General features: G+C 44.8%; 3 protein-coding genes across 9 annotated transcripts; 1 reads left to right on the forward strand and 2 right to left on the reverse strand.

Moving 5' to 3' along the window:
- The first annotated feature begins 8,127 nt into the window (after positions 1-8,127).
- Positions 8,128-23,410, forward strand: LGALS9 (galectin 9). Of its 3 annotated transcripts, XM_039886064.1 has the most exons (11): positions 8,128-8,286; positions 12,606-12,697; positions 14,789-14,990; positions 15,773-15,883; positions 16,905-17,000; positions 18,684-18,719; positions 19,304-19,354; positions 19,951-19,992; positions 20,453-20,541; positions 20,678-20,840; positions 22,627-23,410. In XM_039886064.1, the coding sequence occupies exons 1-11, from the start codon at positions 8,248-8,250 to the stop codon at positions 22,771-22,773; spliced, it is 1,068 nt and encodes a 355-aa protein (XP_039741998.1). In that variant the 5' UTR covers positions 8,128-8,247; the 3' UTR covers positions 22,774-23,410. The 3 variants fall into 3 exon arrangements, with proteins under 3 accessions (XP_039741998.1, XP_039741999.1, XP_039742000.1); XM_039886065.1 differs by lacking the exon at positions 16,905-17,000; XM_039886066.1 differs by lacking the exons at positions 16,905-17,000; positions 20,678-20,840 and having other exon boundaries at positions 22,627-22,705.
- A 985-nt stretch (positions 23,411-24,395) lies between these two features.
- On the reverse strand, positions 24,396-60,843 carry NOS2 (nitric oxide synthase 2). Its single transcript, XM_039886063.1, has 26 exons — positions 60,664-60,843; positions 52,965-53,049; positions 52,049-52,171; positions 50,874-51,022; positions 47,274-47,436; positions 46,358-46,449; positions 45,268-45,409; positions 45,032-45,171; positions 43,557-43,731; positions 43,362-43,463; positions 40,660-40,854; positions 39,444-39,526; positions 38,914-39,058; positions 37,912-38,016; positions 36,886-36,935; positions 36,337-36,511; positions 35,387-35,519; positions 34,422-34,500; positions 33,452-33,633; positions 31,111-31,274; positions 29,933-30,140; positions 28,204-28,291; positions 27,664-27,785; positions 27,193-27,341; positions 25,996-26,190; positions 24,396-25,403 (listed from the first exon to the last, which is right to left on the reverse strand). Exons 1-26 carry the CDS (start codon positions 60,771-60,773, stop codon positions 25,284-25,286), a joined length of 3,474 nt encoding a protein of 1,157 aa, XP_039741997.1. The 5' UTR covers positions 60,774-60,843; the 3' UTR covers positions 24,396-25,283.
- Positions 60,844-116,163: 55,320 nt separating this feature from the next.
- On the reverse strand, positions 116,164-134,582 carry LYRM9 (LYR motif containing 9). 5 transcript variants are annotated; one of them, XM_039886070.1, is made up of 5 exons: positions 134,492-134,535; positions 131,887-131,954; positions 121,863-122,033; positions 120,180-120,272; positions 119,280-119,466 (listed from the first exon to the last, which is right to left on the reverse strand). In XM_039886070.1, exons 2-5 carry the CDS (start codon positions 131,893-131,895, stop codon positions 119,422-119,424), a joined length of 318 nt encoding a protein of 105 aa, XP_039742004.1. In that variant the 5' UTR covers positions 131,896-131,954; positions 134,492-134,535; the 3' UTR covers positions 119,280-119,421. The 5 variants fall into 5 exon arrangements, with proteins under 5 accessions (XP_039742003.1, XP_039742004.1, XP_039742005.1 ...); XM_039886071.1 differs by having other exon boundaries at positions 131,887-131,981; positions 134,492-134,527; XM_039886069.1 differs by lacking the exons at positions 119,280-119,466; positions 131,887-131,954 and adding an exon at positions 116,164-119,273 and having other exon boundaries at positions 121,890-122,033; positions 134,492-134,582.
- Between the last annotated feature and the right edge of the window lie 9,597 nt (positions 134,583-144,179).

The raw sequence follows: 144,179 nt of genomic DNA on the forward strand, positions 1-144,179 counted from the left end.
TCGATTCCTGCTGGCGGAAAGGAGTGACTCAGGCAGCAGGCCCTGTGGGTCATGTCAGGCCTGGAATGCAGATTGACCTTGCCCATGGGTCTACTGGAATCACTCCCAGGAAGCCCAGTAGTGACCTATGATGAAAGAAATCAAACAGTGGTCACTGCTGGAAGGAGTAGGGGTTGCTTGGGAAGGGGCTGTAGGTGGTCCCATCCAGGATGGAAAATGATTCTGGGGAACTTTAGGAATCGAGATATACTTTACAAACAAGTGAAAAGCAGAGAACTTAAGTGTATAGTTTGGTGAGTTTTGACAAGTGCACACACACAAGTAACTCATATTTTCTTTCTTGACAAGATCATGGGTTACTTAAGTGTGCACTTGTCAAAACTCACCAAACTATACACTTAAGTTCTCTGCTTTTCACTTGTATGTAAAGTACACCTCAATTTCTAAAACATAGCTTGAGGATAGGCCCAAGGAAGTCACTACGTGTGTATTTCAAAATGAAAAAAGAAAAAAAAAAAAAGAAAAAACAAGCCCTGTTGCATGTCAGCAGGAGAGATGTTATATACGTCACCAAGAAGAGATCATGAAATGAGGTCTCTGAATCACCTTCCAGCCTAGACAGGACCACCTCCATGCCCAAGCCAACTCTTTCACTGTTCTAGGAATTTCAAGGGGGAGCATCGACATGCTTTATGATCACCCTCCATAGCAAAATGTTTCCACTGCCTTAGTGAAGTCCCTCCTCCAGCTCTCACACACCTTCTCTTAGTCTCTCACATGGCTCTGACTCCAGGGTTATGTAGAGGGCAAATCAACAGGCACCCAGGCTTCCTGGAAGTGAGTCCAAGAGACCCAAGGGCAAGGCCTAGAGTAGTCGAATTCATAAAAAAAGAAAGTGGAATGGTGGTTGCCAGGGGCTGGGGGTGGGAGTGGGAAATGAGGACTTGTTCTGTTACCGGAGAGTGGGGGTCCTCTCCCGGCGCATTGTCCAGGTTCTTGGGTGTCACGAACAAAGAATCGAGGAAGACACCGAAATACAGTAGAGAAGAAAAGTTATTAGAAGGGAGAGTACATTTCCAGACGTGGAAGCGGGCCTGAGCAAGAGGCCTAGTAACAAAGCCTTTGGGGTTTTTATCCCTATTTGCTGTGGGTGGTTACTTTTCTTAGAGGGATGGGCTTCCTTGATTGACAATTATGATTGACAGAACTCGATGATTCATCATTTGCTTTCTGCACATGTTCGTTCCCAGAATTCAGTCTGTTATAATGATATTAATGAACTTCTGGACATATGCATCATGTTATAATAATGGTATAATGAGGCTCAGGTGAATTGAAGGTCCTGGGGGGTCTTCATTGCACAGGTGCGAGTGACTGGCTTAAACTGGCACCTAATTTTCTGTTTACTTGTTTCTTTGTGAGTTAAAAAATACCTTCTGGCTTGCTTCTAGGCGGATTAGGGCGGGCCCCTTCTAGGATAGGATGTCCTCACTGTCTTCACAGGCAGATACGAAATCCCCTAACTTTCCTGCCTAACTCTTTTCTAAGAGCTGTGAATTATTAGTATGGATTTTGAGGGACGGGAGTTCTCTTCTTTTGTATCTGCTTCCTGCTGAGAAGGGTCGTTGTCCCTGCCTGCTGGGGTTTCATGGAGCTCTTCCCCTTTCCGCCTCAGTCAGTGCGGGGTCTTGGGTTTCCTGCTGAAGTGCCGCCTCAGTCCTTAGACAGGAAAAGAAGATACGAACTTGTTATTTAAATCATATATCTGTTCATTTCTATTATTGATTTGCCTATTAAGTGAGTAAAGGGAAACAGGCTTGGTTAATATATTTCTTGAAGAGTTAAAAAAGAACTTTGGCTTAAAGTCCCCTCCCTTCTTGGACTCTAAGGGCCCTGTCTGGCCAAGGGGCTGATGACTCTTATCAGTAGCCAGAGGATGAGTCACCAGTTTCAGGGCAATTATGGGAGAGGGCCTTTTTCCCAAACAAAGGAGGGAAGAAAACTAGGTTTACTAAAAAGGTTAAGAGCTCTGCAAAAAATGTCCCGTATAATTTCCTGCAAAAAGATTAAGAATTTTACAAATGATGTCCCATATCAGTTCTATGGGTACAGAGTTCAGTTTTGCAAGATGAAAAAAGTTCTGTGGATGGATGGTGGTCATGTGTCGGAGAGGAAAAACTTTACCTTTCTAGGTTCTTCTGGCTGGTCTAATAATTAAATTGACTTGAGACGGATTAACAGGAGAAAAGCCCAATTTAATTTTGTACATATGAGGGCTCCATAAGACTATGAGGCCCACAGAGAGAGGGGCAGGGCCTGGGACTTGAAAGAGAGAGAAGACCTTTCACGGGGAGATTGAAAGAGCAAATGTTTGGTTAACAAATGTTTTGCCATGCCAAGCAGGGAAGTCTTTCTGATGTAAGCAGAAGCTTTCTTTGGTAATACATCACTTCTTGCTGTAGGCTCCCTATTTAAATCCTTTTCGGCAGTTTTGGAGGGGTAAAAAGAAAAACTTCCTGAATCTTCTATGTCTTAAAAATAACCAGCGTAAATAATACTTATGCCAAAGAGACACATTTTGGGGTGGCAAATTTTGTTTCCCTACAATTCCACCTTTGAAACTTCCCAAGGTAGTTTCGCAGTTCAGAAGTTGAGTTGGTAGATTGTTCCATCTCAATGAACCAGTCTCTTAGTCCTGACAATAGGTCAGTTTAGTTAAACTCATTTCAGGAGAGGGTTATACAGATGGGGTCCCAAACTTAGGCCTATGGTGCAAGCAATCATGTGTTTAATAAGGTATTTCTATGGAAACAAAATAAAAGCTAACGTTAATGATTGGAGAAAGCTATACCCCAATCTGAGTGTGGAGGTTAACCAGTCAAGAAAATTTCTAGAAGTCCGGCTTCAAGCATTTTTTAGACAGAGTGAGGGCAGGCAGTGGCAATCTGACAGATTTTTCTTAGTTCGCAGTTCGAATGTCTCTGGTGAGCTTTCTCAGTGGCCTATACAACAACAGACACGAAGATGGTCCATTTGCGAGCTGTTGTGATGATTTCTCTGAAATTTACATCATGTTGTCCATTTTTAGCTTCCAAGGCTTTGGAGAAAGGGCAATTTTGGTTCTCAAGGAATCCAAGTCAGCACAGTGGGAGAAAAAAATGGAAACATTAGTTTGGAGAGTTGTAGATACATTTTGGAGGAAACTAGAAGAACTCAAGATCTAATCCAGTTTACACGTAGAAAATAAAACCTCAGGAAAAATTAATAGGACTAGAATCTGATATCCACAAGAGTATACTATAGTTTGGCTTTGAAACATAATTTTTCTCTCTCTAGTCATCCCCACTTCTATTATATATAATCAAAGTTAAGACTAATTTGTTGGCAAAATAAGTCTAGTCTCTTTAAACATTGTCCGGTTATTTAAATAAGTGCAGCAAGAATAATATTTAACCGTGTATAATCTTTTAATCTGCTTTACTGGAATTTTTCATAAGGAATCTCAAATTAAACTTCTTAAAACTTCTCGAGGCCAAGAAGTCCAGCCAAGGACTTGTTATCAGACTTTGTCTGCTTTACCTATAGGGCTGGGTGAATTTTTCTCTGCTTGAGGTTCCCAAAGTATCTTGAGGTTTCTGAGCCTGTCAAGACATGACCTTCCTTACTCACCTGATTAGGCTGTTGGGAAACCCTGTAAGCAAGGTACCAACTGAGCTGATTTTTCCAAGGGACTTTATTGGCTCCAGAAAGTCAATCTTAGTTCCTGAAAGCTGTCTGGTCATATGTAAGTCAATGCACATTCTCATATATGACATTCCAGTAAAAACTTTGGTAATATAAACAATATCTGATTGTCTCCTTGTTACAAAGAGAAAGGATTCTTAATTTTCTCCTGTTAATCTACCTTATGACATTTAAATTTTTTAACCAACCATAGAACTAAGAGGGGAATGGGGAAATTTTCCCTCCTCAACACTTGCATAATCAGGACAGAAAGGTATTGTAAAAACATGCAAATAGATTAGACAAAATAGAAAGTCCTGAAATAGACCCACACTTACTTGGTTAATTGATTTTCAACAAAGGCGCCAAAGCAATTCAATGTGCAAAGAAAATCCTTCTTAACAAATGGTGTTAGACAAACTAGCTTATGTATATGGGAAAAAAGAAACCTTGATCCATGCCTCAAACCATACACAAAAAATAAACTAGAAACGAATCATAGATGTAAATGTAAAACTAAAACTACAAAGCTTTTAGAAAAGAAATATAGGAGGATATCTGTAACCTTAGTATAGGCAAAGCCTTTTTGGACACTACCCAAAAGGTACCAACCATAAAAGAAAAAAAGCTAAAATAGACTTCATAAAATTAAAAACTTCAGTTCATTGATTTGCTAACATAGCTACAATGATAAAAACTGACAACACTAAACGTTAACAAGAATGTGGAGCAACTGGAACTTTCACATATTGTTGGTGAGAGTGTAAAATAGTAAACCGCACTGGAAATTGTTCTGGTAGTGTCTCATAAAGTTAAACATACCTTTCTTATGTAACCAGAGGGCAGCTGAGTCCAGGGCTGGTGCTGCCTGTGCCAGTCAGCCGATAGACTGACACAAAAGTTGGGATAGTTGGAATCAGCGTGCGTTGTCAGGACACCAGTGATCTGAGAAGGCAGCAGACGAACACCTTCAAAAACTGCCTTAACATTCTCAGTCCAGCTTAGGATATTTGAGCAAAATCTGGGCGTTATTCCAAGGGCTGCATGACAGTTCCGGGGAGTCTGTCATGCTTCATGGAGATGTTCCTCTGACAACGTGGTCCTCTGGTGGCATTAGCAACCCAGGAACAAAGATGGGAGTAGTCTGGAAAGAATGCTAGACCAGAAGGATCGTGGTCAATAAGCATAATGGCATTAATCATAAGTTTCAGGGCAACTGGAATCAGACAGTATTTGTCTTTTTGCGACTGGCTTATTCCACTTAGCCAATGTTCCCCAAAATCAGCCATGTTGTAGCATGTGTCAGAATTTCTGTTCTTTTTAAGAAGGAATAATATTTCCATTCCATGTATATACATTTTTCTTGTTTATTCATCCATTGACGAACACTTGGGTTGCTTTCATTTCTCGGTTATTGTGAATAATGCCACTATAAACGTAGGTGTACAAATATTTCTTCAAATCCTTGCTTTCAATCCCTTAGGGTATGTATCCAGAAGCAGAATTGCTGGATCATATAGTAATCTAATGTATAGTTTTTTTATTTGAGGAACCACTATAATGTTTTGTTGCATAGGTCTTAGCCTATCAATAGTGATGCTATTGGCTAGAAACGTCTGGGGCACTCGCCTGGCCCCTTACTACTTGTAAGAAGCCCCATAGTCATTTCCCTAGCTGGAGCAAATGTTGTGGCTGGAAGGGCCCTTCTAGTTATTACGATTGCAAGATGCACCTCAGCACCTCAGCAACAATCAACAATGAACTTTGAAAACACAAGGTTAATTACTCAGAAGTCCTAGAGGGTACACAGCATGCCTGGGGCCACATATCAACATTGAAGGTAAAGAAAGAGATCAGGAACCTAGAGTTCTGCCTTCAATGGGGTTCAAGGGTAGGGCGGCTAGGTGGGAATTAGGACACAGGAAGGGAAAAGTGAGGTCACTCGTCATTAGTTATCTAAGTTACCTGAGAACTACGTTACTTCTACAAGGGGAATTTGAGGGGTGGGAGCAGCCTGGGTGCTTATCAATTGTTTAGCTAGAAGCTATCACGTTGCTGGCAATATGTTTATTTGAGATGGATATCTTTGAATAGAGGCTTCGGCAATCAGAAGCTTAATGTAAGGCACCTACATTACCATAAAAAAACCTGACATCAGGCACTTTATGTTTTCCATAGAAGCGTCCCCATTTTATGTGCCCATGTTTAGTTTTTTGAGGAACCACCATACTGTCCTGCACCTGGAGGATGCCTCCCTACTGTCTTAATTAGTGTGAGAATGCCCCACCCTGCAGGGCGGGAACAGAGGGCCTTGGGGCTCTCTTTTGTGGGCTGGACTCACTGTGACTCACGAGCAATGCCTGCATGCTTGTTTGCTGAAACTCTAGCTGTTTCTGTGTCTCCCTGGGACAGTGGGCTCCAGGAGTTTTGGGGTTTTTGCTGTTGTTGTTTAACAGTATTTTGTTGAGATACGTAGAGTAAAATACACAGATCCTAGTTTGCTGGATGAGTTCTTACATAGGGAAAACAACTGTGGAACCACCATTCAGATCAAATTCCAGAGCATTTCCAGCACCCAGACTTCCTGCCCTCCCAACCTCCCGGGTCATTGCTCAACTCTGAGATTCGCTAGTGTTTCCCGTATCCCAGTTCCTTTCTACTGCTGAGCGCCATTCCATTGTATGAATACTACGAGTTGTTTCTCCTTTCTCCTGTTGGCTGTTTCTAGTTTGTGTTGTTTACAGTTTGGAGCTATGGTGAGTAAAGCTGTCATAAACATATGCATATGTTTTCACCTCTCTTGAGTTGTTTTCCAAAGTTGTATTATTTTACACGCTAACCTGCAAGAAGTGAGAGTTCCACTTGTTCCACATCCCAATCGATGATGAAATTGTCTCTGATGTCCCTGGTGTTGGAGAGAATTGAAAAGAATTTTCCTTCCTTTCCCTCCTTTCTGCTCCAGCTGTTGTGCTGGCTGGAAAATTACTGTTTGGCTATGGCCCATGGGAACATAAGCTGTCACCCATAGGAACATAACATTCTAACAGTAATCTTTCTGCTTCTGTACCCTCGCTTGCACACCCGACCTGTGGGTCGACAGGTAGTGAATAGAGGAAAAATAGATCTTTGTGTTCAGACAGAATGAAGAATGGGATTTGGGGTTTAAACACTCTGTACCTCTACATTTCGGGGCTGCTTAATTTGGGGTCTGCGTACCTCTGGGCGACCCAGCTGGCTGAATAAAGAGTGTGTTTCCTATAACTCACTGATTTCTGGTAATCCGTGTGTCTTTCGGGGGCTGGCGGCTACAACACTGTGTTCTCTGCCCCTTAAATTCCATCAAATTCTAGTCAATCCAGGAATACAGTGGGGATGGAGGATGGGCTGAGGAAACACGAGGCCTCAGTTTATGGGAGCATCTCAAAGAAGTCAGTCTTTGTAAATTCTGGTGCATCTAGACAGGATGCAAGAAGGAAGAGAGGTACAAAAATATCACGGCCCTGGGGCACCTTCTACCCACTCGGCGCTTATATGACCCTTAACTGCTCATCCAGGCTTGAAAACATTGGTTTTCTCTCTAGCTCATTGCCGGGCTTGCCTGACTTCAGGTAAGTTTATTGTCACAGCTCCCTTCCTCCCTTTCCCACTCTAACCCAGCCTCTCCTGCTAGTCTCTGTTCAGTCAATCAGTTTCCTTAACTAGGTGCCGAAGCCAATAATGCAGTTTATTTAATATACTCCTCTGACCTCCGCGTCCCTTGGAATGTTCCATTATGTCCAAGACTTCTTCTCTCCCCATTCTAAAGCCCAGAAAAAAGGGGGAGCGAGAAGAGAGGGAGTAGAGCAGAAAGAGATCAGAAGCTCCTAGGGTACTAGACCTAAAGATATCGTAACCTCCATTATGAGGTTTTCTATTGGTGAAATACTTCCTTCTACATAATGATGCTTGTATACGAGAAACAGAATTTTAAAAGAGATACCTTTTTGAGAACCTGAATAGAGGTCATAGAGGTCATGCTGTGTGTCCTTAGACATTCTCTTAGACAATCTGAGCCTCAGTTTCTGTGTGTGTGAAATGGATATCACCAGCCCTTTCACCCCTGCCCCCCAATGCACAGGCAATGCCCAGCCACACAGGTCCTGTCAAACAGCTCCGTCGTTTTCTGAACACTGTGACTGAGCGTGCTCAAGAGAGGCAGCCACACACTCATGTTCAGTGTCTTCTAGAAACTTGCTGCCGTGTCAGTGTGGTCAAGCTCTTGGAACCAAACACATTCATTTTCAAGGTGAAGCACAGGAGGAGAGAGGAAGGAAATATTACTGGGGCAGGAGGTGTCTTCCTTCCAGTTCCCGAGTCTTTCTACCCCTCCTCCCCCAATTCCTCCTCCCCCAGCACCGTACTTCCTTTTGCTCCTAGCTCCTCCCCAAATCGGTTTAGTTTCTATTTCTTTGTTAATCCCTCCACAGCACAAAGGGCTGCTTGGCTGGTGTGAAAAGCAGCGGTGACCAGAGAGGTGGTGGAGAGATGGCCTTCAGCAGTGCCCAGCCTCCTTACCTGAGCCCAGTGAGTTCCGGGGCTTGGGGCATAGGCAGTGCTGCCAGGGCTGAGCAGGCTGCCTCGCCAGAGGGGAGCAGCTCTGGATCTCTGAGGAAACAATACTTGGATGGTACGGGTGGGGGGTGGAGGGCGGGGCGCGGGGTCATCCCCAAAGAACACAGAAGGGCAGAAATGCCAGATGGGGCAAACCTGATGCAACTTCTGCCCCAGGCCGGTCTCACCAGTGCCTCTCAGGACTGGAGGGGAATGATAATCACCAAGATTCGTGCATTGGACGAATGTTGACTGAGCTCCTTCTAAGTATGTGTCCTGTCCTAGGTGCTGAGGGGAAGATGGGCAAAAGCAGCACCTAGAAGAGTGGTGGTTTGTTTGTATGAAAGGGAAAGTGAACACAGCTTCTGGGGGAGGATCACAGCCCAGCATGGGGCACTTACTTTGGAGATGGCCTCCCTGGGTTCAGCCATTTACTAGTAGATGACCTCAGGCAAGTTACTTTTACTTCTCTGGGCCCCTCAGTTTCCACATCTGTAAAATGCAGGTAATCCTTGAGCCACCTCCCAGGGTCAGGGTAAGGATTAAGTGAGGTAGCATATCTAAGATGCTTCAACAGTACCACGCACACTGTGGGTGCTTTCGAAGTGTTCAGTATGATCAGGAGTCTGGGGACATGGGGGAAGCCCTCCTGAGGAAGTGTCTGCTCCCTGCAGGGTGAGTTAACAACGCAGGGACAGGTCAAGGGTATCTGCAGAGGGACCCTCTCTGGTGTGAGAGAGGAGTGGGGCTGTCCCTAAAGTGTGGGTGCAGAGGGCTGCCTTTCGTGCCTTGTTTGCCACATGTGTGTGGGCCTTGTGTGCAGGTAGCCTTGTTTAAACTCCCTGAGCCTTATTATACCCACAACATACATGGAAAGAATTGACGCTCGGAGAATTGGGGCTACTTGCCAAATATGTCCAGCTGGTAAGTGGCAGCAAAGGAAGATGCCTTGATTTGCCCCCAAAGAGAGAGGTGCCCACAGAGAGAGCGGTAATAGGGGAAGGCAGGCAAGAGGCAGTCCAGGCCCAGGGGTCCCTTGTGCTCACTGTGTCCTGGGCCCGGCCCTGCAGTGGCAGCCTCTCCTGGCCTTGGCAGAGAGCTTCCTGAAGGACTGCGGAGATGGGCTGCCAGAGCCCTTCCTGGGTGAGGGCATGGCACGGAGTAGGTAGGCAGCAGCAGGGTGCTAAGTGGGAAGTCGCTAGGGCTTCACATTCAAGCCCACCTCAGCAGGGTGCCCTGGCTTGGCCTGCTTCCCCCAAGCAGTGGCTGGGGCCCCTCAGCCCACCTTGAGAAAGCTTCTCTGTGGGGCTGGGGAAAGGTGGGCTAGGCCCAGTCGGTGCCTCTGTGGGGGCCTCAGGGTCAGAACGTGTCACTTTGGGCTCATTCTCTGTAAGATGGGGGATCCCAGAGCTCCTTCCAGACCCTGGTGACTGGTGTTTACTTTCCAATCCTTGGATTCAAAAGTCAAATATTTAAAATCAGAAGGAAAATCCAGACAATAAAGAGATTGGGTGCAGTCCCCACAGGCCCTGGGAGCACCCTTCCACTCCACATGGGCATCCTCTCCTGGGTGTCAGAAGTGACGTTCTGACTTCCTCCAAAGTGTGCCCGACTCTTCTGCTGAGGAGGAGAACACCCCGAGGGCCTGCCTTGGGGGTCTCACCTCCCATTCCTCGTGATGCTCCGTTGGCCTCGCCTGGCCCCGCCTACTCAGAGAGCCTGGATGGAAGTGGGAACCACGGGTAGGACAGGACTCGCTGTTTGGTCTGGGAAAACACGCAGCGAGCCAGGGGCGAGGATGTTCTGTGCGTCATCGTGAGAAGCAGCTTGTGTCGTTGCAGGAAGCGACATCGGACAGAAGAATTCGGACGCTCACACAACTTTGTTTAGAGGAAGAATTTATTAGGCCAGCAGAGCGTGTGGGGTTAAGAACTCCATGCACAAGCTCGCTCTAGTTGGATTTATTATAGCTTATATACTTTTGCAGTGTCTATGCAAGGGGCGCGTGATTCCTTTGTCTGAGGTTTTACATGTGCCTCCTTACTCACGATGGGGAGGAGGAGCTTCGGTGGGGGACTGCAAGGGGGAAGGAATTTTCAGACCACTGGTCTTATAGGTGGTTTGTTTTTGCAGAACCCTTGACCTTGGCATTATCAGCACCATTAAAGGATTCTTGAACAGAGAGACAGGATCCCTAGGCTATAAGCAGAGAGCAGCACTTAATTGATGCCAGCTCCTGCTCAGCAAATTCCTATCCAAAGGCCGAGCTCTAATTGTAACATAACAAGCAGTTTTACACAGTCTCGTTATTCTTACACAGCTACAGAGATAAGAACATTAGTTAGTTAGCAAGCCATGAATCAACAGATGTGAGCTGGAGAGTCCTTGAAGTAGGGGAGGTAGCTATGGGAAAACATGTTAGCTGGAGAGCATAGGGCAGAATGGGGAGAGAGCAGTTTTAATCTGCTGAGTCGGTCGTTTTTGCAGGCCTTTTCCTTTGCATTTCCTTTTTTTTTTTTTTTAGATGCCTCCCCTCCTCCCTCAGTGTGGCACTTAAAAGCATGAATGCTGGGGTTTAAACTCCACTCTATTCCTGACCAGTTATGTGGTTTTGGGCAAATTACCTTTCTGTGCCTTGATTTCCTCATCTGTAGAGGTGGCGCTAATAATGGCCAGGGTTGTTGGAAGGATAACTGGATAACAGACAGGAGAACTGGCCACAGGAAGGGCCTCAGGACCTCTGGGGCAGCAGTGTGGCCTTTGGCTGAAAGCCTTGCACTTCCCCTTTACTGGAACTGTGTGTCCTCTGGTGACACTGGTCTCCAGAAGCAGGCTGTCCACTCTCTGGCCTGCAAGACTTGGCTCTGGTGTCTGTATTTCCACATAGGAAGAAGAGAAAAAAATCCTCAGCCTCCTGGCATGGCCAGGAGCTGAGAACGAGTTCAGGATGAATTAATTCATGCTGGTTAGAGCTGAGAGGACGCTGCCGCTAAGGATGAGAGATGATATATACTTTGTCGTAATCCTCACCACTCTCTTTGTCCCCTTCCTGGCCATCTCACTCATACACATCACTTGCCTGGCTCCTGTAAGCATTTCATTTTTGTAGGGAATTGACTTAAATAAGTTAGAGAAGATATTAGCAACTTGAAAAATGGGAAAATTGACTAGGAGATGGAACTATCTCCTAGGTCAATGTGGTTATAGAACTACATTAGATAAAAGACATTCTGAAGGTTAGCTTTGAAAGTCAAGAAGTCACCAATTTGAGAATCTTGCTCAGAGAGACCAAGAGAGAAGCTTGGTGGGAGAGAGATATCTGCTATGTGCCAGTCTCTTCCACAGACTTGTTCTCACTAAATCATCCATCTTATATGTAAGGTGTGATTTATCCCTATTTTACAAATGGATAAACTGAGGCAAAGAGAGGATAAATAAGCTTCCCAGGCCACTCAGGTAATGACCAGCAGAATTAAGATTCAAACCTGGAGTATGCCTGACTCTAAAACAATGTCAGTTTTGCCATAACCATTGCTCCTTTAAAGTGACCTGGAAAGAGAATCTGACCAGGTGGGTGCCTATGGGGCCTGGGAGGAATGGCGGTACCACATTAGGACTTCAGAGGCTGCCAAGGGCCCGGGAGAGAGAATGGAGAGCCCAGGAGTAGAAGTAGAGAAGGGAGCTGCCCTGTGGCTGCAGAGAGTACTGGGAAAGAGGTGCTACCTGAGGTGGCTGAGAGGGCAAAGGTCATGGTCACCACTGTTCTATGGTGGGGTGGGCAGGAGCAGGGGAAGACATCTTTTCCTTGGCCCTCTCAGGTGAGAAGAAGGTTTATCCTCTAGAATAGGTTGGTGGCCTCTTTGGTCCCTTGGGTCTCTTGAGTTCCCAGCCAGGGCCCTGGAGCCTTTGCTAGGAGCTTGGCCTGGGGCCCAGCAGCCTCCATCGCTATGCTGGTCCTTTCCCTTCTCAGGACCATGTACATGCTAATTCCTCCTTTTGGAAGCTATCGCTTCCTCTCAGGCTCTTAAGGGAAGCCAGCTCCCTGTCATAGTCTCTTAGAGGCCAGCAGTCTCCTTATCACAGTCTCAGGATGTCTGTGTAGCTACCTCGATTCAGGTCAGCTTCCTAACAGGCCTGGAAGATGTGCGAGGCTGAGACTCCATCTTTCCTGTTCACAGATGCACCTGGCTCCTAGTGTGGTGCCTGACACACCCAGGCTGGCCACTAGCAAGTTCCGAAGGGCACAGAGAAGGAGGCCGGCCCACTGACTAACCGCTGTCTTCTCCCTGCAGATCATCCCCTTCTCTGGGACTATCCATGGGGGCCTTCAGGATGGACTTCAGATCACTGTCAATGGGACTGTTCTTTACTCCAGTGGAACCAGGTACCTGGAACTGTTGTTTCTCTCCAGCCTTACCCCTTAGTGAACCATGGCACCTAATAGCTCAGGTTGGTTCACCTGACACCCTCTGAGCTGCCTGTACCTGGTTCAGGGGATGCCTGATAAGTAGGGCCCAGCCCCTGCCAACACTGCATGCACCCCTGGCTGACCTCTGCCGAGGTCCAGGTGTGCAGAGGTGTGGGTGGGGTCTATATATATAGTAGCTGCTTGCTGAAGTCCGTTGTGCCCACAAAAGCCCCTCTGGACACGTGGGCCTCTCTTGGAAGCCTCTCTGTCTCAATCTCAGGTGTCTTTTGCCTCCGATGGTCCTCTCATCACCTCACATGAGGCGTGGGGACCTTCTGGATTCCTTCACACGACTCCCCGGCCCAACCCTACCTCATCTCGGCACCTAAATTCTAGACAACTTTCTCCACCATTGCCTTCCCTGCCAGGTGGATACAGCCACACTGACCCTAGGACATCTCTGAGAGCCTTGAGCGCCCCAGGAAACTCTGAGGGAAGTGAGGCACCCAGATCTTCCAAAATCATGCCCATAGGGGAATCCGGGACCTCACCTCTAAATCTCCATTCCCTTCTCTCTCTCTCTGCCTACCCTTCCTCCCGGCAACAGGAGGGCTTTCTACTCCTATCCAGTCTAATAGAAACTATCCCTACCTCTTCACGTGGGAGTTTTTGCACTCTTCTTTTCCTGGGGAAAGAATTTTCAAAGGACCACAAAGGGAAAAACACATCCGGAGATGTTTCAGAAATAACAGTCTCCATTTAAAGAGGAATATGGATTTAGATTTTCTGGTTCTAGAGTCACTGAGAGACTCCTTTCCTTTTCGTGTCCCGGAAAGAGGGTTTGTTGGCCTCGGGGCCACGGCCCTTCCTGTGGTCCCTGCTGGCTGAGGGTCCGCAGGGCAATCTAGTGTTGAGGACAGCACACCAGAACTCACCCTCCTCCACAGAGAAATCGAATGGGCTTTGCAGGAGTTTAGTAGGTGCAATTCCTGGCCCTGCTGGGGATGCAGAAGACACAAACCCAAGGGGCCTTCGCTGAATGCTGTGTGTGAGCTGAGGACACCAGAGTGACTCCAAAAGGCAGGCCATGAACCGAGCTCATGCTGAGTTCAGGGACAGCTGGAGTAAACAGTGACACCTCGGTGAGGAACCTCAGACAGGAACTGGTTTTAGGACACTAGTGAGCTGTGTCTGGGAAAAGGCAGAACAAGCATTTATAGCATCCCTGCTGTGAACCAGGCTCCTTGAAGGTTCCTTTTTTTCCCCCCGTCACCTCAGAGCCATAGCTATATCCAAAGGAAGTTTTGATGGCGAGAGGCTTCCTCCAAGGAGAGAGACAGTAAGGAACATTTACGTGCATGGGGGCTTCCATACTACCCCCTTATTAATCGTCCCCAAAGGAAGGGAGTCATACCTTTTCCCAGGTGTGACGACTTGAGGATAATGTGGTTCAGGGTCATCCCGAATGACAAACAGTGAAGGGCTTGGGTCTCGGTCCAGGCCAGCTGACTTCAGGGCCACCACTCCACACACACCTCGTGTGTGGAACACATGTCAACCTCCAACGAGGAGCAGACATATGTCCTGAAAATCCTCACGCCTGGAGAGCTAATGTTTATTCTGTGCCTCCCCTTTTAGACACCGTCTTTGTAGATATAGTCCATCAATTTCTCATGTTCTTCCAATTTGTTCTCTTCTTTGAGTGGCCACTTGCTGTCACAGGCTCTCGCTTCTAGGCATATTCCTCGATTTCCATCTTTGATACAAATTGGTAATCAGTTTCCAAGACCTATGCTTCTGGTTGCTAGTGTCAACATTTTTCTTTACCTATTTTCTACTTATTTTTAGAAAGTCACACTGTAAAGGGCAAAATGCAATAATTATCCAAAATCACACTACATACAAATCAGGTAAACAAAAAGGATGACAGCAAAGTAAGGATAGGTGCAAACCTGCCATACAGGTTGTACTGCAAGTTCCTAGACAGACTGAGTCAGAGGCCCGAGGCCCTCCTGTTCCTACCATGGGCGATAAACCTGCTACAGAACACTATCTGATTTCCTCTAGGTTTTCCGTGAACTTTCAGATCGGCCCCAGCGGCAATGACATTGCTTTCCACTTCAATCCTCGGTTTGAAGAGGGTGGGTATGTGGTCTGCAACACGAAGCAGAAAGGATGCTGGGGGCCAGAGGAGAGGAAGATGCAAATGCCCTTCCAGATGGGGAATTCATTTGAGCTCATCTTCCTAGTGCAGAACTCAGAATTCAAGGTGAGAGCAACTCCCCCACCCCCACCCTGCCCCCTCCCCGCCCTCACAGCCCTATAGATGTGGTGAATAAGCTTTAAATAATCACCTGAGCAATGCTATTACACAGATAACAGGACCATTTCCTTGTATGGGTTTACTGATGGCTGCAGTCTCCTTACACACCTTCACCTGCGTCCACAGGTGCACCTGTTCCCTATCTCACCAGGAAATAAGAACTAGATAAGTCACCTGGGTGCTTTTGGCTTCGGGTCCAAGTTCATTCCATTTCTCTACTGTAGCCATCCCTCCACTCCAGGTCCCTGATGACATTGTTTTTTAGTGACATTATTGCAGTCCTTTTCCAGGTTCTAGGAATAGCTTAGTTTTGCATGTCATTGTAAATCGCTTTTGCAAGCAGCACTGCTCTTGGGGAGATGCTATTCCTGTCAGGCTTCCCTGCATCAATGTGATGTTCCCATCCCCTCAATGTGCAACTTGAGTTCCCCTCTCCACTGCTCCCCCTGAGCATTTTATGCATATTTAAATGTGCTAAGATTAGAAAGATAAACCTGCAATAAACAAACAACCATGAGAACTAAGAAGCCAACAAGAGCCAAGTGGAGATTGGGTTTGGATGCATTTTGGATCACATGCTTGCTCCTGTAACTGGCACAGTTCTGAAGGCTGGTACACCGACCTATAGGGGGTAGATGTGAAAATTCAAAGCAGAGGTCATGGAGCCTCAGGTGTGCTCCTCGCCCTGGCCTCGACCCCTTTCCTGGAATACACACCCATCTTGGCAGGTGATGGTGAACGGGAGCCTTTTCATGCTGTACTCACACCGGGTGCCCTTCTATTGCGTGGACACCATCTCCGTCACCGGTGCTGTGAGATTGAACTACATCAGCTTCCAGGTCAGATCATCCACCTGACACCTGTCCCAGGGGCTGGGTGCAGGGACCAATCTAGCCATGCCTAAGCCCTGTTGGGTGGGCCCAAAGATATCAGCCAATCTCCTATCCAGGTCACTCTGGGGACCCACCTCCAGCTCCTCTATCTTGTTTTTCTGTGTCAATGTCTCTGTCCAGAATACCTGCCTCAGTCCCCAGACTCCTAGGCCACTCCCCTCTGTCACTCTCTAGTTCTGTTCTGGTTAGTAGGCCACATGGTTCCCGAAAGAACCTGGGCTTGGGAATCAAACTGAATCTAGCTCAGATTCCAGCTCTGCCATTGTCATCAGCTGTGGGATCTTAGACGAATGACTTTGCCTCTCCTAGCCTCAGTTTCCTCACCTGTGAAAGGTGCCTAATCACTGCTGCCCCACGGGTTATTGTGTGAGGCGATACATGTCAGAGGTCACAAAATGGCCCATATGGGCCCGCACCAGGGTGTGTTTGACCCTCTGTGTTTTAAAACTTTCTAATGTGTTACCAGCATCTAAAAAGGTCAGGAGAAGGTTTGCGTTCTGGGGTTTGAGTGGTGGTGATGGCTGCACGACAACGCCACTCGACTGTGCACTTAAAAATAGTTAAGGTGATCAATTTTATATGTATTTTACCACATTTTTTTTTTAAAGGTCAGGTGATATCATGGAAACATGAATTTCTGGTTTTCTGTGAAAATGGGTTAGATTGGGGTACATTGGGACCACATTCCCCCAGGGCCTGAGGTAGTTAGATTAGAGCCGTTGTTACAGCTTTGGGTATTGGAGTGTGTGCCCTGAGATGAGAAAAGCACACAGTAGGCCCTCAACAAATATGGCAAATATGAGCTCCTTAGGTCCTCATCTCTCATATTCCCTTCCTACCCAACTCTCTCCCCTACTCTCTGCCCGCCTGCCAGGCTTTCTCCCTCTCGCCCTGGCCCATGCCTTTCCACTCTTTCTCGGCTTTGTTAACGACTCTCTTCAACCCACGGTACCTTTTGTTTTAACAGAACACTCGTGCAGCCCCTGTCCAGCCTGCCTTCTCCAGGGTGCAGTTCTCCCAGACTGCCCGTTTCCCACACAAGCCCAAGGGGCGCAAACCAAAAGTGAGTTAAATATGGAGAACCTGGGAGTCTGAGCAGTCAGCAGGAAGGACAGAGGGTCCGAGAGAGAGGCTAGTTCCAGCCAGCAGGCCGGCCAGGGCCTACAGGCCCCATCATGCCCACCCAAGTTTCCCTATCTCCATCCACCAGGCACCCAGAGCCAGGACCTAGGGATTATCCTTGGTTCTTCTGTCCCCTCCTCAATCTCTCTCCAGGGGACCAATGCCTCTCCTTCCTGAAGTCACTGTGTTGGTCCAGGCCACCTGACCCCTCATCTCCTCACACCCACCCACTGTTGCAGTGATCTCCTATAAGCAGATCAGATCACATCCTCCTCCTGTTTAAAAATCCAAAAGGCCCCTGGCCCTTGTAACTAAAGCTCCAACTCCCCAGCAGAATCCCCGCCTCAGTCTTGCCCGGCCCACCTTCCAGCTTTGCACCTAACCCATAAAGCTCATGCAGCCTCCGCTGCTCACTCAAGGCTCTCTCTCTGGCCACCACACTTTTGCACCTGCCGTCCTGGTGCCGAGAGTACCCTTTGCCACCTCACTCCAGCCAACCCCTAATTGCCCTTCAATGTTCTGCTTAAATGTCGCTCCTTAGTGTCATCTTCCCTGCCTAGCAGATTGCCGGATGCCTGCCCCCTCCCCATGGACTTTGTACATCTCTGTACCATGCCAGTCACTATGTCCTGTTGTAACTGTATTTACATGTCGTGTCCCCGTCACTCGACTCCCTCCTCTCCTACACCCATGAGCCTAGCATTGTGACTTGTTCCTTTGTGTATCCCCAGCGCTTTGCACAGTCCCTGGAATGGACTGGATAAATGAATGAGGGATGTGGTTGGTTCAGCCAGGAGAAGGGGAAACCAGTCAGGGCAAGAAGTGCAGTCTGCTGGGTGGGGACAGGGTCTAGGACAGGAAGGGGAGCGAAGCCTGGCCCTTCCTGTGGCCGCTTGAGCAGTGGGGGTGGGGGCAAGGGATGTCTCTGTTCTCAGGCTTCCTGTGGCCCATCACAGCACAGCCAGGGTGCCTGCCTCCTGCCTCACTGACTTTAGGACTGGTGGAGCTCTAGGGAGCCTCTGCAGGGCAGTCCGACTTTGGCCCTGGTCTGGGGAGGACAGGGTGTGCTGAGTACAATTAGAGAAACCTGGGTACCATTCTGTATTTTATCTACTTGGGTAGATATGCATTTTTGCTACCTGGGCAGGCTTGGGCAAGTTGCTTAACCTTTCTAAGCCTGGTTGCCTCACTTAACAAAACAGAAGCTAAGGCCGCCTCCCTCGTAAAGCACTAAAGCCAGAGCTTGGCACACAGTAGGCCTCAATAAATACTAGTTTTCACCTTCTGGGTGAAATACAGCACTGGGAATAATGCTTTTGTCTCTGAGAGCTAAGGTAAGCTATCTGTTCTACGTCAGACACACCCTCCTCTCTCTCCGGAGGAGCCAGTGGGGGTGTCCCCTTTCCTCCAACCCTGACCTCCCCGCCCCCCACCCCATTTCATTACCACAGTGTACCTGGGATGATGGGTGGGAGTCCAGGCACCATAGGCTCAGGAAAGCTTGCTCAAGAGCAAGAAGGAGGCAAGTGTGAGTTCGGGGAGGCGTTTCTCACCACGGTTTCTGCCGCCATCTGTCATGTGGCACCGACGCTAACCACTATTTTGATGTTCTCATCCCCTTCAGCCTCCAGGTTTTGGGCAAGCCAGCTCCGCTCCTATCGTAAGTCTCATGCTCTGTCTTCAGAACCCCTTCGTTTTGGTTCTTCCTGTGGGTTAAAGGAGGAAGCAGGGCCGGGTGTTAGGCCTTGACCACAGCGGGTGGAGCAGCCAAGGCCGGACCCCTCGACCACCTGCCTGGTTGCGGTGGTGGTGGCGGGAGGGTTTGGGGGGCAGGCGTGGTTGGCTGGCACTGACGGATTAGGAAACAACCTGAATTGCCCAAGCCCATGACATTCTGTGAGCAACCACAGGAGACCAATGCCCCGTATTTACTTTCTCCTCCTGCAAAGCGAAGCTATGCTAGAGAAATTCCCCTGAAAAGGAAGACGGGCCACAGGCCACAAATGCGGTCATATTTCTTCTTCAGAAGAAACTTTTGTCCCTACCTCATCTCCTTAAGAGGAGAAACACCTTTCTCCTCCCATTTTGCACCTGCTATCCTGGTGCTGAGAGTACTCTTTGCCACCTCAGTGCAATTCGGCTGGTTACCTGCTTAGAGGGTATGTGTTAAGTGGTGCCCACTGGTGGCAGGTGGTGGTCTTCATGCAGGTGAGATCTGGTTAAAACTCGGTTTCTTTCTTCCAGTGTCAAACGGTCATCCACACTGTGCAGAGCACTCCTGGACAGATGTTCCCTGTAAGTCTAGAAGCTCTGGTCAGCTCACAGCCCCACTGTGTCCCTATTCACCAAGGACTGAATTATCTGGTTCCAGAGAAGGGAAGAAAGCAGTTTAGTAAGAAGGATGGGGACATTTGGGGCTGGGCCCCTCTGCTCAGGAGATATGCAAGTCAAATTTCCCTTGGGACAGAAGAGATTCTGGATCAGGCTGGCTTTACCCAGAGGCCCAAGAGGCAGGACCCTCGGGTCCTTCTGTCACTGAGAGGGGAGTGCAGTGGCCCCAGCATCAGGACCTGAGGCTCTGCATCCTTAGGACCAGCCTCAGGGATGTCACTGCTGGTCATAGGCTTAAGCTGCCACTTCTCTTCCTCCTGCTGGTACAAGTCAGACAGGAGGTCCAGAGTCAGTGGAGCTGCCTGTGGAGGGGCTGAGGGCAGGTGACCATCATGGGGTCTGGAAATGTGGTGGGAAGTTCTACCACGGCTGATATGAGAGGGAAGGTGAATGGGAGAATCCAGGGGCTGGAGCCTCCCATCGGAGCATCCTCTCTTGCGTGTGTGGTGGCCTGGTGTGGGAGCACTCTCACATTGAATTTCCTGATCTCTTTTTCACAGAATCCAATAATCTCGCCTATGACGTACCCCAACCCAACCTATGTAAGTGACTTCTCAGGGAGGGCGGAGGTTTCGTTCGTCCTGAGCAGGGTGGGAGGTGAATTCACAAAATGAAAAGCAGTCCTTTAGTAAGCTGAAGTTCTTCAAACTTCTAAGGAAATTAGAAGACTGTTGAGAGGAGCTTTCACCTTTGAAACTGTCCCTTCATCATAAGGATATTATATGGCCTTCCCTTCTCAGTCCAAGTATCCTTTTGTGTCCAGCCAAAGTTCTTTTAATGACGGTTTAAGCTCATTAACCTGAGGAAAGCTGGAAAGTTTTCCTTTGGCATTTGCTAGCCAAGTAAAGATATTATGGCGTTCTTTCTTGATCATACATTACTCACAGGCACGGTTGTCAAATTCAGTTGACAGTCCAAATTCATGGAAGCTGGCAGAAAATTCCCCTGCAGCGGCAGCTGCTCTGGCTGCCGCTGACTGACCTGCCCCTCTTCTCCCAACAGCCGATGCCTTTCTTCACCAGCATCCCGGGAGGGCTGTACCCCTCTAAGAGCATCATCGTGTCAGGCACCATCCTGCCCAGTGCCCAGAGGTGAGCATGGCCTCTCAGAGAGGAGGAATACCCCAAGGTCATTCTGGCCACCCCTCTGGCTCTGAGCAGGCCAGGGAGGGGCAGACGCCCAGAACTCAGTAGGCGGAGGAGGTCCATGTGAGCTGCTCACCCCCAGGTTCCACATCAACCTGTGCTCTGGGAGTGACATCGCCTTCCACCTGAACCCTCGTTTTGATGAGAATGTCGTGGTTCGAAACACAAAGATCAACAGCTCTTGGGGGTCTGAGGAGCGGAGCCTGCCCCGAAAAATGCCCTTCATACGAGGCCAGAGCTTCTCGGTAAGGTCTGCAACCCGGAGTTCAGAGGGGCTCCTGGGGGCAAACGGAGCAGGGAGTGGAGCGTGTCTGGGGGCCCCTTGAACGAGAAGGGAACTGAGGCCTCTGGGGTGAGGGCTGGGCACAGAAGAAAAGAATGTATTCTACAAATTATTATTATTATGGCTCTACTATTACTGTCCTGCATAAGATAGGTGGTGGTGTCTGCTGTTTACAGTTTCCTTTCCTGAAGTCACACAGCCAGTAAGTGCCAGATCGAACCCAAGAATGAAGTGTCCTTCATTTATTCATTCATTCACTCCTTCACTCCTTCATTCATTTATTCAGCAATCATTTATCAACTCTTTTATCAAGGCCCACTTTGGGGTGGAAGTAACCCAGATGCTGGGGGGACAGCCATGAAGCAGATAGATGAGGTCTTGCTCCCATGGAGTTTATAGTTTGGGTGGCGGAGGAACAGGAAACAATGCACGAACGGATCATCGCAGGTCACAACAGGTGCTATGCCAAAAGCAAAAGAGAAAATGAGATAGAGTGAGGCCTGGGTGGGGGCCACGCTGCCTTAGATAGAGACAGCCCTCGGAGTCCACACTACAGTGGAGACCTCAGTGATAGGAGGAGGCTGCCCTGCCAAGATCTGAAGGGTGCATTCCCAGCAGGCAGCAAAGGGAGCAGCTATTATCGCAAAAGCAAGAGTCATAGGCGTGGCCATCTAGGAACTGGGAGACCAGTGGCTTCTGGATGGAAAGTAGGGACAGAGAAGTAAGGGGTGGTGTAGCTGGAGGCCCAGGTCACACACGATAGGTGTTCTCGACCCTGACTGCACATTCAAATCACCTAGAGAACTTAAAAAAAAATCAATGCCTGTCCCCACCCCAAGCTAATGAAGGGGTGAGCCTGGGCACATGTGTTTTAAAATAGGCCCTAATACTCCTCATCCGAGGTTAAAAATGACCCATGTAAGGCCATAAGGGCCATGGAAAGGAGTTTGGAGTTTAATACAGTGTGTCGCTGTGTTTCAAGCCCCAAAGCAGTATACTTTGATTTACAGATAGCTATATGACTTTGAGCAAATGACTTACCTGCTCTTTCCTCATCTAAAAATGAGGCTAATCGCAATATCGATCTCATAGAAATATAAGACTGAAATGACATGTTTGGGACTTGCATAGGATAGTGCCTGGTGTGTGGTAAATACGCTGCAAGTGTTAACTCTTGCTATGAGAACGATAACACTTTAACAGATGTGCTCCGACTGCCTTGTAAAGAATGTTGGGGGTGGAAAAGACAAGTTAGGAGGCTGCCGCTGCAGGAATACAGGCACAGAACACTCCTGTGCACCAGGTACTAGGGACATGGATGGCACAAGACAGCTTTCCTGCTCTAGGAAGCTCAGGGTCCAGTTAGAGAGTAAGGGTGCGGTGGGGAGCATGGCCTGAGGAGGCACCTAACTCAACTAGGAGAGGGTCAGGAGGTGATGAAAAACACAGGTTTGCCTTTGCCGGAGGAGGGTATGTTGAGAGGTGGTTAGCAGTTAGTTAACCACGTGCAGAGCTGAGACACAGGTGGAAGAATGGTCTAATCCAGGGGAACAGAATACGTAAAAGGACAGGGAAAGGAGAGCACGCTGCGTATTTATGAAGAGCGAACCCTCCAATGTGGTTAGAATGCAGATGCGGGGAGTGCTTAATGTTTGAGGAAGGCAGGAAGGGATGAGGGAGACACCAGCCTGCATTTAGGTTTGAGGACTTTCCAAGTGGAGTGCAAATGACACGGCCTGTCTGTCCAGGTGTGGATCATGTGTGAAGGCCACTGCCTCAAAGTGGCCGTGGACGGTCAGCACCTGCTTGAATACTACCACCGCCTGAAGAACCTGCCTGCCATCAACAACCTAGAAGTGGCAGGTGACATCAAGCTGACCCACGTGCAGACATAAGCGGGATCCCTGGCCCTGGGAACAAGGGCTAGGGCATGCTGCTGTCTGAATCTGCTCATCACCTTCACCTTCCCTGGCCCTGCCCCAGCCCCAGCCCTTCCCAGCCTGCCCAGGATCTGGGGCTTTTTCTGGGGAGACCACATCTTTCTCTGGCCCTGCTTCTGGCTGCAGCCAGCCTGGAGTGGAGGAGGCGGCTGACTGGAACGGCCTTCCTCATTTTGGGCAGCACCTGGAGTGTCAGCTGTGCAAATCCTACCATCCGAGGAGAGGGATAGTCTGTGCATGCTGAAGCCCCACATTCAGTACCCTCGGCAGAAAGGGAGAGTCCTGGGCCTTCCAAAGATCCCAGCCCGGGCTTACCCCCACCTCTCAACCCCAGTCCCACTCCTATTCAAGTCCACTTCAAGTCCACGCCACCTACTAATCACTCACACAGAAGGCAGCCTCCTCGGCCTCTCCCCTTTTGCCAACCTTTAACCTTCAACCTTTCCTTGCAACCTGAACTAACCCTTCCCCCACTTCAGGAAAGTGACCCTGATTAACACCTGCTGGTCTCCACAAACTTTTCTCAGCTAGGGGCTCCCCACTTTTCCAGTGTCCTTCAAATAAAGAGAAAGAAAATGTTTGTTGGCACATATGCATGGAATGATTGTGGTTTATTAATTGTGTGTGAAGACATTTTGGACTCTGGAATTGGGGAGGTCCTGGTCGGGGAGAGTGCCTGGGCTCACTCTGATCAGAATGGTCCTGACATTCACACCTGTTCCCAGTGGGTCTCCCACAAACCCCACAAGGGTGTGGGAGAGAGCAGGCTGTCTCAGGCCTTTTGGGCAGGAATTTCTAATGCAGGGAGCTTGGTAACAGAGGTGAACCCAGGAAACAGCCTAATGCATCTGAGATAGGTAGAGAGCCTGGGAGGGCCGCAGCAGGACCAGGAGGCCAGATGGCAGGGCCAGCTCATCAGAATCCTGTGTCCCCATGGGAGGAGGTGTCAGGTGGAGTCAGGAGAAGCTGACTCAGAAGAGAGCTTGTTTGTGTTGTTCCACTGTGGGTCCCCTAGTGTTAGGGGTAGGGTGTGGTGGGCAAAGTGGCTCAGTGTGGGGGTTCTGCTAGCCACTGGCTCAGCTCTGTGTCTACATGACGCCGACACACCTGGCTAACTCCATCAAAAATTCAGTGCCTCAGGAACCAGGGTGGAGCTAAAGTATAGTCTTTGGAGCAGCAGCACCTATAGCACCCAGGAGCTTGATAAAAAGGGCCTGCCACAGGCCTCCTGAATCGGAGATTCCAGGCGGTTTGTGTGCACATTAGAGTGTGAGAGGCTAGTCCAGGTGACCACGTTCTTGACCACATTGTTCAGACACTGGAGGTTGGCATGCCCCTTTCTCCCCCACCACCCCATCTGAGTAGGGGGCCAGGGAACCAGTGAAAACAGAGGCCAAACTCAAGCTGGGAGCCAGATATTGCCAGACCCCCACTTAGACCCTGGCTGAGTTCCTTCCTTGTTCTCACGGGGAGAAGAAAACATGGCTCAGTCCCTTTAGAAGCTTTTCCTGTAGAAGATGTAGGTCCTTCACTCGTTGCTAAGCCCTTGACATGCAGCCTAACTTTACCTGCTTTGTCATCCAGGTGCCAAATCATGATTGGCCAAACTCTCATGAAGCAGGAGGCCCCAGAGCAAAATACAGTTACTTTGTAAGACAAGCCGTGGTCATGGCCTTCGCTACAGAACTGGTATCATGTGTAGCATCGCACCTCTGCCGTCCCCCCTCGCCAGCCGAGGGTCTGCAGGCAAGCCCATGCTTCCTCGCCCCCACCACAGGTTTTCAGATGCACACTCGGTGTGCTGCCCCAGTATCTGGAGGCCCATTCAGAAAAGCAGTGTGGTCAAGCTGGTACATCCCTTTGTGGGGGAATTTTTGTCCAGGCTACACCCACCAGTCCCCAACCCTATATAACTGAGGACTGCTTTTCCTATAAAACACCCACACACACAGACAATGCGGTTAAAATAAAATGTATTTCATATAAATATCTCCATCAAGGAGTCATAGAGGGAAGGCCCAAATGAGCTTCAGGGGCAGACTGGAGTTTTTTGTGTTTTTTGTTTGTTTGTTTGTTTGTTTTTTAATACAGAGGCATAAATAACTGTACATGGGAGAGCTAAAGAGTGGTGCAATAACGCCTTCTGGTGGTCACTCAAAGTGATGCAGTCAGAGGAAGGGTCATCTTTCCTGGCATTGCAGGCCTGGCGTTGCAGATTTACTCTCCAAGGGACCTGGGAGACGCCAGTTCTCCATTATCCGGGGAAGGGTGGGCTCAAAGGAGACAAGAGGTTCCACTCAGTCCAGGCTGCTACTTGATAGCAGGTCAAGAAAAGGGTTCGACGGGGAGGGAGATGAAGAAGTAAGACATGAGGCTTGGGGATATAATTTCTCTCCATCTCCCCAGCCCCTGTGACCTCAGATAATCGAGAGTTGGCTCCATCGTGAAATTCTGTGGCAGCAGCTTTAAATTCTCCTCTGGTCTGTTGGAGCTCTGATATTACTGGGCTGCCCTGCTGCCCCATCCTTTTTTACCTCGTAGGGAAATACAGCACCAAAGATATCTTCATGATAGCGCTTCTGGCTCTTTAAGGGAAAACAGAGACCAATGTGTCAGCTCCGCTGGTCAAGCCACCTCTCATTCATCAGGTCCCGGCTAGGATGAGCCCCTGGAGAATCCCCCAGCTTCTCTATCGCTCATACACTCATGAGCCATTTGCCTTTCCAACCGCCATGCTTAGATTATACTTAGGCTCTTTAACTTCCACAGGCACCTGTCCTGGTGAGTACCACCTAAACATTGCCCTAGGTTTTATGATGGATAGTACAGCCTGCCTAGTGCTTGTCCCACAAGATGCTCTTGGAAATATGGGCTCTGAGATAAACACTTTTGGTAAATGCTGCATACTTTCTCCCAGTCTTGAAGTATCACGAGACACAGTAGCATGTTAGAGGCTCTGAAAGTCTTATAAGTAAAGCAACGTGTTTGCCTTTGTTTAACTGAGCAACCAGACCAGGATGTATAGTCGGGCCTCTAACAGCCTAACCAGCTCTGACCTCCAGCCACCTCTAGGATTCCTTTGAGGTCCGGGGCTGTTCTAAGCCTGACCGCCCTAGTTTTGGCTCCCTGGCCTGTGCCCTTGACCTGTATCCCTAGCCCACACACCAGCTGTCATACCTTAAGCTGGAAGAAATAGTCCTCGACCTGCTCCTCACTCAGGCTCAGTTTGGCAGCCACCAGCTTCTTCAGGGTGTGGGCCACATCCCGGGCCATGCGCACGTCCCCACAGACATAGAGGTGGCCTTGCTCCTCGTGGAGCACGCGAAGCACCTCACCGGCTAGCTGTTGCCGCAGGATGTCTTGAACGTAGACCTGAAACCAGAGGAGATGGTGGTTCCAGGCCCCTGCTGGGGACGGCGAAGCTTGCAGTCAGGCCTGCTGGCCACAGGGAGGCAGTGACGGGGCATAATGGAGGAGGCAAGGTGAGAACCTTCCCAGCCAGGACTCAGTACAGAGACTAGGTTCAGCGCGAGGAGATACACGGCACCTTGCTTGACCTCAGCCTGCCCTGGGCCTGCAGAGATGAATGCCGTCACAGCCCTGCCTCGAGGAGGTCCAGTAGGGCTCCCAGATTTACTCTGAATTCACTATGCTTCAAAGATGTATGAATCACTCTGAGGCCCACCTGTCTAAACTCCAGAAAAGGGAGCCTCTCACTATAGACTATCTATAGGATTGCCACAGTAATCAGAGCAGGGCACACAGCCCTAGGCTCCCCAGTGGCATGAAAGCCCAGGAGTCAATCGGGGTCTCTTTGCCCTGTTCCACACAAGACTCCCAGTGACCCCAGCACTGGGCAGGGAGCACTGGGCAGGGAGCACTGGCCCTGGGAGGATCCCTAATGGGACAAGTTCGCAAGGGCTGCGCCAAGAGTCGGTCCCAACTCCCCAGGCTGATGGGGCAAAGTGCCCCCCAAGGCAGCAGAGCCCGTCAGTGGGCCCATGGTGAGAGCAGCGCTGTCCTCCAGCCTTGCTGTGTTTGAGCACAAAGCTGTCCTGGACCACCTGTCCCCGCAGTTGTCTATCCTGGGGGAGGACCTTCAGTAGGCTGGGCCCTGGGCATTAACCCACCATGTGGCCCTGACTTAGTCCTGAATGTCTGAGGGCCTGCCTCTTCTCCTGGAAGAGAGAACGTAATAGCTTCACAGCATAGCTCCAACAGCTGTATAACCACTTTCATTGTAGAGCTGAGGAGATGAAGGCTCAGAGAGGTGAGGGGCGTGTGGTATGCCAGCACACTCACTGTAGTCTACTTTTCATGATCCACCCACTGCATGGCGGGGGTTGGGGGTGGGGGGACAGTTGTTGCATTTACCTTGGGCTGGCCAGGCAGGCGAGAATAGGCTGTGTGCACCCCATGCAGCACCCCCTTCCGGGCCATCTCCAGCATCTCCTCCTGATAGAGGTGGTCCTCGTCTGGGTGCCGGCACCCAAACAACAGGATCATGCGGCCGCCCTGGAGCCCTGCAAGACCAGAGCAGGCTGCAGTTACCAGGGTGGACACCAGAGGACACGCATCAAGGCCTGACAAGCTGGGAGCCCACTTTGAATTCTCATTTCATCCCAAATATCCTTATCTAGTACTTTCCCCACTTTACAGATGAGGAAACCGAAGCCCAGGGTATTCAGATCACTTGTCTACACAGGCTGAGGCACACTTGGGAGAGGGGCCAAGAAACATGTGTGGGCAATGGCACAACTCTCCTGGAACTCCGGGTCTACCCCTAGGCAGGAGCTGGCCACTTGGTGTCCACCACCCCCACCCCTAGAAAACCTCCAGCAGTACCTTTGTGCTCAGCATCATGGAGCCGCTGCTGCCAGAAACTGCGGAAGGGAGCGATGCCCGTGCCAGGCCCGATGAGGATGCAAGGATGGGAGGGGTCCTCAGGAAGCTGGAAGCCGTTGGCACTGAAGGGAGCAAAAGGAGAGAGTCCCTAGTCCTCAGACATCATGGGCCAGTTGCACACGCAGGACAGGGGCTGGAGAGCTGGGGCTGTGTGGTTGGAGGTGGTAGTGTTTGGGGGCGTAAAAACAATGAGCTCAAATTTGATTCCCAAGTCCTGTAGGCTGACCAGACACACCATCGCTTTGCCCTGAGGCCCTTTTGAAAAAGGCCAAACCTCATCACCACGGTCATCTCCATCCCTACTAGAGACTTGGCCATGTTCTATAGCCAAGTCATCGAATGGAGAGGCCCAGGGTAACCCTAAAGGCTTTATGGGCCAAGGGGTCCAGAGTGGCACCTAAACTCTTGATCTCTCCCTTTAAACCCAGAACTCCCAGGAGCCAGTGGTCCCACAACAGACAGAGTGGAGAGGGTGCTTACCTTCGTACAAAGCAGGGCACTGAGTCTTGGGGCTTCAGGCTGCTAAGCCATGTGCTGCAGACACCGTGGTGTAGGGGACCTCGGCCGTCTGCAAGGACAGCACAGATCTGACCAACATTGCCCCCACTACCCATGTGGAACCGCCCAGTGGCTCCTCCCACACTGATGCACCTCCTCCAGCTGTCCACTCGGGCACTTTTCGGGCTCTAATATGGCAGCTGTTTTTCTCCAGGTACTGAGATCCATCCTCTATACACCCAGAGCTGGTGAAAGTTGAAAGAAACTTAGAGACTATGCAAGCCTCTCCTTTTGCCACTGCAGAAATTAAGTCTCAGAGAGGGAGAGTGACTTGCGCAAGGTCACTCAGGTAGTGGCACAGAATCAAGTCAAAGCTTAGCTTCCCTGGCTCCTATTCCAATGTTCCTTCTAAGAGTTTCTCCAGGAACCCTCTCAGCTCACCACTCGGCTCCAGTGACAATTGCACAAAACAGCTCTTGAGAGTCACTACCGTCAAGTCACTACCCCAGAGTGTCTTCATAAGTATAGACCTTATTGGTAGGAATCCTGGGTGACGGACAACCTCCTGAGCATTCCAGTCTGCTCTGACATTTGCGTGTGGCCCCTCCTGGGCTTGTGGAAATCCCAGCTTTCTCTGGGGTACATTCCCTTCCCAGTGGCCCAGCATTTAAAGGGACTTCTGACCAACTTGAGAAGTCCCTTAGGTTTTCCTCTGGATGGGATTTTGCTCTCATGGGATGTGCCTGCCTCTCCTCTCCTGATCTGAGGACTGAGACCGGGCCAGTGTGATGTTCTCTAGGACAACAAATACAGTCTCTGTCCAGCTTTTAGAAACTGTATTATTGTGCATCTTAGAGCATGGAGGGCTGAGATGGGCACCAGCTCCCCAGCTTTGCCAACCCAGGCAATGCTCAGTTGCAGAGGTCAGGGCAGGGGCATGGTTCATCCAGTGGAGAAGCAAAGCCCAAATGGACATGGTTTGGGACCTCCCAGTCTATGTCAGCCTATCTCCCATCTTCTGCCCTCATAGCACCCTGCACATTCCTTCTCAGCACCTACACAGTGATAATCGTCTATTTCTATGAGTCTCTCTTCATTCCCCCTCTAGATGGGAAACTCCATGATGGCAGGGGCTACATGTACTGTATTTTCACACCTACCATGTGCCAAGCAATAGAGTGGTATGAAAAAAATTATTGTTGAATGAGTGAATGAAGGAATAAACAATCAAGGCAGAATCACACCTGTGTTCAGCCTGGACTATCAGGAAGACTAAGAATCACTGGGCTCCCACCAAGTGCTGGGTGCTTTCCAAATTCGATCTCATTAAATTGTCCCAACAGTAGTACGACAGTAGAGTGGAGTAGGGTCGTTAAATATTTGGACTCAGCAGACTACCGGGGTTCGAATCTCAGCTCTCTACTTGCTGACAACAGTGTGACTTTGAACAAGTGTCTTAGCCTCTTTGAGCCTGTTTCCTCACCTGTAAAATACACACAGTACCCATCTCACATGGTTATTGATAATATGTATACAAAAGGGCTAGCTCAGTGCTTAGTTCAGAGTCATCTCCCCCACACGCCTCCTATGGCTATAAAAGCTCTAAAAGGTGAGTGTTTAACTGGTGAAGAGACTGAAGCTCAGACATGTTGACCAGCTGCCCACTAAGTAGCAGAGTTGGACTGCTCCAAAGTCTCTGCCCCAGCCTCACCTTGGGTGCGGTAGGTGAGCACAGCCACAGTGAGGTGGACCTCCGTGGGTGTGTGGTCCCTGGAGGAGCTGATGGAGTAGTACCGCGGTTTCAGAATAGGGAGCTGGGAGAGCAGGAAGGTGGCAGACAGCCGCAGGGATGGGAACTCCTCGAGCACCTCCAAGAACGTGGGGCTGTTGGTGAACTTCCACTTATTATATTCCGAGGGCTGAAAGGCAAGGGCAGTGTGAGTGACTCAGGGCACCAGCCCCACACTGAGAGAAGAGGCTGTCACAATCCAGTATTCATTCATTCATTCACTTCCTCAACACTTTGAAGAACTGGGCGCTGTCCAAGGTGCTGAGACTACCTACCAAGCTGGAGAGGAAATCGTTCCTGTCCTGGGGGACTCAGGCCAGTGAGAAGCATTTATCTTGCTTTTATGCTTAGACTTTACTGTCAGCAACTTGTAGGCAGGAGTCAAATCTTTATGACATTCTAATTTGAGGCAGAGCTTTGGAATCATACAGACCTGGGTTCAAATCCTGACTGGATGCTGTGACTGGATGCTCGTGTTAGAGCTGTGGGATCTTGTCCCAATTACTTAACCTTTATGAAATGATGACAGCACCACCTACTTCAAGGGGGATGTTGTGAGAATTAAATGAGAAAATGTGTGCCAAGTTAGTAGTGTGTAGCATAGGATAATGGCAGTGGAGGTGGCTGGAATCATGATAATTAGCAATAATGATAGTGGCAATGATGACATCCAGTACCTTTTACCAAGACTTGGACCTAGAAAGTTGCAAGTGAGCTAATGCATTCTCTTATTTATTAATTTAACTACCCATTTGTCACTATGTCCATTTATCTATTCATCCACACCATCCATTTTCCAACACTTCTTAAGTCCCAGGCTTGTTCCAGATTTTGGGAATACAAAGACAGACAAGACATAGTGGATCTCTTTTTCTAGATAATTCTTCTGAGGATGTGCACTTTGGTTGCATCCTGCAGACACTCAGAAAAATCTAGTGGACTCAACACAATTGTGTCCTAGAGATTGGATGGAAAAGGATGCCTGACTTCCCACTGGCCTTTGACAAGTCCCACTTGGAGGTTAAAGACCAGCTCCAGGCTCTGGCTTCCCCCAATTCTGGGACCCCGCCACTGCCTCACCCACCAGTTTCAGTGTTTACCTGGCACAGTGCTTCTAGCTTCTGCCTCTCGGCCTCTTCCAGGGCCAGCTGGGCCAGCTTTCGGAGCAGCAGTTGAGTTGGTGGGGTGGTGATATCCAGGAAGTAGGTGAGGGCTTGGCTGAGTGAGCAGGGGGGCAGCCGCTTATCCCTGACCCAGTAGCTGCCTAAATAGTGAAACAAGGAGTCAGGATGGTAAAAAGGTACCATTTAGGTTTCCCAAGGGTGACGAGGCCTCTAGGGAAGACACTTTCCACTCTCCAGCTACAAGAGAGAGAAGATACTGATGTTCTGGCTCTAGAAACAGCAACAGGGCTCATGTGCCTGACTCATGTAATGGAAGGTGGTGCCCAGAGATAAGGCTGTAGGGGAGGCTAATTAAGAGCCCTCCAAAGGGCACCCAAGATGACATAGTCTTGAAAAACTAACTGCATGAAAGTCCAGTCTCTGTCTCACCTGGACCCAAACTTTAACAGGACACCCACAAGTGAGCTGCAAACTCACAGTGACTAAATCCACCAAAGACTGAAGTATGCCCCAGAGACCAAGTAAGTGCTCATTTAGAGAAAAGCCCATGACTGCAGTCCCCTGGGGCGCTATGCCAGGAGGTTCTGGTGGAACAGCCAATCTGCCCAAAGTGAGGTGGCAAGTCTCTAGGTGTCCCAAGGGGAGGTATATAGGGTAGTCACAGCATGAGTATGGACCATGGAGCCAGTAGACATGGGTTCAAACTCTGGCTCCCCACTTACTAGTTGGATGACTGAACTTTCTGAGCCTTGGTTTCTGCCTCTGTGAAATGGATGTGATAATAAAACCTGTTTCATTGGGTTTGTATAAGGATTGAATGAAATAGTAAAGGTATAATAGTGGTACAACTCCTAGGACTCAGGTGCTCATCAAAAATTAGGTAAAAATATTAGCATTACATTATTTCATCTAGATCCAAGGCCTAATGAGCCACATCTGTCTCCACATCTCTGTCCCGTTGTCTCCAAGTTTCAGGCTCTCTTACATTCTCCTGGACAATGGGAGACAACGTCAGACTTTGCTTCTCTGACCCCTACTTTCCTAATTTGGCCACTCTCTTTAAGGGGACATATTCTTGGAGGTGTCATTATCACTGAGGAAGCTAAGGCCAGGAATCTAGTCCCTTTGCTGAGAGGGCCCATGGTTATTGATTTTATTAGTTCCTCCTGGTGCCTGTCACCTCGCACTGTGTCCACCACATAGACTGAGAGAGACTCATCTTAGCACAGGAAGGAGGTGACCCATACCTTCCCTAGGACGGCATCTTCTCCCCCTGTGAGGATGGCTAGGGGGAGCCACACTCTCTCGGCCACCTACGACCTGCCCATGCCCATTGCCCACAGAGGTGGGGATAAATCACACCCTCAGTGGGGAAGTAGTATGAAATTAGAATGCCACAAAAATGCAAAGAGGTTGTAAATTTGGTGATCTAGGGAGACTCTCAGGGTATATTAAATCCCTTCTCTGACCTTCTAGAAAATGGTCATTAGCCTGTGGGAAAAAGACATTGCTCCATTCTTATATTATTTGGTGCCAGGGATTGTGGTGAAGGTTGCACATATATCTATTCATTTGTTCTGCACAACAAGCCTACAAGGAAGGCTCTATTATCTCTATTTTAGACACAGAGAAATAAAGCCTTGAGCAATTAACGCATATGCCCAAGGTCACATAAGTAGTAAGTGATGAATCAGGGACTTGAACCTTCAAACTTCACCATTTTTACACCATCTTCACATTTTTCTATTATGTCACTTAGCAGGCTGTACACATGTGTCTATTGTGGGGACTAAAGCGACATATATACAAAATGCTGGCATGCAATAATTACCCAACAAATGTTAGCTGCTACTGTTATTATTATAATAATTATTATCATAAATATTCTTGCATATCTGCCTCCTGTACTAAATGGTGAGCTCTCTGAGGGCAGACACTGAGTCTCATTCACTTTTGTGGCCCAGAGCCTGTCCGTCATATAGATGTGACCAGTTAAAATTTTGATGGAAAAATAAACGAATCAGTCAATCAATAAAAAAAAGCAACTAGATGACCAAAAGAATGAAGGGGAAAAGACTCTTCAGCCTCTGGTATTGGGCAGATAGTCCCAAAGAGGCAACCCTTTTTGCTGGCCTGACACAGGTCCAGAACTGTTAGCATGGCTACTTTATCACCGGCTTGGGTGTCTCCCCACCCCAGCAGGAAGAACAGAGTTAGTTGCCGGCCGTGCAGGCCCAGGCCCACCCATCAGCCAGCTGGGAGGTTGGCAGGATGATGCTGGGGCCACCTCAGCAGAGGCTCCATGTAGAGGGCTCACCGGTCTCACTGAGGTTCTCCAGGCGCATGGGTTGGTGGGGTGCGGGGCTGTCCACCACTCGCTCCAAAATGCCTTGGACCAGGGCCAGCTGGTTGCTTGGGAAAACCCCCAGGTGCTCTCCAGGCAGGTAGCTGAGATCTTGACTGCCCTCGCAGGAGAGTTCCACCAGGAGGGTGGTGCGGCTGGAGAAGGGAAGAAGAAGCCTCTGGTGATGCCACCAGGATTTCCTCCAGAGCTCCTTGATGGGCGGGCCCATTTCCCCAGGAAATGTGCCCTCCTTTCATTTTCCTGCCTGGTTCCATGAGCTCCGGTCTTTGGCATGCCCTGAGGCTAGAGTGCTCAAGAAGACCTGGGCTGGCCAGGCCTGTGGCTTCTCCACAGGAAGAAGGTGGGCTGCACCCCTCCCTGTACAGTCCTCCCAAGCCCACCAGGGCTTGACCACAGACTCTGCTGAAAAAACGCATCCCACTGGGAGATGTGTGGGCATTGGGACAAACCTTCCCTTGTTCCCAGCACAAATCTGGTTTATTAGAACAAAGTCCAGTTTTCTTAATGAATGGGGGAAGACAGCACAGAGAAACAAAACCTATAGAGAATCCACAACACTAGCTTATACCCTGGCAGGGAAATGTCCTTCCCTGCCAAATCTTCTCCTGAAAGTTCTTTTTTTTTTTTCTCCCCGAAAGTTCTTAAAAAGAGCCAAATGGTTTGAGTTTCTCTTGCCCCACCTTAAGTGACAAAGGATAGAGAGTAGAGCAGGTTCCTAGTTCCTATGCTGGAAAATTGGCCCATGGTTAATGGAGACCAAACTAGTGGCCACTAGGTTACCAGTCAAGCTGGTCCTCACCATGGCATCATCACCAGCAGACATCTCTCTTCTCTCTTTCCAAAGGCTGACTTGTTCTGGTCTTTCCTTCATTAAAATAAAATCTGGCGAACACCACCCAAGAAGCACTGTACTCCACCCTACCTGGACTTCCGACTCTGTAGATTCTGCTGCGATTTGAGCTTCAAGGTGAACACATTCTTGGCGTGCATACTGCTGAGGGCTGTGGGACACAGAGAGATGGTGAAATGGCCAAGTGGCTCTTAAGCACTGATGGGGCAGCCTCTACCTGTCTGAGTCAATGACACTCGGACGCTGCCCTTGGGATGCCCTGATGTGGTGGTGGTAGGCTTTTCTTTCCGTTTCTTTTTCCCACTGTGTTTCTGAATCACAAAGACCTTTGGCCTGACAGAGGCTGGTTGCACTTCTGCTAAGTGTTGGGAAATGCAATTTAGATGCCCAAATATGGGGATTTCTAGGACATCCCCATGGTTTGGGATCCACAGGAGAGCATAGCTGAAGTTAGGGACATCCTAAACATGTAGAAACCTGCAGGATCACCATACCCATGGTACAAGAAAAGAGGAGAAACACAGAGGCACAGCATCTGGAGGGGGCCATTGAGAGATCACAGACTGCAGCCTGGAATTGGCTCTGCAGAATGTTCTTTATAATACTTGGCTGCCATCGGATCTGGAAGGCGGGGCTCAAATCTCAACTTGACCACATGCTAGCAACTCACTTTACCTCCCTGAACTTCAATTTCTCTGTGCCTTTCATGCAGGGTGTGTGTCAGGTTCATTTAGAGTGGGTGGGCAAAGAGCCCAGCACAGCACTTGGCCCTTCCTTGATGCCAGCTCCCTTCTCTCTCCACCTCTTTCCCAGGGCTTCCTCCTGAAATGGCATCCCTCAGAGAGGAAGCAAGCCCTTGACTTTGGCATCCCAACTGGCTCTTGGAAGCAACAAGAGAGAGATGCCTGGCAGCTCTAAGACAGCTGCCTCTGTTCAGAGGGTCCTAGTGGTCTCCTCAACCACAGGCTCCGGGCTCAAAGATTCCTATGCTGGCAGAAAAGGCAAACGAGCCCCGTATGGTGCAGGGAAGAAGGTACCTTTGTTGAGGTCCAAAGGCTGTGAGTCCTGCACAAGCCTGTAGTGGTTCGGGTCCCAGGTCACATTGGTGGTGTAGAGCTTGGGGATCTGAATGTGCTGTTTGCCTCGGACGTTGAATGTCTCACAGGCTGCCTGAAAAAGAAGAGAGCAAATCAGTGTTAATAACCATCGTCATCAGCAACAACATCACCACCATTGGCGATCCCATGTTTTAGGTCCTTACAACTGAGCTAAGTGCATCATATCATTACTAAGCACTCTTATCTGATTGTGCTGTTGTGAAGACTCAAAGAGGTGCCCAGGCTTGGTACATAGTAGCTTTTTCTATTATGATGAATATTGACAGTATCTCATTTTATCCACATGCCCACACCATGAAGTAGGTTTGATTACTCCCATTTTTCTAATGTGGAATCATTGGAGGAGGCCTGAGCTTGGGAACCACATCTGCCCCAACTCTCACTGGTACTCTTAGGCACCACTGCTGAGTGAAACACTTTGCTTAAATGAGTTTGCTAAATCAGAGGTGTCAAGCCACAGGCGACAAAGACCCACTGACACAGGTCCAAAGAACTCAACTGTGTGGTCCCTGCCCTCAAGTTCTCTGTGGCTGGGAGGATGAAACAAGACAAGGTTGTCAAGAGGTGATCTGGATAATCAGAGGGGGTAAGATCTTGAACCAAGGCTCCCTGAGGTCAGGGAGGTGTCCTAATCACCTTTTCCCACCTAGGGGACACATGCCTATAGAGGAACTCTTCTGAGGAGTTGAGGGAGAGCAGCAGTGACCTGAGCCCTCTGGCCTGCAACCTTAGCCCACATCTGTAACCATGCCTACAGGACCAGGCAAGGCTCACGCCACCCAGGGTGCCCACCCAGCACAGATGTCCTGGGCACCAATGTATCGCAGCACCCTGTCCACACTGTAAGGCAGCTCCAGTTGTGAACTGACCTTGAAGGTTTGCACAGCCCAGCTGCGGAAGGCCTCCTCCTGCCCACTGAGTTCGTCCCCTTCCCCTGTTGGGGTGAGCTGAGAGGCTCCCAGGTGGGACAACTTCTGGTCGATATCATGAGCAAAGGCACAGAACTGAGGGTACATGCTGGAACCGAGGCCAAACACAGCATACCTGCTCAAGGAGAACACACAAACACAGAGACTGAGGTGAACCAAGCCACGCAAGCATCACCCAGCAGCACCAATAACCCGTAAGGCCAGCCCCAGACATTCCCACTCCAGCCAGGCATAGGACCTGCCAGTGCACATCCCCTTCTGATCCTCCATGGCTCTTGAGCCTTATCATCACTCCCATGACCAACCCTATGCTTGGCCTGCAGACTGATAAGAGGGACTTGGCTCCCCTGACTTGATCTTTGCCACAGGCTGCAGTCAGGCTCTCTCTGTGCCTGGACGTCTCAGAGAAGACTCCTTTATACACAACCAGTTCCAGACTCTGGGCCCATAAGGCCTGCTCGGATAAGTGGTGGTGGGGAACAGCCTTACCTGAACTTGTTGGTGAGCTCTTTCAGCATGAAGAGAGATTTCTTCAGTTTCTAGAAAGAGAGAGAACCACAGAGTCCTTAGGACAAGATTAATAAAAGCACTGCTTTGCTTTTCTTCTTATAGCCTACATAAAAACTGGCCACATCTGTCAGGAAAATATTCAAGATTCACAGTGGAAGTTAGTTTATGGGTACCTGGCTAGGGCTCAGGGGCAAGTTCAGCCTTAGCAACTCATTGTGGCCTCATCCTCAGTGAGGGACCCAGGACAGCCCAGCCCCCAGCTCATCCAGCCCTGGTTGGTGCGGGGTGCCTGCCTTACAGCAGGGCATCTCCAGAGGGTCTTCTGGAGGGATGTGAGTTAGCCTTTCTTCTTGTTTGGAACTTGGTAAGAGCAACAACTGCTTCCACAATCTCTAAAAATAACCCTGATTTCCCAAGAACTCAAGATAATTTTAGGTGGTACATGACCCAGCAGAAATAAGTCAAATCATATAGTAAAAAAGTATTCTTTTCTATAATTTTTTTTAGTTACTCCTGTTTCAATTACTTATTTATTTATTTTTTTGTCCTTCTGAACACTAGAGAGAAAGTCTCAGACTGTTGCTAATGGAGCCTTAACACCTCTCTAATACTTGCCTATTACTCTTTTTTAAAAAGCAAAGCAAGCCATGATTAAGCCATAGTATCTAGCTAAAATTCAATAACTTCTTTCGGCTTTCGATGTATTTATTTTTTGCTGGCTTCTCATTTGTGAGAGTGACATAAAGTTTACTTTAACCATGAATTTTTTAATTTAAAAAGGTAGGTCAATTCCCTGAGATATATGAAGTGTGTCATAGGAAAGGTGACACATGCGTATGGCAATAATTACAAAGGACAAAAGCAAATAGCTAACGTTAGGGCAATCCAGTGATCTGAGCGCTCACACCCGAATGATCTCCTTAGGACATGCTGAATGCCCAGAGCCTCTCCTTGGTCCTCTCAGGCCCTACCACCACCCAGACCACTGGGACCTCAGCCACCTACCTCTCCATTGCCAGGGGAGTCTCCGTTCCCAAATGTACTGGTCACCACCAGAAGAAGCTGCTCCTCCTCCAGGCTGCTCAGCCTATACTCATCCATGCAGAGAACCTGTAGGCACCAAGGGTGGACACTGGACCTCAGTTCCCAGGCTAGGGCCTGCCACACCCTCCCCAGACACCCTGCGCTCCCCTCCCCCAACCCAGGCCAAGAGCCCCCTTCATCATGCTGTTTCCCCCCACCCCACACCCCCCATGCCCAGCACAAGCGTGGCTCAGAGGAGGCGTGTGCTTAAATCCCTGTTAATCATTTGAACACATCGTTTCTCAATTCTCCTCCCTGCCTTAAGCCGTACCCCTAACACGTCAGCAAGCCTTGGAGGGTTTGCCTCCAAATACTGCATGTCCCAAATCAAAACACTTTACCACTTCCACGGCTATTTTAGATTCTGTGTGAACCTATTTTCCACAAAAATGGAGTGGGCAAGTTACAAAAATGATGACTCCTTTGGCACTTTGGGAACCCCAGCGCTTTGCCTGATACTATATCAGGTGAAGGGTGTCACTGCCTCACTGCTCTGTCCAGACTTGGGAGGCCTTCAGTGATGAAGGATAAAATCCAATACTGATGGAGTGAGTCACCCTTTGGGGTTTTGTTTTATTTGTCTAAATTTTATTCATCCTTTGCCCGCTTCACATTTAGCACTGCATCCTGTATGGAAGGTGATAGTCAGTAAACAGGAATAAAATTCATCCAGAGCAGCTCATGCATATTGAGACTTGGATTCATTAGGGAAGTGTTTCTCAACCTGTGTTCCCTGGAACACTCTGTAAAACTTATTTATTGTGGAAGTTTGGGAATCCCTGGACACACATCTATCCTCCTATCATAGATTTAGAATGTACAGCAGCACATCTAAAGTTCTGGGACATCCAGGAGCAGAGCAACCATTTCAACAAGTCTGCACACAGGCAGAGAAAACGGTATATGTCCAGCTGGATCGGCTACCTTAGGGTTGAAGGCACAGCTGAACAAGGCCCCTAGGTCCCGGGCCAGGGTTTCTGATTTTCCTGTCTCCGTCGCAAAAAGGACTGTGGCTCTGACTCGGGATGCCATGGTCTTGCGCATCAGCATGGAGGTGAACAGCACGGCTCTATAGGGACAGACAGACAGTCAGACACTGTGCTGAGTAATCTTTCCTGAGGAAGGTGGGGGCCCAGGAGCATGGGAGGAGGACAGTGCTTAAAGTGGGGGTAGGTTAGGAAAAAGAACCCATGTTTCCCACCAGCTGACTACCCGTCCTTCTCCTCCCCTCATCTGCTCAACCCACTATTCAGCTCCTTTGGGAAAATGGAGGAGATAGGAGGTTGGGACAATGGTGGCAGGTGACCCTTGGAACTAATGTGTGGATCTCTGGGAGCCAAATTCCATCAAAATGATCTTTTCTCTTTGTTCCCTGCTCTTCAAGGCCTGGAAGGACGAGCTGACTAGAAGGAAGGGCTGCAGGTCAGATGTCAACACTGGCCACTCCTACTTACTTAACCAAGACTTGGAATCGAATCTCTCTTCTCTGGGGTCTCCGCTTCTCATCCTGCCAGACATGGGTTTTCCAGGGCTCCACCTTCAGAAGAGAGGGCAGAGGTGAGAGCAAGTAGGCCCGGGCTGACTGGGCTTGGGGATACCGGTGAGATAGAGGACCCTTTGTGCTCTTTGTGAGTTGAGGGGCGAGCAGGCCTCGTCCCCATCCCCACCTCACTGAAAGCCCCTCAGGGAAGGGCTGTGTCTGTCTGTGTCCCCTAGAACTGCAGCTCCAGTGTCCAGCATAGAGTCTGCACATACCACATAGTCAGTTGATTTTATTTCATTAGTGTCTCCCTGGAGGGAAGAGGCCCCACTTCTCTTTCGTTTTAAGTGTCTTATCACTAAGTGTATGGTATCACTAGTGTATGGTTCAAACTGGGACACCTTTGAGGTTAAAGAGGTGCTATGACAATAGGCACAAACTGTCCTGGGCAATAAGTCACCTTATTTATCACCTTTAGAGTAAGGAAGCTCTTCCCAAATCTAACCAAAGTCCTTTCTGACAAAAAAAAAAAAAAAAAAAAGAACTCATTTCAATAGGTAACAGTTACTGAGTGCATTCTGGATTGGGTACTGGGCTGAGCTGTTATATACACCAGCACATGTGATCTATACAGCCTCCTATCATGGAGTTAAGGCCCATCCCTTTAGAGATGAGAAACTTGGGGTTGAGATGGGTAAAATGACACCCTCCCCCCAAGATCATATAGTAGGAAGTGGCAGAATCACCCCCAGCTGTGTCTTATCTGGGAGCCAAGCTCTTCACTGTACTATGTGACTGTACGGCCACCCACAGAGGAGGCACAATGGTGGTCACCCTTGGGAGCTTAAACCCCACCAGGGCAATGGGCCACTAAAAGTACAATAAAAAGTGTTTCCTTCAGTCCCAGGCCCTGTAGAAATGAGCAAAAGCTGCTCAGAATCCTGGGGTGAAGCTTGAAAAGCATTAAAAATATGACTCTGTGTCCCTGATCCTCCCAGATGTGTTCTGCATGAGTGAGCATGCACATGCACGCACACATGCACACGAATGCACAGCACATGCACACACACGTACATGCATGTACACGAATGCACAAGCACACGCACATGCACGCACACAGGTGCAGACACATATAGTCTCTCTATCCCTGAGCTCCCAAGACAGAGAGGAGAGGAAGGCCCCTCCTTTACCTGGTAGTAGTAGAAAGGGGACAGCACATAGTTTAACATCTCCTGGTGGAACACGGGAGTGATGCTTCCAGAAATTGGGGGGACCAGCCAAACCCAGTCGGCTGGGCAGCCCCCTCGGGACCGGTACTCATTCTGCATGTACTTCATGAAGGACTCTGCAGCAGAGTGGTGATCCATGATGGTCACATTTTGCTTCTAAATCAGAGGGAGTCAAGAAGAAGAGTTGAGGGATAGGGGAATCAGGAGAGTGGTCCGTTGGCTGCAAGGCTCCCAGATAAACTCTGGGAAGGCCTAGAAGTCTGTAAAATGAGACAGAAATTCCTCCTGGTCCCCTCCTCACCGCTGAAAATAAATACCCAAATGGGAGACTTTCAGAGCCAAAAAAATAACCATCACGATGGTCAGCCCACAGGTCACATGGTGGCCTCCTGTTGCCCTTCTGGGTGCAGTGTCTGGCTTCTCAGGCCATGCCCACAAGTCTCCTCGAACTCTCAACAAATGGCTCTCTCTAAATCAGACCACGAGTGCCTTTTTGTTGGTAGAGCATTCCAGGAGTCACCTCCACAAGGGTGTGGCTCTCCTGGCCAAGAAGGAACTAGACTCCTCTGAAGAGGGCCGAAGCATTGGGGGAAAACAAGTCACCACAATGTCCCACATCCTAAAATTAGAGGCCATGGGATCTGAGTCTTCCCAGAATGACCCAACAAGGGCAGCCACACCCCTCAATGTCAGAGACAAATCACTGAATTAGGACACATTTGTTCAAGGTAGTTGTTCAAATCTTGGCCTCTTATTAGCCATGTGACCTTGAGCAATTGGTTTCTGAACCTCACTAAGCCTCAGTTTTCTCATCTGTAACATGGGCATAGTAACAGTTCCTACATTATGAGGTTGTTGAAAGGATATAGTAAGTTAATACAAGTAAACCTTAGAATGTGCTCAATAAATGTTAGCTGCTATTACTATTTCTATCTGTCGGGCATTGCATAAGGCACTGGCATTATATAGAAGTGAAAGACATGGCTTCTTCTCTGCATCAGATTATATTCTAAACAGGGGAGGCAGAAGAAAGTCATGTGGTCTGATAGAAGCTACGATGGAGGCAGGTGTAGGTGCTGACAGAGGGCAGAGGAGAAGACTTAGCTCAGTTAGAGGCCTAGAGGAGAGATAGCAGATTCCAGAGATAGCTTCTAAGAGGAGGTGAGTCTTGAGAGATGGGTACAAGTTAGGCTGAGGACAGGTATTCCTGGAGGAGAACATAACATGAGTCGAGGCCAGGAAGCAGGAGAGGAGCCAGCTCATGGTGGGCCCAATAGACCCAGCAATACCTTCTAAAATTTATACATACACATATAGCAACTCCTGGGGGCCAGAGCAGTTTTAAGCTCAGGAGCTGATGATGATCACTGTGGTAATGATGGTAAACATAACGACGGTGAATAATAGCAATATAACTAATACATACTGAGTGTTTATTACGAGCCAGCCCTTATGAGTAAGGGCTGCAGATGGACCAAAGGGCTCAGTCCCACACAGTAACCAACCTGCTGTGTGTGGGTCCAAGGAGTAGATGTTTTGCATATATTTTCATTTAATTCTTACAGTAACCTAGTGAGGGAGGTACTATTATTATCTCTGTTTTATAAATAAGGAAATAAGGCCAAGTCTTTTGAAGTTTATCCTGAAGAAGGATGCTAAGGAAGTCCTGGAGTGAATGGATGTGGTCAGCAATGGTAAGGAGACTGCTGACGATTAGCAGATTTTCTGGGACATATCTTCTGTATCCTGCCAGTGTCAGGGTTGATGCTGGGAGCTCCCAGGAGTCAGGATGTATGGTCCACACTGGCAGGGCCTTCCCAAGTTGGGCCAGCCCCAGGAGGCTCTTCCTGTCCTGTCTCAGAGCCACCAACCTCAATCAAGCACAAGCTTGACCCACCTATAGAGTGACCAGCCCTGAGGAACAATGTGTGGTTGTAAATATTTACTGGGTGATCATTTAATGTCAGCTTCATACTATACTCCACAAGGACAGAGTTTTTGTCTATTTTGTTCTCCACTCATCTTCTTGGCCCAACCTAGTGCCTGGCATATGAAAAAAGCTCAAAAAACTTAGCTGAACAAATGAATGAGTCTCTGCCAGTGGCCTGGCCTGCAGGGCATCTGCCAACTTTGTGGAGTTGGTCCCAGCTTCTAAAGTAGTATCTTCACACATCCCATGACTCCTTCCCAAAAGAAAGGGATGTATTTATATGAGTAAGGGCTGCAGACGGACCAAAGGGCTCAGTTTATTTCTTTGAAATAGAAACCATTACAGCCTATTGATATTTATGGGAATGGTCCAGCAGAGAGGGAGACATTGATGATACAGGAGAGAGAGGGGGAATATTTTCAAGATTAAAGTCTTTGAGAAATTGAGAGAGTACTGGATTCAGTGCTTAAGTGCAGGACTGACCAGTCTTGGGAGGTAATGGTTGCCTGTCGCTAAAAGCATTCAAGTTTACACTAGAAACCTAGTAGTGTTAGTGAGAAAATTGATTTGTCTCTGTATCCCCAGCACCTGACACAAACTGGGTATTCAATATTTGTTTGATGCTTGATTAAATGAACAATGCTGTAAGGGGAAAATCAAGCACGACATGAGTGGCTGGACCAGATGACCATCTAACCAGAGAGTCTTCAGACTCACAGAACACCAGACATACCTGGAAACTGTGGAGCACAGCGACGTTGATCTCAATGACAGCCTGGTCTTTCCAGAGTGAGGTCAACTTGTGTGTTTCTAGGCCCATCCTTCTGCCCACTTCCTGCAGAGGCAGAGAAATGGGGATGAGTCAGTTCTCAGGACTCCACCCAGAGACCCACAAGTCCAGCTGGCCCAGCTGAACAGTCCTCGTTACCTCCAGGATGTTGTAGCGCTGGACGTCACAGAAGTCCCGGACCCCAATCTCTGTGCCCATGTACCAGCCGTTGAAAGGGCACCCTGGGAACTCAAGGCCACCCACCTCAAGCAGCATATTGGACACGGCAGGCAGGGCATACCACTTGAGCTCCAGTTCCTGGAACCACTCGTACCTGGCAGGGAGGCAAAGCCAGTCACAATTGGGGGCTTCAATTCTGCCCACCCTCACCCCTCAAAAAAAGCTTTAGAAAAAGAATCAACCAAGAAAACCCATTTCCAAGTGTTGATCTCTCAGTTCATCCCACCTAGAGAGGTGAATTGGGTGTACCTGGTGTCATTAATAAATTATGCATTCATTCACTCATTCATTCATGCAAATATATATTAAGCATCAAGTATGTGATAGGCCCTGAGCTAAATGCTGACAACCCAACATAGTGGTTAAGGACTCTAGTGTCAGAAAGCTTAGTTCAAGTTCTTCCTTACTGCTTACCAGCTGTGTGAACATCGGATGTTATTTAGCCCCTCGTAGCCTCTGTATCCCCGCCAGCAAAATAGAGATAATAGCATCAAACTCATAGGATTATTGTGAAGATAATAGTATCGTTCATTTGTATATCCATGTACTCTAGAAATGTTTATAACTGAGCACCCGTTATGTGCCAGGCACCCTGCTAGATGTTGGGGATATTGCTGAACAAGAGAGTCAAGATCCCTAGTCTCTGTATCTAGATGCAGGTAAACAAATAAGTAAATAGGAAAATAATACAAGGCAATGTGTTAGACAGAGGGTGAGGGTGCCTGCTTTAGACTGGGTGTTCAGGAGAGGCTTCCCACAGGGGGTGACACTCAGGAATACCCCATTGATGAGAAGAAATGAACTCTGAGGAAAGGACAGGGGGAATAGCAAGTGCAAAGGCCCTGAGGTGGGACCGAGTTCAGTATATTCAAGGGACAAAAAGAAGTGCCCAGCCCAATGCTCGTTATATAGTGAGTCTCGATATATGGAGGTGTTTTTGCAATCATGAGAGCTGCCTGGAGCAAAGGCTGAACCAAATGATCTCTTGAAGTCAGTGTAGCCCTATTCTGTCACCAGTCAGGAGAGGGACAGCTAAGGGAATTGGCAGGAAGGCAAAAGAGGCCTGAGCTGCTCGGTGTGAGAATCTCAAGAGCCTTTCAAGTGTCCATCTCCTGAAATCACTGCTTCCCAAGTTCCTAGGGCCCCATCTCTCCAAGCCTCTGCTCTTCCCTTACCATCAACATGTCCGCATAAGTCAGAGGCCTGACACACAAGTGCAGAGCTGCTGTACAAGCGTGACAAGGTGGGCTTGAAACCAGCCCTTCTAGGCATCACCTGCTACTAACTGGGCTTTGGGGAAGGTGCAGGGAGGGGCCTGAGGATTGAGGTCTTAGTTAAGAAAGGAGGCAGGCATGCATGTTAACTCGCATTCCCAGCACCCTCAGCTTGCTCACTTGGGATGTTCCATGGGCACCTCGAGCACAAGGTCAGGCGGGATTTCAAAGAACTCAGGGTCGTGGCCATCAGCCTGCAGGACCAGAGGCAACACATCGAAGCGGCCGTACTTCGGCTTCCAGCCCAGGTCGATGCACAGCTGTGGATAAGACAGGCCCCGTGAGTTAGCTGACCCAGGCCCCTTGACCCCTCTGGGCTCCACTCTGTCATCACCCACCAAGGCTGGATTCCGTACCTGGGTGAACTCCACGCAGGCAGGGTCCCCTCTGATGGTACCATCAGGCATCTGGTAACCAGCATACCGGATGAGCTGCGAATTCCAGACCCGGAAGTCGTGTTTCCCATCACTCCGCTGAGGGAACACGGTGATGGCCGACCTTCCCCAAGACAAGGACAGTGCTGTTTACCACCTGGCTTCGTCAGGGGCTCCCAACCACCCCCCATTGATCCCTCTCTCCCTCCTGTCTTCTTAATCCCCAGACCTCTGCACCCAAGCTAACTGAACCTTGCTCCTGCAGCTCCCCAACATGCCAAGCTCTTGCTGACCTCTGTGTAACCAGCCCCACTTCTTGGCATACTTTCTCCCTCCGTCTTCTCCCTCCAGTTCCAACTCTTCCTTCAAGACCCGCACATGGACTGGCCCCTCCAGAAGACCCTCCCCATCCTTCGGGCAAAGTTAGCTGCCACAGCCTTTCTCCTTGCTGCATCATATTTCTCTCCTTGCAACTGAGTTAGTTGGACGCTGTCTAGTGCAAGGCTGTCTAGAGCAGCGCCTTAGGGTCTTAGTTACCGCTGCACCCCTGCCACCCCACCCACATGCCTAGCCCTTTGCTGGTTCTATTAGGCAGGCACTGAGTGTTTGCTAAACAGAATGGATGAATGATTGAATGAGCTCTTCATTCCTATTAGCCTCGACCTCTTTGGTTGGGAGCAGGGGACGGTAAGGCAGGAGGTGGATACCGACAAGCAGTGGTGCTACTTCCTCTAAGAAAAACACCACTGGAGTCATTTGCTGCAAAACTAACCTCTCATCCATCCCCTCTAAACAGCTGAGATCTGTAATCTTGCTTCTTAAAAATCCCCACATCCTCTCCAAATGGTTCCAAGTCAGAAGGAAACCAAGGAAACAGGCTACTGAGGGGGACTAAGCTCCAGAGGCTCTGCTCACTACCAGGGCTCCCTAAAGAACCCCGAGTCTCTCTGTTCTCTTTCTCCCTGGTTTCTCCAGGGGCCAGAGATGTCGCCCCTACTCTCGTCTGCGTCTTTCGGCTAAGACCTAGGAGGGGAATGGGCTCCAGTCATAGCCTTGGGGAAGGTGCCCCCACCTGATGTTGCCATTGTTGGTGGCATAGCGCAGGTGTCTGCAGATATGCTCGAACATTTCCTGGGCAGTAGAACAGCTCCGGGCATCGAAGACCTGCACACAGCACCCCCCACCAAATCAGGCCCATCAAGGACTGTGAGGACACAGGGCTCGGGCTGATCAGAAGCTAAATCACAAGTGACCGAGGGTGTGGCCCAGACCCCCACCACCCAAACACCAAGCAGAGAAGCGCATTCTCCTCTCTGCGTGACACCCACCATCTCATGGCTGACCCATCTATCCTTTCTCCTGCCCTCCTAAGGGAACCCAGGCAACCCCACTTGGAAGACCCCATTGAAAGCCAAATCCCAAGAAAACCTGATTTTCAAATGCCATGAATCAGAGTGCCCACTGCCCCAGCCTAGTTTCTTTACAACGTGAGCACATTTACACTGGGCCTCCAGCACCTTTTATTACAGCCAGAGCCAGTTTCACTGGCACATTTCTCATCGATTTCTCTGTCTAAGCACTTTTGATATTATCCAGCAATAAATGATCCCCTAGTGCAAAGACATCCTGGGAGGCTAGGATAAGGAAAATGTTCTTCGGGAGCCAAGAATTCAAACGGCCTAGGTAAACAACCTCTCCTGCAGGATTTCAACGATAACAATAACAAGGCCGTTTGGTTTGAAGCTGGCATTTAGTCTCCCAGATTTAACACACGAGAGAAAGATCAGCTAGAAATGCTGGTGCTGAAATGAGATTCTAGACTTCTCGTAGGGCCCCCAACTCGTGTTCAGGAAGGCGAGGGGAGAACCCAAGGGCCTGGCTTCAGTGTGCGGAGCCCCGGGCACAGCTCTGCTCAGCCGCTCGGGGCCATCTGCTCAGGGCCTGCCGCCCCCCAGCTTCCTCTTCTGCTCGGGTCTAAGGAAGCCCACCTGTAGGTTGGACCACTGGATCCTCCCGATGCAGCGGGGGGCATTGCGCCAGGCCTGCTTGGTGGCAAAGATGAGCTCATCTCCCGTCAGCTGGTAGGTTCCTGTTGTTTCTATCTCCTTTGTTACCGCTTCCACCCTGGCCAGATGTTCCTCTATTTTTGACCTGGGGGACAGGAAGACATCGGGAAGATCAACAATGAGATGGCCTTAAATGGGGAATAATTCAATCCACAGAAGCAGGAACTGACCTAGGATATCGGGAGAGCAAGCTGTGTCATGGAGACTGTCCCCTCCAGGGCCTGCTTCACGAGTGTGTGACCTGGGCCCTGAGCTTAGAAAGGCCCAACACTTGGTTTCATTATCTGCTGTCACTGTCTTGAAATTCGTAATCACTATTAAACAGGGAGCCCACATTTTCATTTTTACGTGGGGTCATCCAAGTTATAAAGCTGGTCCCGATCCCACCAGCACCCTTGTTTCTAGGTGCTTTTTTTTTTAATCCCATTCACCCCAGCTTGGCGAGCATGGAGTGCAACTTCTCAGACACATGTAAGACTCAGAGGAGCATCCATCACACCACAGCCACATCCCGCCCCTTGGCCAGGGCAGCAGCCATCCACCTTCCCATGGTTAAGAAATGAGCTAATCCCTCCCCACCCACCCCCCCACAGCAGCTCCTGTGTACTGAGTACACGCCAGGAGCCAGGTACTAGGTGAAGCCATTCACAGCTGGGGTCTCGTGAGTCTGTGAGGGAGGCATTTTTGTGTCCATTTTATAGTCCAGTGTATCGAGGCCCTAGGAGGTTAAGTACTCGCATAGAACATAGGTGTGGTAAATAGCAAAGTCAGGACTTCAGACCCAGGTTGCCTGAAGTCAAGCCCAGGCTCTTAACCTTCCACCTTCTACCATAGGGGGTATTGCAAGTCCAGAGATGTCGAGGGCCTGACCACGCTTCCCTGGACTGGCCCAAACAGGGACTGGCTCTCACGACTTGGCCTGCAGGGCCCAGGGCCTGCTCAGGGAGGAGCTCTCCACTGCGAGGTCCATCATCACAGGTGCTCTGCAGCATGCGATTCTCAACTTCTGTACCACTTAGCCAGCAATCACATATGAGATTTCTACACTGGCTTCTCTCCTCCCCTCCCAGACTTCAAAAACATTCTACAGGGAGGGATTTAGTCAGAAAAGCTTTGAAAACACACACACACACACACACACACACACACACACACACACACACACACAGACAGCAACTTGAGATTTCCAATCAGCACCAAAGATGTTTGAAATGACAACAAACAAAACTATTTAAGGAATGAACTCCTGATTAAGGAGAGTGGACAACTCAGAACAAAATGGCCTTTCTGCGGATGAGGAGTGTCTCAACAACTCTTCCTTGATTAAAAAAAAGCTCAAAGACAAAACACTTGGCGCTATTTATCTTCAAGGATACTCCTGGCTTAAGGACCTGCTGGGTGAAGGTTGAGGTTGCTCTACCACAGGAAGCCTCACCTCCCCAAACAAAGCTTCTAGCAGCACTCCCCTGTCTGCATCCAAGCCTGGAAACAGTAGCTATCACCAGAACACCGATGCCCTGAGCGTACTTTGCAGTGTTACCATGTGACTATATAAGAAAGGATTCTTTTTTATTTTTTTCACCCAATTTCTTTAGAGTTTTATATTTTCCACTGTTTTCATATAGTCACATTTCTGAGGCACTAAAAATACTATGATGCCTATTAGTTCTGAGTGGCTTTTGGCATCAGCGAACTGGATTTGAACAGAACGTTCAGCAAGTTACGCTTTCTAACTATACAATCCTTCCTTTGTGAAAGACTAAGCCCACACAGCTGTCCATACCTTTGGCTGCTAGTGTCATTGTAGAGATGAGCTGCCATTTGTCATTCACACCCCCAAGACCTCTTGGGATCCCAGGTGTGAATCTGTGACTATGAGACATGGATCTTTCCTCATTGAGAAGCAAATGGGTTTGAACAGCCACCAAGAGTGGCCCTGGAGCCTCCCCAGGCCAACACCACCCAGCTGCCTTCCAAACACCAGCAGGACCTCCCAGGTCCAGCATGGAGTCAGCATCTTCGAGCTCAAAGAACTGGATGCTAGAACCTGAGGTTAAAACCAGGGGGCTTTAGCACCAAACTGCCTGTGTTCAAATCTCAGCTCTGGAACTTCTGAATGTATGACTGAGCAAGTTACATGTCTGTGGCTTCAGTATCCTTGTCTGTATAATAATAGTACCAATCTCATAGAGTTGTGGTGAGTGTTACTTATAAGGCATATACACAGGGCCCAGAACATCCTTCACGCTCAGTAAATGTTAGCATCGATATAGTAGCCCAACACAGCCTATCGAGAAAATTCCGGGACCCTGAAAGCCTCGTTAGTCAACAACCACGCTGAAAGCCCAAGGATCTTGAACCACCCAGTCACAAAGCACTTCCACAGACGTTCCAGTTCTACAGACACACAGCAGGCGATCCCCTGCTGTGTACAGGGTTCTCCATCTGAGGGTACATTAGAATCGCCTGGGTAGCTTTTAAAGAACATGGATATCTACTGCCTCCCCACCTCCAGAGAGCCTCGTGCCCTTGGTGCAGGGGACCCTGGAATCGGCATTTTGCAAGGTCCTCAGGTAACTACAGCACAGCCAGGGTTGAGGATCACTGGCCCTAGAAGACAAGGGCCTCTTGTATAGATTCAAGGTCCCTCCCAACTCAGACATTGTAAGGTCATAGGAGAGGAGACCAGGCATTACCAGGAGACACTTTTTCCACCTTGGGAGTCCCAGGTGCACTTCTGTGGCTCACTTCGTGCAGTGAAGTGCCACATGGGGCTGCACCATAAAGGCCACACTCCCCTCCCAGCCCATAGAACTGTCAACCCATGCCCTGGCCATTCTGTCTTACAGTCCCTTTGTGCATTTTTATTTTAAAGGGGCCTAAATTAAAAGTCATGTATTTTATAAAACTCAGGAATGTAGAACCCCACACAGTTCAGTGCAAAGAGCACAACCTGCCTTCTCCAAGTTAAGCAGCCTGAATTCTAGCCGGGACTAGGTGACCTCATGTGTGTCACTGGGCTTCTCTGTTCACAGTTGTAGGTGACTAGGTGGTCTCGAAGGTCCTATCTATCGCAAACATTTCATAATAAAAGGGTGCCTGTCAAGTCATAACCAAGGTGACTTTGTGTCTGGACACGCTTGTAAATTTATTTAACCCTCACAACAATCTTAAGAGCCAGATTCTATCATCACCCCACCTCACCCTTTTATAGATGAGGAAGTCGAGGCACAGAAAGGGTAAACAGATTTCCCAAGGATGCAGGACCGGTTACCGGCTACAGGATCCAACTCAAACAGTTACACTCCTAACCCACACTTTTAACCACTATTGCCCTGCCTCTTTGTCTTACGATTACAAAAACCTACTCCAGGGTCTTTTTCCCTCAGAAAACTATGCTTTAGCCCTGGATCCACTGTGAATCTGGGAAGGAAAGTGGTCTGGGATCAGACGGAAATGGCTGGAGACAAGAGAGCCTCTGAGAAGGGGGAGGCAGTGGATCCTGCAAGAAGAGAGCCTTACTCTTTGAAGGAGCTATAATACTGGTTGACAAACTCGATAGCTTGAGGTAGAAGCTCGTCTGGGGAGGTAGGCTTGTCCCTGGGTCCTCTGGTCAAACTTTTGGGGTTCATGATGGCTCCCAGGCAACACTTGGACTTGCAAGCAAGATCCTGGAAAAGGAAAGACAGGTGGTGAGGTGGGCTACTTGGCCCCTCAGACAGGTTTTGAAGGCCATCCTCTTCCAGGGCCAACTCTCCTGGCCACCTCCTTCCACTCTGGCTGCTCCAGCAACCTGCCACCCCCTCTCCACCCCTGTGGCACTTCCTCCTTAGGGTCCACCAGGCTTTCTCCCCACCTAGACCTCCTTTCCTCTACTGGCTGGACCCCAGTGGATGTGACCTGGCATTGCTCCCTTCAGCCCAGGCTCAGTCTCTGACCCTATCCCCAGCCAGCCCCAGACCTAGAGCAACATCAACATCGATCCCTGAGAAAATCTCAACCACTTTCTCATTTAAAGAAGCTGATGTGGCTCCTGGAAACACACTATAGGTGTTCAGTCAAGATTCAAAGATTCATAGAGAATGGCACAGAAAAAGTACTAGAAGGAAGTACACCCAAATGTTAACTGTGGTAATTTCTGGAAGGTGTGGGAAATCATTCTGCTTTCATGATCTAGAAATTTTCAATTCTTTCCCACCTAGATGCATTCAGTAGAATGCATTCTAAAGTTAGAATGAGAAATTTAGAAGCTAGGAAGAAGGAGCCCTAAAGGTCACTTAGTCCAACTACTCACTGGATGCTTGAACCCCTCTCCAATCTCCCTATCAAATAGCACTTGAATCCTTCTAGTAACAGGGAGCTCACTAGCTATCGATGTAGTTCAGTTCAGCTTTGGGCAGGTCTGTCAGAAAATTCACTGATACTAGGCTGAAATCTGTGTTTCTCTAGGAAAGATTTGTTCCTGTAACTGTTTATCTCACTTACGCATTATCTATGAGGGGGGTTCTTAGGGAATTGGTATAATTTACTCCTACTGTTATTTATGAGGAACACAAGTCTCTGTTCCCAGCACACTTTGCCCAAACTGATGACTGTTTGCTTTGTCCAAGGGGACATCTGTTTGATCCGCTAAGGGCCCTGATGGATTCACTGCCTTGGGACAAAGGTGGTTCTCCCTGAAGCGGCAGACAGCTCACCCCTTTGGCTTTGTGGTGAAGTGTATCTTGGAAAGTCACCCCACTGCCCCAGTTTTTGATCCTCACGTGCCGTGGGCAGGTCGACGGGGGTGCACCCAGCTTGACCAGGGATTCTGGAGACTTCTAAGAGGGAAAAAAACAAAGATTTCCAAATGCCTTCAGCCCTAGGACCCCAAAGGTCTCCCCCAATCCCCTGGGCCCTGTTTTGGCTTTGGGTAGGGTAGGAAGTTGAGGTGGGTACATAAGTCAGGGTGCTGGTTCATGTCCCTCCTCCCTTCCCAGAAACCTGGCCTCCTGGGCCAGTGCCTGCTGAGAGCTTCAGGTGCTTGGGCCACAGGCCAGGCTTCTCTCCTCAACCAAGACCCGGCCAAATGCTCCCTCAGAGGAATTGCAAGAGGAGGGACCAAGGTCAGATGCAAAGGAGACTACTGTCACAGTCAATACTGCTGAGAACAGAAATCAGGAAAAGGAATAATGTGCCAAAAGAGGCATTGAGGAATATAAAAACTATCTTTGCTCCCACATCCCAACTATTTCTCTGCCCACCTCTCTGGAATGCTGAGGTCGAAAGCACTTAGGGAAGAAGGAACCAGTAGGATAGAGGCTGGGGACTAGGATCAAAATCTCAGCTGCTGAGTCCAGGATTATTTTGGAGTGTCCTACCCCTGTCCCCATGAATGGTCTCCTCTCACCCACACCAGCCAACCCACACAGACATCAGATGCCAGTGCACCTTGGGGGACACTGATCTTGATCACCATGGGTCATCCAGCTCTCTCAAAGCCCTTCCTTGCCCCAGTCTGTGCCCACTGGGTCTCCACTCACTGCCCAGACCCCAGCCTCCACCAGGCTGCTCAGCCTGCATCTGCCTGGGCAAGGGAGGAAGGGGCCTCCCACACCCGTTGGACTCACTGACCTTTACTGTTCCCAGGAAGGGCTGGGGGTCCTCATTCTGGTGCTTGCCGAGGCTGTGGCGCTTGGTGTCATCCTGCGTCACTGGACTGTGAAAGGAAACAGCTATCATGAGATGGAGTATCTGAGGGCAGAGAAGTATCTTGGAGTAACCCTTCCGCCAGCCTGTCATTTGGTGGATGGGAGGACTGAGGTCCAGAGGGTAGGAGTGAATTGCTCATGGTTCCCAATCAAGGAGGACGTGTGTATGTTGCAGGGGAGGCAGTCAGTCAGACCCAATCTCCTCACCATCACCTTCCTCCCTCCTCCTCTCCTGCTTTTGCTTTTCCTCTCCAAAGCCAGAAAGGCATGAAAGGAGCTGAAGCAAAGCCAGTGGCCCAAAGGAAACTATGACAGAAGCTCTGGAAAGATGCCCCTCTCAAAAGCCAAGCACAAACATGGGTAGGCAAAGAACAGGTCTTCCCAGGTCAGTAGCACTGCCCACCAACTGCTCATCTGGGGGGACTTAAGCTTTTTTATTTAAAGTATTTGATTTGTCTTGGCTTATTTAGTTATTCTAAATTCTTATTACGGAAAATGTTAAACATACACAAGCAGAGATAATAAAGTAATAAACCCTCATGGGCTCCTTCAACCAGATTCAACCCAGTCAACAATTATCTATCCATGGTCAGTCTTGTTTCAGCTCTACTCTCCCAGCCCCCACCATCAGTTTAAAGCAAGTCTGAGATGTCCGGTCACACTTAAATATCTCAGTCAGAATTTCTGAAAGATAAGGACTCTTTTTAAAAAGATATTGGTTGTATTTATTTTAAAACAACAGATTTAAAGATCTTTGCCCGTCTTTTGGAGCAGAAAAAGCCCTAATAGTCTGAAATCATTCAGAAACTTTTGTTTCTGGTTTGGGATTTCAAGTTCAATCTCCTGGCAAATGCTACAGAGAACAGAAGACATGTGACTCTTTGGGCTGAATACCCATGAGCACCCTTCCACGAGTCACATCCTGCACGTGCCTCCTCCTGGGGTAAATCACACTATGGGGGCACCTTTGTAGGAAAGCTTGCTGTGTTCCTTGTTCTTTGCAGGATTTTCTGGAGTATGCATGCATGTGTGTGCACACACCCAAGGGGAAGGGGTTTAGAGAGTGTTACAAGGGCCTCTCACTTTCCACTTTATATATATCTGTGATGTTGGAAAATGAGCATCGCTTTTATTATTGGAACAAGTAATGTCTGTATAATTTATATTAACATTATGTAATTTTCTATAAACATGACATAGTAGCATTATATGCTTTATAACTATAATGAGATAGTGACCCTTTAAGTACACAAGTACTTATCAAAAATAACTTCTATCTGACTCAGGTGATCCAGCGGCCCTGCATAGCGGCCTCCATGTGACCAGCGTTCATCATCCCTCTGGTGTATCCACCAGGAAAAAAAAAAGCCAATAAAGGGTAATCTAGATATTCATAGCTGAGTAGTCATCATGGGGCTGCTTAAATAAGAAGATGTTTTATGTCCGGGGTCCTCAAAACATCCTTAATGCTCTTACTGCTCTTCTCAGTTTTTTGCCATCATCCCTCATCCAAACCCCAGCCTGCTTGGTCTTGCTTCTTCTCACTTACTTCTGGCCATAGAACTGGAGAATTTTGAGAAGCTTACTGGGGCGTAGTAACGTTTAGATTGAGAAGCAATGTCTTTGTACACATGACATAACTATTGTCCAAAAATATTAAAAAGCTACTTGAAAATCCACTGTACAGATGGACCATGGTGAGCCTGACCCCATTGCCTATGGCTGGATATTTAGGTTGTGTACAGTTTCTCCATTATTATAAAGAATGCCTCAAACTGTATACATGGTCTGAAGCTGTGTGTGTGTGCGTGCATGTGTGTGTGCACGTGTGTGTATGTGTACAAGCATAGAATATATCAGTAAATGTCAGCAATGACTAGCATTAAGTGATGAGAGCACGGTGATTTGAATTTTACTTTATATCTGTCTGCATTTTCCAACTTTTTACAGTGCCTATGAATTCCTTTCATAAGTGGGAAAAATTCTTTAATTTGAAAATGACTAAATAAAGCTACGCACAGCCCCTTTCCTCTCCCAATTAGCAGAGTTCTTTGGGCTAGCTGCTGGGAGATGGGGTGACCAGAAGCCAGGTGAGCATATTAAGGATTTGGGTACTTATTGCCAAATTAGTGCATCGTCTACCCAGACATTCAGCCAAGCTGGCTAAACCCGCAGCTGTGCTTGGTCCTGCTTGGTTTTTCATGGCCACCGAGGACTCCTAAAGACTCCCGAGAGACTGTGGTGCTTACTTAGAACCAGGACCACCCACAAAGCTGGGGACGCTGAGATCAGAGCTGAAATCTGTGGTTTGTTTAGGGTGGGCCTGGGGTCCTGACCACCTGCGTCTCCTATTCCTCCTCCGCCTGCCCACCTCTCCGTACACCAAGGGAGGGGGGACAGGGAAGCGCTCTGGGAAATGGATATTTGTAAAACACGATACCTTTTTCTCTCTTAACCATGTCTATCCTAACGGTGTAGCAGCCGCAGTGCTAAAAAATCTAGAAAGTTCCCAAGGACCGAAACATCCACAAGTCCTGCTACAGTCCGCATACACGCCTCTGGTGGGTGCATGTGGGACTCTGTGGGTCTTTGTGGCTACTGAGTTGCAACCTCTTATGCGTTCTAAACGAGGAAAACATTTTTAAGTAAATCCTCACCGGAATCCTACAGGGCGAATATTCCAACTCTCATATTTTCACGGAACACCGAGGTTCGGAGAGGGTCTGTGCCACGGCAGGTTGGAGTCCGGTCCCCGCGCGGAGCCGCCCGCCTCCCTCCCAGGGCAGACCCCGGCGGGGCGGGAGTACCTGGCTCGGCGCGAGCCGCACGCGGGCTGCGGCCGAAGGATCCTGCGGAGGAGCCGGCAGAGCCGGGGCCGGGCGGCCTCGCACGCCGCGCCCAGCCCCTCGCGCATGGCCCCGGCGCGGGCGCTGCTACCAAGGCGCCCCGCTCCGCGCCGCGCCGGCTGCTTTATCGCCGCCGGACCCCGCAGCCCCCGCCCCGCGGTGGAGCGAGCCGGAAAAGCGGCGGGACTTGGCTTCACCCTCGACTGGCCTCAGGCCAGAGTGTCGTCCTGGGCTCCCCATCCCCAGTAAGACACAGCTGGCATCCGCAGGGAAGTCTGCCTTTTGGATACCGCTGGGCTTTCTCTCGGCTAAGAACCAGGGGCAAGTACGGCTGAATTTAGGTTGGTTATTGCCCATGAATAACAATAATGATCATAACAATAACGCCCACTTATGGTTCTTTACAGTTTACAAAGCAAACTTTCCTGTTATTTCATCTACCCTTTCCAAACCCAGTCAAGAAGGCAATTCTAGATTGTCATCCCCACTTTATTGAGAAGGCAGTTGAGAGCCCAGAGAGGTTAATAATCTTGCCCAAGGCCACACAGCAGCCCTAGGGCAGCAGTCCAAGCAAGCTCTCTCACCTCACAGTGCTGCCCCCCGCAAGTGCTATTTCTTCTCTGCATGGTTCAGTGTGATTCCAGGAATTAAGCCAAATAAAGCACAGGGCTGGAGGTGACTTTTAGTGGGAGACATAGGGGGATGGGTAGTTGGACCAGGAGCCCCCTCAGGTCCCTTCCAGGTTCCTAGTCCTTTCTACCTGGGAAAGCACAGGGCCTCCTGACTTTGCTCCATCTGTACCTTGCTCCTACACTGAGAACAGAATAACTCCTAGGGTCCAGAGAGGGGCAGGGCAGCAGCCCTCCACCTCAGAGTACGCTCAACCTCCTGGATTTATTCCAGTATATTTAATCCCAACCTAGATTAAAGCAGAACGAAAGAGTGTACATGTTTATTCTGAGCCAACCGCAATCCAGCTTGACTTTGTTCTAAATGCCATATATCTTCATCTCGATGTTCCCGACATTTGCTCTTGTCTTGAAAATACACACACACACACACACACACACACACACACACCATGTTCACTTCCTAATCATTTGTTTACACAAAACACAGAATCATTAGTCCCATATTATAGGTTCTGTCTGGGTCTTATTACACCTGGATGGATTTGAAAATTACTTTTTAAAATCAAAATATATTAATTGGTTCCCATTGCTTTCACGATAAAATCCCTTTGCACCTGCTGCTTCCTCTTCCAGGAAAACTCCTCCCACACACACACACACACACACACACACACACACACACACACACACACCAGTTGTAGTCCAGCTGGCTTACCTCCTACCAAAAGCATTCTCTCACCCTACTCCTCCCCACACGATGGCCAGGCCAGGCTCCCCTGCAGTATCCCCAGAAGAGTTCCTAGTGCCCCCTCATTCTCCTGTAACCTTCTGTCTACCTCTGTGTCCCACTTCACTCCTACCCCAATTTATAGAGCTGTTTAACATCATCCTACTCTGCATGTACTCCTCCCCAAATCAGTGAGGAAGACACCATTTTCTCCATTCCTTCCCTGATAGCAGGAACCAGGTCTTTTTTCTCTCTCCCAGCCCGGCACACAGGGAGATCCCAGATAGTATTGAAGTTATGAGTTTGAACTAGGCTCAAACATCAGCTCCACCATTTTCCAGATACTGACCTTGAGTATGTCACTCAATCTTGTAAAATAAAGATAATAAGAGTTTCTGTCTCATTACTGACACAGTAGTAAGAACTGTATATATATTATTTGTTATTTTTAGCCCCCGTGTATGCAATTAATAAATGGCTCGATTTACTGTTTACTTAATTAAGAAACAGAAGGGCTTCGTCGTCATCCCAGGACACCCCAGCACAGTGCCAGGTGAGCAGCCTTCAGCAAATAATTGTTAATGGACTGGAACATGCTCAGCACCAAATGTGTGGCAGCCCAGTTTAGTGGTTACAAGACAATCTGACGGGTTTGACCCCTAGATCTGTCGTTTGCTAACTGTGAGATCTTAAAAATTATTTAAACTTTCTAGGCTTCAATTTCCTCATCGCTGCAATAGGAAGATAACAAAACTTCCTTCTTCATGGATTATTGGGAGGGATAAATAAATTAATGTGTGATCATATCTCTCTATCACATCTAATATCAGATTTGAGTACTTCTGCTGGCCCATCCAAGCTTAAAAAGATGGGTTAAGTGAGTGGTTTGCTTCAGGTCAACCTACAGTTCAGGGCCCTGCCTGGGGTCTGAGCTCAGTTCTCCTGAATGGCACAAAAACACAGGTCAGGAATAACTGCCAGTGCTATTAGAGGAGGGTATGGGATTCAGGGATAAAAGCTGTAGGCCACACTATAGGGGATGGGAAAGGATCTTGAAAGATAGGGGATGGATTGGGTCTGGATGAGTCGAGAGAGGAATGTGCTGTGTAAGGCACTTGTAAACTGAGGAAGGCTGGTCTGGCCAGGTGGGATGGGCTCTCTCTCTCTGAGAAGGGTGATCATGCAGAACCTTGCAGTCAAGCCCCAGTGTGCTGGCAGGCAATAGGGAGCCACTGAAGACTCTAGAGCAAGAGCATGAATTGCTAGAAGTCAAGTTGGAGTAAGAGAGGTCAGAGCTGGAGTGGGGGCTGCAAGTAGGAAGGCCAGAGGTTGCAGCCATGAGGTGAAGAGAAGGAATGGAAGGGTGACTTGCTGACTGAGAAGAGTCAAAGCAAATTCCTGGGGTTCAGGCTCTTCCTAGATCTTGGGAGGAACAATGAAGCCTCTGTCAGTCTGCAGCATTTGAATCTGAAGAGCCAAGAAGACATCTAGAGGCTATCCAATCCTGTGTTCTCATCCTTTGGTCTCTTGGCCATCTCAGCCACCATAGCCCTGATCGCCTGGTTGCAAACATTCTCTCCTCTATTCAATGCACACACTATACCTGGTCTGTCTTGCTCAAGAATTTACAGTGGTTCCCCACCGCCAAGCAGAGCAAATCCAAATCTCCTACTCTTCATTAAAGTCCTCAGTGCTCTGGCCTCACTGCTCCTACCCCAGCTCCTCACCCCCACCCCAGGTCCAAAGACAGTCATGCTTGCTTCTGTCTCTGAGTCTTTGCCCACCCTGCCCCCTTCCTGGAACGTCTTCACAACTTCTCTTCACTTCCCCACATTCTATCCACTCTTCCAAGTTCACCACAAGCTCATTCACTTCTATGAAGCCCTTAGAGGGAACTCTGTTTAATGTTGCTCAATCTCATCCCAGCTACCAACAGTAATAGCAATGATGACGACGGCTACACATGCCATTGACTGAGCACTTACTCTCTGCCAGGCATGGTGCTAAGTTGTTTGCATGTGAAAATTTGTTTAATTCTTACCACTATCCCAGAAAATAGGCATTAATACTTATTCTCAAAGAAGAAGCTCAAAGGCCAGGGGCTTTGCCAAAGGTCACAGGGCAAAACCACCCTCTTATGCTGGAGCCCATGCTATTAACCCTGCTGCTTTTCTGTGGCCTGTCGGGTACACTCAGGGTTACCATGCTGTCCACCTCTAGGGGGCGCCCTGCACTGTAATCCCTGGGAAAGGCTCCTCTGTGGCTGTAGGGCTATGAGGCTCCCTGGGTGGACTACGGCTTTGGTTCCATTAGCGCTTTCATGTTATTGCAGATTGCCTTTCACTTGAGCAAGCCTCAACCTCCAGTCCTGGGTGATAAACTATTCTAGCATGCTCTGGAAGCCTGTCCAGTGACTGATTGGTCAGCTGGTTGATTTCTCTTGCTTCTGCCTCTTTTGCTTTTCCTACAAGCAAGTGAAGTGTGCGTGCGTGCGTGCGTGCGTGCGTGTGTGTGTGTGTGTGTGTTTTCAAATTCCAACTTTGTAACTAGCAGTCATATGGCCTGGGGGAAGTAACTTACCTCTTAGAGCTTCTATTTCTTCATCTGTAAAATGAGACAATACTTCACATACTTCACAGAGCTGCCATGAAGATCAGCTGATATGCAATGCATGTGAAGTGCCATGTAGAGCACTGGCAAAGTGGGTGCTCAGTAAACTATAATAAACCCTCATGTTTATTGAGTGCCCGCTATGTGTGGGCACACTGCTAAGTGCTTTACATGCACATTCTCATTTCATCCTCAACAAGCTATGAGGTGGATCTCATTGATGTCCCCATACTGTAGATGAGAACATCTGAAGCTCAGAGATGTTAACTGGCCTTAGGTCACAAATCCGGTGAGAAATAGCACAGGGCCAGCTAGCACAGCACAGCACAGCACAGCACAGGGCTTGGATACAGTTTGTCTAACATCCCAGTACTCTTCACCAGGTGGATAATCAAAATATCTTAACAGCTGGTGAGGCATACACACTGGCGAATCAGAACAGATGTCAGCCAGGATGCCACCCCAGTTCTAACCATTGGGCTCTACTGCCTCCCATTATCAAGTCAGGGATTTCATATTCCCTCTCCATATTCTTCCCCTAGAAATTCCAAGCTCCCTGAGGGCCAGGACTGTGCCATGTCTCTTTCCTTTACCCATAGCGTCAAATACAATGAGACACACAATAAACAGTTGCTGCATCAAATTCTAACAGGGACATCCAAGAAGCAACTAGTGAGATAAGACCTTCATTGAGAAGCTGGGAGCAGAGAGAGGAATTCGAATCCAGTAGTGCAGGGCGGGGGACAAAGTGAATATGGAAACCAAGAGGAGATGAGCAGGAAGCAGTGGTTGCAGGAGAAAGTTTACCTGGAGGGAGCCTGGATGGCTTTCCCCATGTTGTTGTTGATGTCTCGTTCCTTCGTCAAGTCATACTGGTATGATCTGGCCTTGAACAGAAACTTCCAAAGAGAGGCCATCTCTGTGGCTTTGCAAAGCAGGTCACTTCTCTGGACTTAAACCCAGAGGTTCTTCCCTGTGGGGCTGAGGAAAGGGGAGGAGATGGCAATGGAAGGTTGATAAAGAAGAGTTTCCAGGACTGGGTCTTCTCAATATGGTTGATTTACTAAAGAATCATACAAAAGCTGACATAAGTCTTGAACGGCCATTTCATCAATGTTTCACTACCTCTTTTCCTATTTGGGGATTCGATTTGGGGTACCTGTGGACGTAGACTTTAATTCTAAAAAGCTACGTACCAATCTAAAGGAAAAATACTGGACCGTAAGTCAACATGGACATAGCACATACCCTGAGAGCTTCCTTTATAAGACCTGCCAGCCCACCAGACCCAGGCTAGCAAGCTTCATCCCTGGCTGTCCTGAGGCAAGGTGGGGAGGAGCCTGCTGGTCACTGACACTTGGGAGCCTTTGCCCGGACCTGCAAGACTTTTTCCAGCAGCAATCATTAGCAACTCTTGTGTTATGCCTGTTATTAGGGAAAGTACTCAGTTGCACATTGCCTCTCTTTTAAGATATTGCGATTGTTATCAGCGCTATTTTTTTTTTTATCATTTGGGTGGAAATAATTATTTGTGAAAAAATGCACTCAATTCTCAACATTTGAAATCATCATCTTTAGGGGCGGGGGGGTGGGAAAGAAGACCAAAAAAGGCAACCTAAGTGGAAGCTCAGGTCTGGTCTGAACTTGACCCCAGCATATCTCCTCACCAGAAAAACTTTGCACTGGGAAGCAATGTAGTGCTGTGATCCATGTTACATGACCTAGTTACATGACCTAGATGGAGTTATTTAACTGAGATTCATTTCTTCATCTATAAAATGGACTTAATAATATCCGTCTTCAAAAATTTGTTTGGGAGGAAAGAGATGCATGTTATAAGGATTGGATAGGATAATCTAGGTAAAAAAAAAAAAAAAATCTTAGCAGGTTACTCCCCACTGTCCAGTCTGAATTTTCCAAAAAGTTTTTCCTTAAATGTAGCAACCCCAGCAAATTTTGCAGGAAAAAAAATTTAAACAAGATACCCTATTCAAATGGCCAGGCCTTATGTTGGCATTGCTTAGACTTCCCACCAGTTAATCTCTGTAGGCAGAAAATTCCCAAAGTTTTCTGAGCCTTCCCAAACAGGAAAAAGTAAAACTCTCTCAAAACAGCAGCTTCCCCAGAAATGAAGACAACTCACCTCGCAGCTGGCTGCGCAGCCTCTGCACGGGACAGACAAGCAAACTTGGGGGAGACCTGAGCCTTGAGACCTTCGTAACCACCTATAACTGTTCAGTCCTCTGATTAAGGGTGGCTGAGAGGCTTCAAACCAGTGATGCTGAGTTCTCTTGGACCAGAGAACCTCAGTCTTCAACTCACTGCCAAGTTATGATCACACTGGAAGCTAAGCAGTATTTATACACACCCCATGCCATCCAGAGAGTCGTTTTTGCATAAAGTCTTTTTTTTTTTTCTGGTCTCCAAAGGGAGTGTCCCTGGCTGGGTGTACAGTTAGCTAATTTATGACAGGGACTCCTGGTCTGTTGGTGACTTGATTCTGCTATGACATCATCCCGTGTGGTACATCCTCAATAAATCCACCTCTTCCTGGTTCCAGGTCCAAGGCACCTAGCTGCTCAACAGCAAGATGGTGGGTCCGATAAAGAAGTCATCATGGAGTCAGGTTTTATTTAGCTGAGCCACATTGCTTCACTTTTGGCATCTGGGGGATTTTTTTTTTTCCTCAGCAGAGAGCATTCAGGTTAATTCCTGTCCAGACTTTCAGTTTTCCAGTCTGTGGCAGGAATCCAGGAAGCTGAGGAATATTGACAGTATGCAACACACTGGAAAATGCCCAGGATACAGAAGGCCAGTGATGCTGGATGATGCCAGTGTTCCAAACAGGTCCCTGAAATATTCAGCTTGAGGTTTTTGGAAAGGAAGAGAAGCCATTGGTACAGAGAGACCTCTTAGCTGCTGGTGTCACTGATGTCTCATCCTGCAGCTCTATGTAAGCTATGATAGAATGACATAAAGAATTACTTTCTACGGGGGAAGACTTCCTTTGTTATAAAAGAAATTCTGTTATAACTTCTTATACGGAAAATTATAATTTCTTGTAATGTCATTTATTATAATGCTTCAAATCCAGTATTTCTACATGGTAGGAAGTGTTCTATTAGAAAAGTAAAATGACGATTACATTAGGGGAGAGTCAAAAAATGGAGGGAAAAAAACTACCCTCGATCTCATCATCCTAACACATCACTGCCACCATCCATTCATTTCCTTCCTGTCTTTCCCAAATTAAATGCGGCATTATAATGCATTTAATTTGTCTAATATAAACAAACTAAGTTACAAAAAAGATATGAATAGGAGCTCAATGGTCTGTTAATTAAATGAATGAATTAATTAATTAAAAAGTAGTAGATTGCAATAAGTTTCAGCATACCAAAGCCATCCTTCTTTCAGGCTTCAGTCAATTCATTCAAGAAAACTAATACTGTTTGAGGAAAGATGCAGAGTCTCTGGGCCCAGAAAGTGCGAAGCCTAAAGAAAGAAATGGGTAATTATAGCACAGAGTGGTACATGCAGTGATGGAGGGATGGCACAGTACCAAATTGGCTGAATCTGCATTGCTCGGGAAGGTTCACAGGGGAGAGGATGCTAGGGCAGGGTTTTGAAGGATGATTAGGTGTTTGCTTCGCTCTAACTCCTGTAACTGCTTCCACTTGTTCTGGCTATGCCTGCAGCAAATGCATATATTAACTCCTTCAACTCCTCCAATAACCCTATGAGATGGGTACTATGTTTGCCATTCGTGGAATCCTCTAGAGTCCCATCTACTTAGCGTCTGAACATCTGGTTGGTTTGGCTTCAGAAAATGGAGTTATTCAGTTATTTGATTTGTCAAACACGTGACGGTTGGGCTTTGGATGCATGGGCAGTGAAATCCCTGGACATGTATGCACTGCCCTTCACTTGAGGCTGGTGCCCTGGCTCATTCTCTTAGATGCTCCCGCCCCCGATGGAGAGGACCTCTCCCAAATGCAGTCCCTGGGGAGCGTCTCCACGTCCTCATTATCTTGTCATCAGCTTACCACCTTGAGAGGCCTCCCTTGCATGACCAACTGAACTGTGTGGTGCTTACAATCACCCAGATGCCTGTGTGTCCATTGCCTTCTTTGATTCCTCACCCCCTGGACTGGTGTAGAAATTGAGGCACCTGGAGTCTCAGGTGAATCTGTGACCGAGTCAGGCAGGAATGCAGATCTCCTGATTGTTTGCCCATTGAATCATGAGCCCTTAGGGACAGGGACTGTGATGTCCTCACCACCCAATATCCCTAATACCTACTGAATGACACAGAGTGGGCATTCAGGAAAGTATTAGCTGAATAAATGATGAATGGAATGACGAATAAATGATGAGTGGTGCCAATCAAAGGGCATCTGGAATGCCTGGCACAGGGTGAGAGCTCAGTAACTGTTTCCTTTCCGTTCCTCGCACGCTGGGAATGATATCAGCCTGAGTTTCAAGGCTGCCATGTCACCTTGGCCCTGCTCTAACCCTTCATCTGCCAACCTTGACGGTCTTTGCCTGTGGCAGGGTTTGAGTCAGCAGTTACTGTCCAACCTGAGCACCAGACTTTGAGAACATGGCTGGAAAGATTCTGGGTTCTCTACCGAGCTCCTGCGTGACTTCGGAGAAGTCACCTGTCATCTCTGGGCCTAACTTTTCACATGACGAATGGCAGCCAATGTAAAGTGAGTAATGAGATATAAGAAAATGCTTTGAACTGTGGAGCAAAAAGGCAGCCAATAACAAAAATTATTATTCTGTGGGTCCGAGAATAATAATTTGCCTTTTGACAAAGAACAACCTGCCTTCCAAATTACCCTTCCTCAGAGAGGTCAGCGCTCCACCACAAACATTTGCTTTTAAATTCCCAATTCTCCTTCTCTCTCTGCAATAAGTTTCAGCATACCAAAGCCATCTCTCTGTAACATTACATTCCTTTATTTCTGTTTAATTGGGATAAAACTCACGTAACATAAAAATTCATCATTTTCACTATTTTAAAGTGTATACTTCAGCAGTTTTTAATATATTCACAATATCGTGTGTTAACTATCAACACTATCTTAATACTCTCTTCATTGGTGAACAGCGAGCAGGGGAGTAAAAACAACAATAAGGATCGTGACACGCAGAGAGCTTAAGAGATTCACCGCGGTCACACAGCAAGCAGCCTCTGAGCCAGGACAAACAGTGGGCCCTGATGCCCACCCCAGAGCTCTAGTCTGCAGGTCCAGGGCTGGCCTTCGCCTGGACGCTGTCGTGGATTTTCCTCTCTGCATATCCTGTGGCTTCCTGGGTTGCATGGCTGCCTCACCCTTGGCCCAGCTCACCCAACAGGCTACATTCCTGGACTACTTCTGATGATGGACGCAGCAGATAAATGCTACTAAGGAGAAATAAAAGAGTACCTTGAAGGGCAGACTGGGGACAGGTGGGCTCCTGGGAGGGTGGGGATGGAGGTTCTGAGGTTGCTGTGGAGAAACGCCCTCCTCCCTTTGCTACCAGCACATCACGAGCACCGCCACGCCAAGAGCGACTGGCACTGGAATTTTGGTCTTGTCATTCTGGGACTGATTTTCCATCAAATAAAATTGACCTGTCCTTACACCAGGTTGTGGAGTTGGCTCAGCTTCAGTTGGCCCTTGGGAGTTAGCAACTCTGAAGCTCTTTCAACAAAAACAATGATCAGAGTGAACACTTACCAAGAAAGGCATTTATATGGATCAAACCTGTGGACAACGGCCTGTGAGGTGAGGGTAATTACTAGCCCCATTTTATAGAGAGGGAAATTGAGTTTCCTTCTGCAAATGTAAATGGCTTGTCCAAGATCACCCAGCCAGGTGGTGGCAAGGCTAAAACCCTGGAGTTCCAGCTTGAAGGTTTGAGTCCTCTTCCCTGCCCCTTCCAACCTGCCACCTTTTGTGAGGGGCAGAGCCAGGACGACTCTAGAGGGTCAAGGCTCTTGCACCACACCCCACTGCTTTTCTTGGAGTCTTTTCTTCCTCCATCTCCCTGTAATCATCATTTTCTACAACAAAAATAATTACAGCTACCGTGGGCCAAGCACTCTCTCAGTAACTAGAGCCAGGTACTGAGCTTTCCTTACCTCCGTCGACCCTCCAGCAGCCTTCTGAGAAGGTACAATTATTATGCCTGTTCACAAGTGAGGAAACTGAGACACAAAAAGCTGAGCAACCAGCCCAATGTCACTCAGCTCACAAGGGCAGAGCTGAGGGTTGGCCCAGGTCTGAGACCAAGGTGCTTGCTGGGTTTGTAGATGAATCTACACTAGGTATGCTCTTGCGCGTGTGCCCCTTTCTGTATGTGACTACAACCCAGGGGCAAGGTAAGGAAGTGGCAGGAAGGGGGCAGGAAAATGAGGCCAAAGTAAGAGCTGAGGGTGACATGGGGTTGAATGATCTCCCCCAGGTACCAACGTCTGGTGCCAGCTCTGTGCAATATAAGGCAGGCGCAGGGTGTGAGGGGCAGGAAGGAGGACAGGAGACCCGCTGTGTGCCCCTGCTTCCCGAAGTCCCTGTGGAATTCTCTCACCAGCTCTCTGAGGGAGCTATTGTCATCTGTAATTTACTGAGGAAAAATTAAGAGAGGGAAAGTGACTTATCTGAGTCAACCAGGGAGAAAGGGACAGAGCTTGGATTTGAACCCAGAACCGTCAGGCTCCAAAGGCAAGTTCTTTCTGTGCCATATGTTTATGGGGTGCTTTACAGGCAGGATGCAGCACAGTGGTGGGCAAAGGAGTGATCTCAGAGACATAGCCCTTGTCCTCCTCATTCCCAGGATGTGCATAACAACAAGGAATGGAGGGCCACCTTTCACTGTACCCTAAGCTCTACAAGGACAAGACTTTCACAATTATCGCTGTATTCTCATGGTACACAGTAGGTGCTCAAACATTGACTGCATGGAGGATTTGTGCACTTACTATGTGCACCTCATTTTACCCAACCCTGTGACAACCTTGCAACGAATGTGTCATTGTTCCCATTTTACAGGCAGGGCACTGAGGCTCAGAGAGGTGGCCTACTGGCTCAAAGACCCATGGATCAAAATTGGACAGCCAGAAATGCAGACCCACGCTCCCCCAGCTCAGAAGCCAGGGAGCTCTCCTCTGAGGGGCTCCGCACTGACTCTAGTGCTCTCCGAAGTGCTCGCTGCACTGCCCACATGCCAAGGGCACCAGGCCTTTGGGGGCTGAGGAGGGAATTACTCGAGGAGTCTGAGATCCCTCAGGCAAAAGGGGCACTTGAAAGACAGAAGGACTTAGATAGGGTGAGGGGACGGAGGAGGGTAGCTCAGGCCAGAGGCAAAGCCTCCACTTCCATCACTGCTAAATGAGAGCATCCTTTCCCCACGGTGGAGGTGCTGTATCTCTCTGAACCCAGGGGATTCTCACTCTTGTCCAGAAAGCTCCAGCTCAGCAGTCCTGGCACCTGGTGTCCCAACAGGAGTAAACAAAGTAGCAAGGCGTTGGCGTGTGGTTTTTATAGCGAGCCACAGGGTTCTTGGGCAGGTCATGCCACTTGCTCTCAGAGTCAATGTACCTAAGGCAGTCCAGAGGGAATTTGGGGTGGTACCAGGAATAACAGGTTTTTTTATTTTAATAGTTGAAGTATTTATTGATGTGCTTACTGTCTATGGCAATTTACTGATTTTCTACCTGTGGAAAATGATAAAAATTTGTTTTAGAAAAACATTTAAGTTAAAAAAGTAGATATAAGAAAAAATATTTAAGCAAATAATAAAGTAAGTGGTTTGCAGATATGACAGAAATTATGAAGGTGAGACACAACCGGAAGGAAAGTATACTAGAGAACATGTGAGTTTGGCTCTTTCTCTACGTGTGTGTGTGTGTGTGTCCCATAGCAAGTCACATGTCCTGTCTAGGCGTGAATCACACAAATTCAAGCAGCTCAGTAACCAAGGTCCCTCCGGGAATGAACCACCTCGAATGACTTGGAAATGACAGAAGCAGAGGGATTTTTACTGGAAATGCCCAGGTGGTCGCCTGAGGTAGACAGACCTAGGGTGAACCAGGAGATGGACGGCTTTGCTCACTGAGTCCCTGGAATGTGACTCATGCTGGCTGGTGCAAGCCTGACACTTCACTAGCAGGGCTGATACAGTGGGTGAGGGTCTGACCAGCTCTCAGGGGTGGTCCAGCCAGGAATTTTCTTGTCGATGCTCCCCAGGACATCCTCCCTTCCATACTGCTTCCTGGGCTGAGGATTATCTGGGCAACTCCTGAGGCCTTGTACTTCAAGGGTCAAGGATTCAGGTGCTAGTGTATTTGGGACATGCGGGGGACATCAGTAGGGAAATGGGGAAGGGCAAGTAGTCATCAAGGATGTGCTCTTCAGCCAGCTACCACAGCAGGCAACCAGAGTTCAACCCCAAGGGAAAACTTAGGAAATAGTGTAGAACCCAGGCCTCAGAGTGGCCCCACCTGAGAGGCAAGGCTGCTGGCTATTTGCCCAGCAATTTCAGAGCATCAAGGGCTGAGACTGATCCCGGAGGAGGTTAACTCCCCAAGGCCTGCTGTGCGCAGAGTCACCTTCCTCGGTTCTGAAAAAGCCTGCAGGCCAGGAGATGAAGATGATGGCAGCTGGAATTCACAAGGTGCACTGGAATGAGTCATGTGGGCAGAGGGCAGGCTGTACGGGGCGATAAGTGGGTAGGGTTAGGCCAAACGGAACAGGAAGAAAGTATTTGGTCATTTTCTCCCCAGGGTCAGCCTCTGAGGATGTTAGATGCTGATCCAAGAAGTTCTAAATGCCTTCCATCAGCTAAGCACGCCCTCCTGGATCCTTCCCTAAATGGCTATGCACCTTTGATTGGGCCACGTCAGCCCTCTCTGCCTCTGTTTTCTCAATTAAGGTTCCCTGGAGACTTTCTAGCTCCTATATCTGAGCTTTCTGAGTATCCCCATCTCATTCATGTCTTATTTCTGGTGTTCTTGGAACAGTCACCTTCCCGACCAACGTACCCACCGAAAAGCAGAATGCAGCAATACAATAACAGGCATCTCTGACTCCAGACTCTGGCCACTTGGTGCACAAAAATGTTCGGGGAATCATTGCATATTGAGGCAGAAACAACCTAATTGACCATTCAGTAAAGTTGTACTAGTCCAGCTTTATGGTGGACCATTATATAGTCAAAGAAATAAAGTATATTCAGAATATTTTATGACAAGGAATAATGTTTATATCAATAGAAAAACATCAAATTATGGTACAAAATGATCCCCACTATGTAACATAAAGGCATAGGGGAAAAAAAAGTGAGAAAAAAAATACTAAACTGTTAAGAGTGGTGGAAATACACACAATGGTTATTTTCTTCTTTAACCCTTTACTGTGTTTTCCATGTGGGGATGAGGGGTGAGGCCGGGGGAGCAGGCAGTTTGCTGCGTGTGTAAATCAGGACCTGGAAGAGTGCACTTAGAGGAGGCTGACAGTTCCCAACTGGAAGAGATGCTGTGTTTCCTCCTGCCCTGGCTGCTGAGCTAACAAGGGAACCACCTGCATTACTGTAGGAGGTAATCTTGGCCTTTGGCATCAGACGCCTGCGCCTCTCCTGCCTCATTTTACCCAGTCCTCTCAGAACTCTTCCTCGTTCTCCACGAGCTCCCCAGCAAGACACGCTTTTGCTCAAGCTGTTCTCTCTGCCTAGAATATCATTCCCAACAGCTCCCTGCTCCTACCCTTCCCCTGGCTAGCTCTAATCCCCTTCAGACTTCACTCTACTTCACAGTATTGTCATCTCTAGAAGATTCTCCCTAACCTCCATCCCCGAGCTTCCTGGTTTCCCCTCCAGCTCAATACGGATCCCACTGTTTTAATTGTGGACTCACTTATCTGTCTCCTTTCTAGACAGAAACTCCCCAAGGCCAAGGTCATGTCTTGCAAATCTCTGCAGTACCAGCACCATGCATGGCACATAGTAGGTGCTCAATAAAATTTTTTAAATTAAGATTTAATTCCCATACCATACAATTCATGCTTTTAAAGTGCACGATTCAGAGTTTTAGTGTATTCGCCAGCGCCAGAACATTTCCACCACCCCCAAAAGAAACTCCATATCCATCAGCAATTACTCCCCATTTTATCCTCCCCCTCCTCCAACCTTAATTTGCTTTCTGTCTCTATGGATTTGCCTGTTCTGGACATTTTATATAAACAGAATCATGCAATATATGGCCTTTTGTGTCTGGCATATTTCACTTAACATAATGTTTTCAAGGTTTATTCATGTTGTGGCATATGTTAGTACTTTATTCCTTTCTATGACCAAATAATATTCCATTGAATGGACATACCACCGTTTGTTCATCCATTCTTCAGTTGATGGGAATTTGGGTTGCTTCCACTATTTGGATATTATGAATAATGCTGGTATGAACATTGGAGTTCAGGTTCTTGTGTGAACATATATTTTCAATTCTCTTGGGTATATACTCAAGAATGGAATGCTGGATCATAGGGTGATTTTATATTTAACTTTTTTTTAATGTTTGAGGAATTTCCAGAGTGGTTTCCAAAGTGACTGCTCCATTTTACATTCCCATCAGCAGTGTGTGTGGGTTTCGATTTTTCCACATCTTTTCTAACACTTTCTATTGCCTCTCTTTTATCATAGCTTCCTAGTAGGTATGCAGTAGTCAATGGACTTTTAAAGAATGAGTGAGTAACTAACCAATAAATGGACATGTAGAAGCAGATGCCAGTCCCTGAGCTCTGAGCTCTGATTTTGGTAGGAGAGATTGCTCCCTGCTCGCCAGGGGCCTGCACTGGGTGGAGACACAGCAATCTTCAGCCTACCCCCAACTGTGGTTCCAGACACTCAATCTGTCTCAGTCCTGGGTGGTTTAAAGCATGTAGGTGGACTGCACTGCCCTAAGCCCATGGGGAGGCTCTGGATGGGGCCCCTTTCTGGATGGGGTTAGCTCTGTAATCCCTCTGGGCCTCAGTTTCCTCTTCTGTGAAGTGGAAATAATAAACCCAAGCCTGTGGTTGACTGTAGAATGAGGGACTGCACACAAATTGCCTGCACAGCACACATTACATAGTGGGGTTTCCTTTATCCAGTCTGTTTATTCAGAGGTCCATTCAATATGTGCATAAATGTCACTTCATTAATTAACTACTGGAAAAGGGCTTGAGAAGAAGAAAAGGAAAAAGACAGGCAAGAAGTTCATATGTGGCAGAAAAAAATAGCCGCATCTGCCCTGGGCAGAAGAGTGGGGTGTCGTAAGAGCATTGACCCGTATTCAGTGTTTTAGACCAATATGAGGTGCACTCTCCATTAGTTTCTCTGTCACCTAAGTAATGTGTTGGCTGAGACGGTTTAAAGGTCAGGAGACAAGGAGGAGAGAATGAAAACAAATTGCTGAAATTACTGGGGTGGGGTGGCAGCCATGGCTTCTTGCTCGTGGCTCGACCTACCCTCCAGGTCGCACTCAGAATTGAGCGTCTGGTTCATGGGGGACCTGGGCAGAGGCTGTTATTACCACTCGGAGAAGCTAAGGCCCACTCAGGAGGGATTCTTGGCTCATCTGAATGACTCCAGGTGAGCTGGTTCCCCAGTTCTATGTAACACGGGGACAGTGATGACACACACCTCACAGGGCTGCTGTTTAAGTTGCCAGATGACCTTGTGGACCTTTGACCAAGGCACGTGTTGTGGGGAATATATAACTCTTAGTTTTAATAGAAAGGAAACCAAAGCATGCAATGGGTTGGGAGAGATGGAGGAAATGCACAATGGGCAGCTTTGTGAATGAGACTTTGTTCCAGGCTCTTGTTTTGTCTGTAATTCCATATTGTTCTGTCATTACTACTTAACTCCTACTAGAAGCATCAGGACATCTGCCCCAGCCCAGCCACTTCTGAGGGGTTTCCTTGGCCTGTCTCCCTGCTGTGTATCAGGTAACCACTCCTAGTTGATTGGACAAGGGTGGGAACATCGCCCTGGAGCAGCCGGCGGCTTTGGAAGTGGCCTATGAGCCCTCTGCCTCTGAGGGTTTGAACTGGAGACAGACAGAGGAGCAGCGGTTGATAGCAGAGTAGACCTCCAAAAGACCCCCAGAGAGAAGGTGGATGTGAGAGCCAGAGGCCAGAAGAAGCCATGGATGAGCAGGCGCCCTGAAATGGGGGGTGGAGGGCAGGATGCTGCGGAGGAGCAGGATGCCTCAGCCAGGCTATGAGGAGAAAACCCAGACCTGGACAGAACTGAGTTCAGCGTCAGAACTCCCCAGGCTGTATGACTCCCAGCCACACTTCCTTATTGTCCAGAGTATTCCACAATAAACTCATTCCCGGAAAGAACCCGTGTGAGGAGAACTGCATTTTGACAGTTATGCAGAGAAAACTGTGCATTTATGTACAGGTTTCTGTGTAAACATAAGTTTCATTTCTCTAGGTTAAATACCTAGGAGTGATTCGTTGCTGGGTCACGTGGTAAGCGTATGAGAAACCTCCAAATTGTTTTCCAGAATTGCTGTATGATATCACGTTTCCACCAACAGTGTATGAGGTCCTGTTGTTCCATGTACTAGCCAGCACTTGGTATTGTCAGGTTTTTGTTTGTTTAGCCATTCTAATAGCCGTGTAGTAATATCTCATTGTAGTTTTTCACATCTCTATTGACTAATATTCTGAGTGTCTTTTCATGAATTTATTTGCCATCTATATATCTTCCTGGGCAAAGTGTCTGTTTAAGTCTTTTGCTCATTTTTTAAACTTGTTGTTTGTTTTGTTACCGAGTTTTGAGAATTCTTTATATGCTCTGGGTACGAATCCTTTGTCCAACATGGGATTTGCAAATATTTTCTCCCAGTCTTTTCAGTTTCTTAAAAGTGCCTCTTGCAAAGAAAAAGTGTTAAAAGTATCACTTATCAATTTTGTTTTGTATGGATCATTGAGCTGGGTTTTGAAGAGCTGACATAGGGAAAAAAGGAGTTCTGAGTAAAGGAAAGAGCATGCACAAAGGTATGAAAGACTGAAAAGGAAGATTGGGGTTGGGAATTCTAAGGAGGTAAGTGTTGCTAAAGGGGAGCATGTGGCAGGGGCGGGAGAGGAGGGACTGGACAACACATGGAACCAGGTCACATAGCTCTTGGATGCTATGCCAAGGAATGTGGACTCCTCATCACATAAATAAGGCAACTACCAAATGCTATGGCAATTGCTTATTATTATTTTGGTTAACATTTTTATTGTAAGAGTTATATATAATTTATTGTAGAAGAAAACAGAGCAACAAAAAGACAATTAAAACCCTATGTAATCCTACCACCCAAAAGGTAGTTATACTGTTAACATTTGGACTGGTTCTTTTATTTACACACATACACACACACACGATTTCTTTTTTTTTTTTTACAAAAATGAGGTCATGCCACCATACATACTGTTTTGTAACATGCTTTTTGGTTTTGCTCAATAATAATATATAAACAAATACTTTTTCCATATCATTATTCTGCATTTGTGATATCATTTTTTGGTAAAGACACACTTTTTTCCTTTATTGTATTTTAATGTAATATTTCATTCATTTGAATTAAAACATGTAACATTAAAGGCACAATAATATTATGAACTACCATCTGGCTAAAAGATGGAGACATGACCAACATCATTATCTCTGTCAGCTAACATACATTTAGTTCTTTCTATGTGCCAGACACTGTTCTTTATATGTATTAATTCCTATCCCCTCAAAACGATCCCCTGAGGTAGCCATATTATTATTTCCATCTTACTATGAGGAAAGGCACAGAAAGGTTAACCAGTTTACCCAAGGTCACACAGGTAGAGGGTGGCAGAGGTGGGACCTAAACTTTTGGAGCTGGTATAAACAGGACTTGCTGATGGATAGACAGGATGGATGAGGGAAGTGTCAGGAGTGACTCCCAGGTTTGTGGCCACTGTGATCGAGGGACAGAGATGTCACTTACTGAGCTAGAAAAGACAGAATGAGGAGCTTATTTACGGACTTAAAGTTGGATGCATTAAGGTTGAAATGTCTATGGAACATGAAAGTGGAAATGAATGAATGCAGAATGAAAAAATGCATGAATGAATGGATGAATGACCAATTCCCAGGCAAGGACATCCATAGCATAGCCACAGATAGCTCTGGCCAGTTATGTCAGGGAAGCCACAAAGCTGAAGCGTAATGTTGAAAAGGTTCACAGCTGCATACAACAGGCCAGAGCAGAGACACATAGACATGCAGGGATTGGGGGCAGGTTGTTTTCAACAATGTTTATCAAGAACCCAGGATCCAGCAACTGTTCCATCCATGAGTGACGGCCGCTATCTCTGGAAAGACTCCTTCTGAACCTAGGAGTGGGGTTTAGGGTGGAGACCATGTCCAGAACTGGGTCCTGCCATCCCCACACCCTGCTGGGAACAAGGCACATTCCTTAGCAATCGGGGCAGTGGGGAGGCAGAGGGAAGTGAAGGGGTGGGGAGGAATGGGGTGGTTTCAGTCCTCCTTCTCAGGAGACAAAGGACGATTCATGATTTAATTAAAATGCCCATCAACGGCCTCAGAAGATAGGGGCTAGTTGGGATGAAATAAAAAGAGTTGGAGTGAACATATTACAATTTGATACCATTCCAGGGGCATCTATGAGGTTCTAATATTAGACAGACAATCCGTCAGTGAATTCCCATCTGTCCTGCCATATTGCGGCATTTTTGAAGATGTGCAGGTCCTATTTCAAGAGGCCTGGAGAACTCTCAGCAACTGACAGGAGAACCACAGGGGGTGAGATAGTATCTGGTTTATGGCAGGCATTCAATTAATGTGTGTGGAAGAGAGGAAGGAAGGGAAGGAAGGAAGGATGGAAGGAAGGAAGGAAGGAAGGAATTTGCCTAATCTAGAGGTGAGCCAAAGCCTTGCATGGTCAGCATTTCCTCCAGATAACCCCATGTCTCACTTTCCCTCATCCTCAGAGTCTTTGTTCATATGTCACCTCCTCATCGAGGCCAACCCCGCCATTCGTATTTAAAAGTACAGGCCTTGCCTTCCCCTGACCTTCCTGAGTCTCCTTATCCTGTTCTATGCATCTCCCCCAGAACTTAACTTCACAGCCTATATAGTTTATTTATTTGTTTGTTTCCTCCCACTAGAATGAAGACTCGAGGGCCATGGCCCTCATCCCCATGTTGGCTCCCTGGCTCCATGCCCACCAGCCAAGTCCAAACCCAATACACTCTGGAAATGATGAGAAATAACAAGCACCGTTCTGCCCCATCCTCAGAGCATCAGAATGATGCATACAAAAGTGGCTTTCTTGTTCCCTGTAGATGGCAGAGTGGCTGCTGGCGCTCACGTAACCAGAGAAAAGGCCCTGGGGAGCAGTCCAAGAAAGCTCTGGACAGCGGTCATCTGTCTGGAAAATGTTAGTCCACAGTCTTGTGTCCACAGAACCTGCGCCTGGGACACTCTTTCTCTTTCAGTTACATGTCTCAAAATATTTAGGAATTTCCCTGATTACTGCTGCTGCCAGTACCGGCTTACTTAGTCTTTAATGATTTAAAACCTGTTTTCTCCCGGAATTTAAAATTTGACAAGAGCAACGTGAAGAACAAAGAAAACATTGAAAAAATGCAAAACTGAGTTCTTTTTTCCCGAGGGTAGTTTCTTGGAAATCTCGTTTTTCCAGCAACAGCTGAAAAACCTTGCCTGGTGAGACATCCTTCTAAGTGTTATGAGACAGAGAATTTCATGGATGAAAAGAAGCAACTTCCTTTCCTGTATGCCTCATCCACCTTAGAGTTGATGACTCCATACTATTCCAGCCCAGTGCATCTAGACCCCCTGCCCCTTCATCTCTTCCTCCTGGGACATGGTCTAGGAACCATCCTCAGCTTTGAACACACTACAGGTTCCAGATCCCTTTTAAAGACTAGAGTTCAACATTAAACGCAGTCCTCCTATCACAGTGGAAATGATGGTCTTTTCACTAATTGGTACTGGAACAACTGGGTCTCCATATGAAATCTAAGGAACTTTGACTCCTACCTCACCTCAAACACAAAAATTAATTCATGATGGATTATAGACCTATATATGAAAGGTAAAACAATAAAGATTCTAGAAGAAAATGTAAGAGAATGTCTTTATGACCTTGGGGCAGGCAGAGATTTCTTAAACAGAACACCTAAAGCACTAGATATAAAAGAAAACGTTGATAAATTGGACCTCATTAAAATTAAAAATGTCTGTTCACCAAAAGACAGTATTAAGAAAGTAAGAAGGCAAGCGCTAGACTAAAAGAAAGTATTGGCCATACTTACATCTAACAAATAATTTATATCCAAAATATATAACAAGTCCAATAAATCAACAAGAAAAAGACAAATCAATTTTTAGAAATAGTAAACAGTTTGTACTTCAGAAAAGAGAATATCCAAGTGGCCAACAAACATTTGAAAAGGTACTCAACATCATTAGTCATCAGGGAAATGCAAATTAAAATCCACAAGGAGATACCACAACACACCCACCCACGGTTTTTTGTAACTTGAAAACCTAGCAATACCGAATGTCATTGGGGACGTGAAGAAACTTTGCTGGTGGGTGCGAACTGGTATGACCACACTGGAACACTGTTTGACAGTATTTACTAAAGCCACACGTATGCCTATCTTACAGCCTAACAATTCCACTCCTTCCATTCTGCAAAATGACTGCCTGTGTTCACCAACACACACTGCACCACGAGCTGTTGTATCCAAAAGTGGATAACCCAAAGGCTCATGCTCATTACAGAATGGATAACTAAATATATTGTGATACATTCACATAACAGAATTTTATACAGCAGGGGGCAGGAGTCAGCAACCTACGCCCCACAGGCCAACCTGTAGTCTATTTTTGTGTGTATTGTGTGTGTGTGTGTGTGTGTGTGTGTGTGTGTGTGTGTGTGTGTGTGTGTTGCCTATGGCTGCCTTTGAGTTACAACCGTGGAGTCTGCATCGCCGAAAGTATTTATAACTGGCCCTTTACAGAAACAGGTTGCTGACTCCTTGCACACGGCAATGAAAAAGACCAAATATCTACTACATGCAAAAGCATGGATGAATCTCACAGACAAATGTGGAGCAAAAGAAGCCAAACACAAAAGACAGTATTCTGTATAATTCCATTTAGGTAAAGTTCAAAAACAGGCAAAATTAAAAACCTAGTCAAAGTAGTGGTTACCTCTGGGCGGGCGGGGCAGGATATGAAGAATAAGTTAAGGGAGAGTCCATACTCTGCCTCTTGATAGGGATGCTGGTTTCACAGGTGTGTAATTATGCAAAACCCCATCAAACTGCATGATTAAATTTTGTGCCCTTTAGCATATAACTTCTACCTCAAATTTTAAAGGGAAAAACGCTGGCCTCCAAGCAGGGTCTGCCATGTGCAAAGCACAGTGTGGGAATTTCCTCCTTCACCCCAGAGACTAGACTCAGTATTACTGCAGCCACGCTATGGCCCCTTCCTGAATGGAGCATGCCAAGATAGTGGCATTTTTACCCACAGGCCACCATGCTTAGTACCACTTGATCCCATCAACCTGGCTCCAAATACCTGAATCCAACAGATGGTGCCAAAAGCAAACTTACATGCCTTGTCCTCAAAAATTCACTTAATACACCTACGAATCATCTGGGAGCTTGTTATCGATGCTGATGTCTGACCCCTGCTCCCCCAATTTTTAGTTCTTTCAGGTCCTGGGTGGCATTGCCAACCAGCTCTGCAGGTGAATCTGATACAGAAGATCCAGGGACCACACTTGGAGAAATGCTGCTGTGCAGGCCAACGTAGGGAAGGAGTGTGTAAAGGGGAGAAGGCAAGACAAGCTGACTTGTCCAGACAAGACAGGAAAGAAGGGGAGCAATGAGAGGAAGATGTAGAAGAAGAGAAAATGAGTGAGGTTGGGGAGCAGGGAGATGAGGCAAGGAGCATTGGAAAGGGGGATTTGGGCTCTTTATGAAATGTGGCTCTGTGGTGTGTAATGGAAAGGCTTTTACCCGTCTCTCCACCAAAGTATTGTATCCATTTCTTATTAATGTGCTGGGATGTGGCCACCTACAAGGTGTGTTAAAGTGCTGATCCCAGCTTTCTAAGATGAAAACAGATCCTGGGCACAGAGATTTGGTCACATCTAGGTTTGATAACCATCCAGGAAAATGTATATTGTTCTCCTTCCAGCACTTGGGGTCAGTCATTGCCATCAGACCCTCTGGCTTCCTTCATAAGGTCCAAGTCCGAAGTTGCTTCCCCCCACAGTCAGGTAGGTATCTGTGTAGGTGTTTATGCAGACACCTGTGTGGACCCCTACCTCACTGTGATGGGCGAGACCCAAAAACCAAGACACCGTGCCCAGAAAACTCTGTGTTAAACAGATCACATTAAACCGATGGTGTCCTCTACAGCTGTTACAAAGAACAAAACAGGTCTTCACGCACCGATATACAATAACCTCCAAAGCAGATTTTTAAGTGTAAAAATCAAGATAAAAAGTATCATATGACTTGTGAAAAACCAATGGGGGGAGTAATATACCTATATTTGCTTTTATGCATTAAATACCTTGGGAAGAAATATAAAAAACTGGCACCGTGGTTGCTTCTGGGAAGAGAAACTGGGTGTGAGAGAGAATCGAGGTTTGGAATGAGACTTAATTTTTGTTCTAAACTCTTTGGTACTGTTTGATTTTTTTTTCCACCCTGCATAAATTTTATCTATTAAAGCTTTAAAAATTAAAAAAGAAAATAAGGAAGAGAGAGAGGAAAAGAAGGAGAGAACAGAGTATTATTAGCTGGGCCGTAGTTCTTGAAAAGCCAGTTCAGCATTCAGAGCTGTTCCAGAGCAAGAAGCAAGCACAGGCCCTAGAGGATTCCTGCTGGCCACACCGTGACGCCAACACGCAGCAAGCAAAGTCTGTTCACCATGCCTGGGGCTCCCTCCTCTGTCGCTTCAGCCACAGGCTGTGGTGAAAACATGTGGTCTTGAAGTCATGCCACACCCTGGGTGGAAACACTGTGTGGTGTGCCAAAGTGGAATTTCCAGCAGCTCCTCCAGCATGGTTTAGGAGCTCAGAGATTGTTTTGGGGCTAAAGTGGCCAAGGCAGAAGCAAGAAGGCTGAAGCGAAGAAGGGCAGAAGCTTGGAAAATACACTAAGGCTGTTGAAGGGTCTCCCGGTCACCGTCGGTGTGTAAGAGCTGAGAGGCAGGGCAGGGCAATGGTTAAAATTCGAGGTCCAGGCTATCTGGGATCAAACCCTGGCTTTTCCGCCTAGAGACTGTGAGACCCTCAGGAGCATTGTTTCCCCCATGTACAATGACAGAACCTACCATATCGGGTGTAGTGAGAATTAAATGAATTGATGTATATAGTGTTTAAGCAATGTCTGGCACAGAAGAAATGTGCAGCAGATGTTAGTTATTATGGCTCATATCTTGTCTGAATTCTAATAGTACTCTGTAAGGCAGGAAGAGATGATTGGCCTATTTTACTTTGATATACCAAAGTTTAGATAAATAGACTTCGTAAGAGCTAGAAAACAGAGTCTCTGATATCAAGGGTTCGGTCCATTACATCAGCGTTTCCCAAACTCTGTTCCAATGAACACTTAATGTCTCATCACCAAAATTTTAATAAATTTTGTCCCTTCAAAACAGTTTTGTGACCAATAAGTTTGAGAAACGCTGGGTTATGTGAAATTAAGCAGGTTATAGACCACGGCATTTACCTGAGCCTCTAAAGTATTAATGCACCTGTGACTCTAAGATGGGGTAGCATTCTCCAAGTCATTTGAACATTAAACATTTTTTTTTTAGAATACAAAACATTAGGGTTCCATGGAAAATAGCTCTGGAGATGCCGTACTACACTACGGGACAGGCATGATTAGAAGAAAGCAGAACTATTTAACATCTGTTTTCATGCCAGCCTCCATCACAGGGAATGTCTTCAAATCAGAAAGTATAGAACACACTTGGGCATGGTGGTTAAGAGGGAGACAATGAGTTGCGGAAAGAACATGAGCACCAAAGTAAGACTGGAATCTGAATTCAAATCCTGACTCTGCTGCTAGGGCAGCTCATTTGCTCTCTCAGAACCTCAGTTTCTTCATCTAGAAGTTAGGAGAGTAGCATCTACTTCTTTTGGCTGTTTTAAGATTCAAATTTCAATGACTGTAAAGTGCTTGCCCCAGGATAATTTCTCAGGGTTAGTTTCCTTTCTTAGTCAGTTAGGATGTTTTTAGTTGTAGAGAGCCAAACTTAAATTGGCTCAAGCAAAAAAGGAAATTTATCAGATAAGTGAAAGTCCTGGGGGTTTTACCAGAGTCTGTGATATCATTATAGTAGGTGGTAATTTTCACCAGCAGGGAGCTTAATGCCCAACCCTGGAAAAATTCTAGACTGATTATTAAATAAATGATCTATGAGTGCCTTGATCTCTAGGGAACCAATGTAAATTCACCAAAAACAAGTCATTGGAAGACTGTCTTCTTTTACTTTTTCAAAAGGATTCTCACATCAGGGAACAAGTGATTCTGAAGCTGTGTGGGCAGGCACCCCTGGCAACTATCAGAATTTCCAGGGGGAATTTCTACCAAATCTCCTTGAATGGTAGAGATATTTTAAAAACTTGAATAAATAATTACTGTACAGGGCATAGACAAAAAAAAAAAAAAGAGTTTGAGAAGTACTAGAGATGTAGTGTGACTGGATCTCAGAAAGAACATTTAACAGAACCTCTCACAAAAGCTTCATAAATAAGCTAGAGGAGTGTAGACCAGCTGATAATAATAGCTGCTGATGATGGAAACACTATTTAGTTGCATGGAATCTTGAATTTTCTATTTAAGAAGAACTTTAAATTTGTTATTAAATTGCAATAGTTGTATGTATACTGCTCGGTGAATTTTTACATGTTTAAACCTAAATACCCACCACTCAGATCAAGATATAACACTTCCTGCTCCTCAGAAGGCATCTCCATGCCCCTTTCTTGTCAATCTCCTGCTTCAGAAACTACTATTCTGATTAGTTTTGCCTTTCTTGAACTTCATGTAAGTGAAACAATACAGAACTTCATGTACTCTATTGTTCTGTCATTCTTAGTTCATTGTTATATCTATGAGAGTCACCGTATTATTGAAAGTATCAGTAATTCATTCTTTTCACTGCTACATAAAATTATCTGATGGACATTTGGATTTTATAGGTATTTTACTGATACCTTTTATTATAATATAAACTAAATGCTGTCATCATACAATTTAGTGGTAAAATATTAAACACTTTTCTTCTGAGTTTGACAACAAGACAAAATGTCCACTATCACTACTTATATTCAACACTTTACCAGAGGTCCTAGCCAATGCAATAAGTCAAGAAAAAGAAATAAAAGGTTGGAAAGGAAGCCATAAAGCTGTCATTTTTCTTAGACAACATGGTTATATATGTAGAAAAGCCAAAGAACACATTACTGTAATTAACAACTGAATTTAGCAAAGTCACTAGCTATAAGATTAATATAAAATATCAATTTAATTTCTATATAAGGTTTTAAAATAAGGTTTAAAAAATATACTTTCCAATAATGTGTGTGTGTGTGAGAGAGAGAGAGAGAGAGAGAGGAAGGGGAATGAAAAAGCAAATGTAATAAAATGTTAACATTTAGGGAATCTGGATAAGGGTACATAGAATTTTTTGTACTAATTTTGCAACATTTCTTAGGTCTAAAATTATTTTTAAATCAAAAGTCTAAAAGTATTATTTATAATAGTATCCAAAAAAATCAGATATCTAGGAATAAATCTTTTAAAAGATGCACAAGAGCTACACTAAAACCATAAAACATTGCTGAGAGAAATTAAAGAAGACATAGATAACTGAAGAGAGACCATATCCATGCTTTGGAAGACTCAATATTGCAAGACGCCGTTGACCTAAAGATTCAATGCAATCTCAGTTAAAATCCCAGCAGGATTTTTAAAATATAGATATACAAAGGACCTAGAATAGTGAAGACTAGGGATTTCAAAACTTTTTCTGTAAAGGGCCAAGAATATTATAGACTTACAGGCCATTCAGTCTTTGTCACAACTACTCAATTCTGCATTTGTAGGACAAAAGCAACCATCTGCAATACATAGACAAATGGGCATGATTGTGTTCCAATAAAACTTTATTTACAAAAACAGTCAGTGGAGCAAATTTGCCATATGGGCCATAGTATGCTGATCTCTGGCTAAGATAATCATGAAGAAGAAGAAGAAAAAATTGAAGACTGATATTCCCAGATATCAAGACTTATTAAGACAAACTATAAAGCTAAATATGGCATGTGACTAAAGTGGGCTTTGGATCCAGTCAGACTTGAATTTGTATGATATAACTTCTCTTAGTGTCAGTTTCTAAAGTGTCAAGAATGTAATGTAATGGAAATAAATAGTTAATATCAAGAGAAAGTTCTCTCTAATGGGAAGCTACACAGCTATTTATGGCCTTGCTCTCTTCAGTATTTGCAGTAAAGACTCGAGTGAAGATAACAACATCTGTTTATATTGACTCAAACCTGAAAAGAATGTCTAATATGTTAGAGAAAATTGAGGTTCATAGAGATTTTGATAAGGATGAAAGAATCAAGTAAAGCCTATCAAAACCAAAATGAATGTTGGGAGACAATAAAATCTGGTGGAAAAATTGTGAAGTCCAACTTAGATTCAGAGAGAACCATGATGTTCATCATGGAATTGTTATTTTTTATGGAATTATTTTTAACAGATAGTGAAAATTGAAATGTCCAATAATAGCAAAATAGTTCAATAAATTATACAATAGAATATCAAGGTAAAATACACATGAAATGAAGGGATTTTATAGAGCCATTATGATCTCATACAGCTCCATTATGAAGTGAAGTTTTGAAGAATATATAATAATATAAAATGTATGATCTGAATTTTGTTTATACGAAAGCTAAACACACACAAAGAAACAAAAGAGTAGACTGAACACTAAACATGGTAATGATTGATTGATTGATTTTTTTTACCATTCTACATTTTTCCAAAGTCTTTCTCTTTTATAATCATTGGGGAAAACGTCAACAAACATTCTTTTAACATATCATTGGGTGTTTTTGCTGATCATAAACCCAATATGAGTCAACAGTGAGACAGACACACTTGCCAAAAAAATAACATAATTCTCAGCTGCATGAAGAGAAAGAAAGTGTCCTGCAAATAGGAGGTGACAATTTTTGGCCTGCAGATGGCTCATCCTCATATGGAGCCTTATGTCCAGTTTAGGAAACCACATTTTTTAAGGACATTGGGACACTGGGGCATTTTCAAAGAAGGATTACCAAGGTCATGAGGAAGATTTATAGTACTTATTATTTATTCAGTTATGAATTCATCAATCCAACCTACTAAGCACCTCCTAGACACTGTGGGTGAAGTGGAAGAATTGTATCAATGGTTGATCTAAGGATCCTTATGAGGGGCATGATGGTTGTCTATGATATTTAAATGTTTATTGTATGGAAAGAGACCTGGGGATATGAAGGTTCAAGATAGTCCATGGAGGCATATACAGTCAAATGATTTTCTACAAGGGTGCCAGGACCATTCAGTGGGGAAAGGACAGTCTCTTCAACAAATGGTGTTGGTAAAACTTGATAAACTCACGCAAAGGAATAAAGTTGGGCCCTTACCTTACACCATATTTAAATGTTAACTCAAAAAGAATCAAAGACCTAAATGTAAGAGCTAAAACTATAACATTCTTAGAAGAGAATAAAGGGGGAAAGCTTCATGACATTGCATTTGGCAATGATTTCTTGGATATGATAGCTAAAGCACGAGCCATGAAAGAAAAAATAGATAAATTGGAATTTATCAAAACTTGAAACTTGTGTACATCAAAAAACATTATTAACGGAGTAAAAGGCAACCCATAGAATGGGAGAACATATTTGCAAATGCTATATCTGATACTTATGGAATATATATATGTTATATAGTTACCTGAACCACCGAATCTTTCCTAAGCAATGATAAGGGATTAATATCCAGGATATATATATGCATGTGTGTATATATGTCGGCTATAATTCAACAACAAACAAAACACACAACACAATTTAAAAATGGACGAAGGATTTAAACATACATTTATCCAAAGAAGATAATCAGTGGCCAATAAACACATGAAAAGATGCTCAGTATTACTAATCATTAGAGAAATGCAAATCAAGACCACAAAATACCACTTCACACCCATTAGGACAGTAGCTATTATAAATAAAATAAAATAAACAGAAAATAGCAAGCGTTGGTGAGGATGTGAAGAGATTAGAACCCCTTTATATTGCTAGTGGGAATGTAAAATGATGCAGCCACTGTGGAAAAGAGTATGGCAGTTCCCCAAAAAGTTAAACATAGAAGTTCCATACAATACAGCAATTCTACTTCTGGATATATACCAAAAATAATTGTGAAAGCAGGGTTTAGAACAGAGATTGTACACCCATGTTCATAGTGTTCATAGCAGCATTATTCACAAGTATCTACTGACACATGAATGGATAAACAAAATGTGGTATATAATTGCAATGAAATATTATTCAACCTTTAAAAGGAAGAAAATTCTGACACATGCTACAACATGGATGAAACTTGAAGATATTGTGTTAAGTGAAATAAGCCAGTCATAAAAGGACAAATATTGTATGATTTCACTTATAAGAGGTACCTAGAGTAGTTAAATTCATAGAGACAGACAGTATAATGGTGATTGCTAGGGCTGGGAGGAGGGAGGAAAGGGAGGTTATTGTTAAATGGGCACAGAGGTTTTATCACATTAAAATATTTAATGTGATGCTATTTTTAATCTATCAAATTAGCAGATATTTCTTTAAAATATGTTACAGAGTCCATTGTAGGCAATAGTAGCAGAAAAACAACATTCTCATACACTTATGGGTGTGTAAAGTCACATAGCCCTCCTGGAGAGCAATTTGGTAGTATATATCAAAAGTCTTAAAAATGTCAACACGTTTAGAGCTAACTTGAAGGTGTTCTCACTGGCCAAAGACAGGACAATTTGATCATCAAAAAGAATGACTGTAATGAATTGAAACACTTTCAATATTTATAAATCCTTAAGTTCATAATGATATGCCAAAAAAGCAATAACTCAATATTCTGATAATTGATAGAGATTATCAAGCAGTTATCTTGCTTTTCTGGTAGGAAGTATATACAGGGCAACCAAAGGAAGAGTACTTTATAATAACCATAGATAATAAGTGCAAAAGGAATGTTATAATTAGAAAATCATCATTTTGCAACTCAAATGAAATAATGGATCTAAATAAACAATTATCAATCTCCACTAAAATCATCAAGTGGAAGGTTGATGAGAAATTTGGTAACAGATGAAGGAAGCACACTGCCATCTGCTGAATCCAGTAATCTCTCTTAACATCAATTAAATTTAGACAACAGACATTATGTTCTTGATTTGATGCAAAATAGATAATAAGAAGAACCACGTATTAAGTACTCTTGAAAAAAACTTTAATAGTAATCGAGCCCTAGGGCTAGTTGTGAGTTTAAGGGAAATACCAGAGATAAAGGAAAGACATTGAATGCTACCACAAGGAGACAATTGGCTTAACCCAGAATGTGGGAAGGTTTCCAGAACTGACCCATATTCTTCAACAATAACTGGCATGAAAATAAAAGCTATTCCCACCAGAATAGCTAAAACAAAAAAAGGCTGATAACACCAAGTGCTAACAAAGACGTGAAACAACAAATCTTCATACATTGCTGGTGGAAGTGTAAATTGGTACTATAATTTTAGGAAACTGCCTGGAAGTATCTACAAAGCTAAAAATATAAGCCCACAATTCTATTCTTATACATTAACCCAAAAGAATGGGTTCACGTGTGAACAAAAATATACATGCGAAAATGTTTATAGCTTTATTCATAGTAATCAAACACTGGAAACAAGCCAAATGTCCATCAACAGGATAAATTACTTCATTGTGGTATATTCATACACTCATGGGTGTGTAATTATCAGAATATTGAGTTATTGCTTTTTTGGCATATCATTATGAACTTAAGGATTTATAAATATTGAAAGTGTTTCAATTCATTACAGTCATTCTTTTTGATGATCAATGGAATAATATGACAGTGTAAAAAGCACAGGTTCACAAAATGACATAAATGAATTTTACAGATATTACATTGAATAAGAGAAGCCAGGCACAAAAGAACACCAACTATGTAATTTCATTTACATGAAGTTCAAGAACAGGCAAAACTAACTGGCAATGATAGAAGTCAGAATAATAGTTACCTCTCGGGAGGTGACAGACAGGGAAAGGGCACAAAGGAACCTTACGGGTATGTTCTATTTTCCTTATAAAAATGTCCTGTCTTGATCTGAGTGGTGGTTACATAGTCATGTCCATACATTAAACATCATCAGGTTGTACACTTAAAATTAGTGTACTTTATGCACTCTACTATTATCATTTTTTAATAGCATTTTTTTTAAGAGGAGAAATTTTAGAAACCCAAATTACGATCCCACTTTGCATTTGGTTATAACTCTCTGTACTCTCTCAATGTGAGATAGTTTCTCTATCTTTCATAACCTTGACACCTTTAAAGAGAACTGGTCAGTTATTTTATAGAATGTTCTTCAATTTTGATTTTTCTGATGTTTTCTCATGGTTATATTGAAGTCATGCATTTTAGGCAAGAGTACCATAGACATGATGTTGTGTTTGCTAGAGACAAGGAGGCAAGCAGCTTTGGGCATAGAAGCATGAATGATACCAGGCCTCAAGGGACCATCAAGACCTAGCAAAGTCACTTGATATCATAGCAGACAAAGGGGATGTGGTCCACTTAGATGGGAAGAACATCACTTAGCCTTATCTGTGCATAAGGAAGATAAACACAGACAGACTTTTGTCAGTTTATGATTGTTTTTAAATTCTCTACAGACGGTCCCCCCTCCCAACCATGTGCCACTTGACGCTGATGTTGACATTGAGTTCCTTGTAGCAGAGCCCTTAGCAGGTGCCTCCTCTGACCTAAACCAATCCAAAGATCAGTGAGTAAACGTAAGTCTTCGTTTATCTGGAATAAATATCCAGAGTGGTATTGCTGGGTCATGGAGGGCAGAGGGGTTGGTGAGAGCAGACAAACCTCACACACACCCAACACACATACCTCCGAAGGAAAGGAGCTTTGTGGTGGCCTGGGAGGAGGAGGAAAAATTTGAAATTGAATCCAAGATTGAAGTTTTCAAATAGACAAAACTTACATTTCATTATTAATATTAAGACTTAATGACTTAAATGAGATTGTTGGGTTTGTTTTTCCTGGCTTTATTGAGGTTTAATTGACAAATAAAATCTTCTATATTTAAAATGTACAAAGTGACTGTTTTAAATAAATACAAATAACTAATGTTATGAGGAAAGACTGAGAAGTCCTTCACGTTGTTCACCAACAGAAGCTCACCTGCAAGAAAGAGGGCTGAGAGCACCACTGGCACCAAATATCATAAAAATGATACTATTCCTTGTTAAATGACATGTGAATTGCGATCCCTATTAAAGTAGAGCAGCTATATTGGAATTTTCTTCTGTGATAATGTATGTGTACATTTTTCTGGGGAGAGCTTATATTCTTTCAACATACTCCCAAAGGGCTCCTGGACCCAAAGAAGATTCAAAAGCATCAGGGCCTCACTAAGCTGGCTACCAATTATCCAGACCATTATCTCAAACTACCCTTTCCCATGACACTTTCTTAGTATCCCGTATTCAGCAGACATCTTCCCACCACTTGACCTTGGGCAAGTTACTAAACCTCTCTGCTCCCAAAGTTCTTCATCTGTAAATTAGGATAACAACATCACCCACCTCACAGGGCTCTTATGAGCATCAAGTGAGTAAATGTGTAGGAAGTGTTTAGAACAAAAGCTGGTAAGTGTCACATAAGGGATAGTTGTTATTATTAATATTTTTACTAATGTCACTTCCTGGAGATCTGGGGGAACCTAGAGAATTTCTGTATGGATGTCTAGCTCCCTTGTTTAGTGGCACAGCTAAGTGATACCCATTTCCAAGAAGTGTTTTTTTCTAGAGCAAAGTCAAAACTTAGAGCCAAGAACTGAGAAAGGAAGTTAGCCAAAGAGCTGAATCACTTGTCCCACCCAGACACAGGGAAAAACCCATGGCTGCCACGCTCAGAACTGAACCAGGTGTCCCAGAATTCACCAGTTCAATAAACTGGGGGAGTTGGGGAGCTCTCTTCCTGTCCTTTGACATGATATTGGCTTAATATCCCAACAGTAAGGGGATAGTCCCAGCCCCTGCTTCCCAATGCCAACTCATGCGCTGTTGCTCATAAAACAGCATACTGTCCTAGAGAGAACACTGTTACTGATCATCCCTGACCTTTACCTGGCACCCTGGAACAAACTCGTGCCTTCTAAAGGGCTCACAGCTGCAAAGAATCTGTCGCTGCCCTGTCCCCAAGTGGAAACTTTCTCATTAAGAGAGCTAGAAACAGGAAATGGAATATCTGCATTTTTTAAAATTTATTTTTAATTGTAGTTGACATTTAGGTTCAGGTGTACGACCTAGTGATTAGACCTTTATATACCTTATGAAGTGATCACCATAATTCTAGTAACCATCTAACGCCATATATAGTTATTATAGTATTATTGATTATATACTCTACACTGTATATTACATCCCTGTGATTTATTCTGTAACTAGCAGTTTGTACTTCTTAGGCCCCTTCACCTTTGCCACCCATTCCGCTAATCCCTTGGAATGCCAGCACTTAATTCTGTACCTACTCTCTTGTGAGATGTGTTGGTTATCAATCCAGAGAAGTTTGAAGCCCCCCTGGGAATGGCCTACAGGAGTGATAGGGGTCACTCTGGTACTAAACACGTGCACTTGCAATGCAGATGTTTGCAGTTGGTTGCAGAAGAACCAGATGAGAGAAGGTAGGAAAATAAGCTAATTGAATCTCCCGTAAATGTGTATCAGAAAAGCTGCCTTTGTATACTAAGTCAAACAGTGTAACTAGGCCAGTTTGTCTGCTCATTCAAAACCCAGGGACGGGATATTTGCTCTTAGGCAGAGACCACTCTTACTACATATGCCAGGTCTGGCCCTCTTCCACCATTTCAGAAAAGTCCACACTCTAGGTGGGAATGCCAAAATGTACACACTAGGTAATTTCAACAGCTAAAGCTCCTGCTCAGTCCACAAAGTGCTGTTCTTTGCGTCTCCTTTGGCCAAGACTCTCCTGGTTATTTCATTTTCTCTTTTGACAGCATCATATGGGGTAAATACAGTATTGAGCAACCCATAGAAAAAGAAGGCATGGGGATTTCTGGTGGTTTGCTCAAGCTTGTCTGTTTTTCTTACCTGAATCTGCTGTGTCTCTAAAAATCCATCTTTCTGGAAGTCAACTCATTATGAGCAACCACCTCACACTCCTAAGCCAAAGAAAAAATAAATGTGATATAGGATCAGGCATTGATGCAGGAGCTTAATTGTGAGTTGACTGCTTTCCTCAGAAGAACCGTCATTGATTTGTGCTTTCATGATTTCACAGTGAGACCCAGACCATTTTTTCTCCTGCCAAATCACAGTTGAAGTCATCTCTGAGCAAATTATCTCAAGCCCTTACATTAGGATCTGCAAAATCTAATTTTCCAATAATGTAATGCCAGGCGGATGTTTGCTCTTCCAAACAAAACCAAACGTGGCTTCTCCTGCTGTTTCCCTTCTCTGTCTCCTTATCCTCCTCTTCCTCTTTCTTCTTCTTCAGATGATGACGAAACTCACGTGGTCCAGTTTTCTCTTTTTGCCTTGGGTGCTAGGCAAGCTCAGAGTTAAATTTCACGCCCAAACTATTTTATCCGCATTCCTGATAGAATATTTCCTACTTTACCATAACCAGCTTCCAGTCTTTTTTTCAAATCTTCATTTTCACTGTATTTAAAGCAATAAAATACTTGTCATAGTTTATAAAGAGGCAGAATATAATTAATTAATCAACTAATTAATTAATTAAATTCAACATTGGGGGTAAGCTCCCATGCTACCTAATATAGAATTGAGCACCTAATGTTCAGTGAGGCGTTGGTTACAGCTATTGTTCAGAAAGAACTGGCTCTAGATAGGGTTTGGGTTACTGATTTGAATCTGTTTTCTTGGAGCTGATTTGAATTGCTTTTAAGGCCACAGGACAGTCACTTCCTACACTCCTTTGTTTGAAAAGATTGTGTTTTGCATCACAGCCCAGGGAGGCGGGCAGGTACAGTGGCTCAAAACAATTTTTTCGGCTCTGAGCAAAGCACTTGGCACAGCTACACACATCCATGCTCTTATCTTTCAGCCAAACCTTGCTACAACTAGTAGAAGCCCTGCAAAAATCTCTATAGAACTGAGGAAAGTGTGAAGCTAGGGAATATATAAAAATAGAATCACTTTAAGCTAGCAGCTAAAATTATTAACAATATGAGGATTGAGGCATGAGGAAAGACTCCATTCTTGTTCTAACTAGCCTGGAAACTTCAACTTTTTTGAAGTTTCTAGTCCCTTATCAATGTCTAGCTATACATGAACCTTCCTCCCAGTCCTGTGTCAATGCCTGGATATACATCTGGACCTCCAGGCAGCGCCTTAATTACCCCAGAAGGACTCACATATCCAGACCACTTGATTACCCTCTAAAGGACTCACAGAGCAAATCGCCTGACATCCATTATTCAGACCACTGGAATGTGACCAGACCTCCTGGCACCCATTGTTATGACAGCATGTCATTTGACTGATAACCATCCTGGACCAATCCTAGAGCTAAGAATGCAGGACTGATAATTCTGAAGAATGTACCTTTTGCTATAAAAAACATTTTTACTTTTCTTTCTTCTTGGGAACACTTTTGGGTTTTTGCCTGTGTTTCCAGTCTGCAAACTCTAAGACCCTTGAATAAATCTCTGCCATTTATTTCTAGCAAAGCCTCCAGACTCTGGCAAAGCCTCCAGAATGAACTCTGAGTTCATTTGACAGAACAAAAGATTCCCAAGCTCTGGGAATTAAAAGAAGTCCACTATTAAAACAATTGTCAACTAAAACAAAGTAGCAGAACAGCTACGATATTTAGACTGAGCTTAGGTTGGTTATGATGTGGTGCGACTGTTTTTGGTTTATAGGATGAGTAAACATGGGACATGTTCACAAAGTTGTCTTAGGGTCCCATTATTTTCAAAATCAACCAGCTGCAATTTATTCAATTAGAACCCTTAGTTAATTGGAATCTTATTTATCCATCCACCCCCAAATGTAGGTGCTCTGCTTTTAATATAAAAAGCCAAATTGCAAGAAATTACATGTATGTCTGAGAGGTAACAAAAGAGCCAATACCCAGGGACTGTCCTTGACTTAATCCAAGTTGTTATATAACTGGCTATACCTATATTGCAAACAGCATTGCTGTACTGAACCCAGAGGTATTCTAGCATCCTCAGTTACTACAGGCAAAAGCATCTTTTCTCAATATAATTTTAACATGAGCACAAAAGTGTGTCAAACAAGACAGAATGGATTTCTGTTCAGTTAAACCAGAAAGGGCAAGATGTCATAGCGGTCTCTTCCCTGAGCATCGTGACAAATCAAGCTTTGCTAAAATGCTTCCCTTCCTAATGCCTCTCCTTCATTAACAGAAAACAAAACAAAAACCATCCTGTGCAGCCTGAAGGGTTCGAGTCAATTTCTTAAAGAAGTAATTGTGTCCTCAGGTAAACAAAAAGTTACTGAGTATCTTCCCTGTGCTTGGATATAGGCAGAAAAGCATGCATGTGAACCCACTCCCCGCTCTTATGTAAGATTTATGTGGCATATGCTCCTAAGACTCTTGCACAGCTCTCGGTAGCTGCTATCAATCTATGGAGACTGGAAGACACAATCAGCTCCGACTCCTACAAGACTGTTCACTGGGCACCTACTATGTGTCAAGCAGAGAAAATAAACATGAATAAGTCACTGTTTAGCAAAACTCAGTCTAAGGGAGAGGCAGACATGTAAACCGACTTCTAAAATAGCAGGAAAGGAGTATGACCAAGGTGATGGCTGGTGCTGTATCAGCAACAGTGGTGTGGAGCAGGCACCCAGCCTAGCCTAAGTTGGGGGTCAGAAAGGTCTCCTGTAGGTAGAAGCTCAGACAGAAGCTTAAATGCTCTTTGGCAAAGAGGTTAGGCACACGGGCTCTGGAGCCAGGCCAGACAGGTTAAAACCCTATCTCTGCCACTATCTAACCATATGACACTGGGTTCATTACTTATCCTAAGTTTTCATCTCCTCATCTATAAAACAATGAGTGTCCACCTCACGGTGTTGCTAGAGGATGAAATTATAGACTCCACCAAGGCACTTAGCACAGTGCCTGGTACATGTAAGAACTAGTTAAATGTCAGGTAGTCATGCATTTTACAAATATTTATTAAGTGCTCACTGCGTGCCAAGCACTGTGTTAGGTGCTTGGGATAGAATGGCGGGCAAAACACACAAAAATCCCTGCCTTCCTACTGCTTATATTGAAGTGGAGGACTCAGGTGAAAATTAAGCCAAAAGGAACCATATCGTCTATTAGGAGGTGAGAAGAGCACAAAGGTAGGGGTGAGGGTTGCAGTTTTAAATAGGGTGGGCACGGAAGTTTTACTGAGCAAGTTCACATTAATAAGAAATTGAAGGTGGCGAGGATGCAAATCATGCAACTCTCTGGGAGGAGGAAAGGAGAACGGAAAGGAACAACGAGTGCCAAGGTCCTGTGTGGGGTGGACCTGGAACATCAGGAAAGAGCAAGGAGGCCAGCGTGGCTGGAGCAGATGGGAAGGGGAGAGTAATCTCCAGGAGATGGTGTGAGAGGTCATGGGGGTCAGGCCAGATCATTCAGGGCTTATGGGCCATTTTAAGAACTTTAGGTTTTTTTTCTGAGAGACACAAGAAGCCACTGGAGGGCTTTGAAGGGGAAGAGTGCAATGATCTGACTTACACCTGGAAAGAATCAACCCCCACTGGGGTCAAGAATAAATTTGGACAAGGTGGAGGCAGCCGAGGTGATGAGAAGTGATCAGTTTCTAGGTACAGTTTTAAAGTAGAGCTTAACAAGATTTGCCAATGGATTAGATGTGAGGTGTGAGAGAAAGAGAGAAGTAAAGGGTGACTCTGAGCTTCTGGAAAGGGGAAGGTGTTTTTAGTTGAGAAGGAGAAATGGCAAGCAAGTGAGTGTGGTATCCTTCAAGCCAAGAGAAGAAAGAGTTTGAGGGAGAAGTGAGGGGAGCAATTAACTCTGCCAAATGCTGCTGATGGGTCATTAAGATGGGGACTGAGAATTGAGCATTGGATTTAGCAACACGAAAGTCATCGGTGTCTTAAACCAGTGTACCATTAATTACTGAAGTTCTCAGGCATTGTATGAAGCATGGAAATTCAGGTTCTGAGATGGAAGACGCCAAAAGGAAAAACAAGTTCTTAACTCCACTTCTGCTGCTGTCTTAGGAGTCATAGCAGACAAGCCACACCTAGACCTGCAATACTATAGATATAGAGATTAGAAGGCATTACTGATACCAGTTAAGTCCATCTGTGTGAAAACAGAGAGGGAGCTGCTGGGAGTTCAAAAGTAGAATTCCAAGTTTCCAGCCCATTCATTGACTCCTAGAATAAAATGAAAACAAACAAATCCATCAAAATGCTCAGAAGCAAAGCAAAACAGCATCAAACAGGCCACAGCACTGGTTTCATGAAAGTGTCAGAGATCTAATACCTGCCACAACCACAAAGAAGCATAAGAATAATTATGTGAGTTTCTTTAGGGCAGGGACTCTCTGCTTCACAGCTATACCCCATGCCGGGCACAGAGTAGATGCTCAGTAAATATTTGCTTGTTGACTGGCTGATTGCTATGCATTTTACACGTTATCTTATTCAATATTCACAACACCCTGCAATATAATAGGTGCCACTAGGAGATAGATTGATAAAACAGTTCAAACACGTGATCAGATTAAGTTCTGGTTAATGCAGCCAACACAAGAGGAGAGGGAGAACACATTATCTGATTCATTCTGAAATGAGTGATGGTGCTAAGGAAGAGAGAAGCAAGAGGCTACTGCGTGATAATAGCAGCTCTCAAATGTTGTGTGCCTAATGTTTGCTAGGCACATTGCCAGGAGGTTTTCACATATTTGTCAGTCCACCACAGTGCTCCGAGATGGGTAATATGATTCTCCATTTTACAGATGAGGAAAATGAGGCTCAAAGAGCCAAAATGACTTGTTCTAGACCAGTGTGCTGTACTCTGGCTATACATCAGAATGTGTGGGAAAAAATACCATAAAACCGTTAAAATAGAAGACAAACTATCATGTAAGAAAGAGAATAAAATCAAACCCCTAAACTTATACAATTAGCGTGACCAAACTCTGTGGGTAAGCAGCAAGGTATAACAAAATAGAATATAAATTTTGGAGTTGAACAAACTTGCATTTGAATCCCAGATTCACCATTTTCTCACTGTAAATGTTTGAACAAGTCATTTAACTTTTTTGAGTTTCAATTTCCTCATCCATAAAATGAAATCGTTATAATGACTTTGAGGCTGTTATAATGAATAAGATGACTTTCATAATTATAGATACTCAATAAATGCTATTTCCTTTCCCTTAACCTACTACTTAAGGCAATAAAGGAGACAACAAACTATGCAATTGTTACTGTTTTTATCCATGTTCCTGTTACTGTCTATGCTTTGTTTCAATGGTTCAGCAGCACTGCCTGGGAACTTGTTAGGAATACCAATTTTCAGGCCCCTCTAGAGCATCAGAACCCCTAGAGTGAGGCCCAGCAATCCATGTTCCCAGGAGTCCCCCACATGATCCCAAGTGTGCTCAAGTGTGAACCACTGCTCTATTTCATTATTGTCCCAATCTGCAATGTAGCATAGGAGGAAATTTGAGTATCCAGGTAACTTGGCAAGATCACAAAGGTATTCACTGGAGACACCATTCAAATGTGGATCTCAGGCAGAACAGTTCCCTTGCTAGAAATAAAATTACCAATAGAACACAGACTTTTATTATTTACAGCTGGAAATATGGGACTCTTTCTGCATCTGTGAGCCTTATTGATGAAATTTAGAGACTTTCTTATAAGGCAGTTTTTTTGTTGTTGTTGTTTTTGTTGTTTTTTGAAGAGAATTGCAAAGATTTTTTTGAAAACCCATAATTATAATGAGATATTTTAACATATTTTTTCAGGAAATAAAAAACAGTATTTGTTGGCATACAACAGTTTAGAAAAAGTTAAAATATTTTTATGAAACACCTACAGAAGTGTTCATTTGACAAAAAATATATACTTTTAATCATGTGCAATAAAACATAATTAAAAACATACTGAGAGATTATATTCAGCTACAAATTAGAGGAAACACCCACAGTCCTCCTAACAGGAGGAAGGTGCTTATCAGCACTTGAAAGGACTGGGTCAAGGCAGCCACTGCACATGCAGCAGAAAAAGACTCCCACGTCCTCCTTTTCCAATGCACCATTGCAGATGTCATGGTGAATCAGGAAAGCATACTTACGAGCACTTTTAAGTTTGTGAGGTGTTTTCTATAGAGATTAGACCTTATACGGATATAATCTAGAAAAGAGAGGGATCAGATATAAGCACAAAAGTCTGAATTTGTTTCCCAGTGAAGAGGGCTTACAGAAAAATCCAAACTCTGATGGATCTCTGATATGAATCTTGTGAATAAATCAATGGAAAGTTTCACCTCTCAGAATATAAATATCAGACAGTTAGTGGTGGTTTTGAGAATAGTCTTGATTGAAAGGTCAAAAAATCCAGATAATAGGTTAGAAGATGGTGTTCTTATAGCTACTATATGTCTATGTGTCTGTCTGTGTTTGTCTATGTTTCTGTCTGAATGGTGACTCGAAACTCTAATGCCTTCTTCATTTTTGTTTTCCAAATCTCATGCAACTGTGTCTGTCAGTAAATTTAAACATAGAACAAAAAAGAAAGTGGACTTTGGAAAATCAAATTCCTAACATTACTCATGGGGAGAATATCTCCAACTCTAGATTTTGTTGCTCTCTCATAGGTCCCTCTTCTTAAATCAAAATCTATTCACCAAATACTAGTCAGAAGGAAGGATAAAAAGTAAAGGGTCAAATATAATTACATGAAACCATATTCTTTTATAAACTTGCCATACATAAAATTTATTCCAATTATTTATTAGTATAGAAAATAGAATTGTCACATCTTCAAAAAATCTGGTGCTAAATGAAGGCTTTTCCACATTCCTTAGAGTCATAGGGTTTCTCTCCAAAATGAGTTCTTTCAAGTGTTTATAAAAAACTGGGATCTCTGAAGGCTTACCACATTGTTTACATTCAAAGGGTTTCTCTCAAGTGAGATTTCTTTAAGTTTTTAAAGATCACTGGGATACTTCACTACATTTTTTACATTCGTAAGTTTTCTTTCCAGTGTGATTTATTTCATGATTTGAAGATAACTGAGATAACTAAATGCTTCACTACTTTTTTAATATACATATGGTTTCTCTCCAGTGTAAAAGTTTGAAAACTTTGATAATATCTGAAGCCTTTCCTACGTTGCTTACATTCATAGGGTTTCCAGTACGATTTATGTGTTTGAAAATGTTGATAACATCTGAAGGTTTTCCCACATTCTTTTCATTCATAGGTCTTCTCTCCAGTGAAATTTATTTCATTTCTTTGAAAATTTTGGTAACATCTGAAAGTTTTTTCCACATTCCTTAAATGCATAAGGCTTCTCTCCTTCTTTCATGTGTTCGGAAATCTAGATGAGAACTTAAAGTTTTACCACAATTCTTGCATTCGTAGGGTTTCTCGCATATGTGAGTCCTCTGGGGTATTGTAAAGCACTGTAATGTATGTAGGCTTTGCCACATTGTTTACATTCATAAAGTTTCTCTACAATGTGAGTTCTCTCATGTATTGGAAAAGAACTATGACAACTGAAGACTTTACTATATTTTTTACATTTATAGGGTTTCTTTCCTTTGGATGCCCTTTCATGTGTTTGAAAAGCTTGATGATATCTATAGACTTTTCCACATTATTCACAATTATAAAGTTTCTTTCCAATGTGGTTTAGTTCATGTATTTGAAGTGAAATTGAAGAACTAAAGGTTCTCCCACATTCCTTACATTTATAGGCTTTTTTCTCCATTGTAATTTCTTTGATGGTTTTCAAAACACTGGAGATAACTGAAGGGTCTCCCACATATGTTACCTTTATATGGCTCTCTCCATAATTCTGATACTCATATGGCTTGTGTCCAGGTTGACATCTGATGTGCATATTATGGGATGAATGAAGTATATAGACTTTTCCATACTCACTGTATTCCCATGGTTTTACTACAGGAAGAGTTTTCCTGTTTAGATTGAGATTTGGAATAGGGTGAAATTTTCTTCACACTGACTACGCTCTTTCCCATCACAGATTCTCTCTGCCATATGACTTCTTAGTTTTTTCCACTGGTTCTTGTACAGATCTTCAATGTCATGATCTTCCCAGTTTTTTTTCTTCTAAGGCCAGTTTCCTGAAGGTTTTCCACACCGCACCTCTACAGAGTTCCTTCTATGAAGGATCTAGTAAAGTCTACACCTCCAGGATGAAGTTCACAGCCACCTCCTCAGAGGCCTCTGAGTCCATTTCTAAATTTCCTGGGTCTCCCTAGGTCCTTCCTACACAGATAACACAGGAGAGAGGCTGTAACACAGTCACCAGGGCTGTAAAAGGCAGTCAACACCTATAAGGCAGTTTTTCTATTCACGTTTCTTTTCCTTACACAAATCTATGTCTGATGATAAGTACTTTATACATCTTCTATTCACTTATGGCAAGGGAATATGCGTTACCAAGTATAAATACATGCTAAATAACCAGGCTCAAGGCAAATGGGAATACATGTTATTGAGGAAATTCTCCTAATGGATGTGCAGATTGTCATTCTAGGACTATAGGAAATATCGTATAACACAGCTGTGGAAAATGAGGAATGTGTGGGCTTCTGCCACATGGCCTGCAGTAGGCTCAGGGTCATGGCCATAAAATTATAGCTCAGTGTGTACCCAGGCAAAGCATAAGTCGGGTTAGGGGTTAAGGGTTAGGTAAAATCACAAATACTTTCCTAGATAGCAGGTACTGATAAGCTGGCTCTTGGGAGTACCCTGATATGTAGCATTGACTAATTTCCATGGTGACATACTCCCCCTAAGGAAAATTTCAAGCTACCAGTGGTTGAATAACCTGCTTGCTAAGTTCCTGAATATTTAACCATTGGCCTTGCGGGGCTGGAGTGAGCTGGCCGCAGCACACCACTGTGACATCTGCTACTGGAGTGAGCTGGCCGCAGCACACCACTGTGACATCCGCAGCACACGACTTTGACATGGCAGGTAGCACAATATTTTATTTATAGTGCTTGTATGTACCTTCAGGATGCTTTCTGATAAATGTTATGGGGAGGTAATCACATTGAAGATGTTTATGAGCCCTGCTTGATTCTAAGGAGACCAAATTTATGCTTGGAGTTCTTTCAGTAGAAATTATTCTTTTAACTAGAATCTCATATTGCTGCACTTTTATTGACTGGCACTTGTGAAAATTGAATCACCAAAATTGTATTGAATTATTATATTGAATTAAATAAAATGTTAATAATAATATAGAATAGATTATAAGGTAGTAACAAGCTCCTTCACAGATAATCTCTTCAGAAAAATTAATTATATACAATATATACACTTATTAAATAAACATTTTGGCATTGAGTGGTTAGATGTTTAGAAGATTTTATTTGTTCTGTTTCTATTTATTGCTGAAAAAGAAGAATTTTCGTTGAATTGCCTTGTGGACTTAAAGTAACCTAAACGAAATAAATTATAGTATTTTGAAGTGAGGTGGTTGTCCCTAATTACAAAAAGAATAGAAAATTTTTAGGAAGATCATGGCTGTTTTTTAATTTTTTTTTTTATTTTGCCTGTGGTCTCAGGATAAAATATTATTTTCATTGTCAAATTCTTTTCATTTTTTTTAATCTTAAATTACCTCACAATCCTTGTAATATCATAAATAAGACAGTAGGATAAAATGAGTGCAAGGGTTTTAACATTACATAAATTATAGTCTTAAAAATATCTACCTGAAAAAAAAATCTACCTGAATATACAAATTTTTATTTATATCTAGTACAGTATTTTATATTGAAAGCAGTTTTCTATTAAAAAATGTAGTACAAAAGGGTGATAATCCCATATTTGAATATTTACAAAACTGTTTTAAAATGCTGAATGTTCTTCAATCTGCCTCTGTTTGTGCCTTATTTAATATGTATTGTCTTAATTATTTGTTAAAAAATGCCAATAAAAACGTGAAGAAAAAAATCACCTGGGAGCATTTAAAACATATCAAAACCAGGACTCTACCTACGAATTGGTCTTGGGTGGGATTCAGGCATCACAGTTTTTAAGTATCTCCCTCCTGGTGATTTTAGTGGGTAGCCAGGGATAAAAACAGTTGCAAGCAATATGGGTTAGAAAGCAACACTCAAACCTAGATCCTACTGCCATAGTACCCTGTATGAGAACAAATATATTATTGTAGCATAATTATTCTACAGTTGTTTCATTTGTATGTAACCTGATAAGAGGCACTCCCCAGGGATAGGACTAGGACATAGTAGGGTTCTATCCCCGGTATGTGCTCAGTAGATGCTAAATGGATGTCTGGTGGCCAAATTTCTATTAATAAAGACCTGATTTGGGCTTGTCTTCAAATACTTGGCCACAAGAGAAGGATCACAGCCTTCTGTAGACATTGCATGACAATCATCAGGAGGAAAGGTAGGGGAGAAGTAGGGAGAAGATCCTACCAACCTAAGAACACAGAGGGTGCCCATTCACAGTAAAAGCTCAAAATTCCCTAACCCTTGTTCCATAAACTGATATATTTCTGGGAGTTTCCTCGAGGTCTTACATATGTTGAGTCCTCTTCTGATGAGCCCTGGCTTCTTCACAGAGCTGTCACAGGGTACCACCATAGTCACCAGAAACCACCATCTTTTGTAATAGCCAAGACCCAGGAGCCCTTGAAATACTAAAGTTGCAGGGTTTTCTGGTGCAAAGAGGAAGAGGGAGCCTCTTTGCATTACAGTCCTTTGAGAGGGTGTACGTAAATAGTCCATGGGAGGCTAGGTAGGTGCACAAATTTGAGTGAGAGATCATCAGAATCACTTCCCTCTTTCCTTGCCTCGGTCATTCTTAAGGGCTCCTTCTTACCCATGGCCATTATCCCCTTCTTAGAATATGTTCTCAGGAAGGTTACATCCTTCATACAAATAGGGATCTGGAAAGCCCTACCATTGGGTCTTCATATATGGCTGAAACCTAGGTTGGATTCAAGCTGGTATCACCATTCGACTCGCAGTCAATATAACCAATGGCAGCAGTCGTTATCTAGTGGGCAAGCAAGATGCGTCCAGGACATAAAGATAAGGGAAGATGCCCCTCTGTTGATCAAGACTTAATAAATGAGATTAGCCATCTGTAAAACTGATTTGCCCAAAACGGGAGAAAAAGAGAAAATGAACATTTTCTGAGTACTGAAAGTCTTCTAGACATTTTATATGTTTTGGCGTTCAGTGCTCACAACACCCTTAGGAGGTAGGTAAAATTATCCCTATTTTACAGATAAAGAAACAGAAGCTCACAGAGATGATGTGGCTCAGATTTTGATCTCAGAGATGTTTGGCAATCACTGATGTATTTTCAGTCCCTACTGTTTGGCCTTTTCCAAAATGTCAAATAAATGAAATCATACAATGTGCAGGCTTTTGAGTCTGGCTTTTTTGACTTAGCATAAGGCATCTGACATTCGTCCCTGTTGTTTGTTACATGGATCAACAGTCCATTTCTTTTTATTGTAAAGTAGTATTTCATTGCGTGGATATGCCACAGTTTGTTTATATATTCTTCAATTAAGGAACATTTAGTTTGTTTCCAGTTTGAGGTAATTACAAATTACACAGCTATAAACATTCACATACAGGTTTTGTGTGACTATAAATTTTCATTTCTCCAGGAGTGAGATTTCTGGGTCATATGGTAGATGTATGTTAAATTTATAAGAAATGGTCAAAGTGTTTTCTAAAGTGGTATAGCATTTTTGCATTTCCCACCAGCAATGTTATAGTTCTGCATCCTAGTCACCACTTGATAATGTCAGTACTTTTTATTTAAGGCATTCCAAATAGTGGCATATCATTGTGGTTTTAATTTGCATTTCACTAATGACTAATGATACTGAGCATCTTTTCACATGCTTATCCATATATCTTGCCATCCATAATTTTTGCCATCTACATAGCTTCTTCAGTGGAGCGCCTGTTCAAGTCTCTTGCCCCTTTTAAATTGTGTTGTTTGCTTTCTTATTGTTGAATTTTGAGAGTTCTTTATATACAAGTCATTCATCAGTTACGTAATTTGCAATTATTTTTTTCTGAGTCTATGACTTGTCTCCACTCTCTTAATGATATCTTTTAAAGAAGTCCAATTTACAACTTTTTTCTTATACAGATCATACTTTTGGAGTTGTATCTAAAAAATTTTTGCCTAGCTCAAGGTCACAAATATGATCTCTTATTTTTTTTCTAAAGGTTTTAGGTTTTACATTTTTGTTTACGATTCATTAATTGACAAGCCTCTTGTCATAGATGACAAGAGGTATAAATTGAAGTTCAATTGTATGTAGAGATCCATTTGTCCCAGTACCATATATTGAACATCATTGTCAATTTTGATTTAAAATTACAATTTCCCCTGTAAATTTTACCTTGTTCACCACATGCCATTTTCTTGGGTCAATAATTCATCCATCTATCATCATTCACTTCCTCTTAATTCCAGCCATGCTGGTCTTCTACCTGTTCGTCTAACATGCCTATTATGGACCTGCCTCAGGATCTTTGCCCTTGCTATTCCCTCAGTCTGGAATGCTCTTCTTCCAAATACCCACATAGTTCACTCCTTCATTTTATTCAAGTCTCTGCTCAACTATCGTTTTATTTAAAAGCCCTTCCCTGAAGAATATATTTAAAATAGCTCTCCCAGCCTATCTAAAGTGCTTTACCCTACTTGCTTTCTATTCATAGCATGTATCAAATCTGATATATTATATAGTTATTAATTTATTTGTCTATTAACTATATACTCCTTCCCCCAACCATTATCAGAATGTTAAGCACGATGACAGCAGAAATTTTATGTCTATTCACTACTACTATATCCCCGGTGACTAAAACAATTCCTGCACATAGCTGGATACTTAATAAAGAGTCTTTGATCTTACTGAATAAAACCAAACAAGAAATATTTACTGAGTACCAACTAGGTACCAGGTACAGTGCTAGGCTCTAGAGATACAATGAGGAGAAAAACAGACATGGTTCCTGCCTTTATGGAGCTCACAGACCAATAGTAAAGAACAACATTAACTAAATAACTACAGAAATGAAATGGATAATAGCTTCTGGGCCTTGAAGGAGAAGTACATAGTGTTGGGTCGCTCACAACCTAGTCATATGGAATTAGTTGTGGAGGTGAGGGAAGGGTTTCCAAGAGGGAGGGTGACTGAGCTAAAAACTAAAGATTAAAAGTGGTTAGCAAGGTGAAGAGAGGGGAGAAAGGCCTTCTAGGCATCTGGCACTTCGTGCACAAAAACCTGGCAGGAGAGGAAGCTTTACATGTTTAGGAAACTAGAATAAAGTGGTGCATCCATGGGTAGTAAATCAGGCAAGGAGAGAGGAAGGCAGCAAGGCTGGGGTACAAGCAGGGAGCTCACGGGCTGGGTCATGCAAGGCTAACAAGGGGCTGCTCTTCATTTTAGGAGTAAAGGGAAGCCATTGAAGGTTAGTTCCACCTTTTTAACCACCCAATGTACATGGAATATAATATACACTCAAAACATGCCATGCTCACATGTTGAAAACAATCTTACATATTGTTGGTGAAAGTGTAAATTGATCCAACTTCAATGTGGGGAAATTTCATCATGACATTCTACCCAGCAATTCCCCTCTAGGACCTTATCTTATAGGTAGACTTGGCAAAGGAAGGAAAGGAAGGAAAGGAAAGAAAGAAGGAAGGAAGGAAGGAGGAAGGAAGGAAGTGAGGGAGAGAGGGAGGGAGGAAAGAAGGAAGGAAGGAAGGAAGAAGGAAGGAAGGAAGGAAGGAAGGAAGGAAGGAAGGAAAGGAAGGAAGGAAGGAAGGAAGAAAGAAAGAAAGAAAGAAAGAAAGAAAGAAAGAAAGAAAGAAAGACAGACAGACAGACAGACAAACCAGATGTCTCTCAATAAGAGATTACTGGAAAAATTGTGATGCCTCCATGAACTGGACTAAAATGAACCATTAAAAAAAGAGAAGAAGAATGAAGTCTTTTATGCTTTTTTTGAAAAGAATTCCAAGAAATATTATTAAGTTAAAAACAACAAGGTTTAGAGTAGACTTTATAAAATGACTACCATTTGTGTGGGTTAAAAAAAAAAAAAAAAACAAGCAAACCAGACACAGGAAAAAAATATGCACAGCTTATCTGTGCATAGCCTATCTCTGGAAGGGGACCTGAGAACCTCTGGAGAGGGAAATCGGGTGGCTAGGGAGTGGGTGGGAGACAGACTTTCACAGGGTACCTCCTGAATTTTGAACTGTGCAAATACCTTACCTGTTCTATAACTAAATAAATTTACATAACAAGTTTTTATAGTTTAAATGAACTAATGAATTAGAAAATTAATTTATTAAACAAATAGCTTCCAGTCAGTATTTCCCTCTATTACTTAGAGTAAAACGTTGTAGGGAGTTCTGGTCCCTTCCCGACTCCCTAATTCCGTGCACAGTCCCCAAAGGGATCCACCAGCCGAGGAATCCTTGGAGCCTTTGGAAAAGTGGGCAGGGCAAAAATATTTATTCTGGCCAATTGGCATTGTTTCCAGGAAAGGGTCTCCCTCTTTCATCCCAAAACTAGGCCTGTCTCATGGCCCCACAGACACATCAGTTTGGGACTTTCCCAAGCTTTTTAAATAAGGCTCCTTGCTGAAAAGCTGCACTGTTGGTCTCTGAAGTAACAACTGGCCCCTAAGATGCAATTACTTCTCCATAAGGAATTCTTATTAAAAAGTCTGATATTCAGTGCTTTCCTGCAGAAAAATAAGCATTCAAAAGTACTTGCAATGTCGGGAAAAGCAACACAAAGTAGGTAAGGCCAAAATGGCTTGAGCTCCCCAATCATAAAAACCCGAAGAGTTTCATCTGTGAGTTCTATTAAATTCCAGTGGAAAGGGCAGTTGTTAGCACAAGTACATGCCTCAGACCACTCGATTTCATCACCTGGCTTGATAAGGAGGATGAAAGGGAGACCAAGAGGCTCACCTCCAGAAGGAGTTCCCTGTTTCTCTGGGCGGGCGAGGCGAGTGGGGTTTCAGGTGCTAATGAAGGAAAGCAGCTGTGAGCTCTGTCCCAGAGTTCCCTCTGCCAGGTGTAAGGCTTGGACCAGGACAATGGGTCTGGGAGAGGACAAATAAATGAAAGGAGCGCAGAAAAGAATGAGAACAAGATGAGGAGTGGGAATCTTCCACTTGCTGTCTGATTGTCCTATAATGTGATCATTTCAAAACAAGCCTGTGGAGCAAGGATTACTGCCCCCACCAACACCTACCCCATTCTACAGATGAGCAAACTGAGGCTCAGGAAGGTGCCGTAACTTGCCAGTGCCCAGGTCAAGATATGAGCCTAGGTCTCTCTGATGCCAGAGCTTATTCACTTTTTAAGTCAGAAATAAACATTTTGCTTTTTAAAAACCCATGGCATTTTTCTTAAATATTGCATTTCAATGTGCCATTTGGCATCTATAAAATATTTTTATTCCAAAGACGAAGATGAATTCTTCCTTTTTCCTTTCTTCCCACTGTGGGTCCATCCATATGAGCTGAATGAGATGTCTCAAGTCCTTTTACAAGTCAGGATAAACAGGAAATACCCAGGAGCCCCAGAGCTGCCAGAGCCTCTTCCTGGAGGCAGGATCCAGCTATGCTGGTTACTTGGGTATTCTAGATGCTAAAAGCTTTCCATGGGGATAAGACCAGTATATTTTTCATGTTAGGACTGTCTATAAACTATGTCTTTTGCCTCCTCTGAAGACAAAATCTGGGGCAATGACCTTATGTTAGCAGTGTGGACTTGGGTTAGACATAAGAACTTTCAGACAATGAGTGATGGATGTTGGATCATAAAATGAGTGACCAAGAAAGAATAATAAGTTGGTTGGTGCCATGCAGATGATCCAGACTCAGTGGACTGTGGTTGACTTGACTTGTTGATTATCTCTCATCATCTCTTGCAAACATCATGCTATCTAGTCTGAGTCTCATCATATGCCCGCATTTATGAATGTGAGCCTTTGCTCTTGCTGACCCCCCCATCTGAAATGCCTTTCCCTCCTCCTGACGGTTCCAATTCTATCTACTCTTCAAGATCTAGCTCAAGTTCCTGGGTCTGCTTAAAGTTTTCTCTGACTTCTCCAGCCCATACAAATCTACCCTTCTTGGAATACTCCACAGTCTGGAACTTAGTCATGATTACCTGGGTAGAGGATAGCTGGTTCCTGCAAAGTCAGGCTGGCAGGTTATTATCAGAGGGAGATGGAAAGGACACTAGGAAGCAGAAGCAGCAATTGTCACAGTTGTCCACTCTGCTGTGAGCCTGCCACACCAACCACAAGACAACTGTCCACTCTGCTGAGTGTCTGCCACAAGCAACCATCTGACCCCCATTTGCATTTTATGGGCCCCTCTTCTGGGAAGAGGATGCCTTGAAAGCACATATAGATATCTGTCAACTACATTTCTTGAATTATATCAAATTATGAAGCTGGCATTCTGGGACACACCAGTTGTATGATGGTTTGGAGCACAGCCAGTTTCCTCAGCATCCAATCACCCCTGATACGGTGAGTGCACCATTGGAACGATGCTCTCACACAAAAGATTTCATTTTATGCTCATAACAGTTCCATAAAGCCCATTATATAGATGAGAAAACTGAGACTGGGACAGGGCAGTGTTTTGCACCAGCTCATGTGGCTGAGAGAGATCAAAACTAGCATCAGACGCCAGGATGCTTTTCCATATACCATCCATGGTATGAAAAATACCTGTCCCCAAACCCAACCCCACTCCAAACGACTGAGATATATACACATGGTGGATATATTGTTCCTTAACAGATGACTAGCCAGTCAATGTTGGTGCTAGTTAAAATTCAGATTTTGATCATAACAGAAATACTCCTGCTTATTCATGTCTTGGTCTAGCATTTGCATTCTATTGTCCATATGTACTATACAAGAGCATCTGGGTCACCTCCATTATTTCCTGCAGTTCACACGGGAGAACAGGAGATAGACCTGCCTGACATATCAGGCTCTAGCCATGATGCACCTTCTGCCATTTAAACTGAACTGAAAAACCCCAAAGCTGTCTGTGCAAGTCACCAGGCTCTCTTGGATTATTCCCAGTTTGCCCTCGTCAGGCCCATCTCTGCCAGACCCTGAGAACTTGGCTCCAATCTACTCTGCAGGGTTTGCCTCTGTTCCCTGGTATCCCCAGCAGCTGACTCTTTGTTTTCTCTCATAGGCTTTGGCTCGGTCTTACTTCCTGGTGCCAGAAAACAGAGGTGGATTATAATGGGTCTTTATGTAAGTTAATTAATGTTTATAAGGTGCTTAGAACAATAACTGGCACATAGTAAGCACACTTTAAGTATTTGCTATTATCATTATCAACCATATCATCATTAACATTCACTACCTGCTTAGTGTAACACGTCCCACTTAATCCAGGCTTCCCAGTGTATTGGTATCAAGTCTGAAACCTACAGCATAGCTCTAGCTATACTCTCCTAGGTCATCCCCTATCACTCCGGTCCTTGTGCTCTGAAACATCATGACTTCCTTTAAGTATGTCAAGTTCTCCAGACCTCTGCCTTGCTGTATTCTCCATTGAAATGCTCTTTGTTTCCTGTCCCCACTACCCTCCCCCCAAAAAGTTCACCTTACAATTCTTAGTTGGAATCTTACTTCCCTTGGGAGGCCTTCCCTGTGTCCATTCCTCATCCTATCCATCGAGATTAGGTTGGGTCTTCCTGTTAAACTTCCCTATTGCATCCTTTGGCAATTATTCTAAATAGACATATAATGACTTATTTAATGTCTGTCTTTCCACTAGACTATAAGCCTCATGAGAACATAAGCCATATTTAAAGATGTATTGTTGTATCCTCAATGCATAACATGATGCTTAGAATGAGAAAGAGCTCAAAAATACACCAAATTATGCTGAACTAAATCAAGATGGCTTGGAAAATAATTGTGGCATTGATGCCAATGAAAATGAGGATCTACTATATGATCTCACTTATATGTAGAATCTAAAGAAACAAAGGAACAGAGCCAAACTCATAGGACATTGGTGACAGCCAGAGGCCAGGCAGGGGGTGCTGGGTGAAATGGCTGAAGGGGGTCAAGAGGTACAAACTTCCAATTATGAAATTAATAAGTAATGGAGATGCAATGTGACTAATAATACCACAGCATGGTGACTATCTTTAATAATCTTGTATATCTGAAAGTTGCTGAGAGTAGAACTTAAAAGTTCTCACATGAAAAAAAATTGTAACTAAGTATGGAGATGGATGATAATTAGACTTATTGTGGTGGGCATTTCGCAAAAATATACAAATATCAAATCATTATGCTGTATACCTGAAAATAAAAGGATTTTATATGTCTATTATATCTCAATAAAAAAGGAAAGACCTTTTTTATTAGCTTAATAGTAGCTTAATGTGCTATTATTTATTTACCATATTAGCTATGACCCATTCAAAACCAGAACCTAGAATCAAATCAATAATAAAAAGAAGAAAAATAGAGGAAACAGATAATAGAATTGATGCTTCTTTGTGCAATAGCATCTATAACTATTGCTACCCTAAAAGGAGGCATCAATTAAATATGAAAGGAAGAAATGAGGGTCACAGGTATGAGGGATCAAATGTCAACAAGCAAGTTACTTATCCCTGATTGGTTAACCCAGAGAATGCTGAACTTTACCCTGTGCACAAAGATCTTGCCTGGCACTATCGGTGATGTCACTGAGGACTGCCAACCCAAACAAATCTGAAATGACCAACAAGTAAAGGGAACGACAGCTCACTGGTTTCTGTCTACCAGGATCCAAGGTTCGATTCACTTCCAGTGAACAAGGAACCTACCCAATCTCTCTTTCTGCCCACAACAGCTCGTTGAGTAACCTCTTATTTCAACGATGAGCACTGGAGGGATTGCCCCACAAGATCAATCAGGTTCTGATAGTTCCTACCAGTTTTCATCATGAGGGCTTTTTTCCCTTTGAATTAGAAGAGGCCCTCCTGACATCTCAATGGATGATGACATACGAGATGAGATGATGAGATGATGACATATGATAGCTCTTTGAAAAAGTTGAAATTTTACATTCAAATGTCATTTTATTGTTGTTAATAACAGCAATCATTTCTTGCTCTTCCCAGTTAATTTTTTCTTTCCTGTTTTTAGAAAAAGAGAAAATAATAACTGAGGATCCCTTCTCAGGTGTATGGAAATGCTGTTTAATGAGAGCTTTTTTTAATAGTTGCTTACTATTAGTGCCCATGAAAGATACTCCCTCACACACCCTCTTTGGGTTGGAGACTCCTCCAGGCATCAAACAGCCTCGTCTGCTCTCTGAGAAACACCCTCCTGGGTCTGACTCAGGTGGATGATGAAGTGAGGTGACTGTTTATCCTGATACCGGTACACGACTTCCTCCAACTGCAGTTCTGCCTTCTGCTTCCCTCTACTCCCAACTTTTCCTTGACTCCATCCACAGTGATATGTGAGGGTTTTAGCCCCCCATAATCTCCATCAAGCCACTGCAGAGCCACCTTATATAAACATGTGGTCCATAAAAAGCAGTATGACTGCTGCCCAAATTCAGTTTCAGACCATCTCTTTGCTGCTCCCCTTCCAATCAGACTGCTACTCTAAGCCCCTCCTATGAGAGGGCTGTGAGAATACACAGCCACCACCACCTGTAGCAGCCACCACCTCACTGAGTAATTCAATTAAACCCAGAAAAATTGACTAAGTGTTGGAATCACACAGACCTGGAATCTATCCTAGTGCTCCCATTAACATCTATGAGACCTTGGGCCAATCCTTCACTTCTCTGAGCCCTAGTGTCCTCATCAGTAAATGGAAACAATGATGCCTCCTCACATGGCCACTGCCAGAATCCAAGATAACATATACCAAGCACATAGGTCCTTATCAAGTGCCCACTAAATATATGAAGAAAATGTGGATGTTGAATAAGCACAAGAACTATTCTAGAGATGGCAGAATTCTTAGGGAGAGATCGGTGTTACCTTCTAGAGGTCAATAAAGGCTTTGTAAAGGAGCCCTAAAAGAGGGGTGACACGTTTGGCAGATGGACTGAGGGAAGGGCACACCATGCAGGAGAATGGCACAAAGGCTTGGGATTGGAGCCCAAAGCACTGGACCCATTTGGACAATAACATGATGCAGCTGGAGCAGAGTGGGAGGGGGGAGGGAGCCCTGGGATAGGAGGCAGGAGCCAGGAAGGAGCTGGACCAGAAGGGCCTTGCAGGGTCATCATTAAGTTGAAGGGGACGTGGTTTGGCCCACAATATAGCCAAATTCTTGTCAGCAAGGGTCATGTCTGTATAAATTAATTATAATAGTGACTGGATAATAAAAATTGAATACCACATATTCAAACCCCACAATTTAAGGATCTCTGAGCTGATGGAGACCTTTGCACCATCTGAGAAGAGCTTTCCTAATCAGAGAAGATGGGGAATAATGATGAGGCTGGTTAGAAGTGAGTACTCCAGATGCCTCTTCTCACATTGCTGCACTAACGATAATCAGTTCCCATCTGGTCCCAGAGACTGGCTGGCAAGTCAGGTCTCAAAGTCAAGTCACAAGTCCTAAAAAACAACTTTGAAGATTCTCTCTATCCAATCTTCATTGTGTTCTTACCACATACAGAGCATTGCTTTTGGCCTTGGGGGCACAAAGAAGAATAGGACACAGTCTGTTCCACAGGAACAGAGAGTGCAGCCTCAGGGCCCAGCTCAGACTGGTACCCACAGTGAGTATACAGAGATGGTCAGAGACTGGCTGAGGCTGCACAGGAATCTGAAAACCCAAAAGGGGTAACCTTGGAGGAGAGAAAAACATGTGCCCCACAGCTTCCCTCCCCTCCTCTCTGCCACCCCAATGTCTGAGGGGTTTTCCTGTTATTATATTAAACTCATGCTTCGTTTTATTCATGCTGCAGTGGCTGCTTTTTTAAAAAAAAATATATGGAATTTTTTTTCCATTAAGGAAAATTTGACAAATTCAGAAAAACAAAAGGAAGAAAAAATTACCCACTATTTCACTACTACTGTTCACGTTTTGGTGTATCTCTCTCCAAGGTTCCTTTTCTTTACATAAGCATGTTTGTCTGATGCTTTATTTATTAAATGAGCACACTCTACATGCAATTTTGTGTACTACTTTTTCTCAGGAGTTTCATATTATAGGCATTTTTCTTTTTATTAAAAATTATTTTTAATGATTATCCTTTTAAGAGCCTGATGACACTGATCACATGGCTACGTCAGAGTCCACTTACACATGTTCCTTATTGCACAGTAGACTGCGTGGTGTTCATCAGTGAGTACAGGGTCCTTTCCAAAGCCCATTCTGAGACTTAGTTGTGTGGCTCTGGGCAAATTACTTAATCTCTCTGAGTTCTGTCATCTGTAAAGTGAAGATAATCATAACTACTTTGCATGGTTTTTGAGGATCAGAGCTAATACATGTAAGGCATTAAATAAAGCAAATTAGAGTCCTAGAAATGAATGGTATTCATCTTAAATTGGAAGACTTCAGAGGCCAGAATCTAAATCTAAACAACTACATAATACAGCTACAGGCACACACAGGATCTTTCGCTATGAGAGCCCTGAAAATGACCAGTAGCACTCCCCAGGCAGCTGTTCAAGGGGTAGCGGTGTGGGAGTAAGAACATGGGCTTCAGAGCTAGAAAGTGCTGGGTTTGAATCTCGCATTTACCACTGTGTGACTCTGGGAACCTCTCTGAACCTCACTCTTCTCAACAATGGGAATCATAAAACAGGGCTTTGTGAAGTTTCAATCAAATGAACTATCGCATGGAAAGTGCTTAACACTGAAAATAATAGCTGCTGAATGAATCTACTATGTTCAGTGTTATTTTCCCCACTGGCCCCCAAACCTTCCCTAGAATTTTTCTGGTTTTCTGGTAATGAGATGATAAACTTGGAGATAGAGCACAAAGATGTCTTCCTGGATTTGCCACATACTACCCCATTTTGAGCCTCTTTGTGCCTCGGTTTCCCTCACTTAACACTGGGGACAGTAACTTCTACTGCTTCCCTCACACAAGGGATGGGCAGTTAACTGCCAGAGAAAAGGAATGGAATCGCCTGGCTGGGAAGGCCTTCTGGACAATGTCTTCCCCTCCCCCATGCCAGGCTGGGCAGATAAAAGGGCTCAGCCAACTAAGTCCAAGGAGGGACACCCCAGACCCCTACCATGGGGTCTCCATCCCAAGCCCGCTTCCTCTGTTTTCAAATACATTATTTTAGAAAAAATAAATCCTTTGAAGAGTTTTCCTAAGAGGACAGTATATCCAGGCTCCATATCAGCCAGGGTTTGGTTAGGAAAACAAGTTGCTCCAGTATTTCAAGAAGGGACTTGCTACAGGAAATTAAGTGCTAGAAACCCATCATGAGGTTGGAGAAGAAAAGGTCAGAGAAGCTAGCTTTCAGAGAGCAGAAAGCAGCTCCTGCTGTTCAGGCCAGGCACTGCAGGAAAGCATGCCTGATGATCACAGCTACCTGCATTCCAAGGCTGGAGACCCACAGGCGAAAGCTAAGAGACATCTGCCTCTGCCTGCTGTGGCCACTACCTCCTACATACCCCCCAAATCTCGCACCAGGAGGAAGGACAATGGGATAGGAATTAAGGGCAATGGCTTTGAATTCAATCCTAGCCCCACCATTCACTAGCTACATGACTGGGGCAAATTGCCTATTATCTCTGGGCCTTAATTCCCTCATCTGCAGAGTGGGTCTAGTAATAGCACCTATCTCTCAGAGGAAATTGAAGTAAAGCACTTAGAGCTTTACTGCCTGGAAGACAATAAGTATTGAAAATACAGTTAACTCATAAAAGTCATTCCAGAACACCTCTCCCACCTTCTTTCCTCTTTTTACCCTCTACCATTCTCCCCTCTAACTTCTGTTTTCCTTGCAAAACCTAAAAGTTGGCATTTTCAAAAATCTCTATCTGCAGTAATGTCTCACCCTTCTTTGTTTTGTTCCTGAAGACAGAATAAATTGGAAGATTACTCTGCCCTGACCACGGAGGAAACAAATACATAAAGAAGCCAAAATCTTAAGACATAAAGGAGCCGACATGCTATTAATGATGGTTGGGCCATTTAAAAAGACATACGGTAAAACTGATTTCTAGGAGCAGTGTACAGTTCTATGAATTTTATGTAACCGCTGTGATAATAGCATACACACCAGCCCCTTCTCCCCAAAAACCTCCCTCATGCTACCTCTTCATAGTTGCAACCCCCTTGCATCCCTAATCTCTGGTAACTACTGGTCTGTTCTCCGTCACTACACTTGTGTCTTTTTCAGACTGTCACATAAATGAAATCATAACATATATAACCTGTTACATAGGTTACATACATGTAACATTCTTTCATTTAATATAATGCCTTTGAGATTTATCCAAACTTTTTCATGTATCAATAGTTCTTTTTGATTGCTATTTGGGCCTTTTGAAGAAATAGTCAAGCATCCTTGGTGTCGTTTCTTTGTGAAAGTTGCCTTACTGAAATTCAAAGTAACTGGTTCAAATTAACAAATGATGTACGGTAGTCCCCCTTATCCACAGGGGACATGTTCCAAGATCCCCAGTCGAGTCCTGAAACCACCAGTAGTACCAAACCCTCTATATACTACGTTTTTTTCCCTACAAATGCATACCTATAATAAAGTTTAATTTATAAAGGGGCATAGTAAGAGATTAATAATAGAAAAATTATAACATACTGCAATAAAAGTTATGTGAATGTGGTCTTCCTCTCTCAAAATATCTGTACTGTACTCACCCTGCTTATGATAATGTGAAATGATAAAATGCCTACATGATGAGGTGAGGTGAATGACATGGGCCTTGTGATGTAGTGCTGGGCTACCTGTATTGACCTTCTGATGATACGTAACAAGCACTTTACGGCTTCTCTTTGGCATATCCGAATTGCTAACATTGCTACTCTTGTACTTTGAGGCTACTGAGTAAAGTAAGGGTTACATGAACATAAGTGCTGCGATACGACAGTCGCTCTGATAACTGAGGACTACTAAGTGACTAATGGGTGGGGAGCAGATACAGCACAGTTACACTGCACAAAGGGATGATCCACATCCCAGACAGGATGGCTCGAGATTTTTATCATGCTATTCAGAATGGTGCACAATTTAAAACCTAAGAATATTATATTTCTGAAACTTTCTATATTTTCAGACCACGGTTGATCATGGACAATTGTAACAGCAGAAAGTGAAACCACATATAAGGGGATACTACTGTATTATATTTTATTTATCAGCAGTTGATGGACATTTAGGCTGTTTCCTTTTTTGCTATAGTGAATAAAGGTGGAACATTTGATTATGTGTTTTGTGTGAATATGTCATTTCCCTTGGGTATGTACATAGGAGTAGGTCATATGGTAACTCTGGGTTTAACATTTTGAGGAACTGCCAGACTTTTTACAAAGTGGCTGCACCACTTTACATTCCCACCTGCAGTGTATGACAGGTTGAGATGTTGTGAGAGTGAGAAATCTACTTTTAAGGGATGAAGGTACCCGAGAACATCAATGACAGGGCAGGAAGGAGGTCAGAAGTGGGGACAGGAAAACCCACATCATTTTGGGAGTGACCATGTGAGATTGATTGCTGATTAGAGGAGCCTACCTTGGGCCAGTGGCTGAAATTGACATAGGTGGGCTCAGCCAGCCTCAAGGTTATGAGCCCGTCAGTTTCGGAGGTCTAAGGAGGCTCCTCTTCTGCACTCATTGCTCAAAGCTCAGAGAGAATAAGCTGTCTCCCAAGATATCGGTGGGAAAAGATTCACTCTCTCCAGAGAGGCCCTTGTCTCCATGGTATTGAAAGCAGCCTAGAGCAGTTAGGAGATGAGGTAGAGATCTTCCACCCATTTGGAGAAACCTGACCCTGAATGAAAGCATCAAGTTCCTGCTTATGGGCGCACCCCTTCTTTGGGACCTCATTGCTACTCACATAGAGCCCTAGCACTTCTCAGCCTGGATAGCACTTATGGGATTAAAGGTCTATCTACTCCACCAGAAAGTGAGGTCCAGAGGCAAGGATGCTGACTTCAATTCAGTCAGCAAATGTTTGTGAAGCTCCTACTATGTACTTGCAGGGTGAGGGTCATGAATGAGACCAAATCTCTGCCCATGGACCTGCCAGTCTATGGACAGGTTCACTTTTGTGTCTCCATCAACTGCCAAGTCCAAGCACACAGTGAGCGCCCAGTAAGTATTCTTTCTCCTTCCCCCACCAGAGGGAAGACTCAAAGTTGTTCCTCTTAGAAGCATCTTCTCATATCTTCAGAGGCTCCAAGGTGATTGGTTATATAGTTCAGTGAGGAGTTCATGAGCAGATTCCTTTAACTTGCTCCAACTCTATAACCCTCACTTTTTTGTAAACTTGAAATCACGTGCCTTTCTGGGAAGACTTGATGCCTCCTACACAGCAGTGCTGTTAACCTATCTTAAGGCACTACTCTTGAACTTCTGATCTTTTCCTCAAACTACAATCACCCATCCCACTGTAAAGGAGGTTATACCCTCGTATAAAACCTTTCAAGTTTCTTTCTGTCACTAAACAAAGGTTGTTGGTTTTGTTTGCCCTGGATGCTCATGTTAATCCCCACCTCCTAGGGGAGCAAGATAGACAGAGGGACAGGTTCATTTCAGAAAGTTGAGAAGTGGTTTCAGCTTTTGCTAATTTTTTCTTTGTGTGGAATCCTCTCTTTGCCTCAAGACAAACTTCCTGGAGGAAGTCTGTGTGGGAGGTACCCATGCTCATCCATTGTGCAGTGACAGCAAGTGTTCTCGCCTCCAAATCAACTCCCCAGCACCAGTGATAAGAAGAGGACCCCCCACCCACACATGCAACCAGTTCTTAGCCAAGAAATAATCACCACCTCCCAGCCTCCCCCATTATTAGAAAGCAATAAAAACTTGACAAAAGAGAGACATGTTTGCCTGGTATTATCATTCTTTCATTCAACAAAAACTTAATAGCTCATCTCCTGGGCAGCAGACACACAGCTGGCCCAGAGGATTCAGTGCATGGTCCCTACTCTCAAGGGGTTCACTCCCTGGTGGGAGAGACAATTACACAAAGAGATGATTACAGAACTATCTCTTTGGTCTGTGGTATCTCAACCACACTGAGCAGCATGGGAGGTCCTGAGCAAGTGGTGCTATTTCCTGCCACTGCCTGGAATGCCCCTCCAGTACCACTCCCACCCCCAAGCCATTAAGGACCACCCACCTATGTCTGCCTTCTCTGACGCAGGAGAAAAGCCTCAACCTTAATTCAGGTTCTGAAATTTAATTTTTACCTAAGACTGGACATTTCAATTAATGAATTGAGACTTTTTTAACTTAAAAGCAACCATAGTTTTGGGCTTTTTAAACCACAGATTGGCCAGAAAATTTTGAGGCCTGTGCCAGTTTTCATCCAGGGACACGGGAAACATGAAAAACCTCCAGGAAAAAAAATACAAAGAAACAATGGGAGAGAAAAAAATCTGTATTATAACATTCTACAAGCCACATTTGCTCAACCTTCCAGCCACCCACACCTGTGTGTCCCTTAAATTGTGAATTCTGTCCTGTCTAGCAGAGAGTTGTGCAAAGACTAAGTGCTCAACTAAGCTGGGAGTGGGCACAGAGCAGAGAAAGGACACTGTGTAGGGCAGGGCAGATTCTGTCCCAGGGAGCTGCTGCTGCTGGCGGCACTCAAGACAACACTGCCACAGGAATCAGCCTCCAGAAGTAAGTGTCTCTCAAGGAGGCTGGATGCCCTTTAATAGCAGCTGTCTTTCATTATACAGATAGACCTAGAAACTATCACAAATGCATGCCAGCAAGGTAGTGTGAGTACAAATACAAATCAGCCAAGGTGTAGATATCAGAAGCTTTCCTACTGGCACTGCGCATGTACAGTGGTTACCAGGGAGCAGACGAGAGACCCACCTAAAGAAAAGGGTTGTAAGCAGGTAAACCAATAAGGGAGAGGTCACGTGACTGCCTATCTGTGCGCACTGACTTAATTTCACCACTTCGTGAGATGTGCGTCCCACTGCAGGTAAGGAAAGTGAGGATGACAGGTTAAGGAACTTACCAAAGTCACACCACTACTAAGTGACACAGCTGGGATCTAAACTCAGGTCTGTCTGGCTCTAGAGGTCACAATGCCTGACTGTGGGTGAATATGCTGTCATCTTTTGTTTGCTTGGAGGCTACTCTGTAAGCCTTTAACTGTGCCCAGGCTGATTTAAGGCCTAGGTTCGTAGAGGTGGAGGTCTGAGGGCTGAGCACCGGAAGGCTGCTAAGGAGGGGAGAGACTCCCCCATGCTTCACACAGTTGCCCCCCACTCCCAACTCCAACCACCTCTCTGCTCTGCCATGTTTTCTTGCCAACCCTACCTTGTTTCTCCCATCTGCACTTCTGGGGAGCATGCCCTCAGATGGCCATGCTCACTACCCTCTCTGGCATCACCGGGGTTGGTGGAGAGCAGCCGACACACTAATCAACTCATACCCCTTGCTGGTACCCTCGCCAAAGCTGGGCACCCACTGTTTGCCACCTGGGTGAGCTGGCACAACTGGATTAGCACTGACAGTGAACTGAGGGTCATGGGACCACCCTCAGGAGCCAGGCATGGGCAAGGGGCACTAACTTCCTCCCAAGCCCTGGCCAGCCTTCGCTCGCACCTCTCCTGCTGGTAAGAGGCCAGGGACACAACCAACCCCACTGCTGCTGATCAAAGATGGGCCTCTGACTTTTCAGAGGAACTGACAACAGGGTGGGCGAGGGGGTAGGAGAGGCAAGCTGGTTTAGCTGTGGGACTGGGCTGAAACCCCTCAGCCTGCCCTGACCCCGATAGGCAAATCTGACCTCATCGACTATTGTATAGCAGTGGGACCAGAGCCTAGTCGTCCCCTCTGAAGATTGACCTCCTCCTGGGCAGCTTTCTATCTGCCTTCTCTAAGTCCTCAACACCTACTATGACGGTTTCTTACCTATGGCAAGAAAATACCAGAAATATTTCACAAATTGACATATTTACTTCATTATTTGCTGATCAGTTGAGTGCACATGGATGTATCTAAGTCACTTTTAAGTCATATCAGTGCAAAGACACAAACACATGCTAGATCACCCTTCTGGGTGAGAGTCCTGGGGGACACTCAAGTCCCAGCGTGGCGTCTCTCTGTCTTCCACCTGCTCCACCAGCTCTGGCCAGCTCCCCTTGATCCTTCCCTGCTGCTTTCCCTCCTTTCTGTTTTCCTCCTCCCTCCCTTTCTCCCTTCCTTCCCTCTTTTCCTCCAAAATCTGTACTGTTTGGTAGATTCAGACAGAACTGGCTTAGCAGCTTTGTGACCTTGAAAAGGGGCTCTCCCATCTGCAAAGCAGGGCTCTCTAAAAGTGGTAGCTGCTAATGGCCTGCTGTGCAGCCGGCTCCCCAAGCCAGGTGCTGGGCGAGCACTGGGCGTGCATTTAGGGGCCATTACTCCTCACCACAGCCCTTGAAGTAGGTACTGACATTACTCCATTGGTTAGATGGGGAAACCAAGGCTGGAAGAGGCAAGGTAGCTACCCAAGAACAACTTGAGTGGAATTGGGATGAGACTCGGTCTGTCTCTCTCTGCCGATTTCAGGTTCACGAGAACCTACACAGCTGCTTGCTTGCTTCTTCCCTCCTTTCCTTTCAATACAGTGGCAAAGGAAGGACAGGCCAGTCAAAACAAAACGCAGGTTCATAGAAGCCTAAACACACTGGTGTCACTACAGCTGCTCTGGCATCCTTGTTTCAGGCAGACTGCATTTCACCACTCTGGGACGCTGTAAATTCCATGGAGGCAAGGACCAGGGCTTTTGCTTCTCTGGGCAGGGAGAGACGGTGTCAGGAAGAGTAGCCACTTGGCAGACTGCTGGATGCAATGGGACTGTGAGGGCTCTGGGGCTTGCGGGGGTACGACAAGCAGGGATAGGACAAGTCCACAACAACTAAGACCCGACATAAAGTGGGCTAGAGAGGGCTGCATGGAGCACCGCGGGAGCAGAAGAGAGTGCAGGGAGGACGACTTTCTCAGAGAGAAGTTTATTGGCACCACCGGCCACCACATCCAGTGTTAGGCTCTTTGACTTCAGTGTACTGAATCCTCACAAAGGAGGAAACTGAGCTCGAAGGCAACACCCTTGAAAAGCCGCTGAGCTGGGATTCAAATCCAGATCTGTCCAGTTATAAAACTCATGCCCCGTCCTCTGTACAGGCTGCCATCTGAGAGGACACCCACTCCAGGCCTCAAAGAATGATGTCCAGAATAAATGAATCACTTTCAGAGCAAAGTGAAAAACACATTCTCCCTAAATCTCATATCTAAACTGACTGGAAAAGCAAACATAAAGGACGCTGGGGACACGAACATGGTGAGATGAGCCATCTGAGCAAACGTCAGCTCTCCTACCCCCAATTTCCTGCTCTCTCGGCCAACAAGGCCAATGGATATTCCAGAACAGCTACCGCTGATTAGTCCCAGAAGAGAGGTCTCTCAACTTCAATATCTTCAAGACAGCTTCACTCCTTGGGCCCTGGAGTCTTAGTTTTGTTTTTTATACTGCAAGACAGAAAGATCGTTAGAAGTGGGTGAGGCAAGCCAACAGGAGAGGGAGGACCCAGGAAATCCTGAGGACCATGGTCACCTAGGCCTCAGATGCCCCCTGCAGGAGCTTCTTGGAGGTGGTGGAACCCAGATGGCAGAATCTCTAGTTGGTGCCTGGATCCCTTTTCTTCTTTAATGGAAAAGGAAGCTTATGGGGTTGGGAGGGAGGATAAGAAAAGAAAGACACTGGGAATTAGAATTGAACATACTGGCATGCCCATCATTCCCTTTAGGATGAGTCTATTAGAGAAAAATAAAATCTCAGGTAAGCGGGGACTCTCAGAAGCCATCTAGTCCAATCACTGAGTTTAAACAAATGAATCCTGGACCCCATATTTGGAGAGTCTGGTATAGGACAGGGAGGTGGGACCTGCTCCAGCACTCTAGGTTGTTCTAACACCAAAGTATAAGGACCAGCAAGTCAGTCTATATTCCTGATTCCCTCCCTTTCTCCACCAAAACAGATGCTTGCATGTTTCCTCTATAACACTGCCTCAGTGTGAATACCTCCAGATACAGGGGGCTCACTAACCCCCAAGACAGCTCTTTTCTCTGAGACATAGCAAGCCTGCTGCCAGCTATGTCACTATTGCTTCCAGGAAGATCGTTCTCTTTCTTCTTCCTGCCACCCCATCTTTTTATTCAGCCCTGTGAGGCAAAAAATTTAGGAATTGAGGGTGTTCCCCCCACTCCCCACCTCCTCTTTGCAGAAAACAAATGCAATCAGAAGGGCATCTGCCATCACCTTTCAGCTTCTGGAGGAGGGGAGCAGCTGAGTTGCTCTCAACTGTAGGGCAGAGGTGACCCCTGGTGGTCACAGAGATTACAGCTCACAGGTGGAAGTGGGAGCCAAGCACTTACTTTGTTCATGATCCAGTCAGCATCTTCAATGGCTCTTTTAATAATCTGCTGGATTCTCTCAGGATTGTCTTCATCTGAATGAACTCGGAAACTCTGAAAGTTTAAGCATAAAAAAAGATGACAAAATTCACAGGACCGGCAGCTTCAGAGTACCAGGCATGGGCCAGGCATACTGCAGGCACTTTATACTCAGCATCAATCTTACCCCTCCATAGAGAGTTGATCCCACACAGAGATGAGGAAAGAGGCTCAGAAACCCTAACTTGCTGCTAAGCAACAGTGACAGCATTTGAATCCTACTCTATTCAATTGCATAGCCCATACTCCCACCAGCAGGACACTGTGAAAAGGAAGAGTGGCTCCCAAATTACCCCCAAATCTAGCTGGGCCCAAAGATTTTAAGGCAGTGGGGGGTGGAGTTAAGTGAAATTTCCATCTGTTTCATCTGCTCTTCCCAAGAAGCTGCTTTTACTAGGGCGAGACCTTGGCCTCACAACAGGGAAGAATAGGGCTTCCTCTGGCCCATGCTGTTAAGTCAGGCAGAGAAAGGAGGGGCAGGGGTGGCTTTGGGAAATCCAGTCAGGCCCAGGCTGTTGTTTGCTTTTGACTAGATGTTCACCCTTGAGAAGCTCGCAATGTGAGATTCAGGTTCATCAGTGTGGCACTCAGAACCCTTCAAAAGAAATGGTACCTCCTCTGTCCTATTACTGTCAATCTCATACATCCTCCTACTTGTCTTTAGAGCACCTCAAATGCTCACCTCCAGGAAGTCCTCCCTTACTCCCTCAGATAGCTAACTGCTCCCTTCTCCAGGATTCCACAGCCCTCTGTTGCTATTTTTATTTTTACTTTCCATGTGACATTTGTATTAATTTTAGTCTTTAACTCTTTATTTGGAAATAATTTCAAGAACACCACAAAAGAATTCCCCTCAGAATCACTGATTCTTAACATTTTGCTACATTTGCTTTATCATTCTTTCTTTATATGTTTGTATAAAAATGCTGGAAGCATGGTAAAGTTGAGGGCATCATGCCCTTAACTCCTACTAAACACTTCAGTGTGTATTTCCTAACCAGGGCATTCTCTTAATAACCACGGCAATCAAATTGAGAAAATTTAACACTGATAAAACGCTATTATCTAATCTAAAGCCCATATTCCAATTTCATGAATTTCTGCAATAATGTCCTTTATAATAATTGTCTCCTTCTGGCCCAGGATCCAATCTGGGATCGTGCATTACATTTAGGAGTCGCATCTCCTCAGTCCTCTTTAAACCAGAGCAATTATTCTGCCTTTCTCTGTGTTTTGTGACATTGACATGTTTGACGAGTATGGGCCAGTTATATGGTAGATGGTCCCTTGGTTTGGGTTTACCTGATGTTTGCTCATAATTAAGTTCAGGTGTGCATTGTTAGCAGCAACGCCTGTTAAAATGATGTTGTGCCCCATACTATTTTAATTAACCATTTAGCTGCCTTATTCAAGCCCCGGCACAGAGCTGGTGTGCTAGATGATGCAACCTCTGTTTCCTGAACAGAAACCAGACAGAGAAGCTAGGCTTCTGGTGGCTCTTACCAAACTGTGGCCCCACCGCCACCACCTGAAAGCTCATCCCTGCCCCCTGCCCCCTGCCCCCAACCCCATGAAGGGACCCATATTACAGAAAGTATCCCCTACCCATGGCCCAGCATATGCTGCTCCCACCTGCCTGACAGCGTGTTTGTAATGCTCCTGGATGCCCTTCGTGGGCAGCTGCCGGCAACAGCGCAGCAGGTATCGGTAGAGCTGCAGTGGCCTCTGGACCAGCTCTGCCCCTGGTAGTGGAGCCATCCGCAAGACCATCTGTCCCTGGAAAACATAGAGCATCACTTCTAAGGTATCAAGCCAATACTTAGCCCTGACCTCCAACTCCCCGTGCTCTATAAAGCAAGCTTAATACAGCACAGAGGCCAGGTTTCCCTCATGCCAACCCTATGGAACCCAGACCCTGAGCTCAGGCTGAGAATTCAGTCCTATAGAAGTCTAAGCCCGGAGCAGACCTGCAAGGACCAAAGACAAGATGTGCAGCCTCATCTTGGCGTCTTCTTTCTGGACACCAAGTTTAACTGATGGGTAAGGAGGTGTCACTAACAGGCAGAGTAGAGGAGACAAGCAGAAAAACTGCTGATAAACCAGCTAACCTCAAGCAACAGAGGGCAGGATGCCCAGAGGTCTGAGCCTCGCTACTCAAAGTGTGGCCCTGGACAGGCAGCACTGACATTGCCCAAGAGCTTGTTAGAAATGCAGAATCTCAGCCCCACCTACTAGACAGAACCTGCGTTTTAACAAAATAACGATTTTAACAATTCTAGAGGGCTCTGCATGAAGAAGCAGCTACTTACAGAGTTGTCATGCTGACCAGGGCCTGGGCACATGATTTCATTTTACTGTGTATTATAAATAAGAATAATGAGCACTTGTTCTGTCCTATTCACTTTACTTAGTGACTAATGCACACATTAAAAAATTCAGCACAGCACCGCAATGTTCACTGCAGCACTATTTACAATAGCCAAGATACGGAAGCAACCTGAGTGGCCAATGGTAGAAAATTGAATAAAGAAGAAACAGCACATATATACAATGGACTATTACTCAGCCATAAAAAATGAAATCGATGGACCTAGGGGGTATTATGCTAAGTAAAATAAGTCAGACAAATACGATATGGCCTCACTTATGTGTGGAATCTAAAGAATAAAATAAACAACAACAATTACAAAAAAAAAAACAAAGACAGGACTCATAGATACAGAGAAAAAACTGATAGTTACCAGATGGGACGGGGGTTGGCGGGATGGGTAAAAAATGTGAAGGGATTTAGAAGTGGTTACAAATTGGTAGTTACAAAATAGTCATGGGGATGTAAAGTATAGCATAGGGAATATAATCAATAATATTGTAATAACTATAGTGCCGGGTAGGTACTAGACTTATCAGGGGGATCACTTCATAAATTATATAAATGTCTAACCACTACACCTGTGTCTAACCACTACAGCTGTACACCTGAAACTAATATAAAATAATATTGAATGTCAACTATAATTGAAAAATAAATAAACAATCAGCACAGAGAGGTCTGACAACTTGCCCAAGGTCATACAGTTGATAAGGATAGAGCTGGGATTCGAACCCAAAAAAGCTCCAGAGACCACCTTTTATTTTTTTTTTTTTTAAAAACTTTATCAAGATGTAGTTAATATACAATTAACTGCACATATTTAAAGTGTACAATCTGATAAGTTTTGACATATGTATATACCTAAGAAGCCATCATCACAATCAAGAGAGCGAATACCTCCATCACCCCCATGTTTCCTCATGCTTCTTTGTAATCCCTCTCTCCTACCCTCGCCACTCCCCACTCCCAAAACAAGCACTGCTTTGTCACTTCAGATCAGTTTGCATTTTCCCGAGTTTTACCTAAAAAGATAGAGAACATGCTCTTCTGTGTCTGCTTTTGTGTCTGCAGAATCCATATTTTTAACCTCTGTATTACAACGGCTCTCTCCAAAGAGAGAGCCTACAACTCTAATCTGGCCTCTTATTTTTTAAAGCAGGACGCTCTAAGAATATAGATTTTTTTTCCAATGGTAGATTCTAGAACGTAAGAACTTGTTAAGTTTCTGCTAAGTACTTTCCAGCCCATAACTGTCCCCTTCTTTATGCTCACTGCACCATAGGCTCCCGCCTAGGCATCTGCCACAGCGTCTTACCTGGTGTCCCTGTCTCCAGTCCAGTCTAGTCTCCTCCACGGACTCCGTGTCCTGGGTTCATCCCACAGTTGGCCACAAGGAATTTCTCCCAGATGCCCCAAATCCACAAGTACATCACCTCTTGGTGCCTTTGCTTATGCAGTCCCCTGAGCGTAGAGCTCCCTTCCCCTCTTCTGGTGAGGAACTCACGTTCAGCCTACCAAGTCCAGCTCAGTGTCACTGCCTCTAGGAAGCCCTTCCTGACTGTCCCTCCCTGGTGGGGCTGCAGTACCCTGCTCACAGAGCTGTTATAGTGCTTCCCACACTGCCAGGGATTCATCTGCTGCCAGGCCTGTGGAGCCTGGCCCAGGCCCCGGCGCTTAGTGTCCTGTTTGTTTAACTGGACTGAATGGAATGTGTTATCTCCTCTGTACAGATTTCCTCTCTATGACAGAAAAGCTCACTATATTCCAAATGAAGGAGCTAAAAGACCAAGGTTAAATGATGCCTTGGTTTTAAAGTAACATTAAAAAAAAGAAGGAAAGGCAACCCCCTCATCAAAAAGAGAACCAGAATTCTCAATCTATCAGAAGTCCTTAGACTACGAAAAGAAACTCATTAAGTAACTAATTTCAGAGGCTCCTTCATTCCATTTCTAGCATATTATCTTCCTGACATATTATCTCCACAGCTAAGTTTGCCAATTGCTCATGGTACTCTGGTCTCTAGCTCTAACACAGGGGTGGGCAAGTTGTTGTCTGTCCTAAACACCCATCCTCCCTTTTGGTAACAGCCCCAGATGTGTGACTGGTGATCCACTCCTCCCCAGGTCTCAGCTCATACGCTCTGGGTGAAGCTTTGCTCCAGGCCTAACCAGAGATGTGCAACCATGTGGTCACAGGGACTGGTTCACAGATGGGCACATGATGGAAGCCGAGTGAATCTCAACACCTTTGCAAGAGTGACTGCAAAGGACTCAACATTTTCTCTAGACTTGATGCTGAGAGGACTTGATACTATCTCAGGGAGGCCATCTTGCCTTTTCTTAAAGCCTGAGACTAAAGCCACACAGCAGAAGGCAGAGCTAAGAACCTGGGCTAAAACCAAGTCTGAAGAACTCATTCGAGCCCCAAAACCATCCACCTGAAGGCGGTCCCACCCCTAGACTTTTCAATGATCCAAGCCAATTAATCCCCTTTGCCAAAGCAACTTGAGTTTGCTGTTTTGTCACTTGAAACCAAGAGTCCTAACGGATCAAAAAATCTTAATCTCTCAAATTCTGCTTCCATGATTAGTTCTAATGTTTCAACTCTAAGAAAGAATACAAAGGTCCTCCTGCTGGCCAGGCTGCCCAGCCATGCTTCAGTCCAACAAACTGAGGAGAACACCACACAATGGGGACAAATACCTTCAAATGCCACCACAGAGGACATTCCACTGAAGTCCCTAACCCAATGGGCAGACTCCACCGGCAGGCTTCCCCAAACTATATAAAGTGCTAATCGAAAATCGTAAAATGCCAGTCGTGTAACAGATGGTCGCCAGCTGCAGTCTTCAAAATTAACATTTGGAAAGAGCACAGCTTTGTTTCATTACTTAAAATCCCAGGCAATACTTAGAAACCAACTCAGCAAGTATGGGCGGGAGATTATTTTCAGCTCAATTATAATTCTTAGTCATTCTCAGTAATATCTAGCAGAGAATGCATGTGTGGGTCCACTCAGAAGAGTTAAACTAAAAATGTTTTAATTTAATTTAAAGTGTGGGTTTGCTATTATTTAAGGGGCAATGAACCTCACAACATCATTGCTAAAACGGTAGTCAAACCCTGTGGCCCTACGAGCACTCACTTCACATATCCTGCTCTTCAGACTTGACCTTAGCCTCTCCACCTGGAGAGGGCTCCCTGCCTCTGTGAAGGCACTGCCATCTTCCCAGGCAACCAAATCAAAATCATCACCGAGCCAACCCACTCCTCCTTCTTCCTCAACCCCCATGCCATTGGTCTCTAAGTCCTATTCAATTCTACCTCTGAATGCCCTCTCAAATCTGTCCCCTCCTATTTCCACTGCGCACCCTTGGTTAAGGCTCTTATCACAGCTCATGTGGACAACTCCGAGAGTTCCCAGCAGGTCTCCCTGTCTTCCAATCTGTTCTCCATTCAATGGCCAGGGTGAATCTTTCCAAAATGTAACTCTCGGCATGTCGCGTTCCTGCCTAAAACCCCTGATATCCACCGTTACCCACCTCCCCTATCATTCATGACAACTTTTCCCAGAATGTGGGTCAAATACGAAATTCCTTTAAGCAGTATGTGGAGCAACACCTTTTTATTGTAATGATTTTATATTTATTTTCATATGTAATGAGAAAAAATCCCATCATTTCATATGTATTATGGTTTAAAAGTTTTAAAAATGGCTTAAAACTGATTTTTTAAAACGCATTAAGCAAATAAGAATGCAGTTAAATGTGGATATGATGAAAATCATACAAGTGGTACTGAAGTTTGGAAAGCACTAGTCTACAGAATAAAATCCATACTCCTTTCCAGGGCCTCCAAGGCCCTCTTGATCTGGCCCGTACCCACATCCTCTTCACATCTCCCACCACCCACTACCAGGCCAGGCAAACTGAGCTCTGAGTGACACACTCCGTGACATCCTGTTGTATGTTCACCTGCTATGTGACAGAATGCATATAGTAGATGTATTAGGATTCTGCAGAGACAAAAAGAAATAGGAGATAGATAGATAGATGGATAGATAGATAGATAGATAGATAGACAGACAGACAGACAGGCAGACAGGCAGACAGATGGACGGACAAGAGATAGATGATAGACAGACAGAGATAAAGACAGACAGAAAGACAGATAGACAAATTCAAAATCTGCAGAGTTCATGTTCCAGTTTGAGTCTGAAGGCCGGAAGCTGTTATAAAACCAGGAAGAGCCAATATTCCAGTTTGAAGGCTGTCAGGCAAGCGAATTCTCTTACTCAGGGGAGAGACAGTCTATTGTTCTCCTCAGGCCTTCAAGTGCTTAGATGAGGACCACCCACATCAGGGAAGACAATCTGCTTCACTCAGTCTCCCGATTTAAATGTTAATCTCATCCAAAAATACCTTCACGGACACATCCAAAATAACATTTGGCCAAAAATCTGGGCACCCATGGCCCAGTCAAGTTGACACATAAACTTAACCATAACAGTAGATGCTCAGTATCTATATGTTGAATGAATCCTACTTCTTCTTACAATACCCCTATCCGTTTCCTGTAGATCTCTTGATCCTTCGACACTCAGCTGAGGTCTGGCACCTCCTCCAGGAAGCCCTCACTGACCTAAGCACTCCTGCCACCATGCTCTGTGAGAGGCCCGTGGATACCTCAAACAGCCCTCATCACCCCACATTACTCTAGTTCAGGCTCCATCACCTCTCCCCTGGAGTACTGGAAGGGTAATTACCTTCCCTCCACCCCTGCCAGCCACCCTTTACATAGCAGTCACAATGCTTTATCTAACTCCAAACTTAAATTCTCCCCAAAGCTGGACATGATATTGGATGTTATTATTAGTTAATTTACTTAGGTATAATAACAATGTTGTGGTTATGTGGGAGACTGTTCTTATTCTAAGGAGATGCAAGTAGAAGTATTTCAAGGTGATGTGTCATCACATCTGCAACTGATTTTCAAATGGTTCATCAAAAGACAACACAGAAAGAGAAATCACAGGGTGAGAAAGATAAAGCAAACACAACAAAATGTTAAGATTGTGTTTAGACAGCAGGTGTAAGGGTGGGTATTGTGCTGTTATTTCAACTTCTATATATTTTGAAAATTGTCATAACAAAAAGTTATTTTTGAAAAATCCTCCCACAGCTTTGCCATCACCTAGTAGATAAAGCCTTAAACTCTTTAGGCTGACACCAATTCCTAAAGCTTTTTTACCTGCCAAGATTCATCCCTCATCACTCTTCCACCTGCCAGGCACACTGACACACCACTTAGAGTTCCTTTAACAATAACACCAATAATAATAATAATAACAATCACTAACAATTATTACTACACCTGCTTTACTGAATAGTTACCATGTGATAAGTCCTATTCTAAACAAGGCAAGTGAATTAACTAATTTTAATCTTCACAATAACTCTACAAGAAGGTACCATTATACTCTTCCTTTACAGATAAAGAAACGGAGGCAAAAAAAAAAAAAAGGGTAGGAAATTTGTCCAAGTTCAGACAGCTGAGTGCAGAAGCCAGGATTTCTACCCAGGAAGTCTGGCTCCAGAGGCCGTGGTGGATGCTCCCTGGAACACTAGCCCCATTCTCCGAATAGACTTCTACTTATCCTGTAGCTGACATTTGTGGTTTTTTCTAACAGCTCTCCCTGTCCTAATTTCTTTTTAAGGGATGACTTCTTTCCATTGAGTTAGGCCTGCTGAGACTGTTACCAGTGGCTCGATCTCTCCCAGGCACAAATTGAGCATTGGACCCCAGCTAGGTTGATTGAGTATTCCCCACCTCTGGAAATGGGTTGTCGAACAGGGTTACAAAAGAGCCTGAAAATGACTTCATGTACTCCAGCAGTAGTATGTCCTGATCAGCTTCTTCCTGCTCTGAATCGTCCTTGTAGGTCCTGCCGCCTCGTCTGCCAGAAATGTCTAGATTACTGCCCAATTCTCCAGCTTTCTCCCTTGATTCTGTGAGCTCCTAGCATTCTTGCAATTAACTTCTTTTTGATTGAGTCCTTCTATCCATTCTTACACAGAACTAGACTCTTTCTATTATCCGTTTGCATGTAGCCTGTTGTACCTGCTTAGGTCAGCAGGAATCACCCCATGCTCCGAGTGTTTGCCTCTCAATCTCCCCGACCAGACCAAACTCCCATGCGGGCAAGGACTGAGTCAGTTCCTCCATCTCTGTTCCTTCAATGCCTAGCACAGTCCTGGGCACATAGTGAACTTCTCATAAATGCTTGCCAACTGAATAACCTCAAAATCTGACCCCGCCCCTAACTTGAGAAAACAACAACTTAGCCTTCTCCCAGCCTAATGGCCCCGAGGATCCAAATGTGGCTGAGACAGACCCAAGGTCTGTGGATTTCATTGATTAAATTAGCTCTGTATACATCAAAGAGAAAAAATATATATTTTTTTAGTCAAATAATATTTATTTAGCTTTTTCCTAAGTAAGAACTGAATTCTGGTTTTTCCTCCTGCAGCCTTTCATGAATTAGGAAGTTATAAAATCACTTAAGGTAGCAGGCTTGGCTCACAGTAGGCTCTCAGTAAAAGATGTTAATTGAATGAACAGAAAAACAGTCCAAAGTAAGCAGTCTTTCAAAACCAGAACACTGAAAAGCTGGAAGCCACCTTCTCCATCTAATATAAAACAAATCTCTTCTCCACATCTCTGGCAGCCCAAGATGTCAGAAAACAATTTTGGTTCTGAGCTAAAATCTGCTCTATAAAATTCTAATTATTGGTCTGAGCTCTGCCCTTTGGAGCTAAAGTCTCTGCTAAAATACCCCCAAGTCCTGTCTTTAATTATTCAAAGTCAATTATCCCAACTCTCATTCGTTTCTTTTCCAAGATAACCACCCTGAAGATGCTATCATCTCCCAATGCTTCTCCAACTCACTCACCCTCCTCTGGACACACTCACCCTCATTAATGATCTCACAATTAAAATCGCAGTTTGCTTGTGCTCTGACCAGCGCCATGGGCAGCCGCGCTCAGGTGGCACTATCACTTCCTCAACTTGGGAATTCAAGGAATGCAACTCAGACTGAATTCTCTGGGCCCTTACCTGGCCCTGGCATTCAACTCAAAGGTACCTTTTTTCTCATGAACTATTCTTTTTTGTTTTCCATGAACTTAAGTCTGTTTCCCTATCTTGCATTTTACTAGTTCAGTCCAGAGTCACAATCTCTGGGATGCCTGATCCTTTCTGTTATACAACTCAACTCAATTCAGCATAACAAAAGCATAGAAACGATCACATGCCCGGTACAAATGGGGTACAAAGAAAGAGAGATTAACCCCAGCAGGCTGTGTCGGTCACCCATACAATGCCATTCAGAGCATCTAACATGTGCGTGGCTCTGGACTCAGCCCTAGGACCACAGAGTTGAAAGGCCTGACATGTTAAGGAACAGTCTTACCCCAAGCCTCCCACAAAGCTGATAGCATGTCTTACTAGCTACCATGTGCCTGGTAGGTGTTGAGAGCTTTACATGTGTTGTCTCATGTATCCTCACAACAAACTTATGGGGTATATGTCATTAGCCCCATTTTAGAGATGAGGAAACTGAGGTTCTGACAGGTTAAAGTAACTTGGCAGAGGCCACACAGCTAATGCATGGTCAGGTCTATTTGATTCCAAAGCCCATGCCCTTACCAGCTTTTAACGCCACCTGCTATGTTGATATCTGAGCCACCCACAAAAGGCTGCCCAAATCAAGCTAAGGACTTCACAGAGAACTCTCCCTAGGGCTCATTCAAGACCAGGTCTAAGCATTCATGAAAGCACTTGACTGTTCTATTATTCAGCACTTATTTTCCAGCCTTCTCCATAAAACCTTGCTTCATGCTTTTCAGAAACACAAGGACACCATCTATAGCTTCCCCTGCATATAGATCAAAAAAAGTTACAAGGCTGATGTCAATTACACAAAGGGGGCAACTAAGGATTTGCATTCAAAAAGTTCTTAGGAAATCCAAAAGAGAATATGATAGAATAAAGGAAAAGAACACAAAGGGATTTCCTGGGAGCCAAATGGTACCATGGGCACAGATGCTAAGAAACAGGCCTACAGCCCCACTTAACCTCATTGTCTCTTTCCTTGATTTTTGCCCTGACATAGGGTGCCTAAAAATAAGTAGAAAAAAATGAAAGAAAGGAAGAAAGGAAGGAAAGTAGGAAGGAAGGAACTAGGGAACATAACTGGAAATCATGCCCTATTGAGCACAAGCTAAATCAAGCTTGCATAGGCCATTGTTTAAATATGCAATTATTCTTCTGGATAGGGAAAGTCACAATATAAGATGAAAGCAGTTCTGCTCCCCACAACTCTGGGGTTCCAGCTTGCACATGTGCATTCTCCAAGCTAGAAATCAGGCAGCAATGCTTACTCCTCCAGTCTCTCTTCTACATAGTGGAGGCTCTCAAACCAGCCCTCTAAACTCCACCCCCTCACACCCCCTTCACCCCCTGGGCACTACCTTGGTTCCCAGCTTTGTAACAATGTCTCTTTCAGACTATCCCAATACCTCCCAATCAGTCTCTTTCCTTCCAGTCCAACCCCCACATTGCTGCCCAAGGACACTTCCTAAAAAACACACCCTGTCATGCTCCGTCTCCAAAATCTCTGTGGAGTATTCTTTACCCATGGCCTTCCAAAATCTGGCTCCAACTTCTCTCAACAAACTCATCTCTTACTGTCCTTCTTGCACGTCCTGCATTTTAGCCACACTGAACTTGGAGGTTAAGTTCATGGACTTTAGGATCAGATAGTCTGGGTTCAAATCCTGACTCCATTACTTGCCTGGGCAAGTTTCTTAACCTCCATCTCATTGTTTGTTGCACATTTGTCAGTGGGGCCGCTAACGGTATTTCCTACATAGAATCATTGTGAGAATTAAATAATGTTCCTAAACCACTAGCACCATGCCTGGCACATACTATGTGCTAACTATTCGTTGTTATTGTTAATAGCATCTTTGAAATGTGCTGTGCTTTTCAACATCTCTCTTTCTCCTACGTTGAATTCTTTACCCACCTCAAGAATTCCTCTTTATCTTTAAAGATCCAGTTCCTAGGTCACCTCTTTCAGGGTTTCACTCCATGCTATCCATGCTCATCACACTGTACTATAACCATTTATGTAACAATGTGATGGAATAGCACAGAGCAGGTTTTGATGACAAACCATCCTTATTTTGGAGCTTACCTCTGCCATGTACTAGCTGTGTAATACTGGGCAACTTGCTTGACTTCTCTGTACTTCTGCCTCCTCCTCTGTAAATTGGAGAATGGAATATATACCTCAAGAAAACAGGGGGTGGAATATAAAGATCAAGCAAGCTAACATAAGTGAAGTGCCTAGCACAGGGGCTGGCATATATTAGGCACCTGAACATCTTACCCTTTCCTACTCTACCTGGCTGTCTGTATTCCTTGCTAACTGTAAGTTACTGGATGACAGAGACTATATTGTATTAGACATCCCTCCACAATCAACAGTGCCCAGAACATAATAAAAGCTCAATAAATATGTGTTGATTGACTCCCTCTAAACCAGAGAAGAAACTAAAGCCAGGAGGAAAGTGATTGTCCTGAAGTCACAAAGCCATCTCAAACTCAAGTTCTTTGGCTCTGAACCCTCAGCTCTTTCTACCACACCTGCTATCTCAAAGGCTAAGGAGTCACCCTGAACATCACATCTGTCAGCCCAAACTGCCGAGTCTTTCTTTACCAGTTTCAAGTGAACCTCGTGAGCTATCCCAGCCAAAGCAAACATGTTTGATCCAGAGCTGAATAACGGGGAACCCGAACTGAATCATTGTAACATCAGACTGCTTTGTTACAGTGGCCTCCCACACACAGGCCACAAAACACTCTGGTTTGAGGGCAAATGAAGAGAACAAATGTATTGTATATGTACCAGGTGTTAAACAATGGGCTGAGTACTTCAGGGGGGCTACTTAATCTACAACCCTATTATTCCCACTTTATAGAGGAAAAAGACTAAGGCTCAAAGTCACACAAAACTAGGAGGGAGCCACAGCTGTACCCAGGTCTCTGCCTTCCTAACTCAAACTCTTTCCACACATACCTAGGGCTTGTCTGAGAGGATCATTGAGCCAAAAACCCCCTGGTTTATCCTTTTCTTCACCCCCTCCCACTACCCCTGGCCTTCTTGCTTGTCCTCACATACCCAGCCACTCTTCAGGGTGCCCACATGGTCCACCCCACCCCCAATGATCCAGGTCTCACACAAGAGGCCTTTGTTGGCTACACTATAGTCTCTTCTATTTATCTTCATGGCATTCTTCACTTTATATTTATATTCCCCTACTGAGATGTAAGCTCCATAAAAGCAGGGAGTTTATCTTGTTTATAACTGCATCCCTAGTACGGTACAGTGCCTGACACATATAGGGGTGCGTGAGTAGTACTAGTCATTGAGCACCAACAAGGTGCTGGGTGCTGCGGATACAGAAACAAACACAAGAGCCCCTATTCCCATGGAACTTACACATTAACAAAAAAAGATAATAAAAACCAATTATAACTTAATACTACAAAGTGGAATTCTAGTCCTCGAGAGACTGGCTCATGGGGTCCTTCACCCAGTCAAGGGTCAGAGTTGTTTTCTTAAAAAAGAGACAAAATTAATCTGAGGTCTGAGAGAAGAGCAGGATTTCGTTGGGTGAAGGTGAAGATGGAGGGGTGATGAAGACAGAGCTGCCTGCAGCCTGCATGAAAGCCTAAGGGAGGTAGGGATTGCCAGGCCCACAGAAGCCCAAGAAGGCAGGGAGGGCAAACAAGAGCATAGAGGATACCATCGGGAAGGTGGGGTCAGATCCAGAAGGGCCTGGTAGGTGGTGAGGGGTTAGATTAGTCCTGAGGTCCATCAGCTGATGAATGGATAAATAAAACATGGTACCTTCATACAATGGAATATTATTTGTAATTGAAAAGAAGTGAACTACTGATACATGCTACATGGGTGAACCTTGAAAATATTACTCTAAGTGAAAGAAGCTAGTCACAAAAGACCAAATACTGTATGATTTCATTTATGCACAAAGTGCAGAACAGGCAAATCTATAGACAAAGTAGGTTAGCGCTTGCTAGGGCTGGGGGAAGGGGACGTGGGGGCAGTTACGACTAAAGGTTTCTTTTTGGAAGTAATGAAAATGTTCTAAAATTGATTATGGTGATGGATGGTGTTCAAGTCTGTGAATGTATTATATTCAATTGTGCATTCTAATTGCACGCTATGTAAAAGCTAACAAAAGATTAGTCTTAAGGGCTAAGGGGTTTGGCTACGAGTGACTTCATTTGTTACTCAGAAGCATAAATCAAAACGTGAAGGTTACTCCAGGTAACAACACTCACAGGGCACTCTGAGTAGATGGACCGTGCGGGGGCTACGTCTACTTTTTTAAATGAGCAAACCGAAGCTGACCTCGGAGGCGTGTGCCAGATAATGAACATTAAACTAGCTAGCCCGGGGACCCGGCTTCACAGAGGCGTCTGGAGACCCTTGAGCTCTTTGTGGCCCCCACGCCGCTGCTGGAGGCCTGGGGCCTTCTCCGCTCCTCCCAGCCGCCCCGACGAGGCCTGCGAAAAGTCACGCTCCAGGCCACCCGGCTCTTCAGGGGCACGAGAACGGACGGGGAAGAAAGGAAGGGAGTACTGCAGGTCGCCGCTAGGTCTTCCACAGGCCACGCAAAGCCAAGGATTCCCAAAGTGTCACACGCCCAGCCCACCCCATTGCCCCAGCGACTCCGCGCGCCCCCGCCCTCCGCCTGCGCCCAGCGGCTCACCCGCCTCCACTGAGGAACGTGAACCCCGGACGCGGAGGACGCGGAGCCGCGACTGCGCCTGCGCCCCCGGACATGCGCAGCACCGCCCCCGCCTGGCCACTGTGCGCCCAGCGCCCTCTGTCGGCCGCGTGCGGGACTCGGGGTCCCCAACATGTGATAGCTGCTGGGTTCCCCTTCCCTGATCCAACCGACCCAGTAGAAAAAGAAAGCTATCCCACTAACAGCCGTCTTTACCTTAAGCACCTACTCTTCTTTCGGGCTGTTGCTACCTCAGAAATAAGCCCTAAAAGGCAGACTCTCCCCCATATTCTTGAATACGGATCACTGCTAAAATATTAGGAGTGTTCAAGATCTGTGAAAAGGCTTGCTAGAGGTCTTTTCCTAAACCACTCGTGTTGATGACAAGAATTATATTTGGATGGGAATCTGCGTTTTGAATTATTTCATCAAATTACAGTCCCATAACACCTGTCAAAAGAATAAATATGACAGTAATAGGCATGCTTCCTTTCAGACCCATTATAATTATAATTGAGGAAAAGAATACAGAATTTAAACTCAGAGCTACTGCCAGTATCATTCTTTGAAAATGAAATAATGCTGTTTTATTAAATAGGCTCTCCCCGCTCTAATGTTTAAAGCTAAAGTGCTTCTCTGAATTGATTTAAATACAAGTTTTATATCTTGAAAGAAATAAAGATGAGTCTTTATCTTCAGACAAACCCCCTGTTCAATGATGCTGCTGATCTTCTCTCAGCTGATGTCTAAAAGGGAGTTAGGTTGTTAGTGGGTAATATTGCTTCTGTTCACGTCTCTCTTCTCCAGGGCTTTTTAAACCTATTTGTAATGAAAAGGCTGACTTCCTTACACAGACAGACTCCATGTGTAGCTGATTTAACAACTTTTTTTTCTTTTTTTTTTTTTTTCCTTCTTTTTTTCAAGGAAAACATTGCTCCCTGATGGCACCTGGTAATCTATTTTTCTCCTTTTAGGGTAAGAGAAGCAGGGAGACATTTCTTAACAGAAATGTTTTTTTAGGCTTTTCTCCCTTTTGTCTTTTCCTAACTCCCTGTAGAGTTTTCTCTCCTTTTTTCATTTTACCTCTTCACCTTACTAGCCTTCCTCCAAATGGAGGGGGTCTGCCCTTGAAATATTCAGATAATTGCCTCAAGCCTTCAATTTATTTTCAATATGTAGACTTGTACCAAATATATCTGAAAGATACAATTGAACCTCCATAAATCAGCCCTCTTATTTCTATATGCATATTCAGGGGCATTTCATTAGTGCAGATTCAATCAATAAATAATTAAGCTTTTAAAGCCCTTATTAGATACAATCTGCAGTATCACCATCCATTCCTGTTTTCAGTCTTAGGATCACTTAATATTTTGAAGAACTGTCACAGTTCGTTCTTTGGCCCCATCTTCCTTTTGTTCCTAGATTGCTGTGCTCCTGCATCAGAAACATCATTCTACTACCTAGATCTCATAAAATATTCAAGATGCAAGCTGTTCACTTTACCTCAGAAAGACTCCACCTTCAGAATCATATGTGCCTCTTCCGTCTTTATAAATACACAAGATTTTGCCTTTCACAAAAATTCCTTAGAAACATCCAAACACCGAGGAAAAAAATAACCCAAAGGAGGATAGGCTTGGACAACAATTTCCAATTTTTTTCCAAGTCATAAAGGTAACCTAGATATTTTAAATAATTAGATTATAATACTTTGAACTTGACATCAACCTTAGGTTCTTACAGCTTGAGCAGTAAAACTAAAGAATTCTTATCAGTCAAACATTCACAAAAATGACACCAGACCTATAATCTAATGAAAACTCCAACCATTCTTTTTACTATGTCATTTTCCTTTACACTGAAATGTTAGCAGACGAACACCCTCATGTCAGACAATACAGGATATTTACAGATAAATGGAAAGACTTTTTACTTGAAACATTTGTCACCCAAAAGTTGGCTGTCCAGGGGACATGTTCTCATAGGGAAGTTTATTGACTTTCCTAAGAAATAGATCACCACTCTCTCTTGATTTCTGACATTATAGCATTTAACCTGACAACTGCAGGTTTGTAGCCAATATTTGTAGGAAAAGATACAAGTCCTGATGCTTATTCCAGTTTAAACCTGTTTTTAGATTTCAAAGAGAAATGATACATTTGCATCCTCTGATTAAATCAGGTTATTGTCTCAAAGGTTGACCATATAAATAATTCAAATTAATTCATCACTGTACAATAGATTTAATAAGCATAATAAACACTTTGAAGGAAACACTTAGGACCCTCGGTCTGCCCTTGCTCTCGTTCCCATTATCTCAGATTTCCCTGTGAACAGAACGAGTGGTACCAAGTTGTTCTCCTCTATTCAAAGTATGCAAAGTTGCTATTTACCAGTTTTCAATTTGCATGTCTCAAATCCTGCCAGAACACAGGGTGAGGGGCTTGGGGTGACTGGTGAATGTGCCAAAAGAGGAGACCAGAGTAAAAATGAAAATCCCAATGAACAGATCTTCCCCACCCCAGGGTGCCGCAAAGACTTGTTTTTAAGACAATAAAAATATTGGGTTTAAAAGGTAATGTGAAATCTCAGACATCTAGTGTCTTTTCTCCTTAATTGCTGGGTTGAAGAAGGAGATGAGCAAGGAATTCAAGATTTTTTATATACAGGAACACAAGAGGGAAAGGGGTGCAATTCTGACTATCTATAGCATACTCTGGGAGAGTAATTTACAGCCTGGGTTTTAGCCTTCCTGGACCTCTGTCTTGTGTTACTTTCTGCAGTTCCATAAATCTAAACTTGCTGACTGATAAATATTCTATATTTCTCAGTGTGTTCTGTAGTAATATATTTACAGTGGTCACATGTGAGACCACACTGATGATCAAATGTATGTCTTCTCTGACTATGTTTCCATTTTTTCATCTCTTAAAAATAATGCTCGATGTCTCATGATTTCAGATTATAAATAACATGCTCACACATACACACAAATTTTTGTATAAATCACCTTTGAAGTGGATTTTTTTCCCATAAAAAGTATAAGTGAATGCTGGTTGTATATATGGTGATATTAACAAAGAAGTGAACATGCTTGGGAACATTTTTCGTTTTTGCATTTTGATAGCATTTGACTAAAGATTCACTTTAAAATAACTTTGTTCACAAAGTATAATTCTGTTTCCACTGACTACATTGGTAGAGTCTTAAGATAGCCACAGGTAAGAATTAATGTCACAGTTAATAGAAGGGGAGACTGTACAAAATAATGAACTTTATTAAATAGGATTATTTGGAGGAAGAGGAGAGACAGAGAGGTGTAGAGGGGAAGGAGCAGGAGAGAAGAGAGAGAGGGGTTTGAAAAAGGAGGGGCGTGGATAATGACAAAAAGTAGAAGGAAGTTATTCTTTTTAGTGCTCTCCCACAGAGAAAGGAAAGGCCTGATAAAGTTAAGGGAAGAAGCCCAGAACCAAAGGACATCATTAATTAAGGGAAACCTCAATCATTTGGGCCAGAATATAAGGTATCTGGATAATCAAATATGTAGTTAAGAGTTAGTTACCTTACATTTCATCAAACACTTGTTGAGACTCCTCCAGTGCAAAACTCCATGCAAAGCCCTGGGTCATAGCAGAGGCCCCTGAATTTCTTCTCTCTCACTCTCCTGTCTTCTCCACTTTTTTTAGAGGCAGATCTTATCTTGTTGCTGTCCTTGAGTTCCCTTAGTGTTCTCTGAGCAGATATGCTAAACTCCTTATCACATCCTCAATGTTCTCTGAGCAGATATGCTAAACTCCTTATCACATCCTACAAGACCCTGCAGGGTGTGGGCTCTGAGGTTCCACTCCATGTCCCTGTCCCCTGCTGCAGCCAAAATGGCCATTCAGACCCTCAAATGTTCCTTCCACCTGCTCCTCCTCGAGATACCAAATCACAGGTCTCTTCCTCAACTTCTCTGACACTCCCACTCCCACTTGACACTGGGGGCAGATAACCCTCTCCCCCAAGACAGTAGCCTGTATGTTTTTCCATGGCATACATCACAGTTTATGCTTATTATATCTACCTCAGTTTGGGTTCTCCCAGAAGACTCTAAAGCAAGGATTTGAGAACAAATATTTTATTTGGTAGCTGATCCTAGAAAACATCTAGTAAGGGAAGTGAGACAGGGAAAGGAAGGGAGCCCGTAAAGAGCATCTTTTGCCCAGCAAGTTATCACCACGGGCAACTGAGCTTTATCCTGCTGGGGAACCAATATGGAACACACATCAGTTATCCCACCCTAGGATTGTGAGAGCTGAGGTATTTATACATCAATTACTGTTAGCTAATGATTGAATAATGTTCTCAGGGGCATTGACCCCCTGGTACTACTTCTGGCTTTCCATGCTCTTAGGCAAAGAGATACAGATGATGGCAGTAGTAAGTTAGCCAGGTATACACAATGGTAAAATTCAAGGCGCTATGGGGGCAGTTCTGCTAATCACTTACACATGTACATGTGCATATAATAGATACATATATATGTATATTGTATTCCCCACTAGACCCTCATGAGAGCAGGAACTAAGTAGCAGTGTCTCTTCCAGTGCCTGTGCCTCACTTCCCGTGGTCCACCATAAAATCACTCCCCACTGTCCAATACTCTCATCTCCCTGGTTCCTCTCACCCTCTGTTGTACTCACTCTGAATGAACCTACCATCCTCCTTCTCTAACCTGCACCCAAGCAGATTAATGTTGAGAAAAATGACACAATATAGCTGACGGGTTTCATCTTAAACTTATAATTCAAACTCGAAGGCATACTGGATGCTGCCTGAGAAGAAAATGATCGTTTCTTAGAACTCCCATAGCCTACCTCCACCCTCACTCTCAGCTGATGACCTCATAGCAAAGTTAGACACCCTCAGTTAAGGATTTCCTCCTCTTCTCGTCCTTTCCTCTGTCCTATTACACTGAGGGAAGTTTCTTACTGCCTTTGAAAACTAATTCCTCCATGGATTGTCTGGCTTCTAATCCCCTCTGTCTTCCTAAAATCTTTGCTCCTACAGTTATCTGCTCTCTCATGCTTCATTAATCTTTTCTCCTATTCATTCTAAGCAACACACTCAAGTGGTCTAGATCAGCGGTCCCCAACCATTTTGGCACCAGGGACCAGTGCTCTTATAAAATCTAATGCCTGATGATCTGAAGCAGAGCTGAGGCAGCGATGCTAGCGCTGGGGAGCAGCTGCAAATACAGAGGAAGCTTCACTCACTAGTCCGAAGCTCACCTCCTGCTGTGTGGACTAGTTCCTAACAGGCCACAGACAGGTACCAGTCCATGGCCTAGGGGTTGGGGAGCCCTGGTTTAGAGGCCTTGCTACTCAAAATGTGGTTCATGAACCAGCATTGGCCTCACTTGGGAGCTTGTTAGAAATGGAAAATCTCCCACCCCAGACCTGCAGAATCAGAATCTCCATCTAACAATATCCCCAGGTGGTTCCTAGGCACATTAAAGTTTGAGAAGCACCATGTGATTTCTCCACTCTATTTCTCCACGCTGTCAGAGCCAAACTTTTATCCACTTATTTAACAAATGTTTATAGAACACCTACCAGGTACCAAGCAGCCTTTTAGGTTCTGGGGATACAGAAAAATAAAACATTATCATTGTTGTACATGTGTGGTATCCTAGTGGCAGAGAACCACAAAGAAAGAAAGAAGGTATGATTGGGTCATAAAAAGTACTTTGCCAAGAAATAAAATACAGCCATGTGATAGTCATCAGATGGCTACTTTAGATTATTCCAAAGAGGTAACATTTAAACTAAGATCTAAATGACAAGAAGTCATTATTTGAGTTGTCTACACAGGCCGTCTTACCTCCTCATTCATCTACCCGTTAACCTTTCAGGAGATACAATTGGCTTCCATCTTCACAGCACTGAACCTGGATCCAAGCTCATCAGCACGTGGCTTGCTGTGTCTATGGGGATATGGCCAAAGGCAAAGAAAAACCCAGAGGTTAGATCGTTACACCTTCATGCCCCTGCCTACTCCAATAGCAGAGAACAGTAATAAAATCGAAAGAAAATATTTTATGACACATTAAAATTAAATGAAATTCATATTTCAGTGTCCATAAATAAAGTTTTATTGGAACATAGAGATACCTGTTCATTTACATATTGTCTGTGTCTGCTTTTATGCTACAATGGCAGAGTTGAGTAGTTGTAACAGAGACCATATGTCCTGCAAAGCCTAAAATATTTATTTACTCTTTGGTCCTTACCAAAAAAAAAAAAAGTTTGCCAATCTCTGGTCTATAGATAGTGTGGATGTTTCAGCCTGGATCCTAGGTTCTGTGTGATAGAGCCCTGACCTACCTTCACAGCATCATCTGTAGTGCTTTCTTTCGCATTCCTCCTGTCATGGCCACGGTAAACATTTTCTTGTTCCTCATTTAAACTCCTGCTCTTCCCCTCATCTGGAAACTACACCCAATACTCTCAATTTGTTTTTATGCCAATTTTCCCCAACCTTCAAGCAGACCTTCCTGAATCTCTCAACTATAATTTATTCTCCAGCCTCTTTTTTGGCCATAATTCTTTCTGTACTGTCTCATGACACACCAGTTTCCTACTTTGCATTATAATTATTTATGCACATGTTTTATTCCCCCACTTGACTATAAACTCCTTGAAGAATGCATTGGCTCATTACAAAATTAGCATTCTGAGAACCTTATTTGCATCACACATAAGATCTCTTGTCTTCAGCAAAAAGGAGTATACTTATGACACATATAATTGGCACTTATCACACAAATCAATGATAATGGGGAACAAGGGCAAGATGGTTAATTAAAACCTACAGCAAATTCCTCTAAAATTCATTTTAGCCTTCTCTACCACTATACCAATGTAATATTCACGGGTTTGTATTAAATTACCTTTCAGTAGCCTTTGTGGATGTGTAACTGCATTGACCATGCAGTTAGTGGAAGCAAAAAGATCAGAAGTGAATAATCCACCAACTGAAATCATCAGGCCTTCAGTAACAGGAAGCTTTCAGGGCATTCTTTGTAGTGAAGGTTATGAACCTCTGAACATTCCACACCCGGGTCTCCATAAAGATTTGAGTGTGTGTCTATGCCATTTGGAACTTAAACATGGAAAAATAATCTTTTAGTGTGGCACTGATGCTCAAAAGAATAGGTGAATTTAAAGTAAAAAAATAAAATAAAATAAAACAATCAAGTTCCCTGCACATATGTTTCATTAGGCAGGCCAAATATTCTATCACAAACATTAACTCAACAAGAAATGATAAGGAAATAAAATAAACACGAAAAAGAAACCCTGCTTGCCAAAGCAACATATGCGTTTGGGATGATTCTCTGCACCCATGACTAGTGTACACAAATATTGTGTTAAACCTCTCCTCCTAATAGCCTCATTTCTCACATGCTCTTCAGAGGAAAAAAATGTGATGCTAATTTAAGATGACTTATCCTGCTAAGCACATAAATAAAAAATAGTCCAGAATCCAGAACATGACAGAACTCCCCTTTCACGTCTAATTAAGTACTTTTTATTGGCAATTCAATTGGCAGACTGTATATTTGGGGCTGGAGAGAGGAAAGCAGTACAGACCCCTAGTAAAATACAACAGAGGCGATGTGGAGCATTGTACAATTGCTTTATCATATGTGATGCAGAAATGTGATGTTAGGCATGCAAAAAAGGCATCTATCTATACATCTGAAAAAGAATTCACAGTGAACAGGGCAAATGCTAGAGGGTCTCGTCGTGATTATAAAATGTCATTTAGAAAGATATTTACATTGTTAATTAAGCAATGAAGCTGATAACTGCTACTCTGTAAATTGTGCTAATTACCCCAGTGCCATGGAAGGTTTTCTAATCAGCCAGATCAATAGGCTCCTAGTTTATGCTAATAATGCAGTGTCATCCTCCTCCTGAAGTGATTTGCTTACAGCACTCAGAACCCAGCACAGCTCCACCCACTGTCCTGTGCTTGAGGCAGCCAGCATTCATCTGTCTGCCCACATCACAGTGGTGAGGCTGATGCCCGCTCACCCCCAAGGCCCACAGCGAGGAAACGACAATCCCACCATGCACCGCGGTCTCCATCAATTGTTCAGAAGTGAAGCCTGAGCCTTTGTGCTCCATGAGATTTTTTATGTAGCTGTAGTCCTGTTTTGTTTTTTTTTTTCCCCAACAATTAGAAAGATCACATGGTACTGAAAGATAAGGGCTGGGAAGGAAGACTTAGATTCATGTCTCCTCTCTGTCATTGACTTAGTGGCGTGACCTTGAAGCAGGACATGCCAATTGTTTTGATGAGCCCAGGTAAGAAGGTCAGTTCAGTTCAACTACTGGGTGGACTTTTAGGGATTTTTGTTTGTTTTGTTTCTCACTAAATTAAGTGATTGTTAGTATGAAAAGACTGGTCTTTTGAGACAGAAGAACAAACTGCTATATCTCCCAACACATCGTCATCCTCTCTGGGGCCACAGCGTAACAATAAGGGATCTAAAATACGTAATAAAGGGCAAAGACAATCTAATGTAGAATGTTCTCACGTGTTCACCCAGAAATAATTCATTTACCTTACTACAGCCTATAGTTTCTATCTTCTTCTCCATTGAACCTCAAACGAAAAAATTATCAGCTGGTAGCCGAAGTGGCCTGGTCTGAAGATTAACTTGTTTGCTTTCTTTCTCATTCCTTGGTAGGCGTCCTAATAGTCAAAATCCCACTTGGAGGATAACAAGGTAAAAAAAGAAAGAAAGAAAAAGAAAAAGAATTAGCAAAGGGCTTGGGTAATTCATGGATTGATAAATCAGTCCCCAAAGAACTGAGAGTCAACTGCACATGAACTTTAAGCAATAGCCGAGGGAGGGCTAAGAGGTGGAAAGTCAAGGTGAGAGAGACACAGCCACACAATTAGGATTGGAAACAGCTGGGATCCATTTCTTCACTTGAGAAACAGAACTCTTTCTATGTGTCTCTGCATGGGGCTCCCGAGCTTTCATCAATAGCTCCCCAGTCCCAGTGGGCAGAGCCTTGAGTTCAAGGCCATTTTCTGTGCTGGGCTTTGGGACAAGGCCAATTTGTTGAGTTGTTTTAGTGCTTTGATGTGTAAACTAATCATCTGTCATTGTGCTCTAATTAAACCTAAATGGTGCAATGGATTTACTGTCATAGAGGCCAGGGCCCTTTGTAAATTAGGGAAAGGAGGGGCAGCATCTGTCCACTGAAAGCAACCCTGCCCTGGAAGAGCAGAGAGCAAGGAAATGCCAGGCACCAATATAAAAGGACCCGGAAACCCTGTCTTTGTTCAAGAGGCTGGAGAAAATGTGACAAACCAGGAACCAAGGCAGGTCTATGAGTCTCTGATTTCTTGGGTGATGTCGCCCTCAGCATGAGTGTCTAGACATAACAAGCTGAGGTTAAGTGGGTAATTGCAAGGTGACCTTACAGTTTGCCATAGTAACAGACCTCTCAAGGATCAACTGGCCGGGCATCATCAAAATGTAACCCAGTTTCATAAGGCAAATGAGCAATTTCCACCTCTACACCCAAACCAGGTGACCAAAATGTACAAGAAGGGTAATTTCAGAACTCTTTAGAAAACATTGATCCTCATGATTATTCCC

The sequence above is a fragment of the Pteropus medius genome, unplaced genomic scaffold (genome assembly GCF_902729225.1).
Source record: "Pteropus medius unplaced genomic scaffold, Ma_sr-lr_union100, whole genome shotgun sequence".
In the NCBI taxonomy this organism is placed as follows: domain Eukaryota; kingdom Metazoa; phylum Chordata; class Mammalia; order Chiroptera; family Pteropodidae; genus Pteropus; species Pteropus medius.

What these genes read in the sequence shown, in the direction of transcription:
- LYRM9 (XM_039886070.1), bottom strand. An exon ending in CAGCATATGCTGGGCCATGG is followed by an intron (nt 120,273 to 121,862) that starts GTAGGGGATACT and finishes TTAAACTTTCAG; the next exon opens with AGTTTCCGAGTTCATTCAGA. An exon ending in CTGACTGGATCATGAACAAA is followed by an intron (nt 119,467 to 120,179) that starts GTAAGTGCTTGG and finishes CAACCCCATAAG; the next exon opens with CTTCCTTTTCCATTAAAGAA.
- LGALS9 (XM_039886064.1), top strand. Translation starts at nt 8,248, where the DNA reads ATGGCCTTCAGCAGTGCCCAGCCTCCTTACCTGAGCCCA. An exon ending in CTTTACTCCAGTGGAACCAG is followed by an intron (nt 12,698 to 14,788) that starts GTACCTGGAACT and finishes GATTTCCTCTAG; the next exon opens with GTTTTCCGTGAACTTTCAGA. An exon ending in ATCCTGCCCAGTGCCCAGAG is followed by an intron (nt 20,542 to 20,677) that starts GTGAGCATGGCC and finishes GCTCACCCCCAG; the next exon opens with GTTCCACATCAACCTGTGCT.
- NOS2 (XM_039886063.1), bottom strand. Translation starts at nt 60,773, where the DNA reads ATGGCCTCTCTTTGGAAGTTTCTGTTCAAGGCCAGATCATACCAGTAT. An exon ending in GCTGTGCCTTCAACCCTAAG is followed by an intron (nt 38,017 to 38,913) that starts GTAGCCGATCCA and finishes TGGTGCCTACAG; the next exon opens with GTTCTCTGCATGGATGAGTA. An exon ending in GCTCACCTACCGCACCCAAG is followed by an intron (nt 28,292 to 29,932) that starts GTGAGGCTGGGG and finishes CTGTCCTTGCAG; the next exon opens with ACGGCCGAGGTCCCCTACAC.